Source organism: Ornithodoros turicata, chromosome 2 (assembly GCF_037126465.1).
Source record: "Ornithodoros turicata isolate Travis chromosome 2, ASM3712646v1, whole genome shotgun sequence".
In the NCBI taxonomy this organism is placed as follows: Eukaryota; Metazoa; Arthropoda; class Arachnida; order Ixodida; family Argasidae; genus Ornithodoros; species Ornithodoros turicata.
The window spans coordinates 22,962,176-23,106,354 of NC_088202.1; the positions used below are offsets into that span (position 1 = coordinate 22,962,176).

Consider the following 144,179-nt stretch of genomic DNA (forward strand, 5'->3'; position numbering starts at 1 on the left):
CGAACCACACTCTCCGAGTCTCTTCATCAGCTGGACTCTCGCCCTTTCTCCCTACCGAAATTGCTTGGTCCCTGGCCCAATCCAGCCCAGCAACGCTCTGCGCTCAAAGCTCTTCAGACATTTCTGGACACCATCGGACTTCGATCGTTCTTGTAAAGGGGCTCGTTATTTTATTCCCCCCATTCCACCAAGCACTGGGGTAGAGTATCGCCTGTTGCGATGAAACTCCCCACTCTCCAAGGCCGAAATAAAGTTGTTGTTGTTGTTGTTCACCGCTGATCACACCATTGCCGCAAATTACGTATGATGGCCGAAGGTACAACTTGTTGCAACCATTGAACGAACGGAATATTGCCACAGAAATACTAATAAAATACATCATGATGGTGGATTTGTGTTTTCCCCCAGTATTTTTCTAAAAATGCGAACGGATACGTCGTAAAGGGGAAAAAAAAAAAGAAACACTGTCAAGGAGCCCGCGATGAGGGAATCACACACGTAACATGAAAAACGCTTAGGAGCAACTAAGATTTATTTGAACAAGAACCTTCGTGCAAGAGACTGCACTTATTCAGGTTACACAACTAAGTGCGACACAAGTATATATAACCCAAGAGAACAGATACAATAAAACAGGTTTCCAGAACCAAGTAAACAGAAAACAACCAGACAGTAATACAATGCATCACGTGAGCAACCGTCACATAAGAATCAAAAAAGAGAAAGTGTATGGGTAAATGAGACATTCGGAGAATTGGGGTTCAAAAGATTTGGTGGTGAAAAAACGGGGGCACAGGTGGATGTCTAGCCGGGTACGTGGAGAACACAGCTGTTGTTGAACTGCGTGGGAAGGTCCGAGTGACCTTATGGGCTGAAGGGAAAATGGAGCAAAGAATGCTAAGAACAGAAGGTGAATGAAGCAGCTTAGCTGGATGATAGGTTGAACAACTGCAGAGGACCGCCATGAACGTTTAGTCCCCGTGGTTTTAAAGAAGAAAACTTAGAAATGAAGAAGGACTCGCGATTTTTGCGTTTGCAATCGGTGGTGCAGCCAGATTCCAGAATTGCAATAGACAGGTGTGTATCCATGTTGCGCCCGGGAAGATTAAAATGTATAGCAACGGGAGTGGGGCGATTATTGACAATGTCGGATTTGTGACCGTAAAACCTCTGACGCATGGTGTTGGAGGTTTCACCAATGTACTGAACATTGCATTTCATACATGTTATTAGATAACAAATGTTAAAGGAGTTACAGTGCAATGATTGTTTAATTGGAAATGTGTATTTGTTTATTGTACTGGAGACCGAGGTGCAGGTAGAAATAAGATTACAAATTTGGCAGCGTATGCCATTGTAGGGACCCGAACCAGGTATTGTAGTACGGCGCAAACGCGAAGAAGTAAGGATATTCCGGATATTGCTTGACCTGCGGAATGTGACAATGGGGGGCAGAAGGAAATAGTTCGTTCAATTTTTCGTCACTGTGTAGAATGTTAAGATGGCGCTGAAAAATAGTTTTCGTGTCACGAAGGGCTTTGTTGTAGGTGGTCACGAAAGTAATGTTTCTGTGTTCCCCGTTAGGTTGGCTGGAAAGAAGTGCCTCTCTGTCCAGCGAGCATGATTTGGTGAAAGCATTTTCAATTAGATTGCTGGGATAGTTACGCTTCCTGAAATCAACAGACATTTCGTGAGCGCGTTAATGACAATTTAATTCCACGCCACATAGCAGAATTCATCAAGCCTAAAAACGTTAATGCTGGTTCATTTTATCTCCTTATAAAAGTCCACAAGGAAAATAACCCTGGCAGACCTATAATATCAGGCATTCACACACCAACAGAAAATATTTCCCTTCTGATAGACCATTGTACAAAACTTGTACCCCCGCTACTTCCTTCATACGTCAAAGACACAAATGATTTTCTCCTTAAAATTAATTTTATCAACAACCAGTTCTCAGATCTGACCAATATGACACTGGTAACCATGGACGTAAAATCATTGTATACTAACATCCCCCACGATGAGGGCCTGAACGCAGTGGAATCCTTTCTCCTTTCTTTTCCCTCCGACATCCTTCACACTCCTGCGGTCATCGCACTACTTGAATTGGTCTTTATAAGAAACCAACCGACAGATGTCAGTATCTTCATTTTAATAGTTATCACCCCAATGTCCAGAAAAGAAATATTCCTTTTGGGCAATTCACACGACTCAAGCGCATATGTTCCAATACCGACGATTTCTTTTCCACAGACGCGCTCACGAAATGTCTGTTGATTTCAGGAAGCGTAACTATCCCAGCAATCTAATTGAAAATGCTTTCACCAAATCATGCTCGGTGGACAGAGAGGCACTTCTTTCCAGCCAACCTAACGAGGAACACAGAAACATTACTTTCGTGACCACCTACAACAAAGCCCTTCGTAACACGAAAACTATTTTTCAGCGCCATCTTAACATTCTAAACAGTGACGAAAACTTGAAAGAACTATTTCCTTCTGCCCCCATTGTGACATTCCGCAGGTCAAGGAATATCCGGAATATCCTTACTTCTTCGCGTTTGCGCCGTACTACAACACCTGGTTCGGGTCCCTGCAATGGCATACGCTGCCAAATTTGTAATCTTATTTCTACCTGCACCTCGGTCTCCAGTATAATAAACAACTACACCTTTCCAATTAAACAATCATTGCACTGTAACTCCTTTAACATTTGTTATCTAATAACATGTATGAAATGCAATGTTCAGTACATTGGTGAAACCTCCAATACCATGCGTCAGAGGTTTTATGGTCATAAATCAGACATTGTCAATAATCGCCCCACTCCCTTTACTATACATTTTAATCTTCCCCGGCACGACATGGATACACAACTGTCTATTGCAATTCTGGAATCTGGCCGCACCACCGATTGCAAACGCAAAAATCGCGAGTCCTTCTTCATTTCTAAGTTTTCTTCTTTAAAACCACGGGGACTAAACGTTCATGGCGGTCCTCTGCAGTTGTTCAACCCATCATCCAGCTAAGCTACTTCATTCACCTTCTGTTCTTAGCATTCTTTGCTCCATTTTCCCTTCAGCCCATAAGGTCACTCGGACCTTCCCACGCAGTTCAACAAAAGCTGTGTTCTCCACGTACCCGGCTCGACATCCACCTGTGCCCCCGTTTTTTCATCACCAAATCTTTTGAACCCCAATTCTCCGAATGACTCATTTACCCATACACTTTCTCTTTTCTGATTCGTATGTGACGGTTGCTCACGTTTTTCATGTTACGTGTAAAAATGCGAACGGAAAAGTCAAAAGTTCGTTCCCCGACAGCGGCGCGCCGATTGAAGCGACCCTGCAGCGGCCGCCAGCACAAATTGACCGGCGACCGCGGCGCGGCGCACACCTCTGGCTTGAAGTAATCGCCATTTCCGTCGTATAGAGAGATCTCTTGCCGTAACACGTATGAAAACATTGATCCGATCATTATCGTGTCGATTTCAACGGGAGAGAAACGAATGCGCTTTAGAAAACACAGGCAAGAAAAAAGAAGCAGTGCGCCGGAAAAAGGCGCCCGCAGACGTGGAACCCAGTGTTGTCTTCAAATGCACAAAGCTTCACAGAGGCAGAGCGCCCACTTCGCAGTAAATTCGTTTGCATAAACTTTATGTACCGTAATTTCACGCGTATAAGCCGCACCGCAGATAAGCCGCAGGACGCGTTTTTAGGAACGTTTTGAAAATTTTCTGGCAGATAAGCCGCACTCGCAGATAAGCCGCGGGCAATACGAGACGACTGATTTGAACGACAAAGGAGACCATAGAGAAGGCCATAAACCCTGTGGTCCATAGTGTACAACAAAGGAGGTCATCTCTAGAGTTCTACCAAGATCGGATTGTGCCCTTGTTGGGCGTTTTTCATGGATTGATGGGTCAGTGGTCTTCCACAAAACGTGATTCACTGTCACCACTTTCGTTAAAGCTGCTTGGGGCAATGCACCAGGAAGATTAATCTACTGGAATGTGGACCCGTCCCTGTTACGCACTGTTCGTGCATCGGCAGGGCAGTGCTGTTCCAGAGACACTGTAGGCCCGGCCCTTTCGTTAAAACTGGCGTATGGGAAAGATGCCAGGAAAAAATAGTCATCAGATAAGCCGCAGAGCACCAGTGAGAAAAAAAAATCGCGCATAAGCCGCGGCTAATACGCGTGAAATTACGGTAGTTTTCCATGGGGATGTTTCGTGCACATGTTCCTGACAACCGAAAGATTACAGGTAAAGTACAACATCCGTAGTGACTTCGTAGCGGCGTCGCACTTTAACACATTGACAATACCGTCTGAGTGCGCGGGTATGAGCAGTTTCGGGATGAATGTTCGTCTGTAAGACCGCGTTTATAGTTTGCAACTACGAATACGTAAGATCACAATGCATAAGCGTATTAGTTGTGGATATATTATAGCCTTTAACGGAACTAAATGGTCAAAGTGGCCTAACCTAGCCACTGCTTGAGAGATATATGTGCGTGCTGTACGGTTAACCTATTCAATCCGATGTTATTGAGCCATGCCAAGCGCATAACGTTCTCATTAGTTTTATCGAGATGAATAGGTGGTAACCCTGCACTCTAAAAAATCCCTCTGTTGTTTTACAGAAAAAGTACAGGCAAACAGTAATCCAGATGCCGTTAGTAAAATAACAGAAAACCGGTTAATCCTCCTACCATTTAGTCTGTAAAAGTAACAGTCAGTGCGTCATATTGCACACATTTGCAAATTGGTTTATACTCATAAGAATTTAAAAACCAGGCAACCTTTCTTATATTATATTAACTATAAAAAATGCTTTACACGCATTTTTGCAATTGATTACCTATATTGATACCACCATTGCTGTGTTTTTTTTAATAGCTATTATTTTTCCCAGAAAGGTTATTGTGCAACTAGGGTCATGTACATCAGCTCCCAACCACCAAATGAACTGCACTTAATTTTCTGGATGGATATGTTATTTGCCTTTCGCCTGAGGAGGAACCCATGGAGAGAACAATGGAGAGACGAATGAGGTAAGGCAACACTCAAGAGATGACCATATAGGAGGTTTTATTATGATTCAGTGCATACAGTGAAAACACACACAGAAAGAAAATGCCGTCTTTTCACCACATGAATGACTTAAAGAAGAAGCTGTCTGATGCCTTTCTTGTTCTTGTAGCAGTTCAACCTTGTAGCCCACTTTGAGGTTTTGTTCTCCTTCAGGCTGCTTATAAATGACATCACTTTCTTTCGGTCATTTTCGTTTCTTTGGATTTGTGTTAGGGCTCGATCGGAAACGTACATCTGGAAACGATAGAAGACCTTGCGTATGTTTGTGCTTTCACACAAGACAGCGCAGTTGACGACATGATTTCCTTGGGGATGAGGAGATACACAAAACACCGCACACAAGAACAAACTAACCTGTCCTTGTGTGTTGTACACTTCCTTATCCTCAAGGAAACGCCTCCGTCAACTTCAAATAACGTACATAATCTTGCTTTCCTTTTACTCATCTATTCAACACAGCAATATATTTAACTGCAGTACTGCTGATACATGATTGCTACACAATGTGGCAGGACAGTGCATTATAGGTGTGTCGCACACTGCAGTATCTTCCTGTAGGTGATACCGACAACAGTGGCGAGCAAACGCAGAGTATGAACTACATGTGGATGAGCATGTCGAAGAGTAACATGGGTATTGTAGTAGCATAAATGAGGCTGTTCTTGGGCACCAATAAAACACTCTCTTGTTATCTGTGGTTGTTTGCATTCAGGTGATATCTTTGGTGGATGTCATATGAGGTAAGACTGAAGAGTAACTGGCTGTGTGCATTGGTACGTAAATGGACATATTTTGCCGTAGAAAAGGACAAGAAAAAAAGAGCATGCCCTAGGTGCACACTGACAGAGTGTGTGCCACACACTGACACCATGCTGTTCTTTTGTTCACCTTTCATGTAGCGCCACGCTCTCCTCCGCGACAGGAACGTATGCTTCCTTGTGTCTTTTACAATTTTGAGCTCTGTGTTTACGGTCAGTCAAAAGCAGAACCTATGAACGAAAATGAAGTACCGTCAACTTTGCAGGATGATTCATGGTCACAGCAGTCCAAGGTAGATGTACAAAGCTGTACATAGATGTACAATACCCCACCAAAGGCTGTAACCCTGTACGCTAAAAAAACATACTAAGCGTGACCTCACACGCGAATCACGGTTTGCAATGAGCCACTCCTTACCCTTCCTATTTATTCCTGCGGGGTAAAATTCAGTAAAATATCCTGCAAAGCAAGTGTGAGATACCTGACCGCCACTTACCGTTCACATCACAGCGTTCTCAACACGGACAAATCAACATAATATATGACAAATCTACGTTGGCGTCAGCCATAAACGTGCACACTTTGCCTCGTGGGTATTATTTCGAAAAGGGCCTAAAAATCGAGAACTCAACCGCACTAGCATTTCTGACGGCACGCCACATGGTCCGTGCCCAAAGCGAGATGCATATTTCCGTACTGTACTCACTCACTTATCGTTCACTTCCAACGCAATTAAGTTCCAGGAGCGGTGCCACCGTGCCAAACTTCACCTTGTAAGTTGCAGGCGTTGTAGGTCGTCGTGTCGTCTGCGAAACACCGCCAACCGAAAAGCGGCCGTCACCTGCTGCAACCACCTGCTCTGCGCGGCGCGAATACAACGCCCCTACAATATTATTTTTGGTTTCGGTTTCATTTTGTGGGTGATTCCATCCACGGAGGAGAAGTAAGGAGAACGAACTCTGCCTCGCCGCCGTTGAGAAAGCGTGGTCTCGATTCCTCGAGTCAAATTGTGGCCGCGGCGCGGCGCTCGCGCTGTGTCAGGTACAGAGCCGTATATTAAAAGGGAGTCTGGCCATCGGGAGGAGTCACAAAAAGAGGCTCGACCTGCAATCACAGTTTCGCTCCTCTGATTGGTTTGCTTTTTACCAAGGGGGTCGCCATGACACCATACTGCCACCCAAAATGGCAACGAAAACAAACACAGTGAAGCGGGGATTTCGTGACAAAAAATTTTCACACACTAACCTGATTTTACGCTGCAAATGTACATCCTAATATAAATTTCTCAGAAATCAGTTTCAACTTATGCTCATCCATCAATATCTAACTGAAAATAATACGTTTTTTCGCCGGTGTTAGGCCTAGTGAACACGGCGATCGCGGCGATCACAACGAAATCATAACAAAAACGGCGCTGTGCTGTACAATCTTATTTTTAAGAGCAGGATTTCATGGATATAAACATTCTTGCCTCTTATATTCCAACTATTCATGTAGATTTGTTTAAAAATCATACCGACAACAGAATGTGTCCCAGCAGCGGTACAACGACGGAAGCGGACGACAATTCCCGTCGTGCCTTACGCTCCCTAGGTGGCGCTTATCAAATTTGCACCAACAATCCACTAGTTTTGCAGATTGCGAGAGGTATCCATTTCAATCCCATCCAATCCACTTGCCACCCAAAATGGCGCTGCCCATGTTGGATAGGGGGGCAAATAGTGAGGATAGGCTGATTGATAGCGCCCCATATTTCAAGACTTCATTGGTCGGAAAGCTGAAAAAGTGGGTGGAGTTTCAGGTATAGGCATGACCCATTAATGGCCAGACTCCCTTTTAATATACGGCTCTGGTCAGGTACTTGCTCCTCTGAAATAAGGTTGCTGTAATGCACTCCTTCAGATGTACTTGTGTGTACAGTGCAAGCAGAAATAAATATTTTGATAAGTAAACACGCTTGTCGTGTATCAAGGAACGATCTGTCTATTATTTTTTCGCCTACAGTTTTTGTTAGTGCAAAGCGAGCTTTTATTTTGAATGCGGGGAAGCCACCGTCAAGGGGGCTCCGCGTTGGCTTGAAGGCTTGACTGTCTCCGTAAGCGTGGTGCTCTCGCAGTCAACAAGCTGTTCTCTTTTTTTTTTTTTTTTGAGATAAAACACGACACCCGAAGAGGTTGTTGTCCGACATCGTACAGGGTGGTACGGGTATTCACATCACCGCCGACGCATGACCACGAGATGTACATTGATTAATGGTTTGCGTTGATCACTATTAGTTCCCGCGAACACCTCGCAGCATAGGGAAATGGTGTAATTGGGCTGGTTAATCCACATTTGCATTCCAGCTGTTGCACGAGAGCTTTGTCGCACGCATTTCTACCATCCGCTTCGTATGCACAACGCTTCGGGAAACAGGAGCCTTTTGTCCTAATTGTGAGGCATGCGCTGGGATAGAGAGGACAGACTTACATTTCGCATGCCACCATACACGAATTTAATACCAGGTACCAGAACGCACTTCTGTCGCAGGTTTGCACACGCGTGGCAGTGGTGCGTACATTCAGTGCATGCACTTCCTGTGTAAGGAAGGGATCTCGAAGACGATTTTCATTTTGGTGTCCCGGGGTGGTGGGGGCGGTGAATCGCATATGTACTGGAATTAGGGCATTTTAGCTTTTCTGGCAGGTATATATTGGTGGCGTTGCAATATTGTTCCTCTTTTTTGGGTGGTGCTGATAATATCCCTGGTGCAACGCTTTGAGCAGCATTCTTGTGCTGAAGTAACTTGAAACTGAACACCAAAGCGATAGTGTATAACGTAGAAGTCAGTGTTGGTCAAGATGTCAGTGTTCGTCAACATACATTAGAGACTAGATCCCGACTTTCTTTTGCAGTTCCCAAAACCGAGCGATTGGCATGCATGACAAGAAATAAGAAACTAAGTGCCAGAACCTTCGGAACCCCACCGTGTCCCATCAGCAGAGCGTCCCGCCCCTCCTTGCACTCACACACACAAAAGTTTCTTAACTGCTTGACACGTACGGAGATAAAACTTTCTCAGTCCCAGCCTATGCGACGACCCACATAACGCGAGATTCCGGAAACATCGCATCCGGCGACTTTCGATTACAGAGCTGCTAGCACACTCTTTTCTCCATACCATTCAAATGTGGCTTTTCAGAACAACGTTTGCTTCCTTTGGGGTATGTTAGCGTGTTAGCGCAGCGGTCAAATTACGCGCGCACGAGAGAGAGAAGGGCACGATACCCGTGACGGGCGAGACGGCCGGGGAAAAGCGACAGAGGACTCCGTCGGAGACATTCGAAACTACATCTTTGGCAATGTCAGACGTTTGTCTTACGTATTAAAGTTTGCTTTTTTTCTTCCGATTTCTGATTGCGATTCCATTGTTATCCGACAGGTAGCTTCCATCTATGAGACAAAAACGAGGTGGCAGAAACTAAAAACAAGAATTGTACCTGACCAGAAAATATTAACTCGTTACTGGAGACACCGTTGTTTATGCTTATCAAACCAACAATGGTTTTGACCGCTTTTTAGTAGAGTATTCGAGCACAAACGGCGCATTGCCGTGCAGGCGATTTCGCGGAGCTAGTACCGGAGGGAACGCGAGCGCCGCGCCGCGGCCAACAATTGACTCGAGGAATTGGGGCGTCGTTTTCCAGCCGAGTTCGGTCTCCTTGCTTCTCCTCTGTGATTCTACCTAAGGTGGTCCGGACACCATCAGTGATTTTTATTGAAAAAATATATGTTGTAGCCTGACTCACATTGACAATGGAACAGCCAGTATTTTTTATCTATTTTCTGTAGTTCACGGGAAATATGGCAGATCGGACGCGTTTTCAGCCATAGCAATTTGGGCGCTCAATATCTTTGCAACGAAGGCGTTCACGGTATTGATTTTTTTTCCTCGCACTGTCAGCTATGTTGGCTTCAAGCGCTTGGGTTTAGTTCCGGAGGGGATTTTGTTATTTTTCAGCAAAAAATACGCAAATTTGGTTGCGACGACGAAAATCGCTCATATTATTGCGTCTATTGCCGCACTTGTGTACATGCCAGTGAAACGACAAGGGTATTGTTGTGTAGCGGAGACTAAGCTCTATAATTCGATATCAAATTTAGGAGTCTAGGCCAGGTTGCTGCCACGCATGGAGGCGTCTACAACACGTGACATTTGAAAAAATGCGGTTGTTGAGCGCTAATATCTATAAAACCCCACCTCAAAATTCTTCAAACTTCGTAGGCACATGCGTCTGTATATGTTATTTGAGTGCACAGAAAATCGAAGGTTTTTACCTTAAACAATAAAAGTTAGAGCGTCCCAAAGGTTCAGTGTCCGACTGCGGTGCTTGTATTGACCATGCAAGTGCTGCGAGAACTTAACTGGTCAATATGCACGTTTTTCTTGTGACAGCCGCCCGTGCTGTTTGTGCTGCTATTTGAGAACCCAAAGAGTCGAACATTTTCCCCAGGACGTCGAAAGCGACACGACGGCGTCAGAAGGACACTATATAGAGAAATGCGGATTGAGTGTATGTGTCACTGTTTGCGCGGTACGTGCATGACAATTCGGTGGTTTACATCCATCTCTCTAGACCAAGCCAGTGAAGATGAGTCACTATTTATTTACATTTGATTGCTTACATTAGCAGTTGTGGCAAAGATGGTCCGACTCGCGCACGTTACAATACTGATCAGGCGTCAGAACGTTTCTCAACGCATCGTCCAGCGAAGATACACGTGCGAAGTTCCTTTGAAAATGTATCTTCTGTCCGTGCCTGTTCATATGGTTCGCGCAGTAGACACGGTCTTTACACTTTCATATTCATAGCGAAGAGACAGACGGCAAAGCAACGGCGAGTTCAAACAGTATCAAAACACAGCAAATCACTTCTGCAACAGGTAGAGGAACCACTCACTCTCGCAATGACTCCAAACTAACTTGGGTTTTGTACCTGAAGCCGGATACGGCTCCATTGCGGATGGCGCTGATCTTGTTGCTCTCCTCGTTGTTCATTAGCAGCGGCGGCGGCTCATCACACGGCAAAGTACTCGCCGACGAACACAGAAACCGTTGTCTATGCTTACATGCGAACTGAGGGACGTCTCCTTTGGTAGACAACAAGTACCACGGTCCGCTGTGTCACGAGAAACGCGAATATCGACGAGTGAACTTCTCGCAGCGCTTGCATGGTCATTACACGCACTACAGTCGGACACTGAAACTTTGGCACGTCTAACTTTTATTGTGCAAGGAAAAAAACATTCGATTTTCTGTGCACTCAAATAACATATAGAGAAGCATGTGCTTACGAAGTTTGAATAATTTTCGAGGTGGGTTTTTTTAGATATGAGAGCTCAAAAACTGCATTTTTTCAAATGTCACGTGTTGTAGACGCCTCCATGCGTGAGAGCAACCTGGCGTAGATTCCTCAATTTGATATCGAATTATAGAGCTCAGTCTCTGCTACACAGCGATACCTTTCTCGTTTGACTGGCGTTTACACAAGTGCCCCAATAGCCGCAAGAATACGATTTCCGTCGTCGCCACCAACTTTGCGTATTTATAGCTGCAAAATAACAAAATCCCCGCCGGCTCTAAACCAAAGCGCTTGAAGCCAACATAGCTGACAGTGCGAGGAAAAAAATTCAAAGCCGTGAACGCGTTCGTTGCAAAGGTATTGAACGCCAAAATTGCTATGCCTGAAAGCGCGTCGGATCTGCCATATTCTTTTGGATTTTTTTTTCTCGTGAACTACGGAAAATAGAGAAAAAATACTGGCTGTTCGATTCTCACTGTGAGTCAGGCTACAACACATATTTTTTTTCAATAAAATTCACTGATGGTGTCCGGACAACCTTGCCTGAGTTGAGATGGAATCACCCTTATGCCGTTTTGACACTGAACAATAAGCGAGTCTTACCTGGAAATCTCTGCAACGGTGCAATAAACACCGCGCACCGGGCGCACCGTCAGCGCACCGGTTGTTTCACACGATCATCTTGGACCAAGAAAACATATTTTATGCAGGAAAAGGCAATTACAGACATGAGTCGCACAATTTTACAGACTTTTTTTTACAGACCACTTTTTACAGTGTGGTTGCGCTCCCAGTATCGGCTGACCTGCTTCTTTCTTTGCACAGTGGCATATCTCTTATCGCCACTCAGCAACTGTTATCTTGAGGGCAGGTAAGGCATTTTAAGCACAGACCTACACTCTATATGCCTTTGCCCACGTCTCGATAACGGCGGCTGGGCGTCGCCTTTGCGGCACAGAAATATGTCTCACAGATTGGAACAAATTGAAAAGTAAGTTATTTGATTTCAATTATTTATTGCATACTTCTAACCTCGTATTAGCGGTCACGACAGGAATGGATGAGGATGCCAATTCATATAAGCATTACTTCTAGCCAACCATTCGTCTCTGCGTAAGCTTTCTTTACGAGTCATCCCTCGCATCTGTATAATACGCGTGATCATAACATCAGGGGCAATCAGTAACAACAGCAGAAGTACAAAATGCAGCAACACAACACAACACATGGTTTGTAGATATGCGTCAAATATAGGAACTGAACTGCAGTGAATTATGACGTAATGTTAGAGAGGAAAACGCGCGGTGGGGTTTTGGTGTGAAGAAGTAAGATTCACTGACCTGAACTAGAGGGTAACTTGTTTGTTCGTTTGTTTCTTTTTCGTTATGTACGCGGGTTTAGCATATGCAGAGTAACGGCTCCTAAGTGCTGAAATACGTATTTCGAGAGGCATTGATTCTATCAGTCTGAAGCATGCACATGAAACCTCTGGGGATGGCGACAGGCAGAGAGTCGACCCGAACCCGAATCTGATCGGCCGAATCTGAACCAAAAACCGTTATTTTTAGCCGGACCGGAACTGAACCGAACCCTAACTATTCGCGCCATCTTGGAGCTGAAACGGAACTCAACCCCTAAAAAAAATTACCTACCCAGATTACCGAGTGTGGGAGAAATTTAAATTTAGTTATGTAGAGTGTGACTGGTGTATGCAATCGAAATTGTTGTGCTACGCTTTAAGAAAAGAAAAAAAGTGTTGTGGAATCACAAAGGTGCGTTGCAAAGGGCAATGTACAAAACACAACAAAAATATTATGTGTCAGCATATTTAGCCTTTGGGGAGACCAAATTATTTGCCACAACCTTGCCACTATCTGAATATATTGTCTGCATTTCTCACTTTGTCCTCAGACGCTTTCAGACATATGTCAGCACAGTTCCCTTAGAAGTCGGCCCAGGACGCACATTCCCCCAGGGCGTGAGTCGTGACGTTGCCCACATACGTGAGGCCGACAACGGCAAGCCCTATCACCACCACCACCATCTCACTTTGTCCTCACAGTCTTTGTCTACATAATCCACGTGCGTGTATGAAAATACTTCGAAATAAACCGTGGACGGTGATATATCGTGTAACATAAAATCATGTGTCATGCATCGGATATAATTTGCCAAGGAATAACCACTATTTCTTACTCTGTAATCAAAAAGTTGCATACTTATATAGCCTTTTTCCATCAAAGGAAATACTTTACAGCTGTCAATTTCAGTGCCAAGGGGCCAAAATGGGGAGTGATTGCAATCTAGGGAACTAGAAGCTGCAATTACTCCCTGTTTACTCCTGTTTCTTAGTTTTCTCTTTCGCACTTTCTTGATTCATATGTGATGGTGATGCTGATTTTGAGCAGATGGTAATATTGGTCAGTTGGTGAGCAGAGCATGGTGAAACAATCCTGGGCTTGGGCAACACAAGTCAGAGGAAAATATACAACGAGCAGAGCATCACCGTATAGTACGCTCAGGACCAATCACTACGTAGGTGAAAGTTACATGGTGTAGGGGCGCAAGTGTAAATTGAAAGAATAAAAGTTTTGTTTGGGATTTGGTACTAAAGGAAGGCCTGCAGTTTTCATTTAGAATTAAAATGTATGCAAAGTGTAAAAATATATATACTGCCCCTGTTCGCAACTCCTGAGATGGAATTCTAGTTGGCAGTTGACTCTCATCCTGGTAGAAGGAGAACCGCTGATTGGAGTAGTGGCACTCTGCTCGTCCTTCGTATAGAACCATCCCCCCAAAAATCCGCCATGAGCATCCTCCTGTCCCGGTACGACATAGACAATTAAATATAAGAAAAAAAATATTGCAGCGCAATACCAGTTCTGCGGGTAATTTCAGCTACAGCGAGATTCTCGTGGAGGTGAGTTATATTCTTGAACCTGTTCGTTTTTTTTTCAATTTTCAATTTAAATTTCAATCATTTATTTCACTCATTCACATAATACATACAATTAACATAGAACTGAAGGAACTAGATAAATCGAATTCAAGAGATGACAACTAATCAAACCACACAAATTAAACTGCATTACGTGTTAATATATGCCTCACTCGATTTCTAAACAAAGAAAAATAAAGGATGCTTATTATATCATGAGACAATTGGTTCCACTCACAGACTCTTTGAAACAAAAATGACAACCTTCCATAGTCCGTTTTCAACACTGGTAAGTTCATCCTACCATTCACTCGTGCGGTTCGAATTGAGGTGACTAAAATTAATTTTTGGCAAGATAAGATTAAGGTTTAAGATGCGGTGTGTCAAGTTGAGTACACTGTAAGAAATTATATCGTAAACTCTGAGGATATTAATGCCATGATATGGGACATGAGAGAAAAATGGTAAACCAAATCCTAACAGCACGGTTTTGTATACCTGAAGATGCTTTTTGTAAGTTTTCGTTTTTTGATTGCGAGTTAGCGCCGTGAAGCAACTGTGGCTATGAGCGGCGTACAGATGTGGACAGATGGAGAGAGGACAGCAGGAAGGAGTGGGGGACAGGGGGATTAGTATGCGTCCTGGGCCGACTTCAGGGGGAACTGTGCCGACGTTCGTCTGGAAAGTCTTCAGAAAAACCAAGGAAAACCTCAGACAGCACAGCCGGTGGTAGGATTCGAACCCACCACCTCCCAGTCTTCAGCACGACCTTGGTTACCACGAACGAGCGGACGCCTTAGCCCACTCGGCCATGCCGCTGGTTTTTTGTAAGTGAAGTCCCAAACAGGAGCACAGTAAGACAAGTGGGAATGTATAAGGGCATAATATCAATTGAGTAAGATAGACGACGGGAAACATTTTCGGGTTCTAACAAGAACACTTATACGATAAGAAATCCTGTGGATAATATGATTAACGTGCAACGTAAAACAAAGATGTCGGTCAAACACGAGTCCTAAAAATTTGGTTTCATGACGAAATTGTAATGAACTTCCCAGAAGGGGTAGTGAAGTGGGCGTGACAACATTATGCTTATGAGAATGAAAAATCATGGACACTGTTTTATTTGCGTTTAACTCTAGTTTATTAGTATGACAGCAATAAACGAGATTACCAATGTATTTATCTAATTTTAACGATAGATCATCCATATCCTTACCAGTTAATAGTAACGTAGTGTCATCTGCATACAAAAATGCTTGAGAAAATTCCATATGCTCAGGGAGGTCGTTAATATACAGTGACAAGTGAAGCGGACCTAGTATACGTAGATGTCTGTGGTACGCCAATATTAGAAACTAGAGGTTGAGAGAAAGCCTCCTGACACCTAACAATATAAAACCAGTTTTCAAGGCAACTAGCAATTAGGCCAAACGCGGGTCCTGCGATCCCATACCTGGCTAATTTAGAAAGAAGAATATCGTGGTTGACACAATCAAAAGCTCTAGAGAAGTCAACGAAGAGAGAAATGGCTAAGCCACTCTGGTCGATAGATCGTTTTATGCGTTCCGTAAAAGTTAAAAGAGCTGTTGCTGTAGAATGACCCCTGCGGAAACCGAACTGACTTGCACATAACATATGAAATTTGTTAAGATAGGTCGCTAGGCGCGTTTGTAGCAGTCTTTCAACGAAGGAAGGATCCACTACAGGAAGGATCGAAATCGGTCTGTAATTCCTGATATCAGAAGGATCACCCTTCTTAAGTACAAACACAATGATCGCACATTTAAGTGAATCAGGAAACACGCCTTGCCTAAAAGAGAGATCCATAATGTGAAGTAGCACAGGGGATATTGCCACGGATGAAAAACAGACGGGCGAGACGGCGAATAATCGGCGAACACTTTATTCAGCTGCTTAGCTGGTTAACATCAGAGCGATAGCTCTTAGACAGAACTAAGGCAAAAGAATAATGCTCCGACTGGGAGCTCACAAGCTTTTATGCACAGCGGCGAACATTGTAGAAAGCGCGTGTCGGTGGAGAGAAGGAAATACTGAAGCCTCTCCAAGGTCGTCGGCCCGTCCTTGAGATTCATGTGAGCGAAGGAGCAGATGCTTCCAGAAGGATCGCTTGCCATGTTGCGCGACGTGTCGCGGGCCCCAGTCCGTCGTTCGACGCCTCGTTGCCTGTTGTTGTTGCGTGTGGTCGCCCTAAAGACGATACGTGGCAATATAATGTCCTTAACCAGCTTCAATTTAGATGCGGATGTGTTGCCATACCCAGGTGATGAATTACGCAACAATGAAATAACTTCGGTCACTTCCGTAGGAGATGTAGGTTTAAGAAAAAAGATTGCAGAAGACTACACGGCATAGGAGCAGGTGGTATGTTGCCCTTATCACTATCAAGCAAGGTACTAGAAAGAAAGGCGCTGAAAGCAGCAGCAATCTCCGATGGTCTTTGCAGAATAGTATGATTATGTATGACGTTATCTATCCGGGCCCTGGTGGCGCCCCTATTAAGAAATTTATTGACTACCTTCCATTTATCTTTAGTGGTTGAGCAGGACATGATTTGTGAATAATAATAACGCCTCTTAGCGTGATCAACCACCCGAGACAAGATACGTGAGCAAAGCACATACCTTTTTCTAGGCGTTGTATTGAAAGGGTGTTTTTTTTAACCTGTTTCCAAGATTGTGTTTCTTTTTCAAGCACTTCAAGATACTATGGGTGATCCATGGGGACCCGGGGCTGATATGCTTGTTTCGAGATACAGTTATTACAGTGTTAAGCTTGATAGCTGCACTGATAACACTAGAAAACAAATCATAAGCTTCATTGACACACGAGGAAGCGAAAACTTGAGTCCAGTTCACTCTCTCCAGGGTTTTAACAAAGTTACCGGTATTAAAGCAAGTGCCACAGTAAACTTTTTTACAATGTTTTGGTGTAAATGGTTTGTCCCATGGTGCACACCTTTTTGGTGTTGCCTTTACACTCAAATGATGGGTGTTCTTTAAAACACCCTTTAGTGAAGTATATTCCTAATAAAACACTAATGGGCGTTTAAAAACAAAAACACACTTAAAACGGGAGTATTCTATTGAAAACACCCTTTATGATGGAATTGTTTTTTGACAAATATGCCCTCTCAAATAGCTAGTGTAATGCAAGCTTCCGCGGGAGCATGCCGAGACCAGTGGCCGAGACATACAGTTCGACGTTCTTGCTTCTATGGCAAGCACCACCCTGAACACAGCAGACTTTCAGCCGTGGTTCCATCGTTGAATCTAAACCGCAGCGCAATGCGCCGCAGGCACGCCCCGTTAGCTTGGTAACGCAGTGGGACCAATGTGAGTGCCGACGTTTGAAGAGACCTCGGGCACCCACAGTAGCCTATATTGACGTGTCAGATGGATCATATACTGAAATACAAATTGTTGGGGCATGTTCGTTACATGTGGTGCGGCGGGAAACGTTTGTAACGGTGACCGGAATGCGTTTTTGCAATTAACACCCACGCTTGCAAGGAGTCAAAGATATTGTCACGAAGCGAAATGGGTCGGCGAGTCGTCGAATAAACATCAAACGGTTTATTAAACTACTTGGTAGCAAAACACAAGAGTGATAGCTCCCTGAACACAACTGAGTCCAAAGAATGAATGAATGCTCCAGCCTGGAGCGCACAAGCATTTAAGCGTCGCGCCGAAAAGTCTAGAAACAGCACGTGTAGCAGGCGATGTGTCTGGAAGCTTCTTTCTTCTTCTTCAGCATGCACCGGGATCAGATGTACCGTTTCGTGCCTGCCCTGGAAGTTTCTCGAAGATGATTCGTGGCAATATCAGCTAAATTCCTAATATACTTCCCCGTCAAATAATACGTTTTTAACTCAAGTTATCCTCTATAACGTCATTACTTCCTGAGCGGAACTGTCAAACCAGCATAATTTTTCTCTCACGAAATAAAACACCTTTTTAACAGCATATTCCCAATTCAAACTGGGTGTAAAAAAGGTGTATTTCGACGTAAACACCTGTTTCAACACCCCACTTTACACCCTTAATGATCGACATTAGATGAAACGTGGTGTATGTCGATATTACACCTTTAGTAATGCTCTTCTTGCACCCTGTGCGGGATAGAAAATGGTGTTTTTTATAAGAATACACATTTTTTTGTGCCAATAAAGGTGTAAAATAATTTACTGTGTGTGTTGAATACTTTTTTCCTTCGATTGTTGTTGAAACTTCAGTACAATAGATACGGGGAAGTGGTCCGATATATCTAGTTCAATAACATCAGGTCGAGATAAACTGCAGTTATTTAGCCATATATGATCAAGTAATGTAGATCACGTCAATGTAACCCAAGTAGGAGAATCATACCCATAACTACCAAGACAAGTCGTAAATGACAGACTTGTGAGATTTAGCTCATCGAGTATGTTAATATTAAAGTATTCAGCTAGCATTATTGATTTATTTTCGCAGCATAAGAAGTTCAACGACTGTTCAAAAGCTGATATAAATTCATAAGCAGAGCAGGACGGAGGTGGATAGATGTCTCCGATAACAATGTTCCTAGGCGCATTTGGAAAAGGAAAAGAACCCAAATCTATCTCGACCCATAAACATTCATATGCCAAGAGCAGCATTGCGGGACACCCCCTCTGAAATCCGACTTGACCTGATAGCAGAGGACTACGCAAGGAAGCTAAGCTTACAGGATGGTGCGTGAGTGTGTGAGGAGGAACCGATTTGGGCAGGGAGAGGAGGGCATATCTGAGGCGAACAATTCCCTTTTCGCGCCCTGACCTGATAACAACACCGATAACACGCCCAGGAGCTTTCGCGTAAGATAAACAATATGACGTGATGTATAACTGTGAGAACGAGCATGAGGCTTTCCAGATATGGGAGATTGCCGGATGAAATTGGCAGGTTGGCGCCTGTGATAGCCTTCTGGACGACAAATTGACTAAATGCGATTTCTAAGATTACAGCAAGGACCACAGCTACGGTCCGCACACGATACACAGACTACGTAATTTTATGATGATACCGCCAGTATCAAGTTGGTATCAAGAGTTATTACGAGCTCAAATAGAGGAAACTGAGAATTTGGCACCAGTGAGTGCCACTTGGGCGACGATTTGGCGAAATGCCTGAAGTATATAGGTTGGGCTGGTTGGTGTAAATCCACAAGTGACCAAAGAACAAACACGAAACAACAACAAAGCGACTTGTGTGTGACCTTGTCTCCTGTTTGTTCTTTGGCCACTTGAAACTGGACGATTTGACCAAACGCTATTTCGCAGACTGTAGCAAGGGAATCAGGTATGGGCCGCGGACTCATAGCTATTAGGCATGGATATACAGACTACGTAATTAAATGATGACATCTTCGATATCACGTTTAGATCCAGAGTTATTACTAAGTGAAATGGAAGATATGGAAAATTTGGCGCCTGCGAGTGCTGTGGCCATGCGAGTGGTGGCGTCTGCGAGTTGCAATGGTTTGTTCAAACGCGACTACGTTGGACCAGAGATTTTGGTGCAGAACTAAATACATTCAGAATGGATGGCGTGTATATTCCCAAATCCCAGCAGTGGGTAGGAATACAGAAGGTCGCCGACACACGAGGCGGTGAAGAAGTGGAGAACACTGTGTGAATTTTATTGTAGTGTATTTACAATAGTGTTTACCCATACTTGTAGGTATAGTCGCAGGTGGATAGGTCATACGGCAATTTACAACAACACAAGAACAGACAGTTACAACAGATGTTGCAGTTTCTAACTTAAGTCCCATGTCAGAGTTTGCCTTCCGCAGGTAGAAAAATTTGATTGCCTGAAGTGTGGGAAAGGAAAATCAGCAACGAAACCAAAATAACACGAAAACGAGCGTTTTTCTGGGGGTTCATTTTGAAAAGCGTTCAGCGGTGTGTTATCGCATCTCTGAGTGACAATGCACGACTGCCGCGCCTCGCATGGAAAGGAACCATTTCCGTGACGTGATCCAGCGGGTGGAAGTATTTCTACCGGGGCGACATTCGTCCCTTACAACTACAAATGTAGGGTGCATCGGATGCACCGTACGGATCTTGTTGTATTCAGCTTTTTTTTTTATTGCGTGTTAATGCCGCGAAGTAACTGCGGCTATGAGCGGCGTACAGACGTCGACAGATGTCTGCTGTATTCAGTAGTGTAGTTTTGCGTAGAAAATGTAAGGTGCTCCAAAAATAAATTGCATAGCAATCAGCGAGTTTAGATCAGATTTGAAACGAAACAACAATAACGCGGTTTAATGGTGCGACCCGTTCCTTCAATCCCAGCCTATAGCTTTCAACTTGATCTCCAATGTTTGTTGAAGATTTCCAATAACCAGTTGTATGGATCCATGGCATGAAGACTGGCATGGGATTGAGTATAGCCTGTATATGGGAGTAGAAACTGGAACAGTGTAGAATATCGCCGGTGGCGATTAGGCACCCCAACGTGAACAATAAAGTTGTTCATTAGCACATTTGGAGATAACACTAAACAAGTGCTACGCGCCCTCGAGTAGATTATTTATTTATCGCTGAAGATGAAGCAATGGTTAGATCAGGATCATCAGAGCTTTCACACACGCGGGCCGCATGTGCATGGCTTGCAGTCAGCTATTCTGTGCCCCGAGGGTTCTTGTCCACTGAATAGAATACAGCTGCCCCCCCCCCCCCCCCAATAATGAAGAATTCGGAATGAAAACAGGTTTTCAGGCATTGTTGTTACCCTTGCTCTATGTAGTGCTGCTCCTGTCGACGTTAGGAAGTACATTCATATTCGAGCAGTTCTTGTGACTCATGAACCTCAACAAGTAGTTATAGCGATCTGGTCTGAACGTGCATTTTGATAAACTACACTGTAAGTCATATGATAATTAAGAAGTAATAGTGGAGACAAGTGCAGAGAATGGCATCATCTTAATTATTACACTAAGTTTACGGGCTTGCAGCATAGCAGCAGCCTCTCCGGATATCACCGGAGAGTCACTGGTGTATTCTGCATAGCGAAGCCATTATTAACGACATATACTAGGCCCTTGTACTGGGATTTTAATAGTGGTGACCACAAAATTTGGAAAAGGCGCCGGCAGAGCCATTTAAAACGGGCAAAACCTCTTTAATCATGGTTCCAAAAGATATTTCCAACGCTTATGACGCTCTTCTACTGGGATTGCAGCAGAAGCGACCACAAAATTCGGAAAAGGCAGCAACAGAGTCCTTTAAAACGTACGAAACCCCAAATGGTACCAAAGGCATATTCATGACGGCTTATGCTATGCATTTCTACCGGGATTGCGCAAGAGGGGACCGCAAAATTCGGATACGGCGGCATCAAGCCTTTTAAAACGGGCGACACTCCCTGTATCATGGAGCGAAAGAAAGAAAGTTATCAGTGGCTTGTGCAATGCTATTCTGCTGGAGTTATAACACAGGCGATCGCCAAATTCGGCAAACGTGGCAGCAGAGCCCTTTTAAACGAGCAAAACCCCTTGTGTCATGCAGCCAAAGACTTATTATCAACAACTTATACTATGCCATTCTATACTGAGATCATAACACAGGCGACCGCAAATATAGGAAAAGGATGCAGCATAGCCCTTCAAAACGGGCGAGACCCTGCTGCCGATGACATGTCATCAATGGCTTGTGCTATGCCCTTCTACTGGGACTGTAATAGAGGCTACCGCAAAATACGGAAAATGCGGCAGCAGAGCCCTTTAAAACAGTCGATACCCCTTGCATCGTAGTTCCAAAGTCATATACGTATTCGCAACGGCTTATGCTATTGCCATTCTACTGGAATTATAACGGATGCGGCCGCAAACTCCATAAAAGCACTTTAAAACGGACCTGTTTAACTGCGGTGGCAGACATTTTACGCACATATAAAGACGCGACGGCTTATGTTATGCCCCTCTCCTGTGATTGCAAACCACCGCAAAATTTGGAAAAGGCGGCAGCAGGGCTCTTTACAATGACTCAAATGATTTGTATCACGGTGCCAAAAAGATACTATGAATGGCTTGTACTGGGATTGTAACAGAGGCTACCGTAACGTTCGGCAGCAGATCGAGCCCTTTAAAACGTGCGAAGCCCCTCCCAGTCAACACACATTGTTGGTAGAATGCAGAATTAACGTTGAATATTGCTGAACAATGTAGAACGCAAAATGCGAACATTGATTCCGCGCTGACATTACGTAGTCAATTCAGCATGTCAAATCTTTTACGTGAATATAACGTGGATTTGTTGCACACAAATTAACAGTAGATTGTCATACGTGAAAACAGCGTCGATAACTGTAATGGAAAGAAGGACAGACGTCGAATATACAACGTTGCTTTTGCGAAAATTTTGCCTTATGCCTTTAGCAAAAAGCATGCTCAAACAATGAATCTGCCGCGCAGGCCGTTCAACAACGCTTTACCATGGTTGCTTTTGCGTGACTCTGCTACTGTTAACATTGCAAAAGATCGTACAAAGAAAATATTAATATGGTAGTAATTCGATACGTCGGAAACCTACAGCTGATGGACAGCCAGTAAGGGCTCACCCAGTAATCCAGACACGGGTACTTTATCAAATTCAGAGCATCTTCAAAACCCTACCTATAATCAAATTATACTCATTTCAAAGAACAATAAAAGTTTGGGCGTTTGAGCCCCCTTTTCTCCGCCATCCGCCTTCACCCCATCTTCTTAACTCTGCCCCCCTGCCAGCTGAGGCCCCCACACCACCGTACCACCGCCAAGGCGTCCGGCCAGCCGGTCACAGGAGAAATCTGCGCAGAAGGCGTATTTTTTCGTCAGGCGCAGAAGAGAGAATCACGTGATGCCCTCGCCCGTTGCGCCGTTGCAGCGGTTAATTTCGAACTGTTCGAGACGCCGCTGGAGCATGGAGCTGAGGAACATGTCGGCGTCTCGATAGGAGTGCGGTAATTTCCAGCGCGAACAGCTCAAGCACAGGTTGAGTGAGTATCCCTCGTGGGTAACGGATGCACCACATGCGGCCACAGTCTATACAGGTAAACGGGCGTGGTGTCTTTGTTTATTAGCGTTCGCTTGAGACTCTATTGTTCTTCCAGTCGATTCAGCCCACCGAGTTCATGAAAATGAAAACGATCCTGGCTATGCGTCTAGGCACATTAGCGTGGTGTGCTACTTTTAGTTTGTGGTCGATTCACTGCAGTTTTCATCTTACATATTCTTTTAGGACTCGGAAAGTGTCTCTTTGAGCAAGCTTGGAATCATTTACCGTCTTTATGCGCTACAGGTAAGAATGCTGCGTAAATCGGAGAATTCTCTAACGTCGAAATGTCTGTATCATGTCGGTGTCGTTTTTCTCAGTGTTCTTTGACGGCGGAACTTCTACTTGGCCGGTGAGTTCCAGCGATTGGAAAACACGAAGGAACAATGAAATCGGTAGCCGTTCATAAGGCAACAAGGGACCAGAGGCTACAGTTGCGTCGCTATAGCAGGCAGGACCCGAACTAATTATACTGGTGAGTAACATCGACGATCCTTCTTATTTACATAAGGTGGTGATATTGTGATCGTGATCTATATAAACGGACGCTCTGTGATTTGCAAACATAAATAACCACAAAGTGGTCTTGACACAGGCATGAACAGCTCATCAGTTGACACTTCACGATTTTTTACAGATGCAACATCCAAGTGCCTACGTGTACAGATAAGCAGAGGTCCCAGCTCAACCACAAGCCAATAGTGCAGAAGATAAACACGAGGGCTATAGCAAATTCAAGTCAACGGTTATGCCATATGTACTTTGGGTAATAAAGTGATTCTATTCCCCACTTTCCTGCGAAATTATTTTTATACCAGACTTGGGATGTCTAAATGAACATTCAAAGTCTTAAGGGGATATACTAAAATAAATGTAAAATTACACTGAACATGTAATTTTTATCGTCATGGCAGCGTTGGAGAAACGTTGTAAAGCGCTGTTTATTTTATGCTCTCATGTCGTACAGTCTGGTACGTTGTATTCACATATAAACTGCATTTCATATACGTTAAATTTACGTTGATCGGCACTTGTTAAATTAACATGTTTTCGAGCGGACATTTGACATCATGATTTCACGTTCGCTTTCATCGTCGATTCAACATTCATTTCGTTGATATACAACGTTTTTTCTACGTCGAATTTACAATAGTGTGTTGATGGTGCCAGGGCGTACCTGTTTCCCCTGTACATGGAGAGGTAGCGTTTGAAGAAAGTGCTTCCAAAATGACACTCGCGAAGGGTAGAAAAAGAAAACGCTATCAAATTTGGGGCCTAATACGAGCTCATATAAAAATAATATAAATAACGCCTTAAGCTGGTTTTACAGAATGTATACATGAAATCCAGATTTCGAAGTTTGAGCCCCGTACCATTTTCCCCTTTTGCACCCTGAGAGATCTAGTTTGACAAAATCGCTTCCAAAACGGCACTCGAAATGGCCAAATGGCCAATTTCATCAACCTCAGGACTTAATATCATTTGATATAACAATAATATTAAATATGTCCTAAGCTAATTTTGTAATATGTATGCGTATATGTGAAAGAGCCGGCACCATTTTGAGCGCCGGATGTGAGGTCGCGTTTGACAAACTCGCTTCCAAAACGGCACTCGAAATGCCAAGTAGCCAATTTCATCAGCCTCGGGGCTTAATATGATTTGATATAACAATAATATTAAAGATGTCCTAAGCTAATTTTGTACCATGTATATGTGAAAGTAAGATCACGGGGTTTGAACCCCGTGCCTTGTTCCCCTGTTGCACCCTGAGAGGTCGCGTTTTACAAAATCGCTTCAAAAACGGCACTCGAAATGGCCAAGTAGCCAATTTCGTCAACTTCGGGGCTTAATATCATTGGATATAAAAATAATATTAAAGATATCCTAAGCTGATTTTGTAGTATGTATATGTGAAAGTAAGATCACGGGGTTTGAACCCCATATCTTGTTCCCCTGCAGTACCCTGAGAGGTCGCGTTTGACAAAATCGCTTCCATACCAGCTCTCGAAATGGCGAAATGGCCAATTTCTTCAAATTCGGGACTTAATATCATTTGATATAACAATAAAATTAAAGATGACCTAAGCTAATTTTGTAATATGTATATGTGAAAATAAGATCACGGGGTTTCAACCCCGTACCTTGTTCCCCTGCTGCACCCTGAGAGGTCGCGTTTGACAAAATCGTTTCCAAACCCGCACTCGAAATGGCCAAACGGCCAATTTCGTCAACTGCGGGGCTTAATATCATTTGATATAAAAATAATATTAGAGATGTCCTAAGCTAATTTTGTAATATGTATATGTGAAAGTAAGATCACGTGGTTTGGACCCCGTACCTTGTTCCCCTGTTGCACCCTGAGCGGTCGCGTTTGACAAAATCGCTTCCAAAACGGCACTCGAAATGGCCAAGTAGCCAATTTCGTCAACTTCGGGGCTTAATATCATTTGATGCAAAAATAATATTAAAGATGTCCTAAGCTAATTTTGTAATATGTATATATGAAAGTAAGATCACGGTGTTTGAACCCCGTACAATTCCCCAGTTGCACCCTGAGATGTCGCGTTTGACAAAATCGCTTCCAAAACGGCCCTCGAAATGGCAAAATGGCGAATTTCATCAAGTTCGGGGCTTAACATCATTTGATATAATGATAATAAAGATATCTTAAGCTGGTTATGTAATATGTATATGTGAAAGTAAGATCACGAGGTTTGAACCCCGTATCTTGTTCTCCTGTTGCACCCTGAAAGGTCGCGTTTGACAAAATCACTTGCAAAACGGCACTTGAAATGGACAGTTTGATCAAGTTGTAGTTGTTAGTGTGTATATAAAAGCGATATAAAATACAAAACGGTATCATTTGTGTATTACTCACTCAACATAAAGTTGTCTATTCTGTCAGCCTTTTCGAATTCTGGAATAAATGACCGTTCGCCTTTCGAACTGCTTCAGACGGGCCGTACAGTCTCAGCGCATGCGTATTACGATAATACTGCGCCTAGGAGGGGAACCCTGTCTGAGTCGCAACTTTGTAGGCCCTGGGTGCATCAGGATTAACACTAACACATCGTGCCGTGGTTGGTATGTGGCCTGGAGGACGTACTGAACAAAAATAGGCGATGACATTTCCAGAATTTGACTGTCTTTGTCGAAAAATCGTAGTCTAAACATGGGCGCTGTGCAAAAATCGATGGAATCCCCATAAGCGCAATGCATTAAAATTAATTTGGCCAAGGTGCACTAGGTTTATATTCTGCTATCGCCTTTCATGTCCCCAGAGGTTCTTTACATGGTGTTCTTCTCTATTAGACGATGACATCTTAAAAATTGTATTCTGTTTTGCTGTTAATTGGCATAAACTCTGTCTCCCATTGAATTCTGGCGGAGTGCGCCGCCGCCAGCTGGGGGGGGGGGGGGGGGTGACCGCATATTTTGGGATTGAGTACTCTTCAAGACAGCGTCACTACGAACAATGTAACTTATTTGTGGAGAAGTTAACAATCCAACACCACCACCGCTGCTTGTACTTCCCCTGGTATCAGGGCAGACAAATTCTGAGCTATAATCTTGGTACCCGTAAAAAAAAAAAAAAAATCTCATCACTCTCCAACCATGTCTCACTCAGTGCAATCAAAGAATATTTAATACTGTTAGCACACAGAAATAAAGTTATGTCCTCAAAATGTTTTCGCAAGCTTCTAGCATTGAAGTGGAAAGCAGAAAAATTCATGACAGCACGTATCAACAATTACAAAAACACAATCTTCCATTATACAGTAACAATCTTAGCAAGATCAGTTTCACTCTTAATTCGCATAACAGGGCTATCAGTAGCATACCTAACCTTGATCTGGCACTGATCCGTCCACACGAACCTCGATCAATTTGTATTCGCAGCCTTTCTTGCTTTAGCGAACAACTTTTTATTTTGAAGGGTGAGGTGGTCGTTAAAGTAAATAGGAGACCACGCACTAGTCGTTAGCCCCAGGTCGCTCGCTATTAGTCGTGCCTTTTTCGCACTTTGTTGAAATGAATTCTTTTTCATCCTTGATACAAAACGAACTATTATGTTTCTTTCATTCATTTTGTTGTAGACTGAGACTCGATGGACGGCGTCAATATCAGATTCTTGAACCTTGAAATTAATTTTATCGCAATCGTCTGTATGATTTTTAGGCAACCCTCACCCTGTGTAACAGGAACTTCCTTGACTTGAATGTTATTTGATCTGGAATATTGCTGAAGATCACCAACTCGCAGAGATAACTCAACATTTACCTTCTTCACGATCATATTTTCGTTGAGAGCAGCTTCTAACTTTTTTTGCGTTCCGTTAAACTTTTCATTCATGAACTCGATGCTTTTTGTCACTTCTGCGATCTGAGCTAACATACTTCAGTTAGATGTCTTGAGAGTTTCCACAGAATCGTGGATAGCTGCGTGAGCGAGCCGTCATATTCTTTATCTCCTTTTCAAGTTCCAGATTAGAAGGCACAGTAACAGGGCAAAGTCACAATTTAAGGAAGAACCAGAAATCGCTATGTCAATCGTGAGCGCTGTAGAAATCGCGAGAGCCAGGACCTAACAGCAAGCAAGTACATGAAAGTAACCAACCTGGTCGTAATGAGAAAGACAATCAGCAGTTGAAATAGTAGGAGCAGGCTTGGCTCTACCGCGAAGTGCTCAAAAATGTGCTGTGTAGGGGGGGGGGGGGGGGCTGTCGTAGACTGAGGAAAACAGAGTGAAATGTGCTGTGTAGGTTGTGACTGTGGCTTATAAGGCAGCACAAGTTGAGCGCAGTCTGTCGGAAAACTCGAGACAGCACAACCGGTGCGGTTATTCAAACCCGCGTCACCTTCCAGTCTCAGCCTGGAAAGCTGTTATCCTAATCTCTATGCCACGAGAGCAGGTAAACGGTTCGTGAGCCGAACCTTTTAGAATTAACCGGTTTGAACCGCTATACGTGCCTTCCGGAGTTGCACCGTAACTGAACCGATCAAACCTGAACACGAACCGTCAACATTTTCTGTTCGACTCTCTAACGACGGACCTAACCGGATTTAGTGCAACGCATAGACGACAGCGTCCAACACGGGAAGTCCGAGAATGACCGTTTGGTCACGTCGGCAGGCCCACGCCACGACGAAGCATGACGCCTCTCTCCCGCCTTGACAGTTCAGCTTGCAAGACGTAACATAACGTATCACTCTAATGTCCGCAGCTGCCTCGTGATAATAACAAACACGTTCGGTGCTATGCTTTACTAGGTACTCCTAGCCGCGAGCAGGTTCTGGTGCGACACTCCACAAGCGAGCTGAACGCGGGGAAAAGAGAATTAGTCACGCTGAATACCATGTCATATACGTGTCTGCGCGCACGGGTTCCGTGCCGTCGAGCTGATCGTCCGAGCTGAGCGCTCGCAGTAATTCCTCAGGAGGCCAATCATGCTATACCGTTAAAACGGGCATATATAGTGCCAGTGTAGCGCTAAGCCTCATTTGTGGATTGTTCGTGTAAGGGCAGACCGTCATCATTTTTTAACGCATGACATCACTACCTAATTCGTATGGGGCATTGCAATGGAGATGACGTTGGTAATCGAACTCAACTGCTTGTCATTCTTTTTCTTTTTTTTCATTTTTGCTGTTTTTCTGTGTCCGACTATGAACCATATATCCTTGCTTAACTTTACAGTTACGCCACTTTTTATAGTCTCACTTGAATTCATCCGGGAGTACCCTATGTTCTGTGTGTGTATTATAACCAATGCGTTCGTGAAGCACAGTGTACCTGTTCAGCGTATTATTTTTGTGGTTCGTCACTGTGCGTAAATGCTATTTCCCGTTTGGAAAAGTGTGACCTGTGAGGCTGGTAGGATTGCGTTGCTACAGTGCGGCAGAACACTTCAAGGGCGAGCATGCATGCCCGTGTCTATGTGTGTAGTATAAATTATGTTGTTAGATAACTGTGGGTACAAGTATTGGTAAATTTCTGAGTAAGCAGTAGCAACACCAATACACTTTGAGATTACACGTAGGCTGTGATACTCAAATTGTAGTTCTTCTCCTGGCTCATTGGTTTTATTGCTCATTCTTCTCATTATCATCCACGTGACCTCCTAATCGAGGTAGCCAAAACATGAACAAAACAAGACCTTACCTCGCCTTTGCATTCTTGTGCATAAGTCCACCGCAAAGTTATGAAAAGAAAGTGTAGTCTGTATATATGCTTACGTCCATTTTGGGTTTACCATTTCCTTGCTGCTGATGCTAGAATGCTAGCACGTTGCTCTGAAATTATCGTTTAACAGCTTCTCTGTCACATATGGCTACAAAAGTCACGTGCTTACCTCTCCATACATTTAATGGCAATTTTAGCATTGAACGAACTCAGGCAATTTACGAATGTGTTATTCGTCCCTTGAAATGGGCCTTGCACAAAGACCCCTCTAGCGTACTTCCCATCCACAGTGCTCTTCGGTCTCATTGGTTTCCTTCACTCTGTACATATCTCACTTTCACCCCTTCATTATTTTTCGCCTTAGTCGCGACAATGCCCGCCCGCATATGTGCAGTCGGGCTCACGCATGCATTCCGTATCAAGAAACCCAGAGCAATGCACACAGAAAAATAACGAGAGTGTTGTTTTACTACCGCTGAGGCTTCTCTTAATGTATACGCGTCGCCTCGGAAGCTGTGGACGGGCCGGCTACAGAAAGCACCGTTGCATGCCGCTTACACACGTGGTACAAGTGAACGCTAGCAAGAAGCGACTTCCTGGAACGTAGCTGGTTTATGGAGCCGTATGCTCTAAGCGGCAGACCATAATGTCTAATCTAAGTGGTACAAGGTATCCGTCTGTACTGGCTGCACGTGATGCCATTGATATTAGCAGCACAGCATTGCAAAAAAAGAACCTCTTATTAAGCGTTTGTGTCTGAGACTAGACTCTGTAAGTCGGACTTACTAGTACGCCTTGGAGAGTATAATTTTCATTATCTAATGCATACTTTCGTTTTGTATACAGATAAAAACACATTCAGAGAATGATAATTACAATCCAGAAACAAATACTTAAAAGTGTTACAGGAATAGTATTACAATATCACAGTGTTGCTATTATCACCGGTTCACTTTATCTGTAATTTTCCTGTGTCCCACAGAGCTTTCATACAAAGTAGACCTTTCCCGTTGCTTTATCCCATACTCTCCCAAACAGAGTGACTTCAGTGTCTGAGACAACTTGAAGCTATCGTGCATTTCCTCTTTTTGACTTCGTGTTAGCGCCGCGAAGCAACTGTCGCTATGAGCGGCGTACAGGTGTGGAGAGATGGAGAGAGGACAGCAGGAAGGAGTGGGGGACAGGCCTGTTAGTAAGCGTCCTGGGCTGACTTGAGAGGGAACTGTGCCGATAGCACAGCCGGAGGTGGGATTCGAACCCACCACCTCCCAGTAGTCAGCACGACCTTGGCTATCACCAACGAGCGGGACGCCTTAACCCGCTCAGCCATGCCACAGGTGCATTCCCTCTAGTTCAGTGTTCCTAAGGGAGAGCCATACCATTTACAAGGTATTTATCGACTGAAACAGTGCGTCCAGTCACTCTTGCACCCGTTGCACCATGGATAGTTGCTCAAACTGAACGAAACCAAGACTCTGACTGCCCCAGCTGAGTCACACTCTCTTCGAAATTGATCGGCGCTCTCTAATCAGATTGGACAGATACTCTTCCTCTTTTCTGTGAGAACATGCCAAAAGACAACCACCTGATATAGCAGGTGACCGGAGAATGACTAGACAACGTTGGTTGACTGTTGATAACATAGGCTCCGGATATAGCGTACCTACCTCACCCAATCAACGGATAAGATTCTGAGTCATTCAAGGAGTGTTGCCACTTTTTAGCTGCGTTTTATTTGGTGTCAGAAGTCGCTAAATGTCGCCAAATCTAGCCAGATCAAGCAAAAAGTCGGTAAATGACGCCAAGTTTAAAATAGGAGCGTAATTGAACCTCTGTATGCAATAACAGGATAAGTTAAAAAATCCTAAACCGACAAAACTTCAAGTGTATATTTGGTAAAGTAATTTCAGCTGGGTTTCCTCTAATAACGCAAATGCGAAATGTGTAACATATATGTATGTGTGTATTCTACATGCATGTCCTGTTAGCATCGTTTTCGGGTGTGTGACTTAGCAGAAACTGAACGATGTTCAGGAGCATGACATATCCCACTTTTCAATGTAACACTGCATGCACAGGGTTATCATGCATAAAAAGGTTTTCACGAGTGGGACCTTGATGGCTGAACAATAGAGATGCCAGGCAGGGTGAAGTCACCTGTGTGGGGGTGCAGCAGCCTGAGTCGTACTTGTCGTACTGCTGAACGAGCACAATCTTGAACATAATGTCCCTGATGACACGCATAATATGACTTATTTGACAATGAAAAAATGGCTAGGAAGCAAGCGAGTTGGTGAAGATGATGCATAATGTAAACCCCCAAGACTAGGGGCAAGACTTCGTGTTGTGTCTGTCCCTTCGTGTTCCCTAGTCTCGGGGTTTTGCATTATGCATAACTTATTTGCTTAGTAAATACGTTCTTTTTTCTTTTTTTTTCGAATACCAGGCTCAGTAGCACTGCTGAGCACGGTCACGTTAGGTAAGAATAACGTATTTTTTTAGTAAAGTCGAAATTCATTTCCGCATCGTAGCAAAATTTAAGCTACACCATTTGTATGCCTGTGTAGAAAAGCGTAAGTAATCACTTGATGATTTACGCTATTTGGGTCACGCATGCAGTAACAGCTTCGTATTTGAACCTATCACTGCAGAAACGATACACGATGCACGAAACAATCAGTACTGTACGTGAAATGAAGTGTAATACGGCACCAGGAGTAGACAGAATGACTATTTCTCTACTCAAGAGTACCATGGACATCCTTTGTCACCCACTGTGCTATATTTTCAACCAAGCCGTAAATAGTGGGGTATATCCTGATGCATTGAAAGTAGCTAGGGTAGTTCCTACATTTAAAGCAGACAACCCAGATGTGCTTAGTAATTATCGTTCGATTTCGGTACTCACGTCAATAAATCTAGTTTTTGAAAAGCTGATGGTCAAGAGGGTCACGCAATATTTAGAATAATTGTTATTAATGAAAATCAGCATGGGTTTAGATCAGGAAAGTCCACTTCACCTGCGACACTCGCAGTCAGTCAACGCATTAATTCAGCCCTTAATGACAGGCTACCGGTCTTAGGTATGTTTTTAGACTTGAAGAAAGCATTTGGCACAGTTAATCATAATATTCTTCTGGACAAATTAGAGCACTATGGATTTAGAGGTCACATTAACCTATTTCTTTGGAGCTACCTGACAGGTCGCAAACAGATGGTCACAATTGGTGGCGTATCATCGGAGTACGAACAAGTAAACACTGGTGTAGCCCAAGGGTCTCTATTAGGGCCTATCTTATTCTCTCTATTCGTTAACAATCTCCCCTATGCATTAAATGTTCCATCTCCGTTCCTCTACGCGGACGACACAAGTTTGTTCTGCTCGGGTAAAAATTTTGACCAGATTAGTACAACTATAGAAAATGATCTTCGGGAATTAGAACAGTGGTTATTTTATAATTAAAACACATCCAAAACACATCCAAAACCACGTACATTATATTTCACACTCCTAATGGCCAGGTAGATGGGAACACTTTTTCGGTGACTTTATGCAATACAGTGATACCACAATCATATCAAGGCAAGTACCTTGGTATTATCGATGGATAATACACTATCATGGATGCCACAAGTAACATCAGTACAAAAGAAACTTGCGTACGGCTGTCATGTATTGATTAAATGTAGGAACATATTTCCCACTCAGGTAATGAGACTATTGTATTTCAGTTACATTCAAACTCACATCATATACTGTCTGGAAGCATGGGGTGGTACATATAAGTCCTATCTGACTGACCTTGTACGTCTACAAAAGCGGTCTGTAAGAATCATCATGTTCGCCAAATATTCTTCTTCATCCAGGATACTATTTACGCAGTTAAACATCTTAACAATTGAACAACTGATAGCACAAAAATGGGCACGTCTCATGTACAGCATTTTCAGAAATAACGAACCTATACATGTATCATTGCTAAATCATCCCAATAGATGAACCTGTACACAAGCCGAACGCAATTTCCACCTCCCAATAGTAAGGAATGTTTCCCATAGTAAAGAATGTTTCCCAATAGTAAGGAATATTAGTAAGGAAAGTATGAATGGCACTCGCGTTATTCAGTACTTCGGTGTTCGAATATGGAATCAATTGCCTTTCCAGGTAAAAAAATAGTCAACATATTTTTTGCGGCATGCCACCAGTGGATTATTAGTGATCATTTCAGTGTATGGTAGGAATATTGTATATGTTGTCATGGGGGGGGGGTTCGTTGTTATAGGTTTGTAATCTCCTAGCGTACGCTCCTGTAGGAGCTTTTGAAGTATGTAAAATTATGTATCTTGTGAATTCTCGTCCTTCAGTACATGGTGATAATCTTGTGTTTATAGTCTCGTGCTTGTAAACAAACATTTTTCCTATTGTTCTTGTGAGGCGTTACCGTATTACTCTGTTTTTATTATACGGTTGCAACTAATTCCTGAGAATATCTGTCCGACTGCCTTTACCACACTATGTATGAATTTAGTGGACCCGTCACTAGGATCAGCTAAGGGACCACACAGTTTTTGGCAATTGTCAATTGTAATATGGTGAAATAAAAAGAAAGAAAGAAAAAAGGAAGACACCGTCTTCCACGGAACGCCTCAAGCCACCTCATCAGGATGTCTCCAGCCATCCTCATTCCTTCTTCTAAACCGCCTGTAACTCCTAATTCGTATCCGCAGCTTTCACGCATGACGCCCCCGACCTTATGTCACCTGGTCCACCTCCCTGGCGACGTCTTTCTCATCTTCGGAACACTCGTCGTTTCGCACGACCTCACTAGGGAAGGGGGGAGCACGTGGCAGCACCATAGGTGGTGGTGGTGGTGATGTTGAAAGGGCTTGCCGTTGTCGGCCTCACGTATGTGGGCAACGTCACGACTAACGCGCTGGGGAAATGTGCGTCCTGGGCCGACTTCAAGGGGAACTGTGCCGACATATGTCTGAAAGCGTCTGAGGAAAACCCAGAAAAAACCCCAGACAGCACAGCCGGCACCGGGATTCGAACCCGGGTACCTCCCAGTCTCGACGTGACATGGCTAGCACGCTAACCACTGAGCCACGGGAGCTGGTGGCAGCACCATAGCCACCGTATTCGCGCGCTTTGCTGTGCTGACTATGGCAGCACCATAGCCACCGTAGTCAGCACAGCAAAGCGCGCGAATACTAAAACATCTGCGAGTTCAGTTCGGATGGTTTTCCCAGCATTTACTTCAGTCCTGCAACAGAAACAATAAAATACCTTAAATTCATTTGCGTGTATTGCTGTGGGGGTATATTAACCGCATAGCACAATAAACCATATGCATCCTTCTGGCTGAAAAAAGTACATTACCAGAGAAGCGTTATAGGGACAGACCAGCGAAGTTGAAATTCGTTCAGGTATTTAATGTACAGGGTAAGTCAAGGAAAACTGGCTACTTGTTTTCTTTTTCTTGCAACTTACGACTATCTAGGCTGCGTTGTTTTCGTTGACTTGTCGAAACATTTGTCGCCTTCTACGTCTGTAATGGCCATACTGAAACCCGGCTGATATTCACCTTTGTCAACGGCAGGAGTAATCAACCTATGTGTAATCACCCTGAGACGTCGTGGTATATCCTCACTCAACTTGCGGGTTACCCTGGCAGAATAAGAGAACGAGCCATCGATTTTCCCACGGCGGGCATTGGAAATTAAAGTGCCACTCCGGACTCGGAAAACACCGTTAATGTTATTTAGTCCATAAAAAGAAGGTGCCTCAAGGGTTCTATACACGATATTTCAATCCTGTTTATGAACGCTGTGCATTTCTGTCAATTTTTGAAGATCTGTTGAGCCTCCACAAGTTTCGATGACGCAAGGAGCGGGTGATGTAGGTAATCGTAAGCACACAAATTGCAATGATGTCATGTTCTGGAGAGGGTACTCGTCTCCTAGCACCGACGCTGGCGTTTGGGAGGACCACGTGAGGATCGTGAGTAGGGGAGGGCGTCTCCCCTGGAGAAGCCATCTCTCACATTTCCCCCTCTTTCCATCAGCGTCACGTGACTGCTTCCGCGACGCGTCTTCCGGAGGGAAGACTTTTGCACTTTTGCGCTTTTTCCACTCCGTCAGCGGAGCCCCATGTGACATACCCAAGCGGCTGCTCCGACCTTGGAGAAAACACAAGCAGCCCTGCTTGTCGGAGGTCGGAGCGTGGGGCTCCGCTAACGGAGTGAAAAAGTGCAAAAGTCTTCCCCCCGGAAGACGCGAAGGGCAACAACGTTGCCAGATGAGAGCCTGACGCTCCCTCGGATCATAAGATGACGTCACAGTTCACAAAAATAAAAAGTAATTTACTCTAGCTTTCGCGTTACGTAGAGCCAAAATATTTGGCAGGAACGTAAAGTGAGACAAGAAAATTTCAGTAACATAACTTTGGTAGGATTCTGAAGACACGAGATTTAGTCCGTAGTGGTACTTTAATCGTGTTATAAGCTCTTTGTCTTTGTTTCAGGTACGCCATTAATGACAAGACCAGAGGGAAGTATGTCGTCATAAACATCACGGTATGTTCACCTGATAGCTTCAGTCTTTTATTTTTCATTGATACATGACACACATGAACCTTTCAACCACCTCGGGACAATCCTGGAGGCGATCCCACAGGATTTTCAATGTGGGTACCAGTGTAGACATTCTAGAGGGACCAGTACGCCAGGATACAGTACCAGGCATGTCGAATAAATATGCATCTACAGGTTTAGCAAGCGTAGCACTTTTACTAATCAAAAAAAGTAAAAACACATTTTGAGAAGCGAGTGACGCAAGGAACGAAATAAAATAAAACAGTTAAATAAAAAATAAATAGTTAAATAGTAGATAGTTAAATAGAAAATAAAATAGTTTCGTTCGCGCTTCAAACTGTGCCAGCATGATGATTAGGCAACCTCGGAAGTTGATGAGTCCCTAGTGTAGGTTAAAAACTAGAGATGGGGCGGATCCATAATTTTACGAAGCTCGAATCTTTTGCACCGTTTCTTAACAAAGAGTTTAAGAGGTAGCCAAGGGGAACACACTTCTATTGAAAAGCGTTTTGGAGCAGAATTTGACATCTTTGTTTAATGAAAAACACATTTAATAATAGTTTACCTTCAGGAGAAAACATACCCACATACTTCTTAGATTTAATTTATTTAACATGTTGTTCACCGACTACAGGAAGTACATAAACTCTCCAGAAAAAAGTCTTTCCATAAGAGTAAGAAACAATCAAAAGCAAAACCATGTTACTTTTAAACTCGTAATGTAAGAGTTCCTGCCTGAACTCTTTCAGCAAAGAGCAATGTAAATAAACAAGCAAGGAAACACTCACCGGCCAACCTGGGTTTCGGCGGGCTCCGGAGGCACGAATTTTAAAAAGAAACAAAGAAACGTGGTTGGTGGATTCGAAAGATTCGATTCGCCGTTTTGGGCAATAGGATTCGGATTCCCGAATTCCTGTCTGGGATTCGAGGATTAGCGATTTCAATCGCTATTGAAAGCTGCTCAAACGAGCACACAAACGACAACAGAAACTAACACATCGCCACTGTCCTACGTAGTGACGGTAGTTGCCACAAAATGGAAAAGTAGAACGTTGTTGCGGAGGGAGCGAGACACCGTCGGAAGGGTTGTCTCATTTATATTTTATTTCTTATCTCAGTTGTTCACTCTGTTTGGGACGTCAAGCGAATTGGTACAGTAAGGGTACAGCAAATATGATATACAAGTTATACAAGGAAATAGTGGATCAACACGTTAAGAAAGCGGGCTCACCTTTGTCGTGTATCATCTAATCATTAGACCCCGGACATTTAGGCACGACAAAAGTTCATTTAAGGCGCCTGTAGTAGGCAGCAAAAATATCGACGTAGGCACTACTGGTGGTCTTATCCCCACGAACACACACGGTCCTCAGGATGTCCCCACAGTGTCATCGTGTCCGCGTCCTTCGAGGTGTATCCTCAGAACGCCCTGAGGATAACACTCGCGGACTGTCTGTGAAGAGTCATTCAGGTACGTCCTGTGCCCGTCCCTGTGGGTAGCTAGCGGGACGAGAAATATTACACAAGTGTGGATTACACAGATGTGGATGGACAAGTGTAATATGAAAAATATTACTTTGTTTAGTTTACTTGCTCGGACTCCATAAACACATTTGTTTTGTTTTTTGGCCGATCCTGGGGCCTTATTGACATTTTGCTTAAATAAAGGGCGGTCGAGTGTAAAATCCTCTGACTCCAAAAAGGATGACTATCTATGATACATGGAGCATTTCTCGTGGAAAGGACAGAAACGCGCGATTCTGTCGAACTGCTTTTGACTTTCAAAGGTTCTACCTGAATGCCTCAAACCTAAAGGAGTAAGAAACATAGACTTTGAAATGATGCAGAGCTAATACTTCAATCAATTCCTCGCTTTGAGTATTTTTTCTTTGCCTAATCGAAACAAACATTGAGAGCTCACCCTTCGTTTTGTGTCGCAGGTGAGCAGGACTCTCGAATTTACGGAGGGTCGCGTTATAAGCAATAAATATTGTCTGTTTTGGCTTCGGAAGATAATTCTAGGAGTGGGTTTCCTTGGAGTGGGAGACCTTTAGGAGTGGGTTTCGGATTGGGCAAGCTTGCGCTTGCCCCATCCTGCACATGGCAATACGAGGGCTTCTCGGACTTAGTGCCCGTGACAAGACTGTTTATCACTGGAACAATAAAAATGCTGCAATAATTTTGGTGTCATTGCAATTTGATGCTACTTCTGTAAGCACTTGGCGGGTGTGCCTCTAGAAAGAGCAAAGTAAAACAAATCAAAGCAGGGAAAAGTGAAGGAAAGCTTTCTCCTCTATGTGTACTTAAACTGTCCTAAATTGGTCCCTGAAGATGAGCGAGGGACAGCCTCGGGGACGTCATCTCATATGCCAAAGTGGCAGTATATAATACTCTGAGGATCAGATTTTGTCACCCCAGCGATGCCATCCCCGTCCTCATCTGACAAACTTAGGATAGCCCTGGGATGATAGTGTGTTATTGGGGATGGACACCATAAACTTGTGGCAGACCGTGGATAACGACGAAGTTACCAAGATACGGACACGAGCCACCAGAAGAAGCTTCAGTTCTATCGGCAACGTCCTGGAGTGAAGACACGGGTAGAGAAGTTCCCAAGCACATCAGGCGTTCCAGGACATTCGGTCATCGCTGATGGGAACTCACGTAGAGGAATAACATCTCGTGTACATTTTGCACCCGAAGGCATCGACTTCGACAGCGCCTTCCGCTACTTCGCAGCAGATCTCTGGGATATCTCGCTACGCACCAGCAGTCTCCTTGCGCTACTTTCCTGCTATTATATACTGGTCTGTTGAGCTCCGTGTCAGCCACACTGGCAAAGCGGGATGCACGTGACAGAGTTCGATGGTTCGCTTGTACAAGACGCATGGTGCGGAATAAATACCGTTCCTGCTAACAGTCTCCTTACTGCCTCGACATTGGTGCTGGCGACGAGCGTCAGGAACCTTCGTGCGGTTCAACCCGAAGTCATCTGGTTTCATCATGTCTGTTGGACGCGTCCCGCGGTTTGTACCCCGAGGCAACTGGTCACCATGAGTGGAGCGCCTCGAATTTTACTTCGAGGCCAACGAAATCACGGATTCCGGTAAACGCCGAGTATCCCTGCTGAGCTTATGCGGTGAAGCGGTCTACGACACGTTGATGTCGCTCCTTGTTCCACGACGTCCTTCCGAGGTGGCCTACGCTGACACAGTCAAAATTTTCACTGAGCACTACAACCCGAGACCTTCAGAGCTGCTTGCAAGATGCATTTTCTACAATCGTGACCAGTGGCCCACGGAATCGATTTTGATTACGTGCGCTGCGCGTGCTGGCCAAAGACTGCAATTTTGCTACTTCTCCAGCACCGACGCCCGAGTCTGCTGCTTTGGAAACCGGAGAGCAGACACATACGACACGTGCAACATCAATCTCCGGTACAACGACTTCCATTGTTTTACCACTGGACATTATGCTACGCGATAGATTCGTTTGCGGTGTGGCTGATTATTCCCATCTACAACAACGGCTCTTTGCAGAGAGAGGAGGCCTTACCTTTGAACAGGCACCGCAAATCGCATTAATGGCAGAAACGGCACTGTGTGAGCAGACGCAGCTTCGACGAAAATGTCTAGATACTAAGGTGCACAAGATGTCAGCGACAACGTCATCGAAGACAGGGATCGCTTCTTACAGATGCGGAGATGAGCGTTACGACTCACAGCTTGATAAAGAAGGGCTGGCAATTGTATTCGGAATAACACACTTTCATCGTTACATCGCAGGCCGTCAAGTGATAATTTTTACAGACCACAAATGTCTTTTGGGCAGTTTCGGTCGGTCAAAACCGATGCCACCTATTCTGTCACGCAGAATGATCCGTTGATGCGTGGCTGTTGGACTGTATGACTATGACCTTCAGTACCGACCAGGTGCAAAACATGCCAGTGCGGATGAATTGAACCGTCTACCTCTTCCAAGTTCATGTGATGAATTAGAACCTCCCGGTGACGCTTTAATGATTGAGGCCCATACGGCGCTACCTCTGACCGCTGCGCAGGTAAGTCAGTTTATGAAGACAGACCCGGTACTGAAACCAGTGCTCACAGTTTTCCAGTCAGGGGAAGATATTTACTGGTCGGGGCCGGAATTTTCTCCATATCAGAGTAGTAAAGATGAGCTTTCGATACACAAAGGCTATGTATTATGTGGAACTAGGGTCGCTATCCCTGAGGAAGCTCGTCCTTCCGCGCTACAGTTACTGCATGCGCTAATCTTGTCGGTTTGACTGCAATGAAGAGAGGTGCACGTAGCCACATGTGGTGGCCCACCATGGATCACGAAATCGAAATGACAGTACAGAGCTGTACGCAGTGTTAGATGAACTCCAGAATGCCACGAGCTGCCCCTTCACTTTTTTTTGCAACGGAGTCAAGTTGCATGGGACACTGTGCTTTTTCTAAATGGTTGGAGGTACGGACAATGACCTCCACAACGACAACAGCACTTATCGAGACCTTGCGGCCTATTTTCACTACCTTTGGAATACCACGACTACTGCTGCGGACAACGGTACAGCGTACACTTCGCAGGAAATGGCTGTCTTCTGTCAAAAGAATGGGATGCGTCACATCACCTCAGCGCCCTTCCATTCTGCCACAAATGGACAAGCTGAACGGATGGTGACGGAGACGAAGTTGGTGCTCAGGAAGCTCACCAAGGGCAGAATCGTGTGCCGTCTCGCTCGATTCCTGTTTCGACAGCACACCACGACGGGAAGATCGACAGCAGAATTAGTGTTCGGCCGCGAGCTCAAAACAGCGCTCCACGCTATTCACCCAACGAGCAACAACTCGGGAGACCACGAACAACCCCTAAAGGATGCAAAGATGTCCACCGTCAACCAGCGAGTGATAATGCGAAATGTTGAGGAAAAAACCCCATTGGGTGCAAGCAGTTGTGCTGCGACGTGTAGGACCTCGCTCATACCTTCTCCGTACAAAGGATGGCAAGCTACGCCGAAGACATATTGATCATCTACGAGACTTTGAGGCTGTACCAACGCAATGCAGCGCTGAGGAGATGACAGATGCACACACTATCCCTCTGCCGGCTGCATCAGTCTCTCCAATCACCACCGAACCGACAGTGGAAGACCGCAGACAGACTGCCGACGGCACTGCCGAGCCCACTGGCAGGGTTCGCACAACTCGACAATCGAAACTTCCAACCCGTTTCAGAGACTTTGTTTTGTACTAAAAGGTGGAAGACTGTCATGTTTATACTAAAAGGGGGGACTGTTGTATACTGGTTTGTTGACCTCCGTGCCAGCCACACTGGCAACGCGCGACGCGCGTGACAGAGTTCCATGGTTCACTAGCACAACACGCATGGTGCGGAATAAACTCCGTTCCTGCTAACAGTCTCCTTATTGCCTCGACTTTGATAGCGGCACTACGACGCTATGGCGTGTCGCAAACGACTGCCGTGCTGTGTACGCCTTCGGTGGCGCGTCTCGTTCTGGGTCATCCTCACTCGCCTCCTGCGGCTAACTTGCCACTTGGCCGGCGATTGTGGCCACTGTTGTCGCCGCTCCACGTCTGAGGAGGAGAGTGACGTGGTGGCCCGTGGATAGCAACGAAGACACACAGTCCACACCCAGCTACGGACACGCGCCACCAGAAAAAGCTTCAGCTTCAGTCTATCGGTAACGTCCTGGAGTGAAGCCACGAGTGGAGAAGCTCCCTGGCACCTCAGGCCCTCCAGGACATCCCGTCACCGTCTATCAAGACCCATGTAGACGAACACCACCTCCTCTAAAAACTAATACGTTTCCGCCATGGAGGAAGGAAACACAGGAGCGGCCGTTTCGAACAGATTTCCGTGGGACCCCTCTGGTCGCTCGTGTCAAAACCGCCATTACTTCCTGTCCACCACGTAATCCTCTCTAAAGTTTCGGTTTAGCAACGCTTTGTTGCTTGCTCTGCTTTCCGTGTTTTTTATGCTTTTCGAAAGTCATTTACTCTTAAAATGTAAGCAACATTGCAGAAACAACGTCATGTGAACGTCCTCTTACGGCTGCGGCTCTCGTTCAACGGTAAGCAGCTCTTTAGCACTTTCACGGGAACAACGTTTCGTTCTTAAGTATGCGTACTTGATCGGATATTTTGTACCCCTGTGTGTGCGTGGGTCATCTTGAATCGTTCGATTGCGAGCTGGTGCTGTGCTGCAGGTTCATTTGATTTACTCCATTGCTGTACAAGTTTGATTAATGGTATTCTTTACCACTTGAGCAACAAACACACAAACGTCGCTGCCACGCATGATGTTTCTCCGTGCTTGTCTTGTAGACCGCGAATGGTCTTGTAATAGAAGAGTAAAGCTCCAAACGCACAGAAATAAAACTGCACGTGCGCGTTCATCACAACGCATATAATCTAAACTGTAAGACAACCCGACTTGCGTCGTCTGCTTTGGGAGCTGGCAGGCACCTAGGGACACGTGAGCGGTCACATGGTAGACGGGAGCATCCCCGAATGCAGTGCGAAGGCTGGCACGCCCGTCCCAATGTAAAAAAAAAATAGTTAAAAGGGCCCCTCCTGTGTTTCGTTCGTTCATGGTTTGAACTGTGTCTGTTTGGCCCTGCGGATAGGACAGAAGCGGGAATGCGTTGACCCGAAAGAAAGCTCGGTTAGTTTTCTCGGAATGGTACATAAGCTGCAACAGTTATATCTTCGCAGAAACGGATCTTGTTACTAGCCCTACCAAAAACAGCGTAAATCACTCGCTACCTGATATTTATCAAAATGACTTGTACAGCAGAACCCTTCTCTCAGAACCTTTTTTTTATTCAGTGTAGTGTCAGCGCCGCGAAGCAACTGTGGCTGTGAGCGGCGTACAGAGTGGAGAGAGAACAGCAGGAAGGAGTGTGGGTTAATATGCGTCCTGGGCCGACTTCAGGGGGAACTGTGCCAACTTTCGTTTGGAAAGTCTTCAGAAAAAACGGGGAAAGCCTCAGACTGCGCAGCCGGAGGTAGGATTCGAACCCACCACCTTGGCTTCACCAAGGAGCGGGACGCCTTTACCCGCTTTGCCATGCCGCTAGTATCTCTCGGTACCTACTTGGCCCCAACGGGGCTAAAACACTTGAAACAACAAAACTTGCATTCCAATTGACTGGACGGAAGAACACCTCAATTAGATCAAATTTACTGTCTTAGAGGAGACTAGGAAACGAGGTAAACAGGAGACTAGGGGCACTGCTACAAACTCCACAGCGCCACCATTGTTCGGCAAAGTAATCAATTGCGCCTCACACTAGCACCATTTGTAAATTGCTTGGCGGGAAGCGTCGTTGTTTGTCGCTGAGTACGAGCTCGTGCGCGGAAAAACTAGGCTTAGCATCGGCAGAAGGAAGTGGCGCACATTTTGCAATTTGAGATGGAATACTGCCGTCTGGCGTCGTGAACCTGGTGGCAGCTAGCACAGGAGCCGTTCCTTCCAAAGACATGAAGCCCGGGTTTTTCTCTACGTCGTGATGGAGCTTCGTCGCTTCTTCATTAGCTATTGGGCCCTCCGGCACATTCTGTGTTCGCCCTGGGACGTCCGAAACAATGCCAATAGCGTGTAGAAGGCCCGACTAGAAGATTCCAGACGTGTCAGCCCGTCAGAGAGAAAGACGTAGGCCGCTGAGGCGCACGCTAGTCCCCCAGGAAGCAAAGTCGACAGGAAGACTTTTTGAGCACGTCCCACACTTTGGGCTTTTACATTTCAGAATTGTGGAGTACATCACATGGTCTCCCAAAGTGGACGTAGCATCACCTGGAATGACCCTGTTGCCCCCCCCCGGCCACCCCAGTACTGCTTCAACAAGTCTTTAAGCACTCGGTTTTCGAATTGTGTGCACAGAATATTCGCTGCTGCGACTGCTGTGCACGAATCAGCGTCTCAGTTAGCATTTTCCGTTACGTTGAGCGCTGTCTTCAATAAAGCTCTCACAAGACATCGCCGGAAGATCTCCAGCAGAATTGAGCTTGTGGACCACCGTCGCCGCGTTCTGTTTTAAGTTGATTCTTTGTTTGTTTGTTTTTGTTTTGTTTTTCGTGCGGTTCCCGTATTCATAATTTTTTGGAAGTTACTCATAAAACGAATACAACTGTGCACCTACGGCACCTGTAGACCTGATTTGTTCGACCTCGAGGACGGGACGTTCGGTGTACTCACTTTTTTTCCCCACACGGCTGACAGAATACCTTATAGCTTACCTTATAGTTTCCTGAGCGATAGGAAGCAATTCGTTTATCATGCTCAGACTTATTCTGATCTGATCTCAGAGTTATTCTGATGGAGTCTGTAGAAACTGGTGTGCCTCAGGGCTCGATTCTGGGTCCGTTCTTATTTCTTGTTTATATTAATAACTTGCCTGAATTCATATCTAGTATTTGTTTTCTTTATGCGGATGACACGAACATATTTATAGAATCTGACAATCTTTCAACACTGTTTTCCGGGGCAGACGCCATTGTTGATAAATACCGGCACTGGCTACTATGCAATAAGCTTATTATTAATTGACAGAAGACGTCATACATCGTTTTTCACCCTTCTCAGAAGAGTCTTGATTTTGCTGAAAACAAGCTCCTTTTTGGAGACAAAGTCCTCACACGAGCTACTTCTGTGCGCTTCTTGGGTGTAATTTTACAAGAAAATCTCAACTGGCAACTACATATTGACTTGATACGTAGCAAAATATCTGGTGGGCCTTATGTGAGCACTTGCAAAATGTAGGGTCTTAGTTCCGACTACCACACTTTTAATGTTTATTATGCTTTAGTACACTCTCATATAATCTATGGTCTTGCGGTGTATGGTCTGACGTACAGCTCTCATCTCAACCCACTATTCTTAGCCCAGAAACGAGTCCTGAGAATTATGCTTTCAATGAATCCCCGGGATTCTGTCTCATTTGCGTTTCCTCTATTCGCCGTTGTTAGCATCTTTGATCTTCGAGGATATAAAATCTCGCTACTATGCATACTTTCTGTTATGGGTCCACACACAGCTCTGAGGTACAGCTACAAAATGCACAGTCACCTTACTGCCTTCGAAATGTGCCACTTTAATTTCAGTGCCCTACTTTTCGCACTAATTTTGGCTTCTCCTCAATCACGTCTTTTGGTACTCGTCTCTGGAGTTAGCTTCCTATTGCCATACGAGCCAGTGATAAGTTCTTAGTATTCAAACGTCTGTGCCGAACTTATTATCAGGGGAACAATGTCGAAACTGGGTCTGAAAATGTACATTCATTGCACATTTCTTTTTCTTTTTTTCTTCTCATTTTGTTCTTATTGTGATATGACCGGGATACCAACGTTGAAACCCGGGTCTAACAGTGTACATTTACTGCACTTTCTTTTTTCTTTCTCTCTTTCTTCTTTTCTTTTTTTCTCTTCTCTCTTTTTATGTGTATATGATTGTGTTCTTGGTGTGACAGGACCGTATCAAAGGCCTCGCCCTCACGGTCCAATTGAACTTCGTATCCTGACATAAATAAAACAAATATTGAATATTGAATCTTCCACATCAGTGATGTGACATCCGAAGTTCTCAATCCACGAACTAATCAGGCGTCATCTGCTTGACAGTTTTCGACATGTTGTTGTCTAACATGGCGCTTTCTGTAATCATGCTAAACCGCTAAAATGCAATATTAGGCAATTTTCGAAGCAAAAAACGGCGCTTAGGGATGTGCGCCAAATGGGTACTTATAGGCGCAATAACATATATGCTGCTATGTTCCCGAACACACAACTCACGCTCCATTACTACAAAAGCGCAATTAAAACCACTGAGCAAAAAAAAAAAAAAGAGGAATTTGAGTAGATATCCGGGGTCTAGTAATCAACCAATCGTACCAGAAAGGCCTACATGAGTTAAGGCAAACTAATGCAAAATCCTTATAGTATCTCAGAGCCTATCCAATTGTATTTTCTGGCTTGCGCCGGCATACCTTTCAGGGTTTGCAAAATACGCAGCAATGTGTGCTACTAAGTTATACGGACAGTGGGTTTAGTTGTTTTTTTTTTTTTTTTTTGTACAAGCAAAACAGACATGGATCAAACGTTTAGCTCAAACAGGTTGTCGAATGCGATTCAATAATTTTTTCATACTAAATATGCAAGGCTGCGGGTAGTGAGCCTTGCCTTCGTTAACAACTGCCTTATTTAGCTGTTCTACGGCACCGCAACCCACATGACGTTCGCCCCGTTGTGTATGTGAGCCTTGACATTTGTGACATTCCACCTGACAGCGGTTGGTGATATCTTACGTACCCGCAGAAGGCAAATCCCTCGTAAACGAAGGTATCCTCCTGTCTTCGAATCAATGCATAAACATTCTGGAGATATAAGATATATTTAATATATGCATTGGGGTCGTGTTGTGTCAGTCATTAATCGTCGTCCCAGATGATGACTGATTGACGCAGGCACAGTACCGCGAAAAATATTTGCGTACTTTTATTTGGTAGCGGTATCGCGTTATTTTTCATTTGTCATCGCTCTTATGATTATGTCAACTGCAAGATCCGCGTTGGGCACATGCTGTTAACAGTCGTCAGTATCTATCTACGTTCTGCGGTACAGGTTCCGTGGACTGACCTCGAACGCTTATTCAATTCACTGGAATCCCCAGCTCTGGTGCTGGGTGACTTCAATGCTCATCATACGGCCCGGCGAAGCCGTAGGACGGCCGGCCGGGGAAGGAGGTTGTTGGAAGCAATGGAGAATGCTCACATGTGCCTACTTAACAAACGACAGTCAACTTATATGCGATCACCAACGTCACTCTATGTACGGGATCTTTCGTGGTGCTCAGCGGACATAATTCGCCACTTGTCGTGCGCTGCCGATATCGACACCCGAGGTAGTGACCACTTTTCCCAATATATTTCGCACGACAGACTGTCGTGAGTGTAGCCTCTCTCAATCACTATTGGACTAATCACTTTCACGAACTGGAGACACACGACATGGCTGGCTTTCGTCGCCACTGAAGCTTCATGGATCCAGTTCTCACCCTAGTTTCTACAGTCCAACATGCTCGTGCACATCGGCGGACCGTTGTATCAGTCTTCTTCAACATCAAGCGCGCCAACGATAACGTCTCGCACATTTGTGTGCTGCCCACCTTGCGCTTTTTTTGAGTGTCTGGTCGGCTCTTCAGCTGGCTCCACGATTTCCTTACGAACCGGAATATCGCTGTCCGCACATCCCACGGCCAAAGCCCTACGCATCCTGTTCATCAAGGCGTACCCCAAGGAAGCATTCTGAGTCCTACACTCTTCAATGTGGTAATGGCAGGCCTGAAGTCGATAATACGTCGCAAAGTAGCATTCTCTGTGTATGCCGATGACGTTGCCCTTTGGACAGTGGGCAAATCACGACCAGCCATTCAGCGCCCTTAGCAGCTGGCCTTAAATAATGTCCATCTGTACCTCACGCGACTTGGAATGGACATTTCGCCCGAAAAGTGCGTCGAGCTCCCTTTCACCAGCAAGGCTATGAGAAATTTCCCTCTTCGGGTTGGTACAACGAAGTTCGAACCTCTACGTTCCCATCGCTTGCTTGGTGTGATCATGGACCAGGACCTGCGCTGGGCTCGCCACATTAAGTACCTTGAAACCAAAGTGCAGCGATGGCTTCCTGCAATTTAACATCTTTCTGGCTTAGGATGGGGCTGTGATCAGCGTTCCCTTATCGCTGTTCACGTGACTTAGGTGAGGGCGACTGTGCTTTACAGCCTTCTTGCACAGGATTTCCACAACGTCATTAAATACCCTTCGGACACTGTTTGCCCGAAGCCTTCGTCGCTGCCTTGGCATTCCAAGAATGGCTGAAACACGGCAAGTCCTGGCTGAAGCTGGTGAACTCCCGGTGGGGGTTCCCCGTGAGTGTGAAGCGGCTCGACACTTTCTGCGTTTGCGTGCGCACATTGCCCCCACCCACTCCTCAGGAAAATTCGATACCGTCCTGAAAGTGAAGTGATTTCCATCGCGTAGCGCAGGGGACACGCCGTGCTGTCACTGGTTTCATAGCTAAGGGTGTCACACCGCCGGACGCCCCCTGGTCTTTGTGTTAGAAGAACGGAAGCACGAAGTGTACCAGTTGTTCGAAGAACCAAACCAGACAACGACCGTCTTCTTTGTCAGGCATGAGACAGGTAAACGATATTATTTTGTGACAAAAAAAAAAAAAAAACACTCGTGCCACGAAATGGGCAGTGATGCTGATGATGATGAGTGATTAACCAGACACGGGATATTCGTACACCAACAAAAACCCCCGACGCGTCGGTTAATCATGTAAGAGGAGAGAGTCCAAAACCAGTTGTGCACATAACGTTCTGTGCGTGAGAAACTGGCTTTGTTAGTGTATCTGCGATCATCTTGTCCGTGGGGATATACTGAGCCAAGAATTACTTGTTCTCTACTTCGTTGCGTGCGTAGAGATACTTCAAGGCAATATGTTTTGACCGCTGATGATGAACTGGGTTTTCCATGAGTTTGATAGCTGACTGACTATCACAGTTGAGCTTTAGTCCTCCAGAGCTGTATTTTCCGAGACCGAGTTCATGTAAAAACATCTTGAGCCATTTTCCTTCTCGCATGGTTTCCACAAGAGCCACATACTCTGCTTCACATATTGACAAGGCCACGAGTTTCTGTCTACACGACCTCCAGCTAATGGCTCCCCCCGAGAAAACAAACACGTAACCGCTTCTGGATTTGCCTTCATTTTGCTCGTTCCAGCTAGCGTCGGAGCACCCGATCACGTTGTCTGCACGAACTGTGTACGTAAGGCCAGCGTCTCGTGTTCCTTTCAGGTATCGCAGTATCCGCTTTGCCAAGTTCCAATGCACTTCCGGAAAACAGTTATTGAATTGGCTCATGAATTGGCAAAAGCAATGTCAGGCCGAGTTCCCTGAACCAGGCACATGAGATGGCTGGTACGGTACGTTTAGTTTCTCTTTGTTCTCCTGTGCTTCGTTTTTGTCTTCCTGTGGTTCGTTCTGTAGTAGAGCTTTCCAGTTTGAGGCGTCCATTGGTATTTTCACCGGTTTACACTCTTCCACGTGGAACTCCTTGAGTATGTCATCTATCTGTTTTGTTTGACTGAGTGTCAGCGTCTTTGCTTTTTTGTCTTGGTGAACTTCTATGCCTGGTATGTACTTGCGTCCATCCAGGTCTTTTAAGACAACGCTTTTTGCAAGTTCATCAATGGCGTGTTGCAACGCTTGCTGCGTGGATGCGAACATAGTCATGTCATCAACGTAAACACGTAGAATGACTTTCACGTTGCCTCTTCGGATGAGGTACACACACCTGTCTGACTCCAACCGTTTATAGGCTTGTTGAAGCAGACTTGCATCCAATGTCTTTTACCAAGTTTTTCCTGACTGTTTCAGTCCATAGATTGATTTGTTCAACTTGCAAACCATCTCATTTTCGTGGTTTCCAGCGGGTTGTTCCATGTACACCACTTCGTCCAATTTTCCGTGAAGATAGGCAGTCTTTACATCGAGTTGTCGCATAAACATCCCCTCTTCAATTGCGAGTGCAAGAAGTAGACGCAAGCTGGTTAATTTCACCACTGGAGAAAATGTCTCAAAGTAGTCGATCCCGTGAACTTGTGAGCTGCCCACTGCCACGACGCGTGCTTTATATTTTTCAACCGTGCCAGTGGGACCTCTTTTTATGCGAAATACCCATTTGGACTTCACTACTTTCATACCCGGTTCTCTATTCACAAGAGTCCAAGTACCCATTTTGTGCAATGAAGAAAGTTCCTCTTCGATTGCCTGCTTCCATTCTCGTCGCTGCAGTGAGGCAATAGCTTCGTCAGAAGTACAAGGTTCTTGAAGATCTGCCTCGATCAATTTACAGTAGCTCTTTTTCGATGGGTCGATTTGTATTCTTTGGGGGCTCTTCCTTTCCCGTGTAGATCTCCCTGGTTCAACTACTGGTGCTTGTGGGCTTTCAGTTTCGTCCGCGGAATGTTCCTTTTCATCTCGGGAAACAGAGTCGACGTCTCTACGCAATCCTCCTGACTTAAGTAAGTAATGCTGGAGAAGCGAGTCATCTTGCGGAGATTTCAGCAGTTCGCAACCCTGTCTGTCCTCTTGAAACGTTGCGTCTCAACTAAAGAAAAATTTGTTCTGTTCAGGGTCGTAAAATCTATGGGCCTTTCGATCGTCGCAGTAGTCAATGAAAATTGCGGGTTGACCTCTAGGAGTCAACATGGTTCTGTTTCTTGGAGTCACCCAAGTATAAGCCACGCATCCAAATACCTTGAAGTGAGCCACGCTTTGCTTTCGTTTCGTAAAAAGTTATTCTGGGATGCCGCCGTTAACAGCTTTGCTACTGGAGCGATTCCTGACGTAGGCCGCTGTATTTATAGCCTCTGCCCAAAATTCGGCTGGAAGAGCAGCTTCGACGAGTAGTGTCCTTGCAATTTCTACCAGAGTTCTGTTCATCCACTCTGCTACACCGTTTTGAGCTGGAGAGAATGGGGCTGTCTTCTCGTGTATGATATACCATGTCTGGTCAGGTAGTCACCCAGACAGTCATTGACAAACTCCCTTCCGTTGTCGGTTCGAATTCGCTTAACGCGTAATCCTGTTTGAGTTTCCGCTCTCCTTATGAAATCCATCATTGCGTCCACGGCTTCGTCCTTATACTGAAGAAAATACAGTATGACTTTCCGGCTACAGTCGTCAACTACGACCATGAGGTACCTACTACCTCCAAAAGATGTCGCTGGGAAAGGTCCACACAAATCGACGTGAAGGAGCTCTAGCAATACGTTCTATGGTGCCTCATATATCCTCTTAAATGACAATCGTGGTTGCTTGCCCTGTAGGCATTTGTCACATGCTTCAGAGTACCCAATGCCAAGTCGTGGAATCCCCTGATGACTTTCTGATTTGACATGCTTTGGAGCGTTTCGAAATTGACGTGTGCCATGCGTCGATGCCATAAGAGTATCTGCTCGGGTTGGACAATGTTAGCTTTTTCGCGAGGAGTCGAAACTTCTGCACACAAGTTGTAAATGCCACCTTCTTTCAGTCCCGACATGACGAGGTGCTTTCCGGAGAAAACCTTGCAGTCATCCCCAGCAAATAGTACCCCCATACCGGCGTCCGTGAGCTTGGAAACAGATATAAGGTTGTCTACCATGCCCGGCACATGTAGAACATCCTTTGCTGCCAACTTCCGATCCGGTGTTTCATCTGTCGTGCGGAATAAAACTGTTCCTGTACCTTTTGATGTGATACTGGTTCCATCAGCGAGCGTAACATGCCTATCTGTCTGCTCCGTGTAATCCATCATGATATTTCTCTGGCCTGTCATATGACTACTTGCACCAAGAGTCTATTGACCACCGGTTGCTTTACTCGCCACGAGTGGTGCAAATAGCTCCGAAAGCAAAATCCTCACGCACAGTATTGCGTTCTCCGTCAACAACATCACTGTGTCTAACAAAACTTGTCTGGTGGCGCTGCTTGCTATGTTTCGGAAAAACTTTGCCCTCACGTCTCTCGTTGTCCGTAGATAACGTGTTCCGGTACACTTCCAAGTCCAACAATGTCTTGCAATATGACCTGGCTTACCACATCGATAGCATTTGAAGCGTCCCTTGTCGTCAGCAGCTTTCGTGTTGATCGTTCCGACATTCGCCTTGCATGCAGCTTCTTCGATATAACCTTGCTGTTTGATTCTTTCTCCTTCCCTTATGAGCGCGTACCTCACCTTGTCTGGAGTAACGTCACCCATAGCGCAAATATCGAAGCTGCGGGCCACTCCGTAATAAGCTTTTGGAAGTCCTTGAATCGCAATAGCTGGTAATTCTACGTCACCCAACGCATCCCCGAGAGGTCGCAGCTGTTCACCGAGGTACTCCACTCTCTGCATGTACTCCGTCGCAATTTAGCCTTTTTTCCATTTGACGGCATTGAGATGGTGCTTCAGGTTTATCCTCTTTTCTAGGACTCTGCCCCTGTTCACTTGTTCCAACTTGATCCTGAGATCGCGGGTTCGAACCCGTCCGAGGACACCAGCAACTTGCTTAGACACGTCGTCTTCCGCGAGGGACGTTAAATACGGGGTGCCGTGTGATGAGCTTCCATCGCACGTTAAAGAACCCTCGGGTGGGCAAAAGCAACCGCTGACCGACCGACCGCTGTGGCGTCGCTCATTATCTCAGTTGTCTCGCGACGTAAGCCCCCAATTATTATTATTGTTCCAACTTGTCCCAGGCACCCTTTGCAGTCGCTTGGTTAATGACGTAGCTCGTCTGAGAACTCGAAAGTGTCTGTACAATGGCGTTGAGCGCGTCTCTGTCGTTCTTGTCTCATGTTGCTCTTTCGGCGTCGGCTGCTGGAGGATAACTTTCTATGGCTGTCCAGATGCCTTTCGTCTTGAGGTAAGTCATCATCCTGTACCTCGAGGTTGGGTAGTTGCTCGAATCCAATCGTTCGAGGGCGGTGAGCGGAGTTCCATGATGCCCATCACTCATCTTGCTGCGGGAAGATATCAACCCGAAGACCCTTTTAGATTAGTCGTTGAGGTTGGTTGTACCTGTACTCCGTCCGGGGCCCATAACCTTTGTTAGCAGAACGGAAGTACGCGGTGGACCAGTCGTTCGAAGAACCAAACCAGACAACGACGGTCTTCTTTGTCAAGCATGAGGCATGTAAACCATTTTATTTTGTGACAAAGAAAAAAACCACTCGTGCCACGAAATGGGCAGTGATGCTGATGATGATGAGTGATTAACCAGACTCGGGATATTCGTACACCAACACTTTGCCTGTGCCACCCACCTTCGTAAGTCTTCCTGACCTCTAGGAACGAAGAGATCAGGTTCCCCCTGAAGTTCTTCGAGCCCATTTTTATACACTGTTGGACGCGAAGTTTTCTACGTCTGCCGCAGCATACACCGATGGCGCATCTCGAAATGGCAAGTCCGCCTCGGGATTCGTCATCCCGAACGAGGGTGTAGTGCAATGACGTCGCCTTTGGCATCAAACCTCATCAACAGCTGCGGAACTCTATGCCGTAGTTTTCTTTCTCCAGCACATCGTTGATTTCATCCGGCGGGAATGGGTCGTGTTCACTGACTCTACTACATCTGCGCTGCGAGCAATTCAAAATCCTTGCATCCGAGGCTCATCCGCACCGTTGGTGATGGATGTATTATTGTCTTACAACCTTGTCTCCAAAGCAGGGCACAAGCTGGTTCTCCAGTGGGTTCCAGCCCATCACGGTGTCGAAGGGAATGGATCTCGTCAGCTATCAGAAGAAGCTCGCCCCAGTGACTCCCCCCAGTGCCGGGGGGCTGTAGATGATCTAGAGCACATTCTTCTCCATTGCCCAAACTACCAACCTTCCTGAACCGTACTCTCCGGATGCCTTAACGTGCTGGACTCTTACAAAATTGCTTGATCCCTGGCCACATCTAGCCCATTAACGCTCTTTCCTGAAAGCTGTCTTGACCTTTCTGGATACCACATGACTTTCATCCTTATTGGGAAGGGGCTCATTATTTCATTCCCCGCATCATATAAATAAATGCAAGGCATAATAATAACAATAATAATAAATAAAGGCATTTGCAGTATCGCCCCTGGCAATGAAACTCCCCATTCATCATCTTACAACAAAGTTCTTCTTGTTGCCGGCGTATGTACTTATCACTTAGTATTGCGACAGGACGCGTACGCAAAGCAGACGAGCCGGGAGATCGCCTGCGCTGCGCGTCCACTGGTGTGGCTGACCTACATCATCATGATGTTACTATCGCTGTGGCTTCCTTAGCTGCAGAGGTAGTGTGGATCTTCAAAAGCTATTTATCTATTATCTAACCTGTTTCCAGAAGAAAACTTCGGCCGCGTAACTGAAGCGGTGCCAAACATTACTGTGTCGGTCTCGTGCACACGTTTCCGGATACTAATTCACATTAATGCAACTTGCGATAGTTCCTACCCCTCCTACCTGTTTGCCCAATCCTAGTAATCAGACGACGGATGTGCGCGATGGTTGCACGTGCATGGCGCCTCATCGTCTTAAGGCTGAACCGCATGGCACGAAAAACGAGCCGAATTCGTTCCGAGCCGAAATCGGGACCGAACTTTTTTCCTGCATCGCTGCGCGCAGGTAAACTGATCACCGAAGTTCGGCCGAAAACTACCACGGTTGCTCGCTTCAGTTGCAGCTTCTGTTGAGTAAGTCTGCAGTATGTAAGTTAGGTTTATACATACGTTGATGACAGTGGTGCCTTGCATGATTTCGCAAATATTTTCTATGACTCAACAGATCTTGATGGGGTTGTGTTGATCTAACAAAAACAGAAGGAATGGCTAGACGAGAGGGCGGCGGATACGAAACCGCGCGCTTGCTCGCTCCGGTGTTTGTTACTCCTGCCTGTTCTTGTGTTTGTTCCTGTGTGCGAATATTTTGCCAGTTTTTCTTTCTCTTTTCTTACTGTGTCATTTTCCTTGCTGTGTGCCTTGCTGCGCCGTCTCAAGAGCATGGAAAGACGACGTCGCTCAGACCTGTGCGTCTTCCTTCCTCGCGCTTGGTTACTGCGTCACGGGTTGCCATGGTTGCTGCAACGCTTCTTCCGTCTAACCTGTCATTGGCTGTCTCGTAGTTTTTCGAACGCCAGCACTTCCGATTTCGGAGCAGAAATCTGGCTACGCTAGATCGGCCCGAATTCGGTCCGAAGCTCTGGCCGCCGAAAAAGTTCGGTCCCGATTACGGTTCGGAAGGAATTCGGGCGGTTTTCGGGCCATGCGGTTCACCCATTAGTCCGATCCTTTGTTGTGGCGCCGTGAAGGCTGTTAAATCGATAAAATCCGTGATAAATCCGTGAAGGCTGATAAAATAATTTTTGGGACTCGCATTGCGACACCCAGGTGGCGGAGCGTCCAATGCAGAGGCGAGTACCGCAATTTTAGTGGTGGCATGTGATCCCGTATAGTTAGGTAAAATTCTACGGCTATGTTTGGTCGTGGCTTACCAAACCTAATAAAATATGTTTTGCACCACTGATTGTTGCATCAACAAAACCTACAAAGATCGGGAACTAAAGAGTGCACATTACGAGGCAGGTTATTTGAACGCAATTTGTTACTTTCTCAAAGTAAATTGAACACATGAAAAGTACTTTCGTAACTTGTAACTCCTTGAAATTTCTAGCGACGCTAGACTGGCGCCACTCTTTCGCGGAGTAGGTATTTTCCGTACGTTAAGAAAGATGCAGATATGCTCCCCTATCCATCAGCCGTGATCGTGATGATGATGGCGATGGCGATGAGTCGACTGCGCGTGGGCTGGAGGAGATGTGGAATACGCGTCGCGTGAAGCCTCATATCGTATTACGTAGATTGGAAGGTACCGTTCACACAAGCTGCGGCGTTGACGTTGGTTTTGGCAAAATTCGCTTCATTAGACTGCTAGCTGAAATCCGTGTCGAGTAGTGGCTCATCATTTCGTTGCTAGGTTGTGGCGACGTGGTGTTTGCCACGTGACTGTGGTAGCTACGGATGGGCCCCTTATCTGATTAGGAAAAACCCTTCCATGGAGCAGTATACTGCGAGCAATACTGCCTTGTGGCCGTTTATCTGTTTCTATTGCCATCTGTAGGATGGGACAAGCACAATACTTGTGTTCGAGGTGATCTGTTGCTTCCAGCGTTAGGCAAAGCTTAGTCTTCAGCTCTTCAGCCTGTCTGAAGGTGTTCTCACCACGACGGCTTATTTTGCAGGAGTTTGAGGATAAGCAACGTAATCGTGGCACGAAAAATGAAAGCAGAGAAGCCGTGTACCTCTTCAAGACACTTCTTCGGCTTGATACAACACCGACCGAAAAAGGATGGTGGAATTATGCTTTTTTTTTTTTTTTGATTGCGTGTTAGCGCCACGAAGCAACTGTGGCTATGAGCGGCGTACAGATGTGAACAGACGGAGAGAGGACAGCAGGAAGGAGTGGGGGACAGGGGGATTAGTATGCGTCCTGGGCCGACTTCAGGGGGAACTGTGCCGACATTCGTCTGGAAAGTCTTCGGAAAACCCAGGGAAAACCTCAGACAGCACAGCCGGCGGTAGGATTCGAACCCACCACCTCCCAGTCTACAGCACGACCTTGGTTACTACCAACGAGCGGACGCCTTAGCCCACTCGGCCATGCCGCTGGTCTAGGAATTATGCTGAAGTCAAACAAGCCCTGGAAGGTAAGATCACTACACCGATGCCGTGAGAATAAATAGCGACGCTGCTGGAACCTTCAATGCTGGCGACGGCTTTGACACAGCTTATCCGCCCTTGAAAACCAACAATATTTACAGTGCTATAGGGAGGGCAGTTCTGGGTCATCTCACATTTCTAACGGTCTGTAGTTCTTCCCGAAGTTGCATTGTATGCAAGTATCGATATCAGGAAATTCACACTGCCATTTGTCATGTGTATCCTATCTGTACCGCCGTAGAGGAATGAGTGGTCCGCTAACACCACTGCGCAGATCAACGTCCGTAATGGACCAAATGGCTATCGCTACGGCTGTTGCTACTAAAATAAATACTAATATATCTCAGAATAGAATCTGAGAGTTGTATTCACCGATCAAATGAGCAACGGTCTCTGAAGGTCACTTTGTAGCACCCCGGCCTACTGAACCCAGGGTTGCTGGTTCGAAACTGAACGAGAACGCAAGGAACTTGAACATAGGATATAAGTTGCTTAGAGAAGCCGTGTTCCGCGTGTTCCGCCGTGTTATGCCATGTGCTGCGATTTAGGCGCACCCTCTCTAAACAAAACTTCACCACATAGCAATCTTCTAGACAACAACCATCCCGAATTATATCATTCTGCCTCCGCATTTGTTGAAAATGGGAGGTAAACAACAAGTGCGCCTACTTTGGGCACATTATGCACTTCCAATTTAGGCACTTTGTCCCGTTTTCGACATGCAATGATATCATTCGCAATGGTGGTTAAGTGTGCTAAGGTTAAGGTTCAAGCGTGCCGCGTGGTTAAGTTCTGTGTTAAAGGGAGACTTCGCAAGGGTTCGAAAAAAATAGGTAACCATTATACCGAACATGGACCACCTCCTTGATACCGAATACAACGTCCGCTTGCGCATCACTTTGCGCGAGCAATTAATCCGCAAATGATGACAACACGAAACCGAAACCGAAATGCAAAGCGCACAGCGGTGCGCCCGGAAGAACATACTGTGACGTCACCCAGCATTGTCGTCTGCTACGAAGCTTGCATTGGTCTATGCTGAATGACGTCACCAGTGTTGCTTTCAGCGCCCTCTTGCTTCACAGAGGCGAAGGGCTCACTTCGTAATAATTTGTTCGAATCAAATCTGCGCACTTTTGGAATGCGATATTTTGTATGTATGTTCCTGACACCCCGAGGGTTACTGCTATGCCACAATAATTGTGGTGATTTTGTTGCGGAGCCCCACTTTAACAGTGCACGTCGAAGAAAGGTGGGCAAAATTAATCCACAGACCGCCCACTGTGTCAGCACTCATGGTCAAATCTGTCTCGCGACGTAAAGTCATGGATAATCAATTATTATGAGTAAGCCACAATAACCACTGAAGGAAGGGATTCCGTTCGGTGATTCGGTGCCAATATGTGACCAACAAACAACAACAACTTTATTACGGGATAAGGACCTTTGTCAACGCGGAAAGTCCTATTAACACAATACGAGTCACGGAATTCCCCCAAAGCGAAACTCTCGCAAAACAAGCTGAAGTTAACCAGTAATTCACTCTGAGAGTGAAGTGAGAGTGAGTGAGAGTGTTGTGTTTGTCCCTTGATGGAGCTCACCTCGATTCGTTTACCTATCTGGCACCGAAGAGAAGTAATGAGACTGAATTCGGCTGGAAAATGATGTCCATATTCCTCAAGTCATTCGTGGACGCGGCGCGGCGCTCGCGTTCCCTCCCGTATATGTCTTTAGTATATGTTGACCAACACTGACTTCTACAATTGCTTTGACTTTGAGTTCCATGCTTAACAGTATCAAGTTACTTCAGCACAAGCATGCTTATCGAAGCGTTAAACCAGGGATTTTACCCGGACACCCGTCTCCCACTAAAAAATAATATTGCTACACCCCCGAGGTACCTGCCACACCCCCTCGTTTCACACCCCCTCGGGACAGCATCATGAAAATCGTCCTCGACACCCCTTCCTTAAACTGAAGTATATGTACTGAATGCTTTACTGAATCCTGCGGATGCATCGCAATTACAACAAAAAGTTGTTTCCCTACGCGTTCTGCACACGAAGCGTCTGTTAAAATTGGTCCTCACTGATGCGTTTTGACGCACAGGCATCCGTTCCGTTTGCCTGTATCCGTCAGTTACCATGACAACGAGCTAACGGCGAGCTCCCACGCACGGACGTAGAAGAGTTCGCAACGGCTCAACTTTTCTGCACAGGAGTGCGTTCGACGCAGCAAGGAGACCAATCAGAGCGGCGAACCTGACGCATGCGCAGTTTGTACTTGTTAGGTAAACAGCAATGGCGGCCAGCGGAGCAACGTTGCGTGGTTTTGTGTATGTGGTGCTGCCATACTGGCATTGCAGTGCAATAACTGCAGCGAAATGGAGGTAACAAGACGAGGCTAGATTATAAAAAGGCAGTGCAGCGTGAGAACGTGTGTTCTTGTCTCATTCAATTGAATTAATTAATAATTAATACTGAGGGTTTACGTCGCGAGACAACTGAGATCTCATTCAATTTCTAGAGTAGCGCCACCGAGGAATACTGGGCCACAAGAAATCCAGCGAAAGCATCGCTGAGCGTCACCGTTTCCGTATCTTCCATATCGAGGCACCACAGCACGCAAACAAAACGCTTTTAAAATACGATGTTCAATCGTAGTGCCTTCGTCTGTGCTGTATGGGCATGCACTGAACCCACGTTTATGCGCTTCCTCGAGCACATGGGTCAACCACCGTCGACAAACGGACGTAGGCCCGTGGCAGTGAGAACGCATTGCGCTGCGTTGAGCACTAAGGATGCGTGCCAGCGGAACGGATGCCTGTGCGTCAAAACGCACCAGTGTGGACCAACCTTTAGAAACGCGCGCGACGAAGCTCTCGATCAGCAGTTGGAATGCAAATATGGGTTAACCAGCTCAATAACCTCGTTTCCCTACGCTGCGAGTTGTTCGTGGGAAGTGATAATAATTAATGCAACATCATTCATCAACGTACATCCCGCAGTCGTGCGTTGCCAGTGATGCAACTTATACCCTTACCATCCACTCACTTAGGCCTTGGCCTCCGGTTACGACGAGGAGACTGTGAGAATGCTCTCACTTCTTAAATATCGCCTTTCACAGCAGTTAGAACGGACAGGCGGAGACAGCCAGTCTGAGGCCACGCCTCCGACATCGCCTCCTTCGACGCAGTCAGATTCAACGCAGTTGCATGTTCGAGGCGGGGAGCACCGCAAGGAGTGGGGTCAAACTGAAATGAAACATGAAACTCCCTATTCATCATCTTAAAATAAAGTTGTTGTTGAGATGGAACATTTGAACATGCTGTGACATCCGCAACCGATTAAGTCTCCCAGTGACACCAGAGGGTTGCGTCGTTTTTATGACCATCTCCAAGCCCACATGCGTAGTTTGGGGCCCCTAGGGGCTAAGCCTGTGTCCTACTGAGCAATGTTGGGCGATATTTTCGTTAGATGTTTTCCTGCAGAGATTGCTCTAGACCATCACCTTATGACAGCTGCAGCGCCGAACGAGGGAACTTATAAGACTTCAGAGGAGGAGCTCAAACGCGCCATTGAGAATGTACGAATTGAGGTGGAAAGCCGTGAAAGGAGTGGTGTTGGCCTAATGCCAGAGGGGGAAAGGCAGCGCCATGAGCGTAACAACAGCCATGCACCTGTCCAGCGTCAACCGTCAGCTTCAGTGCTTCATTCAATGACAAGGGTACGCAGGGGCTGTTACTTGTGTGGTTCCCCCTCCCACACTACTCAGCGGTGCTTCATGTGCACTATGCCCGGTCACCGCTATTGTGAGTGCAGAAGGAATGTCAGATGCTCTCGCTGCCAAGGAAGACACGCCTTGTCCACGTGCGATCCCGACTGGAACCGCATCAATGGCGCGGCAAAAAGACGTCGCTGGAGTTTTGAACTTGTCGGTCACTACAGAACTGGAGTTCGGCGTCAACACCTTTGCTTCCGCGGCCTCCTCAAAGGCGGCGGAGCGTCGCCTAATACAGAGGAGGTTACGCAGCCACTTCTGCTCGGAAGACATATTGCTGCAAGCAATAAAGGTACCAATCATCTGCAAAGACGTCTCATCAATCTCCACAACTGACCAACATCTCATGGACTTGACACAGAATGGTGAGAACATCGCTGACGCTTTCATGTTTCCTGGAGTACCGCAAGTCGACGAGATCAGTGTGGTTTGGACCAAATGTGGAGGCTTTGTACCGGTTGAGTCAAGCGTTACCCTCCAATGATTCGCTCGTCGCACTTAAAGGGGCATGGCAAGACTCGATAACAAATATGTCGGGGGAACTAGAAGTTAGGACTCCAAGCCCTGGGACACACTTTCGCACAAAAAGTACGAGTACAGCGCGCAATCCTGAAGCGCAAGAGAGCTTTCAATCTCGCAGGTCAGAAAAACTGTTTTCCTCGAAAGAAACGCTGAAGACATTTTTCTTTGTTATAGTGACCCTATTGAAAAAACGTCTGGGGTAACCCCAGAAAATCCTGAGGTTACCCAAAAAAATCCTGGGGTCTTTGAGGTTACCCCAGAACTGCTTGGGGTAATGCTGAGGTAACCCCGGACATTCTGGGGTTACCCCAGGACCTTCTGAGGTTACCTCAAGAGCTTCTGGGGTCACCCCAGGACATTGAGGTTACCTCAAGAGGTCCTGGGGTTACCCCAAAAGCGTCTGGGGTTGCATTTAGAGCTTCTGGAGTTTCCTCAGAAAAAGCCGAAGGTTTGCTGTGTTATCCTTTGATAATCTCAGGGACCCGTCTGTAAGGGCTGGCTGGGCGCATCTTAAGAATTTCGTGGATTGACTTAAATTTGCTTAGGGATTGTTTGTGCGGATATCCTAAAGGGCCTGCCAGGAATGCACTCTGTTTTGGACCAGCTCCCGTGGCATAGTGGTTAGGGTTACCGCTTTCCACGCCGAGACTGGGAGGTGACACGGGTTCGAATCCTGTCGCCGGCTGTGCTGTCTGACGTTTTCCCTGGGTTTTCCGAAGACTTTCCAGACGAATGTCGGCAGTTACCCTTGAAGTCGGCACAGGACGCATACTAACCCCTCTGTCCCCCACTCCTTCCTGCTGTCCTCTCTCCATCTGTCCACGTCTGTACGCCGCTCATAGCCACAGTTGCTTCGCGGGGCTAACACGGAATTAAAAAAGAAAAATCTCTGTTTTGTTACACGGATCTGTGCCGCTTGAAATGGGAGTACTAACACAAGCCGTTGAAACGGATCCGAGAGTAAACTGTGCATGGTATTTTTTTTTTTCTCAGAGATGTGTACACCCTGTTTCTCTTGTGAACCAACAGGAAGCACCTCACCCTCTCTTCATGAATGTGCATGTCCAAATCCAACGCGTCTGACGCGTCAACTAGTTCGCGTGACATACTGAACGATGAGCGAAAACCCGAAAACAGCACGGGCGGTGCGCCGTTGTTGTGTCCATGACATTTCTTGCAAATTAAGGCCTTACAAAGGAGCAGGCACCATCAGTAATGGTTCTAGCACTTTCTTCTTTGTGATCGGGGTAGACGATCGCAGATATTTGACGGTATTTTATGCACGAAAGACAAGTTGGACAAGAAAGACTTCTAAAGGGTACGGAACGCAGAGCAACAACTTTATTTTGGCTTTGGAGAGTGGGGAGGTTCATCGCCACAGACGATACTCTACCCCATTGCTGGTGGGAATGTGGGGAATAAAATAACGAGCCCCTTCACAATAACGATCGAAGTCCGATGGTGTCCAGAAATGTCAGAAGAGCTTTGAGGGCAGAGCGTTGCTGGGCTGGATTAGGCCAGGGACCAAGCAATTTCGATAGGGAGGAGGGGCGAGAGTCCAGCTGACGAAGAGACTCGGAGAGTGTGGTTCGGGAAGGTTGGTAGTGGGAGCAATGAAGAAGAATATGCTCCAGATCCTCAAGAACACCACAGTGGCAGCAGGTGGGAGAGTCAACTTGTCTCAAGCGGGAACGCCACTGAGCTGTAAAGCCCACATCGAGGCGCATTCGGTGGATTAATGCAGCATCTTGACGAGAGGCGGTTTCGTGGCATGCGGAAAGCGAGCGGAACAGAAGGAATGCGGAACGCAGAAGAACAGATCACCGTGTGCTTAAAGCAGTCTTTTTACCATCGCTGTTCATCGTTTGGACGTTGCGAATACGAGCACCGTTACACCTTGCGCGTTGCGGCAGTGTGTGCTTATGAATGGATACGCTTTTAAAGGTACGTAAGTGTTGAATAAATGAATTTGTTGCTGCTATTTATAATGTTTGTGCGCTTTCTTGCGACTGTATCTTTGGGTTACCCCAGACCCCAGGGTAACCTCAGACCCTGGGTTAGCCCCAGATCCTAGGGTAACCTCAGACTCTGGGATAACCTCAGACCCTAGGGTAACCCTAGACCTTAGGGTTACCCTAAGGCTCTGGGGTCCTGCGGTGTTATGGGACATTTGGGGTAACCCTAATGTCTAGGGTTACCCTAGGGTCTGATGTTACTCTAGGGTCTCAGGTTACCCTAGGATCTGGGGTTAACCCAGGGTCTGAGGTTACCCTAGGGTCTGGGGTTACCCTAGTGCCTGGGGTAACCCCAAGGTTCCCAAATTTTTCAGTAGGGGAGGTATTATGATTTATCTGAGTTGCAGTTTATATCTTATTCGGTTGCCCAATCATTTAATGTTTATATTGTTTTATTGGCAATGAGCTCTCATCGCCGCATTCTCTCTCAGCCCTTAGGGATCCCTGCGCTTTCAGTGACTCGTTCATTAGCTTTGGCAGCGCTTCTTGCAAGCGCAGAGAGCGCGTGCCCACTGCATTGCCGAAGCTACTGGGAGGGTCCCTCGAACCACAGGGATCCCTCAGGACTGAATGAGAATACGGCGGCAAGTCTCTCCTTGATTTTCCTTTACAAACAATGGTAATGTGGCGTACGAAAGGACTGACAACCGCACCCCGTGACTGGTGGAGAACAACTGGTTTAATCGCGCTCAGCGCGCTCACGTTCAAACTGAGCTGCCATTATCCGACTAGTGCACTAGTGCTGCTACAGGCCTCCCCCCCCCAGACCCTGCTGGTAACCAGGGGAGAATGCCAGGAAACATTGGGCCGAGGGAAGGAGCGTCGCGGTCGAGGATTCCATGGGGGGAGGGAAGGTCGGGGAGACGCACACGGCTGACGAGTTTCTCAATATGAGCGGGCTTGACCCTGCCGAGGGAGATGGTTTCGCGGCGGCCATTAAGGTCGAAGGTTACGGTCTTTTCGCTGCGGGCCAGTATCTTGTAAGGGCCAGCATACGCAGGGGTCAGGGGTGGCTTGGCATGATCCACCCGAACGAAGGCGTGAGAGGCATTGGCCAAATCTGGATGCACGAAAATCTTCCTATGGGAAGGCTGACGGGGTAGGGTGGGTTTGACGGCCTGGAAATGCTGACGGAGGCGACTTGCGAAGTCGTCACCGGTGAGGGTAGGCTTCGGGCGGGGATCGAGGAAGTCACCAGGCAAGCGCAAAGGGGAGCCGAAGACTAACTCCGCCGAGCTACACTTGAGATCCTGTTTCAGCGAAGAGCGTAGGCCGAGGAGCACCCATGGCAAATGGTCAACCCAGTTAGTTGGCTCAGGTTGGGAAGAGAGGGCGGCTTTTAGCTGGCGATGCAGCCGCTCCACCATCCCGTTCGTAGCGGGGTGGTAGGTCTCCGTCATCAGATGCCTAGCTCCGATAGCTTTCAGAAGAGACGTGAAGGAGCGGGATGTGAACTGGCGTCCCCTGTCGGTGGTCACAATGTCAGGGCAGCCGAAACGAGCGACCCAACCGAGAAGAAACGCGCGGCCGACCGTATCGGCCGTCGCGTCTGGGATGGGTACAACCTTTGCCTAGCGCGTAAAGCGGTCCACGCAGGTGAAGAGATAACGGTAGCCGAGCGAAGAGGGAAGTGGGCCAACTAGTCCAAATGAACGTGGCAGAACCGGCCTTCGGGCGTGGGGATCGCTTTGAATGGCGTCTGGATGTGGCGTTCAACTTTGGTCCGCTGGCAGGCAAGACAGGAGCGGGTCCAGCTTCGGATGTCTTTGTTGATATTTGGCCACACATAGCGGTTTGCAATGGCCTTCTGTGTAGAGCGCACGCCGGTGTGGGCGAGGCTGTGGTAATCGCTGAAGATCGCCAGCGAGACAATCCTTGAGCTCAGCGTCATGAGCCTGGGCGTTGAGGAGGTCACTGACGCTCACCGGGGATGTTCGGCGTAATTCGGCCACTCACCATCCTAAATTTTTCGGCAAATCAGCAGCAAACCATCTTCTGGCAGGCAAGTCGCACCGGGACCACTGTTCCACCGGGTAACCGCAGGGAGGTCACAGCAAGCTCATTTTACGGCCTCCGCCTGCTTCATGATGGTCCTCCCCGGCACTTCTCTGGCGACAAACAGCATCCAGGCTTACGTACCGGTCCCGGTACTGTCGCCCCACTCAGCAACGCACTCACCCAGCAACAATCAGCTCTCAGCAACGATCACTCAACGCACTTACTCAGCAACACTCAGCAACAAGCAACGCAGCAACGATCACGTTCGGGTCATCAAATGTGGCGTAGGAAAGGACTGGCAACCGTACCCCATGACTGGTGGAGAACAACTGGTTTAATCGCGCTCAGCGCGCTCACGTTCAAACTAAGCTGCCATTATCCGATGGCACTAGTGCTGCTACAATAACATCTTTGTTAAGGAACATCTCACCGCTGCACTACCTCGACCGTCATCCATGGTAGTTAGTCCGTCAATAGCGCGAGCCGCAGATCCCGTGACAAGAGAACGTAAGTACTTCATTTTTAGTTCATGACCACACCAAGGAAGCGATGGGAACGTACAGGCTCGAGCTTCTTTGCACCAACTCAAAGCAGAAAATTTTTCATAGCCCCATGGGTGAAAGGGAGCTTGACGCACTTTTCGTGCGAAAGGTCCATCCGAAGTCGCATGAGGTACAGCTGGACATTATTGAAGACTAGCTGCGAAGGACGCTGAATGGCTGGTGGTGACTTGCACTGTCCAAACGGCAACGTCATCGGCATGCACAGATCATGCTACTTTGCGATGAATTATCTACTTTAGGCCTGCCATTACTACAGTAAACAGTGTAGGCCTCAGAATGCTTTCTCGGGGTAAGCCTTGATAAACAGGATGCTCAGGCTTTCGCTGTGGGATGTACATAAGTGCGACAGTTCGGTCCGTAAGGAAATCTTGGGGCCACATGAAGAGTCGACCACACACATCAAAAAAGCCCAAGGGGTGCCGCACACAAATGTGCGAGACGGTATCATAGGCGCGTTTAATGTCTAGAAAAACTGATACAACGATCCGTCGATGTTGGACTGTAGAAACGAGGTCGAGAACTGGATCCATAGAGCTTCGGTGGCGACGAAAGCGTGCCATTTTGCGAGGGAAAGCACCTTCCTTTTCGAGCCACAAGTAGAGACGATGCAAAACCATTCTCTCCATCAGTTTTCCCACACAGCTTGTCAGGCTCACAGGGCGAAAAGAGGACAGGGCACTTGGGGGTAATCGTGGTTTCAGAACGGGAACAACTAATCCCTCCTTTCATGTAGATGGCAGGGATCCCTCTTGCCAAGACGTGTTATAAACTTGGAGAGCTTGGAGCTTCACCGCCCGTGAAGGTTTCGCAGTGCAGCATAGATGATTTTATCTGGTCCCGGGGGTGAGCCAACATGCACAAGTTTCAACGCTGTCTTTAGCTAAATTAGAGTAAAGAGGCAGTCCATAACCTCCGGCGGGCGGGGCCAGTCTCGGTGAATTTCGGCCGTCAAGCTCTGGAAAAAGCTGTTGTGTACCGCAGCCGTCGAGGCACCTGCTGGTGTCGTTAGTACGACGGAGAAATCTGTCGCTAGCGTGTTTTAGTGTGCAGCCTTAAATAGCCAATGCAGCGAGAGGATCATTTTGTGGGGACGCATCCTTCAGAGCTCGAATTGTCCTCCAGATCTCTGTGGCCGGATCAAACAGAGACATGTGTTGACAAAACTTACGCCACCGCTTCCGGTCTTTTTTCTTAAGTTCTCGTGTTACTGTAGCTTTCATCCGGTGGTATGCTACAACGTCAGGAGGTTGCCCTGTTCGACGAACCGTTCGTTCTGCTCGGCGACGTAATGCACTATGGTGGTTAATTGCTGCAGATTGACCGACGTGAGCTGTTGCCCTTTTAGAGAGAACCATAGCGTCCTGAATGGTGCGATGAATTGGCTTGCGAGACAGCCGCTGGTGGCATACTGGTGTGCACAGATGTTTGGAGGCCGGCACGAGAGAACCTCCAGTTCGTGCAAGAAATCGGTCCGGTAGTGGTTGTGAGAGGCAGTCTATTATTATTATTATTTTATTATTTATTATTTTATTATTAGAAAGTGCACATACCAGCTAAAAGCCTTAAAATATTGCACGCAAAATAAAACACCAATCATCATGGAAGACAATATTCTAAGTAGTCAACAACAGAATTCTTATACAAGGTAACACTACCAAAAAGGTCAACATCGTACGGTAAAGAGTTAAATCTTAATTGTAGCCTGGACGACAGGGACATAATGGACGGCATCAACGGATAAAAGCAGTAACAGTCGAGAACGCCTAAGCGGAGCCTTGATCGACAAAGAAGATAAAAATTCCTAACAAGACAACATACCATTGATGACTTTAAATAGGAAAATAGCGTCACGCACACACCTCCTACCATACAGCGTGCCCACACAAATTCTAGACAATATTGACAAATAGTCAAAATAACAACTTCTCCTAAAATATCTATCGTATCCCGCACAAGACGCCGCTGCACACAATCAAGTTGACCAGAAGAACTGTTCGATAATCCATTCCATACTACGCAGGCGAACTCAAGTTTCGTGCGTACAATAGTACAGTATAAATACACAAGACAATATAAGTCACGGAAGTGACTCGTTACACGGCAAAGAATTCCAAAAAGTCTTGTTGAATCTCTAATCAACAAACGCACATGTTCTAGGAAAGATAAAGAACAGTCTACGTAGACACCCAAGTCTCGAACGACAGACACACGTTCGATGACTGTACCATCAATGGCGTAATTCAGTTTCACACTGTCTTTTACGTTTGAAATATCACTCTGAAGAAGAGAGCAACCCACAGTATCCCGTATACTTAAAAACAACTTAATATCATCTGCGTACAAGAGAAGCTTAGAGTGTTGGACGACATTACCAATATCATTAACAAAAATTACGAAAAGCAGAGGACCGAGGTTCGACCCCTGTGGCACTCCAGATAGCGACGAGTACACATCCGAACTACAGTCTTGTATCCGAACAACATTTGTCCTAGATGTCAAATAGGATTGAAACCATTTCCATAACTTTCCACAAGTTCCATACCTTTCAAGTTTGTCCAATAGCAGACAATGATATACTGTGTCGAATGCTTTGGTTAAATCAAAATATACAGTGTCCACTTGCTCCCGATCCGTCACACGAGAGGCACAATAGTGATCATACTCTACTAGGTTTATTTCAACGGACTTTCGAGGAATAAAGCCATGTTGAGCCTCACATATCTTGTGCTTAAAGTAACGCATCAGTCTTGAATGTATAACAAGCTCAAGGCCTTACAGACACTGCACAGAAGAGAAACCGGATGGTAATTGGCAACCGAAGTATCCGGTCCCGATTTACTGGGACTAGAACGGCACTTTTCCACAACGAGGGAAAAACACCAGACTTCAAGGACAAATTGAAAAGATGAAGCAATATGGGCATAAATATTTCACCGCATCCCTTGACAATGAACCCCGGGATACCATCCGAACCAAAGGAACGTTTCGCCTTCAGCTTTTTCAAAGCCAAACTAATTTCATAAGATTCTATACGATCAAACGATAAAGAGTCGTACCATTCATTATTTACATCGAAGTGTTTGACATTTAAAGAGTAGTTAGTGTAACATGCCTTAAAAAACGACGCGAACTTATTCGCCACGTCTTCAGGTTCAGAACAATATCCCGTGTCATCAACCAACTGTATGGCCGAAATATGGTCTTTGGTATGTTGTCTCACATATCTCCAGAAACTCTTAGGCGCACTGTATAAACTGTACGCGATACTTCTTTGATCGGCTTTAAAGTCCACTTTATACAAATGCTGAACTAACGTACGGCAGATCCTAAACTTCTCGTGCCAAACATTCAATTGAGTAGCCTTGAACTTCGTATGGTAATGTTTCTTCTTTCGAAGATAATAAACTAGTCTATTCGAAAACCACGAAGGATAATAGGAAGACGATACACTTCTCCTTGGTATAAAACGTTCTAAGCCACTTTTAACCACCGAAGTAAAGTTCTCTGTCGCAGAGTCTACATTATTATCATTCAACACTGACGACCAGTCATACGTATCAAAATATTTGTACAGCCCTAGATAGTCACCTTTAGCAAAATGATAAGATGGATAGCTCTGGGAACGATATTTACGCCCCTTACCCATGTAAGAGACAATAAACGGCGGATGAAAAGAATCCGGTTTGACAAGCGGGGCACAGGTAGGCACAATACCATCAACACCACAATTCGATAAGAAAAGATGGAGAACATTTCCCGAGCAATTCCTTAGACTATTGTGCTGATAATAGCCACCTATATCCATAAACTCAAACAGGCAATTTGCTTTCCTTGCTTCCTGAGCATCTTTGTTTGAAATAACATCCGTGGTCCAGTCAATCCCAGCAATGTTAAAGTCTCCATATATATGCACTCTAAATTTCGTGACATCTATAGCTCTACTCAAATTCGCAATATATGTTCGCAAAACGAGTCCGCACAAAAACGTGGAGGAAAGTAGTAGTTACCCACGAGATGGCTGTAGCGATCTCCAGAAGGGACTTCAATCGAGACACATTCAGGGTACGTCTCAAGGCCGTGCCTCCTATAACTTCGCATGTTCGCTCTAATTGCGATCAGAACTCCACCGCCGAAACGCTGTCCGGTTTTCTCATAGTCCCTATCACGTCGCTGCACCACGTAATCCGTTGGAAAATAATTTCCACTGAGGAAACCCTTATGGGGCCATGTTTCAGTTATGCAAATAAGGTCAAATCCTTTTGCGACGACGTTCGCCTTGAACTAATCCATTTTAGTGCGAATGCCACGAGCATTCTGATAGTAGGCAAATATTTTCTTATTCATCATCTTCTGGTTGTAGGACTTCCGTTGCTACTCTAGACATATCAAGCCTGCCAAAGAACTGGTGGAAGATGCACCCCATAGGCCAAACTTCAGGCTTGTTTATAACCTCAAAAAGATCATCGTCGACGACTATATGGAAGGACGAATAACCTTCGTACCTCGGAGTCAGCTTCGTGCAACGTACGGGCTTCTTTTGTACAATAGGCTCCAAGAGCGACTTTATGTCGCTGACAGACGTAGAAGGCGCCAGCCTTGACACGAAGAGTGCTCGGGGGGCTGTACGCGTGGAACAGCGACGACCCTAGAAGATTCAGCGCTACCGACACAAGTTTTCTGTCGGCGCCGTGGCCTTACGAGCCTAAATCCATCTGCATCTACGTCGTCGGCTTCTGTTGGGCTACCAGAAGCAGCACCATGCAATCCTCGAGATATCATGTTTCGCGAATCACGCTCGACGTTCACCACAGAATCCTTGTGTAACTGATGACCAACTGATTTACTCACAGCATTCACACCAGTCGCTGGCATCGAAACTGTAGCTCCAGCGTAAGTAATAGGTACTACACTTTTAGGCCGGTATGTCTGCCTGCCCTCAAACACGTTTCGTAGATCACGTACTTCAGAACGCAACTCCCGGTTCTCAGCTCCCAGAAAGTTTAATTTCAGCAATCAGTACCTGAAGCATGCCTTCAATCTTATCAGGAATCTTCTCCGACGTAGTAGCTGCTGATGAACCCGCTGCTGTAAAAGCGGGAAGTTCTGAATCCTCCCCCTCGGTAGTAGGCTTAGTCAAAGTTTGACGATGCTTCGAACATCCCGTGCATTTGAAGGTGCTTTTCCCACTTTCCGTAAAGAAATTATACTCGGTTAGGTCCACGTTGATGCACTTGCAGTGAAATGCACGATTACATCCACAACATTCCAAGAATTGCTGCTTCCCGACAAACCTGTTAGCGCAGCTCCCACACTCGTCGTGCGGTAGCTTCGGCATCTTGGCTTGGCTATCGAACGAAATTGTACAAATTGCAATAACATAATCGAACACGACTGTGACCTCAAAACCCACCCAAGGGTGGAATAGTGCGAAATACGAATACTATAGTGCGTAATTAGAGGAAAGTGGTCACTACCTCGGGTGTCGACGTCGGTAGCGCACGACAAGTAGCGAATTATGTCCGCTGAGCACTACGAAAGATCCAGTAAGTAGATTCCTTGTTGTGCTTGACCCTCCGAAGTCCCCGACGATGTTGACGCTCGTCCTGGAAGGGCGGATGTCGACTTCTGCCGTCTCATGCCATATCTGAATGGATAAAACGTTTGTCAGGCCGTCTGTTAATTCATACTGTCAAACTGGAGAAGTGATATGTGTGACCGCACGAGATACGGGATGTGTTTGACGGTCGGGTCTCGCTGTGTCCCACGTCAGTGTTTCCTGGACGCAGTCAATCCTCTCTTTCATGATGTTACATTTATGATACATACCGTTTCCACCCCTATATATCTATACGTAAGTGTTAGGGCTCAATTTCACTAACTGTACCATATTCCTCATAACCTCATACGACACTGTGCAATGATACGGCCATCTGTTGCGCCACTTGTGAAGCCAGGAATTCCAAGAAGACAAATAAGTATTACGTGGGAAGTATGGGTGCTAGAAGGGCTGGTGTGCCGAGCGCCTAATCCAACGCATGGGGAGCGCGTGGTCACGGCCGTGGACAAGATGGCGGCGAATTGCACGCGCTTTTCCGCAGTGGCTCGCAGCGCGCCAAGCGGGAAGGCACATTTCTGTGTGGCTCACAAACGCTCCTCTGTTTCGAACCGACCACGTGCGTTTCCGGCAACACAGATTCGCACCCCGCCGGCTAGAAAGCTTAATATTGTAGTTGTACAGCTCATCTACGCCAAAATTCGCGAGCGCTCCTACGAGATCTTCTCTGTGGTTGTTTATTTAGTTTTCAGGTGAGTGTATAGCTCGTCTGAAGCGGTAACCGCATACGACAATTGCTCAACGGAAAAACGGCCAACTTTCCCACCGGCACGACAACTCAACGGAAAAACGGCGGGACGAACTGCATGCACAGATTTCCACTGCGGCGGACGGTGGCGTCCTAGCGGGCTTTTCGTTAGTCCGTGTTAAATTTTGACTTCAAATTAACTGATAAATATTTTGCTACACATAGAAAAGTTAGCGTGGCACACAGAACAAGTTCTTGCGGTCAAAGCGTATTCGCGAAGCAAGCGCAACAAAAGCGCCCTCAACCAGCGCAGCGGGCGGGCGACAGCATGCGTCCCAGTTCCCAGGTTGGTCATACGGGCATCCGAAATGCCCGCCACGGCCACTCGTGGAACGATAGCGCGTGTAGCGGTCCTGTTTGCTGCCGTCGAGCGGCCGCTTCCGCTCTTCGCTGGATTTTTCTGTCCACCGCAGTCGTCGAGAAATCGGTGAAGTTCCCATTGCTCGCGTCGGCTCACCGGAAAAACGGTGGCGGTGGCCGGTTTTCCGTTGAGAATTCGTCGTATGCGGTTATCGCTTGAAACGTTCAACGATTGTTGTGAAAGGCCATTCTGTGACCTAAAACGCATTAATTCGCGAAAAAAAAAAACGCAGATTGGGAAATTTCTGAAAATCCCAATACAGGTCGGCAACTAATGCATATACCCATAGTCATGTATCTATACCCCAAGTAGTTCGGTACCCCCCCCTCCCCCAGTGGTCGGTTTCTGGGGAAACTACTACGGGGCGCGTAATGCACAGTGTGTGAAATGCAAATGCAAAAAAAAAACGCAAACAATGCTGAGTGGTGCTGTTCTTGCACTGCTATGAAGGTCCTATGGGAGTACATAAAGACAGCTTGGAGGCGCGAGCTTGGGGCTTCCACAATCAAAGCCATGCCGAGCGTCACGCATGTCCATATACATCCGAGCCCCTTTGATAAAATGCGGGTGCACCTTGTCTTTCAAATCTTCAGCGACCTTAAGGGCCTCGCATCCCCAACGCAAGAGTTCATCAAGCTCATGTTTATTGCCACTATGGCAGCTTGATATCTCCTCGAGGCGCTCAGGTAACAGTTGTGTGTAGCAGGATACCTTAGATTGATTTTGCGTATTTTTTTCGAGGTTACCGTAACCGAAGAATTGATATTGGACTTTAAAAAACATTTTGTTTCTTCTGTGTTTGCATGTCTAAATGTTATATAATTTTCTGTATTGCTCTACATGCCTTTTAGAGTGTACCAAACTTCAATTTAATTTTTGGCATTCTTCCTTCTGTTATTACCTGTCACTTTTCGGTATGTATCACATTGGATACTCTATGCCGTTATGGGAGTGATTCTTTGACGGAATAGACCTCTACCGTGGAAACGTCATCATGACGTTGGTAGGCAGACTGAAACCGAAATAAATTGGAAGGGGAGGGCTCGGTTCCACGAATGGGCACTTGTTCGCTGCCTCCTGTTGAAAGAAAAGTAGGACCGAAGGTCGCATCCCTTTCAGGGACCATCGTGATCCCCTCAAGGCCGTGGATTTCGGGCGCGACCTTGTTCGCACCTGGCTTCAAGCCTAGTTCAACTCTACCAAATTGGTGGCGCCGTCGAACACTATGACGTCATTTGCTTACAAACAGGGAGAAGTCTATTTCCTAGTGTTTTGGCCTGTTTCTACGTATTGTGAAGTATTTTTTATGCAGATTAGCAGAGAATGCGAACTGGTATGTTTGCCGGATTATCCCCACTATGGCTGCACCTTTTTATTCCTTTTTCTTTTCTCGTTTATTTTCACTTTTTTCCTTTCTTCTTTTTTTAATGTGAGTATTGCTGTTGTTGTTTTACTCTAGCATAGCAGTTGGGGGCATATCAAAGGGAACAACAACTTCATTACTAGATGATGAGCGGGCAGTTTCATCGCCAGGTACTCTACCCCATTTAGTACCCCTGCGGTACTCTACCCCATCGCTGGCGGTGATGCGGGGAATGAAATAATGACCCCCTTCACAATAAGGATCGAAGTACTATGGTATCCAGCAATGAAAAGAGATCTTTGAGGGTAGATCATTGGTGGGCTGGATGGGGCCAGGGAAAAAGGATTTTGTGAGAGAGAGGGTGTGAGAGTATAGGTCGTTAAGGGATCCGGAGAGTACGGTTTGGCAAGGTTGATATTGTGGGCAATGAAAAAGAATGTGCTCTAAGTCTTCTACAGCACCTCAGTGACTGCATTGCGGAGAGTCAAGTTGTCTCAAGCAATAACGCCACTGCGCTGTAAACGCCACATCGAAGCGCATTCGATCAACTAATGCGGCATCTTGACGAGAGGTATGCCGAGGCCTCAGTTTTGGTCTGAAGAAATTTCATCAGTACCTCTGGGGAAGCAAGTTTACCTTATGTACTGAGCATAAACCATTAACAAGCATTTTTGGTCAAAGAAAGGAATACCTGTGACCGCAGCAAATCGATTACAAAGCTGGGCGTTTATCATGACGGGTTACAGCTATGATATTCAGTACAAACCAACGCAGCAAGTGGGAAACGCTGACGGGTTGTCGACACTTGCAGAAGGGCATGACGACGACTTCGATCGGGAAATAGCCAGTCACAACTTCGCTAACGCTGATGATGTGAACATAATTTCTATGGAACTATTGTCTGTTTTACGTGTAACGGCGACTTCTATTGCAGAAGAGACAGCTAAGGATCAAGTGCTACCAGAAGTGTACCGTTTTTTGTTGGAAGGCCGGACTACTGCTGAGAACAAACCGGAGCTCCGTCTTTATCCGCAGCGGGAAAGTGAGCTGTAAATTTCTCACGGTTGTATTTTACTGGGCATGCGCACAGTAATTGCAGCGAACTATCGCACTTTGATTTTGGATGTCCTGCACGAGGGTCGTCTTGGACAAACCAAACTGAACATGCTCGCCAGGTCTTTCATTTGGTGGTTTGGGGTTGATAACCACATAGAAGCCAGGGTTAAGCGTTGTGGCTCCTGTGCTTTGTGGCAGATGACACTCAACAAGTACACCTACACCGCTGGGAGTGTCCAGAACGTCCTTGGAGCAGACTTCATGCTGATTTCGCTGAGTACCAGAAGGATCATTTCTTTATAGCGATCGATGCTTACAGCCAATGGCCTGAGGTCATACAAGTGAAAAGACTAACCGTGAGTGACACTGTTAAAGCGTGTGAAGAAGTGTTCCTGCGTCAAGGACTTCCAGATCAGTTGGTCACAGATAATGGACCACAGTTCACTAGTGCTGAATTTACGAGCTTCTTAGAACTCAATGGCGCACGACACACTTTAACGCCACCTTACCATCCTAAATCGAACGGTCAAGCTGAAAACTTTGTTGGATCGCTAAAACAAGCCACGCGCTGCGCTCACAATGGGAAAGACGGAGAGCCTATCAGGACGTTTTTGATAAAGTACAGGTCTGCTCCTCACGCTTCAACTGGGAAGTCACCCTGAGCTGCTGAACAAACGTTCATTCAGAATGACGCTAGATTTGGTTTCTCAAAGAGTGTTGGTAAAAGATCCAACACGGAAACACCACTAGATTAAAGGCATTGTTGTTGGTAATGTAGGTCACGTGATCTACGAGGTAGAGTTGGAAGGACGGAAACGCCGTAGAGTCCACGCCGATCACATCAAGAGCAGGATGTCAACTTACGACTCACAAAACGGTAGTGAGCTCTCATGTAAACTTGGTTCTCTACAGGAATCAGAGATACCTTTGAACTTAGCCATGGGGATTGAACTGGGTCCTCTGGTGTCGCCTCCGGTTCAAGATGCGGATTCTCCTGAAACACCTACAGCCACCTCTCTCGAAAAGCCTACAGCCGCTCCAGCTCGAAGTTACCCGGCCAGGTTTCGTAGACCACCTGTCCGGTACCAGTCCACAGCCTTAGGAGGAAGAAATGTAGTGGATGTCGACGACTGAGGCATCAGCTGGAGGCTCTCGCTCTCGCACATCTGACCATCAGCTGTTCGACAGGAGCTGATCCAGCAGATCGTACCAGAGTAAAACGCTCCTCCCGCACGAACCCTCACGTATTGTGTCTATTTCCTAGCTGCAGCGTCACGGCTGTTACAGTGGCGACGAGATGGTAAATGCAGATTTTACCGCGTATTTGGTTTTTAGCCTGGACGGCAACCTTACGCTTTTGCTTCACCAAAGAGCGAAATTGCTGTCAAAATGTTGACTTAGAATGGTTTTAATTGTAAACTGTATTTTCTGCATACTTAGATATATAAAATACGCATCGTTTTCGCAACTTGCCCTAGTCATTATGGGCACCCATTTTTAGTCTCCACTGCGTAACGTGTCATATATGACACATATCCAAATTTGGTTGACGCTCGACGCCCCGCGGAAACCCCGCAGATTTTGTAAAAATTCGAGTATTCTTATTTCACAGCATTATTGCATTAAGAAGAAAAAAAAAAACCTTACAGAAAGCAAATCTGCAACTATAGGGTTAAAGGAGCATGGAAAGTGGGGAGAAAAATTTCTCTCTTTGACCGCCTTCAGCCGTGATCGAGCATCGACACGGCGAAGGTCGGAGCGTCGTCTGCTGCCTAGTTTCTCGCAGTTTCTTCTGGCAAACGCTTCTCCCGACAAGATCACATGGAGTCCGAACCGGTCGATCAGTCTTGTGCAGCAGTTCGGGTTATAGTGCAGGTGCTCTTTCTTTGCCAATTGCATTGCTTGCTCGCATAAGGTAAATTTAGCGACGGAGCAACACATCGCTTCAGATAGACACCGACGGATTTCAGGATGTTCGGTGGTGACTCATAATCACTCTCAAATTGCGTTGTAATGAGACCTTTTTGAGCCGAAATATATTCCTTGTATGCTCTTCCTAACATATATTCCTTGTATGCTGGACCATTTCATGAAATACGTGCGGTTTTTAGACGGCCCTTTCCATGCTCCTTTAAGGTCACGGACTAAAATTGACTTCAAGAATATGTATATATGTTCTGTATGTAATACAGAAAGCGAATGGATAGTGCATCTCAGAAATATCCGCATTCTTTAGCTGTCCAAGAGCCCATACGCCACGTCGGCAGTGGCACAAAGCACCAGAGTTGTACGTAACGCGTTACTAGTAATTGCGTTACTAGTAATCAATTACTTTTTCAGTAATTTTTTTATCGTAATCAATTAATTTTGTGCGCAAGTAATTTTCCATGTAATCTGATTACAATTTTCAGTAATCGATTACTGAGCAATCGAATGCTTTTTTAACCTTATGTCAACCATGGCAACCCTTTCCGCAAGCCAATCTGTTCTTCTGTTCCACCACGGGTTCGACTGAAGCAATGACGCAGAGGTCACTGTGACGGCTGTCTCAAGTCTACACGTGTTCCATGCATACCAGAGTAATATGATAATCCCTTACAACCGCGACCTACTGGAGCAACAGTAAAATAGGTGACTGTACTGATAAATTGTGCGGGCTGAACATAACAACAGTAACAAAACGAAGCGGATGTTTCGATGTTGTTTTAAATGTGTATATAAATGTGTAATAAACACGTGTATGTATTTTGTATGTTGCTTTAAAATGTAGTTGTGAATTTCATTTATCATGCATGTTGGTGTCTCATATTAGAATTCGCAACAAGAGCTGCATGTTTGCATTCACTGCAGCCTTGTTGGCTTTGCTATGGCTCACAATTTAAAAGTAACGGGAAAAGTAACGCGTTACATTTTTAATCGGTAACGTATTAGATTTTTGATGAAGTAATTTGTAACGGTAAAGAATTACTTTTCGCGCAGTAGTAACAGTAATTGCAATCAATTACTTTTTCCGAGTAACGTGTACAACTCTGCAAAGCACCAACATATTTGTTTGGTTACGCGAGCTGCCACCGCATGCTGCGCTCAAGCTGAACACTTGCAGATTCAAACACACGGCGAGTATCCCGCAAGAATTGGCGATTTTAATATACATCTTTGTTTAATATACCTGTTTATATACAGGGTGTCCAAGCAAAATGTGAACATATTTTTAAATATATATATATCACTTTTTCCGAGATCAAATCAATGGCATTATAGCATATGCTGAAGGGCACTCCTTAGGAGGGCATTAGCAAACTCCTAAGATAATGTCTTAATTAACTTTCAATAATTAACTTTCTAATTATAAAAGTTGTCCCAATGAGAACATCTGTTTCTTTAGGTCACCTGATATCGTAGCCGTTTTGAGAACAAAAATCCGTTCGGTAGATCGTCCACAAAAAATTCGTGAAGGAACATCGTTTCTTTCTTTATTTTGTTCATTGCGCATCTTCGGAGACGCGTATTTCCTTCATTCCCAATGTGAGAGGGTGAAGGAGCGCAGTGCCGCCTCATGCGTCGAAGATGAGCTTTAACTTGCGGAAACAAAACAAAAACAAATTTATCGGGTGACTCTATCGGAGCTGCCCCTATCTTGTGTGCCCTCTAGAGGTGATAGTGTGCTCTTTCCCCCTCTCACATTGGGGATGAAGGAAATACGCGTCTCCGAAGATGCGCAATGAACAAAATAAAGAGAAAAAAAAACGGTGTTCCTTCACAATTTTTTTGCGGACGACCTACCGAAGGGATTTTGGTTCTGAAAACGGCTACGATATCAGGTGACCGAAAGGAACATATGTCCTCATTGGGACAACTTCGTAGCTTTTATAATTAAAAAGTTAACCATTGAAAGTTAATTAAGACATTGTCTTAGGAGTTTGCTAATGCTCTCCTAAGGAGTGCCCTTCAGCATATGCTGTAATGCAATTGATTTCATCTCGGAAAAAGTGATCTATATACGTATATTTAAAAAATATGTTCACACTTTGCTTGGACACCCTGTATATATCATAGATTAAGATTACCCGTCAAAAAGAACCCGTTACGAGTTAGGTTACCGTGTGAAAAATGTAACTAAGTCAGTAACGAAGTTCTTCAGCCTGAAATGTAACTCGCACTTACTGGATTACTTAAAAAAAGAACGAGTTACTTCGAAGTTACTTCGGACACAAAATAGCATTAGGTATAGCCAGAGTTAGAGGTAACTCGTTACTGTAGCTAAGTTCCTTTTTTTGATAACTTGTAACTTAACTCAGTACTTTTGCGCCGTGGTAACTTTCAGAGGAACTCGTTCCTTTTTCAGGTAACTTTGCCAAAGTCACTCAAGTTAAGTTCCTTTCACTCGCTTTTCGCTCACGTCCACGTATTTTCTTGCTTTCTCTCCGCTTCCTTCATTTGGCATTTTTTTCATTTGGCATTTGGCATTTTATTTGGCATATGGCATTTTTTGCCATAAAACGTGATTAATGGCAGTATTTTATTCAGGAAGTAAGAACCGCTGCCATTGAAATGAAGCTGAACCATTGTGCGCCCACAGGGAGTAAAATGCAAAGTGTTCGAATAGACCTCTACCAGAGAAACGTCATCATGACATTGGTAGACAGACTGAAGCCAAAACAAATCGGAAGGAGAGGGCTGGGTTCCATGAACGGGCACTACACCGTAGTGCCCGTTGAGTTTCTTGCCCGTGAGTGCCCGTTGAGTAATCAGCTTAGGACACTTCGCTGTGTTCCCAGCGCGACATGGATGGAATTGCTGAAAACCTGCACACCACCCCTTTAAACTGCACCATGCCTATATGTACACTTTTCAGATGGCTGCACCGCAAACACAACGAAGCTGTCCCTCCCAACCTTTCCTTCTCGCTTTCTTGTTTAGCAATAAATGATACCCTGTCCACCCCACACACATAAAAAAAGAGTAAAACCTTGTAGCAAACGACGACGAAGTGGTCTCGGACCACGGTTGGATACTCGCGCCAAACCCTTCGGCCTGCGAGCCGTTGTTCTTTTCTACATAGTTAGTGTGGTGCCAGACAGCCCACTATTGCCTCTGTCTCTTCCCCAACACTGGTGACGCGGACGTTGCCGAGTGATGGCCAGCCCTCTGCAGAGCGCTGCCACAGGAGCATTAAACGAAGCCACCACAGCTGAAACCGCCGACTGCCACATCACCGTCCGCCTGCCTCCCTTCTGGCCGCAGAACCCCACTGTCTGCTTCCTGCAAGTTGAGTGCCAGTTTTCACTGGCAGGCGTAACCACCCAGCTGACGAAGTTCCGTCACGTTGTGTGCGTGCTTCCGCCAGACATCAGCGCTCAGGTTGCTGACGTTCTTGCCACTCCGCCAGCTGTTGCTCCGTACGACACTTTGAAGGCGGCCATACTCGACCGAAGGATTGCGTCCGAGCTCAAAAGCATACATCAACTCATAGCCGTAGAACATCTGGGCGACCGCGGACCAAGTCAGCTTCTGCGCGACATGCAATCACTACTCGGTGAGCGCTAGCCGACGTTCAACCAGGTTCTCTTAAAGGAGCTTCTCCTCCAGCGCCTTCCCGCGTACGTCCAGATGATTGTGGCCACTGCCTCCGACTTGCAGCTTCCCCAATTGGCGGAGCACGCTAACAATACAATGGAGGTGTCCGCACCGCACATCGCCGCCGTTTCCAACGCAGCACCCAGCACCGCCGAAGCTTCCTCGCGCACCACCCCAGGTTCCACCTCACACCCGGGTGCTGGACCGCCACAGTTCGCCAGCGCGCTCGATCCGGTTGCGCAGCTTCGGGAGGACTTCAACCGCCTATGTGGCATAGTGGCCTCGGCGATTCCCCCGCCCCCATTCGGCCGCGTCGTCGATTCCGGTCTGCCAGGCGTCGGGGCTCTCCACGACTCGATTCCCCCGACCAAGAAGCTCGCCCTTGCCACTACCATCGCCGTTTCGGCTTCAACGCCCGAAGATGTAGGAGCTTCTGCCCCTGGCAGGGAAACTTTTCCGGAACCGCTGATGGCTGCGGCCGTATCTGACGCCTCCAGCAGCCGTCTCTATTTCGTCACCGACCACACGTCGGGGGCAAGGATTCGCGTCGATACCGGCGCCGAAATCACTGTGCTGCCCGCAAACGCTCTTGACCGGCGACGCACGCCCATGTTCCACCTCACTGCCGTGAACGACACTGCCATCTCGGTCTACCGCCAGGTGTCCCTTACGCTGAACCTTGGGCTGCGCCGAAATTTCCCATGGCTCTTCCTCGTAGCGGCTGTCGAGATGACGATCATGGGGGGCGGACTTCATTCAGCACATTCAGCACGGTCGACGTAGCGCGCAAGCGCCTCGTAGACTCGTCCACGAGCCTCTCCATCCGAGCCTTCTCTGCTAGTGATGTTCGATCTCCGACGCTCATGACCACTTCTGCCTTGCTGTCACCGTACGCTGCCATCCTGCGTGAATTTCCCACCCTTATGCAAGCTCCTGATTGGTCGAAGCCTGCCAGTCACGGCGTGGTCCAGTACATCAAGACCTCCCCCCCCCCCTCGTTTTCGTGCGGCCTCGTCGCCTCGCCCAGGAGAAGTTGAAGATTGCGCGCGCGGAGTTTGACCATATGCTCGCTATCAGTGTGGCCTGGCCTTCCTCAAGTGACTGGTCATCGCCGTTGCACATGGTCCCAAAGAAGACCAGTGACCGGCGCCTTCCCACTTATCACCGTTTCCACTACCTCGCCTTCAGGAATTCACGGTTAACTTGCACGCCACTACCCTCTACAGCAAGATTGACCAAATGAAGGCCTACCATCAGATCCCGGTCGCAGCCGAGGACGTCAAGAAAGCCGAATCTCTACCCCCTTTGGTCTGTTTAAGTTCCCGCGCATGCCTTTCGGCTTTCGCAATGCGGCTCAAACATTCCAATGGTTCATTGACTGCGTGGTTCGCGGACTACCCTTCGTCTTTCCCTACGTCGACGATCTCTTGGTGGCAAGCTCGACGCCAGAAAAACTACGAACTGCAACTTCGGCTGCTCTTCCAACGACTGGTTGCCCATGAAATTGTGGTCAACGTACAGAAATGCGAGTTCAGCGCCTCAACTACCGAATTTCTCGGCCACAAGGTGACACCCGAAGGCATTGCTCCCCTCAAGAGCAAGGTTGAGACGATCACCAACTTTCCTCGCCCTCATTCACTTGCCCCAGTTACGCCGTTCCCTCATCCTCGTCAGTTTTTACGGGCGTTTCGTACCCCACTGCGCCGAGACTGTGCGCTCTCTGGACACCCTCCTCGCCAGGCAAATATCACCTTCGTCCGTACTTCAGTGGAGTCGAGACGCGGATGCTGCGTTCACTAAGATCAAGACCGACCTCTCCCGCTGCGCCATGCTTTTCCATCCGAAGCTTGACGCCCCCACCTCCCTGATGATCGACGCGTCAGGAATTGCTGCCGGTGCAGTACTTCAGCAGAAGATCAATGAGTTTTGGAAGCCAGTCGCTTTCTTCTTCAAAGCCTTCAACCCCGCGGAGCAGCAGTTCAGTACCTTCGGCCGCGAAGGTACTGTAGCTACCTACCTTGCTGCTAGTTGCCTACCTTGCAGAGCGCCATTTCTCGCGGGTCGGCAATTCACCATCCTAACGGACCACAAGCCGCTTACGCACGCGTTCCGTCGGCGAGCACCCGATACTCGCCACGGGAAATTCGGCACTTGGCCTATCTCGCAGACTTTCGCACGAACATTCAGCACGTCCCCGACGCCTCAAACTCTCCTGCAGACTCCCTCAGCCGGATTGCGAGCGTCTCTCCCGTCGTGCAGCCGCTTACTCCCGAGGCAATCGCTGGTGCCCACGCCACTGACGACGAACTTCCGCAGCTTCGTCGGCGTGGCACATCCTCGCTCAGGTTCACCGACCTCCCCACACCCGGCTCTCGCTTGACCATTTGTTCCGACATCACTCGAGCTCAGCCAAAGCCTTTCTTCCCCGCGCCCTACCGCTGCGCGTTCTTTGCTGCGGTCCACGACATGGCCCACCCCGCTCTTTGTGCCACCCAGAGCATGGTGACAGCTCGCTTCGTTTGGCCCACCGTTAACGCCGATTTCACAGCCTGGTCCCGTTCGTGCATCCCGTGCCAGCGATCCAAGGTGCACAGGCATACAATATCACCGCATCAGCAATTTAGCCTCCCGGACAGCCGTTTCAATGTTGTGCACATCGACATCGTCGGCCCCCTTCCACCGTCGTCTGGTTTCCGCTACCTGTCCACAGCAGTGGACTGATACACCTGATGGCCGGAAGCTTGTCCGATGCCCGACATGTCTGCCGAAACCGTCGCAGCCACGTTCCTAGCCACATGGGTTGCCCGTTTTGGAGTACCCTCCCATGTAACCACCGTTAGAGGTCGTCAATATGAGAGCGCTTTATTCTCCGCTTTCGCAAGGCTCCTTGGCACCTCCCGCATACACGCGACATCCTACAACCTGGCATCTAATGGTGTCGTGGAGCGTTTTCACCGTCACCTGAAGTTAGTTTGGGGTCAGACAGCCCACAGTAAACCACTACTGTTGATCCCTCCGACTGCCTCTGTCTCTTACCCAACAAATTAATTATAATGCGTTTCACTGCGGTCAGTCATATAAAACACTTCATATATGGTTTAACAGTCATGCTCGTCTGATCCATCAGGGCCATCAGATGCAGGCCTATGATCGGCGACACAACATCATGGTGAGGAAAGCTGTCATGACACATGCATGAGAAGCATGAGGTTGGTGAGTGCCATCAGAACATCATACGTCATACCCTTTTAAGCCTCATCGGTGAGTGCACTCACCGTAGGCCTCATGCCTTGAGCGCCGTCAGTAGGCTTCGCGTTCCTGAAGGCCTCACGGGTGAGTGCCTTCATAACTTGCGCACGTCTCACATACCTCATTTGAGCTCATTTCTGAATGCACTCATACCGACCTCACACCCCTGAGACCTCACCGTTGACTTCACTCACACACACACTCCTGGCGCCCCTCAAACCTTATGAGTGCACTCACAGCAGGTTTCATGAGGGGCAAAACCTCATGAGTGCACTCACAGGAGACCTTATGGGGTAAAATCTCGTGAGTGCACTCCCGGATGGCCTCGTCGCGGGCTTGTTCTCACTCACCCTAACCTCAAATGAGTGAGGTGAGGCTGAAGGGCACTCATGAGGGCCCTCATGAGTGAGTTCGCCCAGCTATGTCCTGGACAGGTCGTGGTTGCATATGACAGCAAACGTCAAGGCACGCGTGATCTTAATCCTGCGGCGCCCGTGATCGGCGGCCAAACCGTTTGTCAACAATGGGGTTATTGTTTCTGTGCGACGTTTTGGATGTCTTCCGACCACGATAATTATTTTTATCGATAATCTCGCAGTAAATCGCGCAGTTTTGCACATAAGGCCTCGCGCTGTTGACGACTTCCAAATATGTGATGACGACCGCGCGTTAAGACTCACTGAGCCGATCCAATGTACTTAAACTAAGGATACGTGGGCTAGCATGTTGCGAAAGAAGCACGGTATAGTTTATTCTGGTGAAATACCTTCACCTCTTGGCTTTATGGCGACGGAAATATGTCGGTAAGCGGCAAAACGACATGTAAACAAAGTCACACGACCTCAACATGACGTTTTCTATTACGTCCGACCCAAAATAACAACTTTATTTTGAGGAGGAAGAGTGGGGAGGTTCATCGCCAGAGGCGATACTCTACCCCATTGCTGGTGGGGATGTGGGGAATAAAATAATGAGCCCCTTCACAATAACGATCGAAGTCCGATGGTGTCCAGAAATGTCAAAAGAGCTTTGAGCGCAGATCGTTGCTGGGCTGGATTGGGCCAGTGACCAAGCAATCTCGATAGGGAGAAGGGGCGAGAGTCCAGCTAACTAAGAGACTCGGAGAGTGCGATTCGGGAAGGTTGGTAGTGGGGGACCCAGGCGACCCAGGACAAGATGGCGGTTAGGCAAAGAGCACCCGCTTGAGGGTAGTTAAGACGATGACGGATATATGTCACCCCTGTGCTTAAGGAGAAACTCCGCACAAAAACCGTGTTGAGGTAACAGTGCGACAGCAATCCGTGCCGTATAATATATCACTGAATACAATTTCCCATACCCAAGTGGCCCAGCTAGTGGAAAATGAATATTTCCTTGAAATGAGTAGGCGTTCCTCAACGGAAAAGCAGTCCAGCAACATTGGGCTTCACCTCACCGGTATTCCTCGGGATTGGTATTCCTTGTGTACGGCTTTCTGTAGGTTTGTTTTTGCCCCTGGCGACTATTTCAGGACTTAATCGAGGAAGCAAATGACTGGCCATCCACGTGGCACGAATAAACTACAAAGCGCGTGCCCGAAAAAGAGCCGGTGGCCCCCTCGAGACTACTGGTGATGTCACGCACGGTACAGGAGGTAGGAAAAGGAACCTTCAGAAGTTTCGGTTTCGTGTTGAGCTTCCCAGCTCCTCTGGCAACTAAAGAGTCACCGACTGCCAAACCAACCTTATTTCTCATTTCGGAAGAATGTATCGAACTTATTTACAAGGTCATTATAATAGCTCCAGACTGTCCTGGAGTCTCAATTTAAAGTGTCTGCCGGCTTATGAACAATTCTAATCCAGTCGATTGCTGGCATTCTCCGTGTGAGCGCGAGATACATTTATGCCATCGACTATAGATCTCAACAACGCAGTGTCAAAACGCTCTTGGTATACATCATTGTGCAGGCGCAGTAAGTTATCGTTCAGTTTCTAACGCGACACAAGCCAGGACGAACGAACGCTTTCAATAGCCGCGTAGGTCAGTGGATGTCAATTCCAGTCAAGTTAATTTGTAATAGTCGTGCAGTGAAATCATAGTATATAGTGAATCATCACTGTTTTAGCACTTCTACGTATGTGTGCGGCGTGGGATGCTTGATAAAAGCAGTCCCAGACATGGACTGCAGCAAGACCTGGCCCTTTAAACTTGAAGGGAGGGGAGTGTAAGGACGTGTTCATTTACAAATTCCAGAGACAGCGACGCCATGTACAATGTGACGTACACCAAACATGCGAAAGTGAATACGTCCGACTGGACCTGTTGGTAAAACATGACTACTATAGAAGCGTTTAAGGTAAACAAGCACAGACACAACGCACAGAAAGTGGACTAGCAGCAAACGGTTTATTGGAACGGACGAGAATGTTACTTCTGCAACTGGAATCGTTCAAAAAGATGCGGAAGCTTGCAACATCTTTTTTTTCTTCCTTCACCTAGGCGTGCCAAGTTGAAAGCAGTGACAGTAAAGATCAACGTAACTCGGAACAGACACAAGAAGAACTAGAAGAAGAAATGTCTCACTACTGGGACTACAGTATTGACCTGCCCGCACACTTCTTGGTTAGCTTCGCCGTTCCCCCTGGTGAGTTAGCTACGACACAGCTCCAACGTTGTTTGTTCAAATTTCTGTTCTGTGCCTTTCTGGTAGCCGTTGCTCTAGAAAGGGCCAAAAATCAGGATCTAACGGGCTACCCGATTCGTTAACCTCGGGAGCTACCCTCGGAAAGTGTGATGGCGGGTGCAAGTACTTGAAGGGCTCATCGAAGCTGATGAGCGCGTGTGTCCGCACGTGACGTAGATAAAGCCTACATTTTAATGTGATGGTACTAAGACTTTTCAGAAATGAAAATTCACTATGACCTCTATCGTGCTTACAACCAAGACGCTATTTACAACGTGGCTGCAATGCGTCAGTGAAATCATTATTAACTATATTGTTACCGGCACGTACTCCTTTCGCGAAGGTGTCGTGTAGGCTACTGTAAAGGAGCCCTAATGGAAAGGAGCTCAAACGTGTCCGTGTGTCAGGGGCATAAGTGAAAACGATTCACTAAGACTAGCTTATGTTATATTTGGATCCCTTATCGTGAATACGCTCGGACAATGATAAACCTGGATAAGCCAATCGCCTTACCCCTGGAAGTTGATGAGATTACTTTGTTTATCTTTGATTTGTCAGCTTCATTTATCGTTTTCCTAGAGTCCCTATGGCCTGGGCCATTCCAGGCGAAACCACCCAGGTGTAGCTCGACGATAACTCAGTCGGTAACGTGCTGGCTTGCTGAACTCATGATCGCGGGTTCAATCCCGGCCGAGGGCGGTAGCAGTGTGGTGGAGGTGAACATTGCTTCCATCACCGTGTGTCGGAGATTTCCGGTGCACGTCAAAAGAACCCCCAGGTGGTCCAAATTATCCGCAGTCCTACCCTGCGGCACGTGCAACATGTCGCCACACTGCGCAGACAAACCTTACGTGTAACGGCACAGTACCATTATTTAGATTTCGCCGAAAAAAAAATGTGTGCATTCCTTTAGGGGTGTATATGTAGGATATAAACTTATTTCTCAAGCTTTTGTTTTCTTCGACATTCGGGGCGCCACAAACTTGGCACAAGCATGAAAAAGTGCTGTCCACTCCACGCGTTTTTTTTAACACATACAGACGACATTTCTGAGCTTTCTTTGCCTGATGATAAGGCCGGCCCGAACGGTGTGTATTTCTTGGGTGAAGGTTGCGTTTTTACGCACAGCGAAAAATTTCGTACGTCGCAGCAGCTTGTAGCGCGTAATTCGGTGCGTCAATGCAGATTTTATAATTCACGCCGCGGAGTGGTGGAGAGGTGGTGGTGCTTGTGAACGGGCTCTCCGTTGTCGGCCTCACAGAGGAGGGCAATGTCATGACTGACGCCCTGGGGAAGTGCGCGTCCTGGGCCGACTTCTACGGGAACTCTGTCGACATATGTCTGAAAGCGTCTGAGGAAAACCCAGGAAAAACCCTAGACAGCACAGCCGGCACGCCGCAGTCAGTTCACGGCCGTCCATGCAACCAATCAGAGTGCAGAAAGACATTTTTTCCACCGGTGTACCGTGCTAGAAGAAGAAGCGACCTACAGCCTTTTTAGCAATGTCTGCACAACCAAAAAGCTGTAGAAGACGCGGGAGAACACGGAAGTAATTTCTGACGTGGTGATCTTGTGGGATATGCAGCGTTCTGACAACAAGAATGTAAAGTTCAAAGTCATGCTGTGGGAAGAGGTAGCGGCAGGGGTGGATTGTTTCGGTTACCGAGTATTCACAAGAGCGACATTCGTACTCCAGCGGAAAATGGGGAAAATGCCACGTGAGCGCGAGCACGCAACGTAGTGTCTTGACGTACACTAATAACCGTGGGGAACTTCCTGCGACACAGCCGCAGGATATTCCGCAGCAGACGACAGGAAACGACGCTGACGGTATCGTCTGCTAAGCGTGTCTGCTGCGTGCGATATTTTGCACCGTGTGGATGCTCAACATAACACGGGACGGAACTTCGGCTCCGTGGGCAGTGTTTTCGTCTTTTCTTCCACTAGAATCTTCCGCGAGAATGTCTCTCGTGTGAATACACGGCAAGTGGAGGAAGCACATACGTCAAATCCGTTGTGTGCGCAGCTGCGGGATCTGCGCTTCATGCGGTTTGACACGGGTATTTCGGCACGCTGCGTGGCCTGACAGCATTTTGAGCAGCGCGTTCTTCGCTGAAATACGCACCATGCGAGCTGGCCTTTAGAGGGGAAGGGTGGATCTTGCCTCCCGAGGGGATGTAAAACTAGAACAAATCTGGCGACGCGGCGAGAGCTCAGACATAGCGCGTTCTGACCCAAGTTTCGGATTAATTTTCAGCCAGTTATCATTCTCGGTGGAGCCCGAGAATATTTATGCTCATTAAGTACTGTATAGATATTAGCTTCGAGTAAAAATATCGAGCTGATCTGGATTCATTGTTTAACTAAATGTTTAACTAAAAGTTCTACCGCGACTGCTCACAGCCGCTGCTTCGTAACAGCCTCATCGTCGTTTCTGATTCCTTCACTGATTAGTCATGACCAGAGAGCGGATAAATATGCATTAAAAACTCCCGAACTGTGACCTGAAAATATGTATGACCTGAAGTAAAAATCATCAGTGTAACACTGTTTTTCACTGTTCTTGGTACGAAAGCAATGCCCCAGATGCGTATTTAAAAAAATAAGTATTTTATTAGGAATAACACGGTAAAATAAGGCCGTCTTCTTTCTGCAGCACATAACAAAGAATACTTGTGCCACAGATATAAATCATGCAGCTCAAGACTTTGCGTTCTAGATTGATAACATAGCGTACATACAGGCTAGCTGGTGGACGCCAAACAAGCCTGAGCATGGGCAATACGAAAAACACGAACGTACGCGTATGCTCGTGTTTTTCTTGTTCCTCATGGTCATGCTTGTTTCGTCATGGCTTTGCGTTCGGCACTGCATCATGTCGATTAAAATGCGAACGCCGCCAGTCTTCGTAACGGTGATGTGACGAAGGTGAAGTATGGCCCATCGGCCATGGACGCTGAGGATGGAACATCCAGGGTACAGGCTGAACACGTCACCTCACCTCACCTCACCTAAACATGGAAAATATTCGATTCCGGCAAGAAGTTCAAACCATTCATGAAACCATTCATGAAACCATTCATGAAAGAACAAGAGGTAAGCTCTCGCACCTCCAAATACGGGGAAATATGCACTTTTCGTGCACTCTCATGTGAAATGTGCCACAATGTTGAAGACATGCATTTGCATGCACCACAGAACCCTTCTGAAAACCAAAACAAAAACCCAGACCAGGAGCAAAAGTGTTTCCTCGTCGTCCACATACGAAATCATACCAAACACACACACACACACACACACACACAAAATCATGCATTTGTATGAAAATCCGAGCTCTAGTCATGACACTGTTACGATGCACACCACTCACTAGTCCTTTGTTTACTGAGCGATGCCCGAGAAATGTTCTACTTCTGTGATGACGCTGCGTCGCAATTAAAAAAAAAAGAAATAAACAGAAAATATAACTGCTAGAATTTGCCGTCACAAGTATGACTTCGGCACAAATCCTACTAGCACTTTTTTGCCACACCTGGGGGTAGAGGGCAGTCCGACGGCGTTGGCAGCTATAGGTCTAGCTTCCACCGCCCCTATTGAGTGCAGATATTCTGACAGATGCAGAGCTGTTCCTCTGGGTGAAAGAAACCTTCAAGACAATGCATGCGTTGTGACTCACCGCGGAGGTTGGCAAAGAAATTACTGAACGTGAAGCGTAATCAGGCATGCTCCATCCAGGGCACAAGGAGGTGCTACTGCTTTAAGCCTATATCTTCTGTTCAGTATATGCAGCGAAAACACGTCTATTTCCAGTGAAAGAGAAACGGTGCGCGTACAGCGTTTTTTTTTTTTTTTTACTTTCTGTTGTGGGAGAAGGCGCTCAATATCATAATAAACGGTTTCCGAAGGCTGCGGGCGGTGGTGCTGGTGGTGCTAATGAAAGGGGCTGTTACGTTGCGTTACAGTGGAATAAAAATAATGATAATCGTACATCACAGGGCGGGATGGAAATGCGCTGACGACATTTTTTCCCGTTGCAGAAAAAATACGCAAGCAGAGTTTTAATATGTTATAGGAGAGGGACTGCTCTTGAAATGGTGTGATTTTTTTTTTTTTTTTCGTTTTCCAGACGACTTTAGGTATGGCAAAACGATCATAAGTGACGACAAAGCTCTTACAAAGCAGGGACTGCAACTACTCGGTGGAAATAAACGGAAGAGTAGAAGGTGATTTTTTGTTTTCAAATGATGATAATGGTACCATGCAGACGGGATCTGGTTGCGCTGACTAATCTTTTTTGTCGCGTAAGAACAAATACACCTGTCCCTTTTCACCCGAGAGGGCCACAAAGGTATCCCTTTTTTAACTTCCTAGACAATCTTAACTAACGAACGGGCGGCAGCGGAGTATGGTGACGAACTTTTCTTTTCGCGATTACGCAAAAAATAACAAAAAGAAACGCCTATCGATTTTAAATATGTTATAGGAGAGGATATGTTTACAAACGGCACGACTTCTTTCACTTCAGAGACGACCTCAGGTATGTGAAAATACAATACGAAAATTGTCATCTTTTACGAGTGGTCCATCTTTTCGAACGCTTTGTTAAACAATTAATAGAGATCGGTTTGATATTTTTCGTGAAGCCAATCGCCATATAGCTTATGAGCATAAGTACTCTGGGTCCCCTGCGCGAATGCTTACTTTCCGAAAAGCAATCGTGAACTTGACCCAAAACGTGCTCCGTGCTTGTGCTCTCACCACGTCACCAGATTTGTTTTCGTTTTATATGCCCTTCGGGAAGCTAGATCCGCCCATCCCTTCTGACACCAAGCAAAGAAGACGCAGAAATGACGTATGTATGTGTCAGAAGGACACGTGGAACAGACAACATTTTCCCCCCTCCATGTTCAAGCAAACAAAATCCTGAGAAAAAAGTATATTTCCTACATACACACACACACCCGGGAATGCACGCAATTTTCCTTTTTTGTTCAGAGAAATCTAAGAGGGTAGAGCTCCACCTCTGGCTGGTTTCGGCTGGTAGGTCCCATTTACTAAAACTCCCTAGTGGGTTTTTGTCGTATTGATGACGTATGCTACGCGATCTTTGTGTACCATATAGGTAGAGAAAGCAAGATCGAAGCGTCTCTTGTGACTGTTCGTTATGTTCCGTCACCCTCGTGCGTGAACCAGGCAGACAATCACGCAATAACAGACGGTTTCAGTGCATCGTACGCTGTCGCCTTTGCGTACGCAAGGGATATCGTGGAGGTTCTGCGCAATGCACGAAGCTCTCTTTATGTTTTGCGCATACGCAGAACCTCCAACGCTCTCTCTCATGTACGCAAAGGCGATAGCGTACGATGTACTAAAACTCTGTAATCACAGCATAACGCAAGTGAGAGCCGGATGGCAGACCGAACGAGCGCATTTGCTGTGGCACTCTGCGCAATAAATGCGTGCATATAAACCGAAACCATTTAATTCCTTGAGAAAATCACTAACTGACGCCGTGATTTCTTTTTTCTGGGATATCTTTCGGCTGAAGATCTATCGCTACAGCGCAGGTGGTGAAGGCGTCAAAAGCAAAATTTAAAAGTTAGGGTTTTGATTGAATCAATGGATTAATTGGGTTGAATTAATGGCAAATGCGCCACTCACTAGTCAGCTCTCGGCCGATGTTTCAAAATTTTATACCATAAATAAAGTTCTTCCGCAGCGTCAGCCGCTTCCGAAATTTTCAGCTGGGAGATATTCGTGAAACACAGTTACATAACTGCATGAAATACTCCAAACGCAGCATGGAACCGACCAATTGTGGCGTCTATCTTTTTCTTTCTTTTTTTTTTTTTTGCCCATTTAACGGGACAAACGAATACTTTTCAGGGTTCCTGGCTTGGCGTCGTCAGTTGAGCGATGGCGAAAGCTCATTTTACATTAACGCATTGGTAAAAGTTTTTGACGATAACAAAGATAAAGACGTCGACATCAAGAAGTTGCTTACCAAGGTTGCATCAGAGGTAGCCGCGAAAGCAATGACGCCAAGTGGGCAAGACAGTGCCGTGAAGCAGATGCCCTGCTTCGTGTCCGCTCTCACTAAGAGCCTGCATCTCTGTGACAAGAAATGACTCCTGACCAGAAATACGACGGCCAATTTTAATTCCGCTTGTTCCGCGATCCATTGTTCGCTCAGCAACAATGTTACTGCAATAAACCAGTGTATTCCATTGTCCGTTGTCATAAATAGCAGTATATATTCGGAGCACCTTTCTTCTGTATTTCCGGGAGTTCCAAGCCTTAATCCCGCTGGAATTCAGAGCCCCACAAGTCCAATACCCAGCCACAGCCCATGTTAACACAAACGCAATAGTCCAGCAACTCGAGTGCAACGAGTCTTTATTCCGGAGGTGAGTGCTGTTTCAGCAGGCCCAGCTATTTCGGAATTCTGCGAGTGTGTACCTCGCGCTTCGCTGCACTACAAAGCAAGATGACGGAACTGCGACTCTGCGGAACAGCTGACAGCAATGTATCACGCACATCGCTTGTGGAAGCTTCATTAAAACCGTCTTCCCCGTCTACAGTTCCGTACAGAGGAACATAACCTAATACAGGAAGGGATTTGCCTCAGGACGAGAGCGGCCGATATTTCGAACACAGACTGTAAAGTGTAAAATTTAAAGGGTTATTGGTATGACGTACTAAATGTTTAAAGAACCTTTAACAGATCATACCTACCCCTTTAGATACCATGCCAATGAAGAGGACGTGGTGTCCAGAAGAAGAACAGTCTGTGTTCGATATATGGGCGGCTCTCGTCCTGAGGCAATTCCCTTCATACTTCCCTACCGGTTCGCTGGATTTTCTGCCCGCCTACTATAACCTACTACAGAACGCATGCTACTGAAAGCGTAGTGCTAACTACGGGTATATTAGTGGACTTAACTAAAGCATTCGATTGAATCAATACTGACCTAATTCTTCAGAAACTATATAAACATGGGATACGGATTCACCAGAGGCTACTTATCAGATATAAGTATGTCCCCATCTCACAGACCCACTCAAAAATTAGCAACATTCAACAGAGAGTGTCTCAGAGTTCCGTACTGGGTCCTTTCCACTTTCTAGTTTTCATAAATGATCTTCCACGACACCTCACATTAAAAATAGTTCTGTATGCAAACGAAACCACGTTATTCGTCGAATCTGTCAATATGGTATACAATAAAACAAATAGTTCTATGCTCGTGTTATCATATCGGCTAGTCATGAATTAACTAATCGCTAACTGCAGTAGGACAACGTTTATTTTATATCATCCAAAGAATAAATGCCCACCTACCCAAGTAGCACAGCCGACTGGGGTTGTGGCGAACCGTTGACAACGACAAGGATGGACACGCTCGTGGAGCACCCGCTCCTCAGTTCTGCCGGCGCCGCCCTAGCGTGACGGCACGACCATCGGCCCGCTGGGACATTCCATCATTGCCGGTCGGGACTCGTGTCGAGGAAGACCATCGTCCTCTACATTTGGTGACCCGAACAAAGAACACCACGTTCGATGTAATTCAGCCCTTTTACCGTTCCAAATTTGGCAACCTTCGTCAAGTCCAGCATCGATGGTACTCTGCTGCGCAGCCTGGAAGCCCCTCTGCCTTTACCTGTCCGACCGCTACAACGGATCTGATACGGCAGCCGATCGGGCCTGATGCTCACCGGCCCACGGGTCTCACCGGCCCAGATGCACTGCGACTTGACTCCTTCGAACCGGCCTGGCCTCGACCTGATGACGTTTCCAACGGCTTCCTCTACTCGGCGAGACCACCGCAGTGCTAATGACGCTACATTGCGAAGCCCATCGTTCCGACACACATGCGCTTCACAGCTACATCCACCTTCACTCCTGCCCGATGTTCACCGCACCCCCGCGCTCTTTCACTGTCGGCCGCGACACTCAAGGCTCGCGCTCACCTGCCGGTCGTGCAGTCGCGGCACCTACGCCACGGCACGTTTCAGCCGGCGTCTCGGCGTCTCACCACAGCTCGCACAGCCTCACTCCTGCACTCACCTCTCCTGGGACACTCAGAGATACGGCTCCCGTGCCGGTCGCGGCACCCCAGGACCGCGATTTCGTCAGCGCCTCACACTCTCTTCTCCGCTCTTATCGGGCTAACGGATCGTCGTTCCTGTTGCTTGCCAGCTGTGATGCTTCGCCAACGTGTGCCGTGCCATGAACTTCCTCCGCCGTGCATGTTCATCCACGGCCAGTTTCGCTCAGTTTCTCATTTGCATGCGCTCATTAATAAAATATACATCCTGACTTTTTCACTTTACTTGGCCGGGCTTTGATACCTGTGACGTAGCAATGGTCACTCTGAGATAGTGTCAAACCAGTAAAAAATAGCTTCGACTTTTAGTGATTTTTTTTTGAGTAAGTAACTGCTTTCGGTTTACAAATTTCTTGCGCGGAACAGTGCAGGAATGCGCTGTTTCGCTCAACTATCCTGCGCTCAAATTCGTGTTCATGCGCTTGCATTGGTGGCGGAGGAGCCGCAAGGTAAGGAAGAGCTGCGAGCGAGGGTTTGATATGGCTTCTGGTTTCTACTAAACTCGTAAACAGGATTGCGGTCGTGTCGTTGGATGAGGCAAACGGTACGCCTTTATCGCCATAATGAGGAGCACTTGCCAATGGCGATAAAGCAATTTGTGGTTTTATAAAAAAAAATCCCTACCTATCCATCCTTCTGGAGATATTACACTGTAATGTAAAGATCACGGATTGCGCATTTCGCTATAAAAGATATCATCCAATGGCAATGCTACCCACTAGAGCACTAGAAAAACAAGTTTCAGAGTACCGGCAGCCTTTTCACTCGCCGCCGCGATGGTTTGACCGCATCTACCCATGTGACCGTAATCCACCATATCCCTTCCATTCATTTATTCATTTGGTTATCCCTTGTACATGTAATGAGGCCATAGATCACTGGCCCTGTTGATATTGCAGTCTGACGTCTGCGTTTGTAAATCAAATTATTGTATAACTGATATTATATTGTCCCTACCTAGGAAAATGTTTTTGGTTTCGTAGTTGTCTATGTCCGTATACCTGCACGCAGAGTACTTTACGTACCGTCCAGGATCATTCGCACAGGTAATCTCACTCGAGTTTCCATAAAATTTCATTTGTCGCAGAGCGTCAGCACCAGGGGCCCAATTGGCGTGGAAGGGAAATGGCGGCGTTGCCAGGTTACGTGAGGCGAAGCCAAGTCAAGAAGTGGTTGGCGGTACTCGGAAACTTGTTTTTCTAGTGCTCTGCTACCCACGTTACTTCCCCCGTGCTAGTTTCGCTAGGAGTCGACTCTCGAGAACCTCTATGTTCCTCGTCTTTTAGACTCGGAGACCACTGTCTAACGAGAACAGCGCTAAAATCTCAGGGCAGTGTTCCACAAGTATGAGACCGCAATGCATAGTGTAGAGATACAACATACTACGGAGAAAGCGAGAAGAAGGAGGTTGAGTTACAGGCAATGACACCACAAGAAGTTTATAGAGCCGCGGAAGAGGAGCTTCCGAACGGGATCAAGCCTCCTGAGTAAACACATGCAAGGTAACACAGAAGAACCTCAAGGAACCAGTGACAATTCTGTAGAAGAAATTATCTACTGCAACAGTCAAGTCCTCCCAGGGTACCACGGTTAAAAAAAAAGAACAAGTCGGACGGGAGCTACGTACGAGTACGTAGTACGGCTTTGTATTTGTGGAAAACACAAGCGCTTCAGATCTTGCGACAACAGAATAAATAATAGAAATTCGAATCAATCGAGATTGTTAAAGGAAGACTTCCCAGCCAAATGGATTTCAAGCTTGCTGTATTCCCACAATCATTTACACGAACAGAACACAGTTGTGAAATATGAAACTTGAAAACGAAGGGGGAATCATGAAAGTGACTTGAAATATGGAAAAGCTTGGCTTCGACCACCGAGCGCCGATGGAAGTACTGCTTGCGACATACTTGTTTGATATCTCCAGCCCCCGTAAAAGCGGGTTACCGAACCAAGTTGCTGTGCTACCATCGCCTTCGCTTCACTTCCGTTCTTCTGGTGGCGGCGGGCACGGTGTAAGATAAAGATAAGAGGTGATGACACCCACGCCAGCGGAGCGTCCAGATAATGTTCGCTTTCCAGGCCCCCTGGCCTGATCGCCATCTCTCGGCGCGCAGTAGAACTGACAGGACCGCCAAAGGTTACCTATGCCTTTCCCGGCGTTGCAAGCGAATGTCTTGTGCTCTTGGCTTCGGCAGCTATGCGCACCGTGCAGCTATGCAGCTGCGCGCATGTGCGGCAGCTTGTGCGCCGTCAGATGGCGATCAGGCGAGGGGGCCTGGAAAGCGAACATTATCTGGACGCCGCCTTCGCATGGCGAGACAAGAGAGTGTCATCACCTCTTATCTTTATCTTACACCGTGGCGGCGGGGCTGCGCAGCGCCACCAGACGGGAGAGATGGCGATCCGATTACCGCGCGTCGTCTGCTAGCTCCAAATGCGTCGACGGGGCAGCGCTTTCCTCGGAATGCGGAGTGGGATGGGGATTTCTGTTTTCTGTTGTTCCTTTTTACTGTTTTTGAAACTTAAGTACACCGAGATTAGGCCACGTTTGAGCAGTTCCTGCGGTCGTCAGGACTCTTTGTGAAAGGTGTCACAGTAATGCAAGGGACCACGGCTGCTCCGTGAAACTGGCACAAGAGAGTGATTACCTCATTTTATTTACTGGTGTTATGTGAAGCAAGCAAGCCTCGCTTGCTGGCTAGGATACAAAAAATATACAAAATGAAGGAAAGAAACGCTCTGGAACACAGGACCTCAGTAACGCGTTGGTGCCCCTCCGCTCTCAATGACTGTGTTCATTCGCCTGGGCAGGGAAGCGTAGAGGTTGTCCATCAGCGTTGAGTCACGCTGCAGGGACTCCCACTCTCTTTCCACGGCTTCCCACAACTCCTGCGAGCTTCGCATGACTTTCCGTCTTGCAGCCATACGGTACTTCATGATGCCCCAGATGTTCTCAATTATATTGAGATCGGGACTGTGAGGGGGCCAGTTAAGCTGAATCCCACACTCCTCCTGTTGTCGCTGGGCCATGTAAGTCTACTTTCACTGTTGCTGTAAACAGTTGTAAATAAACGTTGTTGTCGAGTGTCGTTGAAGTACGTCTCCGGCCAAGTTTTCGGACAAAACCATCGCCATGTATCGGCAACCGTCCAGCAGTGGGAAGCAGAGGAGAAGAACCGAGGTGTAGAAACCTCCTTTACTGGCGCAGTCGATAGAGTCCCCTGCGTGGACAAGAGCAGCAGCAACCGCATTCATGCAACAAGGCAAGGCACGGGTAACAGCAACCAAGATACCAAGGCGGCCAGGGAACGACGGACCGTGAAAACCAAGTCGGAAGAAACCGCGACGGACAGCGGAGCAAAGGCGTAGCTGCAACGGACCGCAGTAAGTCCTACCGACGACGTTAACGCGGCACCATTTCGATATACCGCGACGGACAGCGGAATCGGAAGATCTGCGACGGACAGCAGCGAGACGTTACCGGCCCAACCTTCAGCAACTCCCAAGCTCCGGGTGCACCACGACGGACTCTGGAAGAAGAGCTGCGACGGACAGCAGCGAGACAGCATAGCCTACGGCATCTTCAAAGTGACGGGTACACTGCGACGGACAGCGGCGAAACGGCATAGCCTACGGCATCTTCAAAGGGCCGGGTACACTGCGACGGACCGCGGAAGAAGAGCTGCGGGGGACAGCAGCGAAACAACGTAGCCTGCGGCATCTTCAAAGGATCGGGGACACCGCGACGGACTGCGGCCTGCCCAGGGAAGGCGACGGACAGCAGTACAGCGACGACGTCTAGCGTCGGGCAGTCAGGCGAGGCACCTTCGTAGCATCAGCGCTTGCAGCATCCTGTGAGGAACCCGAAGTGAATTGTGCGGTGAACCGTGAACGATCATCTGTGTAAAGTCAGCGTTGGATAATATTCACCAGGTAGGAGATTATCCGCAATTCCTCGGGGTCCATTTTGGCTAGGAGCATCGATAGCTGTAGGACGCGTATGACCACGCGTAGTGGCGCGAATTATAAAGTTGACTGTAGTTCGTTTTGGTCTGTTAACATGGCGTCAAGCCAGAATAACGAACAGTCTGACAGACAGGAAGACACGTCAGGGCGGAGCGATCTTACGGAACTCGCACTTGAGCGCTTGAGGCTGGAAATAGAGTTGGAAAAGGAAAAGTCACGCCGGATTGAACTAGAAATATCGCGAGCGAACAGTGAAAAGTCGTCCAGAAGCTCGTCGCCCCCACCAGCATCTCGAGAAGACACCCTCGAGTGCTATGCAAAGAAGCTAAGGAGCGTACTCCTGCCATTGCCTGCCGATTTAGAAGTGCCGGTATGGTTCGAAGGGATAGAGGGCATCTTTCGATCGTATAAAGTCCCGACTGAAATTCAAAGCCACCTCGTGCTACCTCTAGTCACCAAACGGGTAAAACATCTATATTCTAAACTGACGACAGATGAGCTTGACAAATACGACGCGGTGAAGGATGCAGTGTTGAAGGAACTTAGGCTAGCGCCGGCAGAGTACAGGAAGCAGTTCCTGAGCGCGGTCAAATCAAAAGACGAGGGGTGGTCCCATTTTGCCTCACGGATGAAAAGCTACCTTATGTATTACGCGAAGGCGCGTGATGTGGACAACTTTGACGACCTGGTTGAATTATTGGCGGCCGACCAACTCAAAACCGTCATTAGTCCCGCGGCCTGCGAATACATAAAAATCCAGGAGGGTAGCGGCTGGACAAAAACGTCGGAAATTGCGGAAATGATGGACGCATTTGAGGAGGCTAGAGGCATCGGCGCAGCAGGTAGGGAGCGTTTGTCGCAAACCGTGAATTCCTACCGCCCTCCTCAACGGGTTGAGAGAACGGGAAACGCATCCACGAAAGACACGCGAGGAAAAATACTGAAAGGACAGGACGGTCGGGGTCAGAGTCGCATTAAGTGCTTCGTATGTAGCGGCCCACACTTCGCGCGAGATTGCACGCTGAGGCAGAAACAGACAGGTGGAAGGCACGTGCAGGCATCAATAAACGCCACCACAATGATACCAGCGGATCAAGGCCGCACTCCTACAACGGCCGACACGGCGAACAGCACACTCGAGTGCAGAGCTAATTGCGCGACAACAAAGGGAATAGCGCAGGTATCCGCGTTACAAGTCGTGGAGTTACGTAGCGGTCCCACAACAATACAAGCTATTGTAGATACCGGGGCAGAAGTGACAGTTATGCGACCCAGTTTGTTTCCCGAAGAATCCGCAGAGGCGACCGGCACGGTAACACTAGTGTCTGCCTTCGGGCAAAAAGTGAAGGCGAAATTGGGAACACTCTCCCTTAGTCTGGCTGGGGACGGAGAGGAAAGAGGGGCAGATAAGTCGGCATACCCCAGAGGGAACAATGCTTTCCTACGGATGTCCCATGGAAAACCTGAGGTGGAGATCCGGACGTCCACAGGATATGACCATTTTGGGGAGTTGACGTGTACAGGATGTCCTGCGGAGCTCCGCGTGGCCGCAGTTTTGGTATCCTGTGGAAGTCCTACTATGATCCTCAGAGGTCATAGCAGGGACATGTATGGGACTGTTACAGCACATGCACCCACAGCTGTTTTAGCAAGATTATCAGCCTTAACAGAGACATATTCAAATTTTTTTATTGCAATTTAATGTAACAGCATGTAACATGGAAAAACACCGTAGGGACTAAGGACAATATCTTTTTAAACGCTACAAATGCAGATATTCATGCAGTAGAATGCAGTGTTCATTTTCAATGTTTACCAGGCTCACAAATTCTTCAAAGCACAAAAGTCGCTACTTACTTTATAGAACATTATATATCTGCACAACATACTTGTGCAATTAAAAGGCGAAACCCCACAAAAAAGTACAGGCACTCGTCATATATGACAGTCGAGATCAGTGCACGTTTGTGCATTAAAAAAATAAATAAAAGCTCACTGTATCACAGTCAAGCTAGCGAACGGCACACTTTGCAGCTTCTGGACTTATGAGTAAAATTCTTAACAATACAAAAGCGGCCACTCATAATATCACAGTCAAGATATGTGCACAGCATCTGTGCACTGAAAAAATGAAAAAGTACGACTTATGAGTTTAGGACTTTCAAAAATTTTTCGCAGTACAAAACCATGTGCACATTATATCACAGTCAAGATATATGCACGTCATTCTTGTGCAATTAAAAAAGTAAAAATTGATGGTACAGCCTAACCACTTGGCAGTTCTAAAATTCTTTACACTACAAGAGTCACAGAAAGTTAACGAAGAGGTAGTAATATGCACAGAAATGAGTATCACAAAAATAGCAATATTTCTAGAAAACTGAAAACTTTTACATGTGTTACATGCTGTAAAAGTCAGATCTAATGACCACGTAGCCCGTTGCTACTGCAAACAATTTATATTTGGCTAACGTGTTCATTTAGCAGAGTTAAACTGCTCTTACAAGCAGACTGTTAATGTAGGCAGGAAAAACGCATAGTCACCCTTTTTAGAGAAAGACACACAAACAGTTTGTCTTTTAATTAAACATAAGCAGGCAAACTACACAGGCACTATGGATGCCGGTTTTGCACATGATATACAGGACAGTCCTCAACCATGATAACTATTCACAATAAGAAATATAGGCAATGGAAAGATATGCGGTCAAAAGCATTTTTCTCCCAAGAACTTTTCCCATGTGTTGAAAGATGGTGAAAGATGCACATGAAATAGGCACTTGAAGCTATGTATGAATTTGTCCCTTATATGTGTTCCAGCCTCAGAACATCAATTGTCTCATCCTCCCATGTGTTTGTAAGTTTGATTTAATTTTAATTAATGCAAATTGAATTTTTTAAATTGAACTTCAAAATTTACCAAGACAACGTAACCTTCCTTTTTTATGGAAATAGGTTACTCGTGGTGACTCTCTGAATTCTGTCCCGTAATGCAACAGCAATAGCTGAAATAAATTCGCCTCAAACTGGTAGAAATAAGCCCTCGGCACCACCCACTATTTTTCAGCACTAGTCTGAGCGTCAAAGCGTGACGGAAGAAGAATCGACACGCCAAATGGGAGGGAGAGGGTAAGAAGCCCAGCCCTGATAAGACAGCTATGACTCCTGAAATAAAGTGGGTGGTGGCGAAGGCTTATTTCCTCAAATTTTCAGCAAATTTATTTCTGCAAATGATGTTGCATTAGGGGACAGACTTCGTGCCATGCTGAGTAAAATGACCACGAGAAACCTATTTCCATAAAAAAAAAAGCTACTGACTTGACAAGTTTTGAAGTACAATTCAAGAAATTTAATTTCTGTGAATTGAAATTAAACAAACCTATTACAAACACGTGGAAAAAGTTCTTGGGAGAAAAATACTTTAGACTGGATGTTTTTCTGCTGCCTACATTTTTTTATTGTAAATACTTATCACGGTTGGTGGGCCGCCCTGTATATGGCCAGCAGACATCACGTAACGCAATTCTGACTCTGAGATACAAGGAGACCACTGCACATTTCTACTGCAGCTATCAATATCATCATGTGTGTGATGAAGACAGATATAAGCAGACATCTACTTCACTTCTAAATAAATTTGCAGAAATTTGATACGGTTTATAAAGGCGATAAAAATACACACGACGTACACAACAAATTAAAATTTTAACAACAGACATTGACGTTTCGGAGCCTATGCAGACCCCCTCATCGGAATGAAGCAGGAGGCGGTTACCCGGTACTATTTATGTAGCAAGGGGGCGTAGCAGTCTGGTAGTGGTCCTGGGTGCTTGTTCAAAGCATTATTTGTTCTTTTGATGAACCAGGATTCAAGTTGTTTGCGCATTCCCCAACGATTTTCACGTGCCAAAATAACAGGGTTATCTAAATCCACGTGGTGGCCTGTCTTGTGGGCATGTTCACACAGTTCTGTGTGCTTATCTGTGCTCTTGTAGATATCTGTGCTCTCGTAGTGTTCCTTCATCATCGTGCCCGTCTTCCTCCCCGTCTCGCCTCTACATACACGTTCTGGCAATCGCTGCATAAGGACGTGTATGTAGGCGAGACGGGGAGGAAGACGGGCACGAGGATGAAGGAATACTACGCTGATATCTACAAGAGCACAGATAAGCACGCAGAACTGTGTGAACATGCCCACAAGACAGGCCACCAAGTGGATTTAGATAACCCTGTTATTTTGGCATGTGAAAGTCGTTGAGGAGTGCGCAAACAACTTGAATCCTGGTTCATCAAAAGAACAAATAATGCTTTGAACAAACACCCAGGACCACTACCCAACTGCTACGCCCCCTTGCTACATAAATAGTACCGGGTAACCGCCTCCTGCTTCATTCCGAGGGGGGGGGGGTCTGCATAGGCTCCGAAACGTCAATGTCCGTTGTTAAAATTTTAATTCGTTGTGTACGTCGTGTGTATTTTTATCGCTTTTACAAATTTGATACTGTGCGCTTGCTTTCCTGATAGGGCTTGACGACCATATTTGCAGTTCTCCTATCAATGCTATCCATACACATTTGTTCGCAAAAGGCGGTACATAAAAAGCTAGCTTGTAAGCCAATGTAGTAGATGTCTGCTGAGCCTTCTATTCATCTTGCAGGACTTGTCTTAGCTTAATGGGTGGAAAGGTTACTTGTTAGTTGTTTTGTTGACAAGACTATGAAGGCTCCTCCCTTGTTCTCTTGTGGTCCCGTTCTTTAGCATGACGAAGCCAAGACTTGACAACCTTTTCGATGTCAAAGTCTGTTGTTTCCTTCAGCCGCTTGTTAGACCTGACAGCATCTGTGAAAAGAAAATGAGTGAATTGCACATGATCTAGTATGGAAAATGTTTGGAGACAATTATAACGCCTTTGTTCTTTGCACTTCACGCAATGTACCATTTGCTGTGTTCTACTGCGGGCTGCACTCGAAGTTCAGTTCACAACAGTGTAAGAGGAAGCAGTACTGGACATCATCCAACATTCTTGCACCAGTTAACATGATCACCTTATATATTTCTTGCCATGTGACTGAACATATTAATTTACTACATTTTCCTTTCCGATAATAATACAGTGATATGCATAAACGAACGTGTTCCTCTCCTGAAATAGTCACGCGTACACACCAAGTGTGGTATCATGCTCCTCTGCCGGTGGGTTTATAAGCTAGGGATGGCTGTTCAAGCAGTACCCTGTACTTGGTGTTGAAATAGGAGGCACCACGTATTAATGGCACAACACAGATAGAGACCTATACATAGCCTATCTATAGGTCTATCTACTGAGAGCAATGAAATTGAAAAGCAGGCAACAGCAGGTGCCTATCAAGGGAAATGCCACGTATAAAGCATTTTCGAAATACTTCACAACATGAAACCTGATGCATACCTTGCAGCACTGCCCAAGACTCTAGTTCGCAGAACTTGAGCTTCCCTTTCGCACCCTGCCAGCTAAAGTTAGCGGCCACATTATCTGTGCAGAGCAGCCTCAGGATCCTTGTGGCTGTGTCGTGGACTGTTGCTCCTCCAAAACTTGACCAGAAACGCTTCTGAAGTACAAGCAGAGAAGTAAAAATTATCACACAACTGGACTTTTCTTATAAGACATATCTTAATGTGACAAATACGTACTATTTTTCCTCTTGTTGTGCTGGAGGTCAGGGATGAATCGAACTTCAGGAAGTCATCTAAACTACTGTAGGGGCATTCAGTCACATCATCTGTCTCGGGCACGGCCACTCCCGAGTTTGTAGCTAATGGCACCAGAGTGTCAAGTTGGGTCGTATGTTGTTCTTGTTTCATCTTGATGGCATGCAGAAGCCTCAGTATCTCTAGATGAAACTCTAGACAAAAAGACAAAGAAAGCCAGAGACATTCACCCACAAAATTGTTAATGGAATCAGGTGAATGATGATATAAGGTCACAAGGCACGATAGAAGCATATGTATCGCGTTAAGAACACGTACATGCTAAATACAAAGTAGTGTATGCAGGAGGGAAATTGCCCCTCTTCACTGCCAAAAAAAGGAAGAGAGTCTCTTCCATGCATTTAACACACAGGCAAGCATGATGTTGTATATGGCACACTGGTACAGGAAAGAATTACTACAGAATTACTGCAAGTTGATATTATACAAAATTTGCTGAAACTACAAACATTTCATGAATCAGAAGCGAATGTGGCCATGTTTCATGCTTTCGTGTGGGCATGCACACCAGCATGCCTTCAGTACGTGATATCCCACTGATCACTTGTCTTGCTCGTCCATACTTGTGGGGTGCTGTCGCTCAAATGTAGCGCCTTGTAAAATATTTTTCCTTTGCTTCCTACAAGAGTTGGCATACTGTGCTACTGACATGCTGTTCATGATCGCACTACAATTATAACATTTTTCTGCACATATATAGTAAGAGGGATAAAATAATGAAATACAGAACATGTCCAATACCTCCCACTGCTCTCCTACTTAAAGCATGTATATGTGACAATCTATCACAAGGGAGTTAAAGACAAACTGTACTCACTGTCATTTACAACTGAGCAAACTGTTGATCTGGAGATGTCCTCGACTTCATCACTCCAGGATGTACTGGCTGAAATACGAGGTTTAATAATGTCACTTCACAAAGCAGAGACATACTGAGAGTTCCACCCTTAATGCTGTTACGTACCGAGAGACGTGTTGATAGAAGGGCTTCTTCTAGCTGTCGGCTCATGAGGTCTTCGTTCCTGTGGGATATAAGGGATAAAGTTGCTAAGGTGTGAGGCCACAAAAGGGCATGGTAGCTATAGCATCAGAGATGCACCAATGACTATGAAATTAAGTCGACAGTACTAACAGCAAAAAAAAAAAAAAGAGGAGTGCCAGGGACTTGTGGTCGATCCGCCATGTGACTCTTGTGTTGCTTTTTCTCGCTGGCATGCGATTTTTTGTTTTGCTTTCTTTGGTGAGCACTGCTCACACCGTAGCTTCTCCCCACCCTGTTCTTTGTTACTTTGGACGCCGTCTGCTCTTTGCTCGCATCAGCTACGTGCTGTGTCCAGACTTCTGTAAATAGCAGATGTGTAGTTGTATACCGTATGTAGCCCTTGAACCTCGCAGGCACTTTCTGTGGTAGACTTTGGCATGAAGCATTCTATTCCTCCGCCCATAGGACACTAATACAGGAATACACTATCTACAGTTAGCCTAGATAACCATGAGCTAGCAGCATTCTAGTTAATAGCAGCAGTTGGGCCCATTATATACCTCAAGAACATAATCTCACCTCAACACGAAACTTTCTTGGGACGTCCGAAAAAAGTCCCAACGTCCGACGTCCCGCGATTGTAGTCCCCGGAACGTCCCTGGAACGCGCTTGGCAGGCAATTACTTTGCTTTTTGTTATATGCTGTACAATATCCCCTAGGCGTCCCATGTGAGCATCTTATAGGAGCCTTCAGAGCGCGGGACGAATAACGGTGTGCGTTCGCGGCAGATGGCACTTTCAAGAAAAGCGCCCTGCATCTTTTGAAGCAGTACTGAAAGCACCAAAAACCATTAAAAAAGTATTCATAAACGCAACCATGTCATCTTGTACCTTGGCGGGAGCGAAATGGAAATATCTAGAGAACCTCGTAACGCGAAGCCGTGAAGTTAAACTAGTACGCAGATGCGGCTGGCTGAAACTGCATCCAAATATGTGGCGCGAAAGCGTACGTTTCTTTGTCACCGTAGCCGCCATATTGGATTGGCATGTATCAAGCGAATGAGCGTCGGCGGTGAGCGGCGAGCTTCAGTGATGGACAAGGAAGAAGGTATGTTTATATTGTTTCTGTAAAAGCGCAAGCCCCTTGCAACGTGTTCCCAGCTCTGATTGGAAAAAAGAAATTGACGTGCAATCCTCGCACATGAATTTGAGAGGCTCGCTGTGTGAGACGCTGTGCCTTTGCAGAAATGCTGCCGTCTAAAACGACATTTCACCGTCGCGTAAGGCGCGGAATTGAACAGAGTTTGTGCGCAATTGGTAGTACAATAAGCAGAGAAGCCAGTAGTGGAATTCCCGCTTCAACAACCGCAGAATCACAGGAAACAGCAGGGACTCCTAACACGGTGCCACAAATCTTACCACTGGATCTCAACCTAACTACTGTGCAGAGAGAGCAACGACACCAACAGTGTGAAGTCGAACAGAATTCAAGTCCCGACCCCTCAGACCACCCACTAATTGTTCCCGAAGTCTCATTCGAGCACCGGCTGAGACAATGGGCAGTTGAGTCTGCAGTGCCGCACACTCATCTAACAACACTTCTTGTTCTTCTGCGGTCCCAGCCATCGTTCATAACTCTCCCGTCGTGTGCTAGAACCTTGCTGCACACACCACGAGAAGCGAGTTGCATTATCGAGATGGCAGAAGGCAGATACTGTCACTTTGGACTGGCTGTTGGCCTGCAGCATGCACTGAAAGTTTTCAAGCGAGGAAATTCTTATCAACGTGAACATTGATGGCTTACCGTTGACAAAGAGCACAAAAGATCAATTCTGGCCAATATTGTGCAAAATCAAAAACAGTAACTGCTCCCCATTTCCAATTGGTGTTTATTATGGCTAGTCGAAAAGCATCTCTGCCAACACCTTTCTTGAGCCATTTGTAACTGAGCTGTGTGATGTTCTGACCAACGGAGTGCTCATAGAAGAGAATGTTGTCAGAGTGGTTCTAGTCGGCATTATTTGCGATGCACCAGCAAAAGCTTATGTCTTGGGAGTTAAGGGTCACAACGCATATTTCAGTTGTACGAAATGTACTACGGAGGGGAGCTACCAGAACGGTCGAGTTTGTTTCCCTGAACTGGATGCACAACTAATGACCGATGATGCATTTCGTCGTCGTGTGAATGAGGACCACCACATAACTGACACCATATTAAAGAACTTGCCGATTGATTTGGTTAAAGCAGTCCCACTGGACTACATGCATCTGGTGTGTCTTGGGGTAATGCACAAACTTCTGATGCTGTGGTTCAAAGGGGACGAGGCGTACCGCCTTGGAAGCAGCGTAAGAGACCAAATATCTGTTCAGTGCCTTAAAGTTGAGCCCCATATGTGTTCAGATTTTAGCAGGCGACCTCGTACGCTCACGGAGCTCGAGAGATGGAAGGCTACAGAGTTTAGGACGCTGCTGCTCTACACTGGACCCATAGTTTGGCTTTCGCTAGTTCCTGGACCTTTTTTTTTCAAATTACATGGTATTGCACACAGCCATAACTATCCTATGCATCCCTGTCTTATCTAAAGACTATGTTGATTATGCTGAAAAGCTGCTAAGGCACTTTGTCGAGGTCTACACTTCTCTTTATGGAGCGTACAATGTGTCACACAATGTACACAACTTGATACACTTAGCAGACGATGTTCGAGAACATGGTGCTTTGGACACGTGGAGTGCCTTCCCATTCGAAAATTTTATGCAGACCATCAAATCAACCCTGAGGAAGCCAGAACGTCCCCTGGAGCAGCTCTACAACCGAATCATGGAAAAACGTAACCTCCCATGCACCAATATCAATGCTACGCAAGACACACCTCATTTTGCAATCAGCCATAATTCAGGACCACTCCCAGTGAGCTGCGTAGGCCCGGAGTACAAGAAAGTAACTATTCCTGGGAAATTCACTCTGCGTACAACGAGGCGTGACAATACTTGCATCGTCGCTGATGGTTCAGTTGTGCGCATAGATAACATTGCGTTCAGGTCCTCCACGAAGGAACCTGTTGTGATTGGCAGAAAATTCCTAAGCACCGGAGACTTATATACTCATCCCTGCAAGTCATCGATTTTTGGGATAAAAGTAGTGCACAGCCTTTCACCTTTGAATGTGTGGTCCCTATCCGAGATCCAACAGAAAGCTCTGAGGCTCCCCTTCAGAGATAGATTTGCTGTTTTCCCTCTGGTGCATATGCAGTAATGTCTCATCTGTTATCAAGACTGTCATCTTGCACTCTTTATTGTGTGTGAAACCAAGTACAGCTCACATCACTTCTAACCGTTAGGGGTGAAGACCTATGTCGTGGTTAAGTTCCCAGATGAAGAAGATTCTGTCGCCATGATACATGGCAGCTGGATGGTCGACGGAGGGAGGTGTATGTGGCCAAATGAAAAGGACACTGGCAAGCTCAAGCATTCTATTATGAGGGGAACTGTACCGCAGCATCACTGGTCCAAGCATAGATGTGTCGTGCTATCATCATTTGGTATGTAATAGCAACTTTTGCACGTAATTGATGGCACAATGCAAAATAGTAATGGGATGTGTCATATGCGACTATCTGTGTTGTGCTCTTTATGTTCATACCAGACACGTACGAGGAGGCACATACAAAACTCAAAAAGGCTGAAATGACCTCCGATCTTGCAAGTGACACAGAACTAGGCAGGGGAAAACGGAAAAAGAGAAGGACAAATCGGGGCAGTCCACATGACCACGACGAAGTGCAATTCCACGACAGTTGGACAACTGATTCTGAAGAGTGTGGTTACGCACCGCCAAGGCCACCAACTCCACCAACGTATTTTGACTTGTCGCACCAAGTGAACAGGAGTGAGTCTCAAAACATCTGGTGCAGACTGTCGCCAGAAAATGTTTGTGATATCTGTGTTTGTGCTTATGTTTGAAGCTATGGATCCAGGTTCTTTCTTTTTTTATATAGGGCAGTCCACGGAAGTGCAGTCAGTGCCAGAGACACAAGGAAATCATGAGCATGGTAAGAGCAAGACCTTCAGCTTCCGCTGTGATAGCTGCGATGCATAATACCTCCATTAGGTGTACTTACTAAATCAGTAACAAAGTAGACGTACAGTGAAAGCGAGAGCGTGGGACAATGACAAGTACTAACAACAAGCTGAAGTATTTACTCCTTGTCGGTGTTACTAAAGTTATCACAGTAAAGTAACTGCGCATAGCAAGCACTGAGGATTAACCCTATATCGCATTGAACAGCAGTCTGTGTGAATTTGTGCACGTGCCACTGCTTTGATGGTGGTGTGGTTATGACAGTGGAGCTATTATTTGTTATGTTAATAGGATTCAATTGCTTCTTTTATTTCTGTCACGTTTTATGCTATTTCTTTCAGTCGCTCTCGGGCGTACTTACCCATTTCCGCGATGGACAGAAGCTCAAGGAAGAGAACCTCCTCCTATTGAAGTGCCATCAGCATCAACTACGCCACACACATGTATTTCAATCTTTACAGTAATATCCCTGTGGCATGTAATTTCTATACATGGTGGAATCACCTCAAATACAGGGTGTCACCGGATTCTTAATTAAAAAAAGCTACAAGAGCAGTATACATGTTCTTGCAGTTCTGTTCTATGGCCAGGCGGGCATCCTGTGGAAGAAAGTATATAACTGCCAGGTGACTAATAACTTAAAGAACATTAGTTGACTTTGTAATTAGGAAATGTTGGACAAAAGCGAGATAATAGATTGAGATGCTATCTTCGAACGGCATTCCACATTTTGAAAAATCATGCAACCTGTACGTCCGTCAAAATATCCATACGCAAATTTTGATATGCAGGTGAGACTAAACCCAAACCGCATGGCTGTGGAGGGCATCACCCTCGCCAACGGAGGCTTATCTGGGCGTGAAAGTGGTTTATAGTGGCACACTCCAATTATCTCCATTCCTCCAGAGCACGTGGCCCTCTGATGTCAAATGAACGTAATCCCTGCGTCCTCAGTCGCCTTGGTTCTGGCTCGTTTGCATACCAAATTCAGGGATTAAAAGATAAAAAATAATTGATCAAAATAATAGTTGAAATTAATAATTAAGAGGTAATTAATGAACTTAAGGTAATTAGTTTTCTGGTAGTTAGATAATCTACTCCAAAGGATGTTCGCCTTTCCGAAGAACTCAACTGCAAAAACATTTATGCCGCTTTCAGCATTTTAATAAACATTCTTTAAAAGCTGAAAATAAACATCTTGTATGCACTCACTAAGCAGTACAGTTCTCACGTTTTATGGTTTTAATTCTAGTGGAGTATGCCAATAATTAAATGTTGGACCAATTAAGCATGTTTTCTGACACTAAGTGCTACACTTAATTTCAGGGGTGCAGCCAGTGCAGTACTTACCGCAGTCTGCCGACCCCTCGCCACCAGGGCTCGTACAAGACTCTCGTTGCCAAAGTGAGATGGAATTCTTTCCCACATCTAGAACTAAGGGCTAAGAAAAACTAGATTTGCAAAGTAGCTGAGGATATCCATTGCTTCCATGTGTTCATTACCAGGCGACCAAGAAGACATAGTATACCGTCAACGATAACAGGGCATAAGTTTGCCGCGCACACAAAACTTTCTTTTTTACTTCAGGTACCTGCCATGTGCGGTCCTCATTAGCTAATATGTGTGCTGAGGAAAGTACACTTTTCTATTGTAGGTTCCCAGCTCATGTCTACGGACTGCAGGCCACAGCAGTTATCCCGTTTTCCAGGGGTGACTCACCCACAGCTGCAGTGTACTTCGCCTCTTCAAAGTAATCTGAATTGGGAGACTAAACACATTATAGCTTTCTTGTGGTTGCAGGCATTGGTGCCGACTTTGTGCGAAGCATTTCTGCCCCGACCACATCTCTACGGCATGATCTGAATGTCGATTACCGGAGAGAAACAGCACAGAATCAGTCGTGTCACGGTACGTAATGGGCATTGATTAGACTTATGAGCAATTGAGCAGGCCTGAGATATACAAATGTCCGGTGAATGAATTCTAGCTCCGCGCAGAGGATCTGACCACGAAGGAAATAATCGTTGTGATTATCCATCCAACAGTCCTGGCCATGGTATGAAATGCATGTTTTTTTTTTCGTTGGCTGTCGTTAATTTGTTTTTGTAATTTGTAGCATTTGAAAAGGAGGTTTTGAAGATCTTACACATTCTTAAAGTGACCCAGCAGTCACAAAGTGAGCAGCTGTCTACGATACTACAGCGTTTTAGCACAATGGACGATGCATCAGAGCAACAGATCTGCCTAGATAGACCATTCCAGACACTTGCAGACTTTTTGGAATTTGAAGACGACCTTGCTGAAAATCCTGCTAAACGAGCTCAACTGGTAAGTTTGCTACGAAGACTTATGATCTTATATTGCATATCGTGGAGTATAATCAGTCCCTATAAAGGACAATGGGCATTCAATGCTTCTGGTATTGTTCAGTCCTGTTGATTTAAATGCAGATAGGTTGGAATAGGGAAGGTAAAACATGTGTTAATGTAAGCTATGGCATTTTTGTTTGGTATGATATGGCAAAGTGAGAAGGCGTGATCTAAGCGAATGTTTTGCCAGCATGAATTTAACCATGACTGGACTGGCCATGTGTATCTAACCAGATTTTTGCATATGTGATGAGCACTGCATTGTAACTGCTTGTTATTCCTCACATTCAGGTAAGATTGTGGCAATGGAAATGCATAATTTTGTTCTCAGCAGATCAAGAACACAAAACCAATGATTTTGCTTCCTTTGCATTTTCCAATTGTTTTCTGAACAAATTGCAATTTCTTCTCAGATATTATTTTGTTCCCCTATATTATTGTGTATGTCATTGACACAGCTGACACAAACTTGTGAATGCTTGAATAACCTATTTTAATATATGTCTTGTGCAAACATTTCTTCTGTTTACTTCTGACTTAGAAAAGGTACTTCAAGTCCATTGGGGGCAGCACGACCCGAGAATCTGTCTTCAGGATCCTGTCACGTCTCTTGCATTACAAGGTCGGGCGAGAGTACAGTTTATACGGAAGCAAGGGGAAACGGAGGTTCAGTGACCTCACGACTTGGAAAATCATGCAGAGTATGTATCACACTGTTGAGCATCTGCATCACTTGATCTGCGTCGTTTCCAACACTACAAATTGTACAAGAGCATGCAATGATGAGGCACTGAAGGGTGTTATGGCCATAGGGAAACAAGGCTCTTGCAGCTTTCTTGCAGCTTGTTTTTTTTAATTTTGTTCATTCTCTGTGTGAGTATACTAGGTTGCTAGCAACTTGCCTGTTTTCATTATTCGCAGACCACTTGACAGAGTCTCATGGTACCCCCGGCCCTGCCACACTGAAGGAGGTGGAACAAGCTACCATGTCATGGCTGCGCCATGCACCACAAGCCCATGATCGTCAGAAGCAAAAGGAAGGTCAGGAGTGCAGCAGACAAGAACCATAAGTAACGACTGCCTCCAAATGTCGTTTAGTACAAAATGATTGGAACTGTTTTTTTTTTTTTGCATTTTAGGCGTTTAACTAGCGGGCATTCGTTTTCCTATGTTAGTTGGTAGTCCTTTTCACCTGTGTGTGCATTTTCGGTCGCTGGCCACGCCATTTACCTTTAGTTGTACTAAGTGTTTTCATTAGCATAGTATTCTGTAGCAGACACCATTTTTATCTGCACTTGTCAGAAGCAGAACTTAAAGCTCAGTTATGCATCATCATTCTCATGATTCAGGAACCACTGCTGATTGTACGTTATGTGCAGCCCTGATCCTTCAGTTCTCACCATAGCTCGGCATTTTGGCCATGGAACTCGCGGTCAAAACCATCCGGTAAGGCATGAGCTCAGCAGCGGGCTAGAAACTCACGCTGAGGTTGACATGACATGTTGTTGAGCTCGATCATGCCGCATATTTGTGCGCTCACCTGAAAGGCTCACACTTCTGGCCAGAGCATGGGTTATTCTGCCAATCTCTGGACAGATGTGAGATGCCATTCAGTGAGTGCACTTATACGCGGCATGATCGAACTCACAGATATGCCATGTCGACTTCCACATCAGTTCGTACCCTATGACTGAGATCACACCCTATCAGACGATTGTGACCCTGAGTTTTGTGGCCCAAAATGTTGAGCTATGGTTGCGACGTACAATGTGTTTGTTTGAGCTTTAGCTGTAGTCATTAATACTGTCACATCAGTAACTTGTTCTATTTGGCATTGTTGTAAAGTGGATTTTGTTTCCTTTTTAAGTTACATAAGTGTTTATCTGTTCACACTGAACAGCAACGGCGAGCTTGGTTGTATCCCGTCATATTGGTGTACCATTCCTTTCACTGTTGCCAGGAGCTTTTCAAAGCCTGCACCTTAGTTCTGGTCACTTGCACTACCACATCAGTTATACGTTCTATTTGTCATTGTTGTAAAGTGAATTTTGTTTGTTTCCTTTTTGAATTACATAAGTGTTTACCTGGTCACACTGAACAGCAACGGCGAGCCTGGTGGTATCCCGCCATGATGCGCCATTCCTTTTCACTGTTCCGAGGAGCTTTTCAAGGCCTGCGCCTTCGTTCTGATCACTTGCACTACCACATCAGTCATATGTTCTATTTGGCATTGTTGTAAAGTGGATTTTGTTCGTTTCCTTTTTGAGTTACATAAGTGTATTAGTAAGTGTAAGTTACATGGGTATGCATTGAACAGCAACGGCGAGCTTGGTTCTGTCGCTCTACACTGGTGCATCATACGTTTTTACCTTTGCCAAGGACTTTCCAAAGCCTATGTGTCAGGTGAACATGTCCTTCGCTGTCAAGGCAAAAGCATTTGCCTGTTTTGTTGAACTATTTAAGACTCCAGTTAAGAGTAGGAATAGGCCTGGTGTTAGACTATAAAGCTTGTCCTGAAGTTAGTGCAGATATTTGCACTATTTATTATTGTATAACCTTTTTCACGTTATAGCGCTTCAATTGACATGCATCTTCCACATGTCTAGTATGTTCCTGGCGATTTGCAATATATTTTCCTGTGGTACAGTGCACATGTACCCGTGGTTGACACGGCCTGTGATATTTTATTGTGATACTTTACACAGTAGGAGTTCTACATGATATACCTTTGTACTTCTATTTTCGAGAGAAACAAGGGCAATTTAATAAAATTTTGTGAGTTCTGACTCAAATGTGCTCTTCTATACGTGTAACAGCAGTGTACCAGCAAGGTACAAGCAGTGGATTCGTGTAGGAACGTCACGAAATCTGCAGCCAGGAGGCTAGCTTCTCAGGATAGCACTTGTGCCATACAGGGCAGCCTGCTTCCAGTGCACACAGTGTGTACTAACAAGGTCCCTATGAAGTCCCTTGAGGTTCCCAGCGGACATCCACGGGACACGAACGGTGACATACTTCGGCGTTCCACTTGGACCTTGTGGGGAGCTGCATGGGAGGAGTTGCGTGCATCCCAGGGACATGCACCACATCCCGCAAAAAGCATCCCATGAGCATCCCTCGGATCCGCTCGTGTTGTCTGGGCTGTATGTCTGCAAATGCAGGTGGTGTGGGTGGAGCTGGTAACTGTACAGTCTCGTCCCATTCCTCATAGTCACTGACGTCAGAGTCACGTGGTGCCTTCTTCTTTCTTTTTCGTGGACCCTCCACTTCACTTTGAAGATCTGATGTTTCTTCCGCTTGAGCTAGCCTTGTACTGGCCTCTTCGTAGGTGCCTGCAGCAGCACACAGATAATTTTAAAAGCACAGACGAATGCAGGCATATGCAAAGCATTCTACTACTCTGAAAGTAGCTTAACTACACTCTAAAAAATATAACTCCTTTTTGGGTGTAATTTGACGATACCCTAACTGACTCCCTTTTTGGTGTATATATACACCCTCTGGCCAGACTACACCCCTCAGAAAGGGTGTTCTCTGAACACCTCTTTTGGTGTAATCTAGCGGTACCCTAACTGACTCCCTTTTTGGTGTATGTCTACACCCTCAGGCAAGACAACACCCTTCAGCAAGGGTGTTATGCCGAGGGCAACAGAAACACAACGGTTAAATTAACAGGCATATTCTTTATTCGGATTACCTATAATACACTGCGTGCACTGCAATAACAACACCAACAGTCACCGCACAATACAAAACATAAAAGTGTCCACCAACATGCCGACCAAGATGAAGGTATTACAGTGAGGCCAAGAGAAGTCCTGCCTCTGTAGTGAAAGAAAAAATGAACAGTGAAATGTCTTAGTCATATTAAGGGCGAAATACAAATTACATGACAGTTACGCAGATGGCTGAGGCTAGAGAAGAATTAAGAGCATACACAAACACAGCCCTCGTCAACATGCAAGCAGCTCAAGATAGAAAGTAAGACAATCGATAAATGATGATGATGATTGAATTTTATTGGCGCAAAAGCAACTTAAGCTATAATACGCCAAAACCATGGTAATATTGTGACTAGTTAAAAATCAGATGACTATACTAAAATGACGTAGAAATTAAGAAGCACACAATCATAGTGTAGTTAAAAGACCAATGTCCCTACAAAGCTGCAATCGGTAAAGGGTCAGCGAAGTGTCGGTAGCGAGACCCGAACCCATACCTCTCTGATTTGTGTTGACCTCTGACCGTCATCGTCCGGGACCCTAACAGCTTCCGCAAGCTGCTGGACCAATTACTTTGTATGTAAATTCGTTGTATGTTCCTTTATTTTGCCACTCCCCTCTGTAATTCTCTGACCTGAGGGTAAATAAAGAAAGAAAGAAAGAAAGATTTCTGGTGAAGTGTATTACCAATTACACCATTCTGACATCGCCAACACGCAAACTTGCAAGGGCCTTGTTCAGAAGACGCGCACAGCCATTGACTCAGCACATCTGACCGGAAATCAGAGGGTTGTGGGCTCGTGGTTCATTGCCCGCTACCTCTCGCCTCTTGAGTTGTGACTCTTGCCAGCTGCCTTACTTGCTACCACAAATTGCACCAACTTCGTTTGTTACGTATACCCCTTGACTTTGCCTAACGACCACGTGTGACGCGCGACGACACAACACGAGGCGCACTGTTCTCTGATCTAATCCGTGCATTTCACTTAAGGTTCAAACATAATCTCAAAATACCCTCTTCAAAGGCACCTCAATCAACAGACAAGACAAAATACACCGACAACACTTACCAAACAGCACTCTGCAGCAAGACGCTCGGACAAGTTACTCGATCCGATGGGCACGGCGCATCTGTTGCTTGCATCCGTTCGAGACCCGGAACCATAATCCTTGCAATGTCATACTAAACTCAGACGGTCAAATGACCTGTAGTTCACCAAACGACCTCCCCAAAGAACACGAAAACTTCCACAACTAACTCCAACCGCCATAGCTGGAGAACACAGAGTAAACAGCACACTGTTGCCAGACCTGTCGTAGCGAAACGTTAGAAATTTGATGGCCATTACACCTTTTTCACACCAATTCTCGAAATTACACCCTGCAGAGCCGGATACACCCATTTCAGACCAAAAACAGAGCGTATTCTTTTTCCTGGGGGTGTAATAAGGGAGTAAAACAATTGATACACCCCAAATACACCCCAATTACACCTAAAAAGGAGTTTTATTTTTTAGAGTGTACAACTACTAGTTACTTGTGCAGATTGCTGTTATAGCCACAAAGCAACTACATTTTCCATAACGCAATTAAACTGCATTTGCTACTACTGCAAGTAGTTTCAGCGACACCTGCAATTACATTTTCATGCAATGTGAAACACAATGCAGATACAAAGCACTTATATTTCACCAACTGTGTTGCTGAATGTCTGCACACTGTCTAGATGTGTTGCAGGATAAACATGACGAGCAAGCATTCTACTTAACAGTACCAGAAAAGGTCACCTTTTTATTTTCACCTGTGAAATGCACAACCTTTGCTGACACCGTGACAAATAAACCGCAAGTTGGCACGTAGCTGAACTACTGTAGTTAACTACTGAAAACAGTAATTTTACTATCCCGTTCCAATTACTTTTTGTTTAGTAGTTGTAATTACTGCACAATTATGGATTAAATAATGTTATTAGTATTTATTAGTATTAGTAGTTGAACAACACATAATTAAAGTATTGCCCACCACTGAAAGGCAGTAACTGTATTTGATATTTATGCAAAAGAACTGTTAGGACTTCAGCTTTGACTTTGTTTCGTCTATCGAAGTATGAACTATTAAACAGCACCTGTGTGTCGTAGTGTTGAACAAGCTCACAGAAGTGACAAAGCTCTGAACTTACAATATCCCCTGAGTCTCTTGCACTGGCAGAGTTTCCAACCGTTCACTGGCGTCTGACATGTCTTGACCATGTGCTGTATCTTCACACTATCATTCTCAGGCGGCCACGCACAAAGTCCGTTTACGACCCAGGCGGCAGGAACTACAGCAACGGCATCATTTTCTTCGAGAAACTTCACAATGAGGTAGCGGTCCTGTGCTGCAGGAAAAATGTCCAATGGGGATATTTACAATGTGGATGTTGACCATATGAGCCCTTCGTTAACGCGTATGGACAAGCGGAAAAACTGCAAATTTCTCCTGCAGTGGGAATCTTACACATTTGTGTGCAAGCGTATCGAGTGGCCATGCCATAAGTGCAGACGGCTGCGAAGCAACATAGATTTTTAGAAGTGAAGAACTGCATGGATACTTGTACAAGTCCTCTAGTTCCAGAAACTTGCGTCCGATGAGGACTGGTGTCCGAGAGCTCCTCGAGTATGCAATGTTCTCCACCATGACTATGCTTCCATCTTTCAAAGTGCAGGTTCCATCCCTGTAGTCAGCCACAAGAGAACATATGTATGGTATAATCACTTTCCTGTACTGCGGCCCTACACAGTCATTCGGAAGTGGACCATTATGATGGCTTATGACGAATTTCACAGAGTCTTCCGAAGATGAGGCAGCAGCCTTCCAAAGCACAGAACGATTCTCTCCAAACCCTTTACACATTTGTTCAAGGATCCTTTCAGGTTTTCGCTGGAGTTTTTTAAAGTACTGCATGTAGCCCTCAAAAGGGAACGCACTCCGCTTCTGAACATGACCATGACGTCGAACATCATCTGCTAAGTGCAAAATACCGTGAACGTTGTGGGACACCAAATGTTCTCCGAACAGCGACTTGAATACGCTTACAAAGTGCCGTAATAGCGAGCCCGCGTAGTCAACAGACTGAACTGACTGTGTTGGGGAGTCCAAGATTGTTATGGCACAATGAAGGGTGACAAAGTTGGCGTATAAATCAGGACGGACCTCTGATTGAAATATGACTGGGCCGGAGTACAGCAGTAGGAAGCGAAATTCGGTGGCCTTCCAGCGTTCCATCTCCCAGAAACTCCGTGGTCGACGATTAAAATCCGAAGGAACGAAGGGGGCCAGTGCTTCGTTTTGGGCTGATAAGTTGTTCTTGACACGTGAGGACATTCGACACTTTTTGGGTCCCTGAAACCATAACTTGATTACTTTATGGACAACACCAATGCACACGAGATGCATATATTCCAGTGGAACATCTTTGACCATATCTATGGGAAGTTCAGTCAGGATGGTAGGACCAGTATGGTGCTCGTCGTCGGAGTAGCTGCGGAAACTCTAATCGGTTCTTGGTGCTGCATTCATGCCTGGGTAACACATCCTTCCCTCCTTGTACTCCCCTTCCGTGCAACACTTACTGCAACCTGCCCTGGCATTATGACCTTTAATGTGAAGTATGTAGGCTCGAGCTGGAGCATCACATATAAATGCAGCTAACTTAACAGGGACTTGCACACCGTGAATTTGAACTCCTGAAGCGAGCACAGAGTTCATGTCGTCAACGAAGGGTCTTAAGTATTCATTTGAATCGTGCGGCTTCGAGTGTCCGAAGAACAAACCAACAGGAAATGGTGCACTTTTGCAGTTGATTATGTGACACAAAATTGGCCACAGCTGTGCTTTCGTACTTTTTGTTAAAGGTAACCCATCGATATTAATGGCTACACTGATGATGTGAGGTGTTTCACTGTTCTTCAACACATGCTGAAGGCCAGAAGCAACCCCAAAATGGCAGTATTTCCCGCCGCCGATTTCTGCAATACCAGTGCAGCGTCGTGGGGTCTTGAGAATTGTTTTTGCACAGCGTGGGAGATACGACAAGCTAGGTTGGTTACGCAGTTTATGTAGCAGGCCAGTCAAGCATTTATGGGTAACAAAGAATTCCTGAGCCCACTCAGCGAGGTCACTTGTTAAGTTTTGTTCGCCATCGTGCGCACTTTGTTGTTCAAGAGAATAGTACTGTTCCGGTATACCACTGTCACCAACACTCGATGTACCAGGACAAACAGCGACCGTTTCCTCGCCTTCAAAAGAGTTATCTGTGTCACTCCAGCACGAACTGTCATTGTCTTCTCCCGCGTTGGCCGTGTCACTACAACACGAACTCTCACCGACTTCTCCCGCGCTCACCCTGTCACTCCAGCACGAACTGTTATTGCCTGTCCCCGTGCCCTCCGTGGCCGACGGTACAAAACTGGTACTACTGTCCTCGCTCACTACATCATGTGAATTTCTATCCCCCGGGTCATCACTACATCCCACAAGCTCATTGTTCTGACTTCCACTTTCGATCACAACGTGCTGCGATACTCCTTGAATTTGCTCCCAGCTAGCTAACATATGTTGCCTCACGTGTCGTCGAAAGCTTCTGTCAGATATCTGCGGCATCGTTATAGTTCTCAAATTAAAACTCACCGACATTTACGTCTCCCATTTCAAAAAACTGTAGTGGCGACGGAGCCACGCCGACGCACACGCCAAACACAGCCGCTTGCACCCGCTCACAAACAAAGAGGAATGGCGTTGGATTCGGCCGCTGGAGCTCAACCGCCGATGCGAACCGAAGCGCAATCTCTAAGCATTTTTAATAAAACATTGGCACAACTTAGTTTGATAGACGATATTATGTACACTGCTAATATTAATACTTCGCACAGATACAGAAGGCATTTTCGATCAACCATCACGACGATTGGAAGTTTCGTAGTTACTGCGGTCGCAGCGCCACAGCACTGTTTTTTCTGGAAACATCGCCTATGTTCCAGAAGCTCCGTGCGCGAAGATCCCGTGGACATCATGTGTGAGGACGTCCGTCGGAATGTCTTTGTCTGGACATGGACGTTCGGACATTTTTTGGACTTCCGTGGGAGATAGTGTTCTCTCTGGGACGTATTGTGCGCGTTCACCGTAGAATTGGCGGAGGGCACAGACTGTCTCCTCGCAGGAGAAGCATTTGAGATTCTAACATCGGGGACACCGCCCAGCGAGGTAAAAGAATCCACGATAGACGCGCATCCCGCGGGCACTGCGGAGAGTGGCGCGTGTTTTGAGGTAGAAATTGATGACGCGGAAACTGACGAAACAAGTCAGGTAGCTATGGAAGCGACAAGTTTGCAAGCACGCACCATAGAGAACACGGAGTTCAGGTTAGCACAGCGTACTGATCCTAGCCTCACAGAATTTTGGCGCCGCGCAAAGAGTAGGACGCACGGTCTGTTAGTTGTAGACGGTACCTTGTACCATGAAGACAAAATACAGGGGCGGACAGTTCGACAACTAGTCCTGCCGGAGGGCAGACGCGAGGAGGTTCTTAGACTGGCTCATGACTCTCCTTGGGGAGGTCATTTGGGGTTAAGGAAGACACTAGCACGGATCAAGGCCAACTTTTATTGGCCCGGCATTGAGAGTGACGTGAAGGGGTACTGCCGGCCTTGTCACGGCTGTCAGCAGATTTCTGACAAGAGAGCCACAGATAGGATCCCGATCAAACCTCTCACGCGTCCCGCATATCCATTCCAGGCCGTGAATGTAGACATAATCGGGCCCCTCGATCCAAACTCTGCACGCGGACACCGGTATGCACTTTGCATGACGGATCTCCACACCAGGTGGCCAGAAGTGGTGTGTTTGCGCACCTTTACGGCACGAAAGACTTGTGACGCGTTGCTACAGATCTTCGCGCGGACGGGGGTGCCGGAGGTGATATGCAGTGACAACGGGAGCAACTTTAGCGCGTCCCTCACAAAGGAATTTCTTCAACGGATAGGTTGCGCACCCCGTTTTTCTACGGTGGAACACCCGGAAAGCAACGGTGCCGTGGAGCGTTGGAATCGCGTGTTGAAGAGAATGCTGTTTCACGTGGTACAGCGCGATCCTCGTAATTGGGATCAACACGTCCCATTCCTCCTCTGGGCGTACCGTGAAGTACCGCACGACACCACGGGGGTGTCACCTTTTGAGCTCATGTATGGTCGTAAACCCGTTGGGCCTTTGTCAATTTTAAAAAACACGTGGTCGGGCGAGGTAGATATCCCCAACACACTGACAGAAACAGCGGCCAAGTACATGCAACACCTCAGGGACCAACTACAGCTGGTAGCGGACGTTGCAGGGCTCACTGCAGTAGAGAATCAAAAGACGTACGCTAACCAGTACAAAACTGCGGGCAAAGCCGAAAAGTTTCCATCCTGGGGATCAGGTGTTATTGTTTGATTCAGACCGGCCCGGAAAACTGTTCCCGAAGTGGAACGGACCCTACACGGTCGTAGCCAAGTATAGGCAAAATTCCTACGTCGTACTCGGAAGCGACGGGAAACGGAGAACTGTACACGGAAACCAGCTCCGAGAATACCACACACGGATAGGACATGTAAGTGTGGTATTTCAGGGGGATGAAGAGTTCGGGGCGATAGAGCACGCGCCCATAGCGCGGGACAACGCGACAGAGGGTCTCCCAAAAGCCGCGACGCAACATCTCAGTGCGGAACAAGAGCGACAAATTCGCGATGTATTCGTGTCGTTCCCAGGGGTGTTCCAGGTGACCCGAGGTGTAGCTAGGGTCGGGGAGCACACGATAACCCTAAAAGAAGGGCACGCGCCGAAAAAGCCGTACCCGTATCGCGTGCCAGAGATGCTGCGCCCGGAAGTAGAAAAACAGGTGAAGGGACTCCTGGAGCAAGGTCTGATCTATCCCACAAACAGCCCTTACGCCCACCCCGTAGTTTGCGTAGCCAAAAAGACGGCTCGATAAGGCTATGCGTCGACTACCGCCACCTGAACAACGGAACGGTTGATGACGCGTTCCCTATGGCTCAGCAACAAGAACTTATATTCAGGGTCGGTAGAGCCAAATATATAACGCTTATAGATCTCAATCGGGGATATTGGCAGATACCTATGGCGCCGGGTAGTGAGGAAATGACAGCCTTCGTGACTCATTTGGGTCAGTTTGCGTGGAGAGTGATGCCCTTTGGGCTAAAGAATGCCGCGGTAACATTTCAAAGGGTGATGAACTCACTGTTAACGCCGCACCAGAATTACGCATGCGCGTACTTAGACGACATAGCTGTGTTTTCAGCGTCGTGGACAGAACACCTGGAGCACCTTCAAGTAACGCTCCGTGTGCTAGAGGCAGCGGGTTTAACAGCCAACCTGGAGAAGTGTCAAGTAGCTCGCGCGAACATCAGGTACTTAGGACATGTGGTCGGTTCAGGTATGCACGCGCCGGACCCAGACAAAATCCAGGCAATCAAGCAACTGAAACGACCGGAGTCGAAACGTGAGCTTCGCAGTGCACTAGGATTATGTGGATACTACCGGAGTTACGTGCCCGCTTATGCCGAGATAGCCGAACCGTTAACTAGGCTCACTGGGAAGAAGATTCCTAACCGCATCCCGTGGTCGGAGGAAGCCGAGCGGGCTTTCCAGATTCTGAAAGAGCGGCTCTGTGACGCTGCCGCGCTGACGACACCTTCGCCCAGTAAACCATACTGGCTATTCACTGACGCATCGGCTAAGGCCGCGGGTGCATGTCTTGCTCAGATGGGGGACGACGGCAATGAACGACCGATCGCTTTCGCCAGTCACCGTTTCACGGAGACTCAGACAAAGTGGGCAACCATTGAACGCGAAGCTTTCGCTGTCATTTGGGCGCTAAGAAAATTTGATCATTGGCTTTTCGGAGCGCAAGTGCAGGTCGTGTCAGATCACAACCCCCTGGCGTATCTAACAACGACGACGCTCCACGGAGCTAAGCTCACCCGTTGGGCATTGGCGCTTCAACGGTACAACGTAACCGTAATACATAGGAAGGGGAGCAAACACGCGAATGCAGACGCGTTATCAAGGTTAGTGTGAGGCGATCTTTTGGGTGGATCGCAAGCGTATGGACTCCGAATACTTGCAAGTGATCTCCTCGATGTTGTTGTAGTTTTGTTGTTTTCGTTGTGTGTGTTGTGTTGGCCGTATTCCTACACTTGGTATATGCTCCGTTACTGCCGGGACCAGTTGCAATGCAAGCTGATTTGACTGTGACGGGTCCAAAGGCCTAGTCACATTCTTAAGGGGGGGGGGTGTAAAGGCAAGCTTGCATCCCAACAGGATACTCTAAAAGGAAAAAGTGTTCTGGTGACTTCCCCATTGTATACCCTCCGCACTGGGAGGCTCTATTGTGGCCCTCGGCAGCCGTAACCTCAATCGCGACTTCGAGTTGTACCCTTTTAACGGATTAACTGCCACGACGGGGTTGCTCTTATTCAACTACGGAGTTCTAGACGTTTTGTGGCGACCAATATCTTCTATACGATTGTGTATATGTAGAAATCCGTGAATCGCCGATGCTTCGGAAAGTTCGGCTTTTGTGGAGGGAAAACTATAGCATCATTTAGAGCATATACAAAGAAACGGCTGTCACGTACCACGCACGTGGAAAGAAACTGGTTGCGCTCATGGGCTATATAAGCCATGGACACACAATAGCGGCATCTTGAGCTGCGGACTTGAGAGCAGTCGCGCTGCCCTGGGTAGTGATGACCCAACGTTGCCATGTAAGTCTACTTTCACTGTTGCTGTAAATAGTTGTAAATAAACGTTGTTGTCGAGTGTGGTTGAAGTACGTCTCGGGCCAAGTTTTCGGACACAACCATCGCCATGTATCGGCAACCGTCCAGCAGTGGGAAGCAGAGGAGAAGAACCGAGGTGTAGAAACCTCTTTTACTGACGGGTCTGATTCCATCTGGTACAGAAAGTAGCCTCGTCGGAAAATATTACGTTGGCCCATTGCTCCTGTCCCCAGTGTAAGTGTTCTTCGGCGAACCTTACGCGGAGGGAACTGTGCTGGTTCGAGAACAGGGGTTTCTTTACAGCAACTCCGCTGCTCAAGCCTTCGTTTCTGAGACGCCTTTGGATGGCCTTGTTGAAGCTGCAAGTCCAGTGGCGCGTTTGATATCGGCCGCGGTGCTGAAGGGGTCATCACTGCTTCTTTCCTTAATGTGTCTGTCTTCGTCGTCGGTCGTTGCTCGAGGCGGTCGACCCCAGGGCGCATCTTTCACCCGACCCTCCCTCCGGTAAGCGTTGACGATCCTATTTACCGTCATTACGGCGCACCCAACCTTCGCGGCAATATCTTTCTGGCTCATGCCTGCTGTACTCATCCCAATGATCGTCCATCGAGTGCCCTCCGGAATCCTCCGCACCATGTTGGCAGTGGAAGTGCTCTGGGACACCAATTTCGTGAAAACCTTGCTTTTATATTGTTAGCGCGAATGCATGGGCCAATGAATGGTCAGAACACCTCATGAATAACACATGGGGAACAATCGAGAAAGTGTTGATAAGCTTATCTATTCGCGTTTTCGACGACCTGTAGGTGGCCCATCTTAACTCCAACATGGCGGACGTATCCAGGTTGTCACTTAGTTTCGATTTTGAGATTGCTGAACTGCAATGTTGATTCTCGACGCGTTGAAGGCGAACGAGTATTAAACGCTGCTCATGTACTTCTGGCAGGCGTAACGGAGTTGTCCAAAGAGAAGCATATAGTTGTTGCGTATTATTTGCGAATTTCCGGCGTGTTTGATCAACCACACTTCGTGAAGGTGAATTTCACGTTTACCGGTTGCGAGGCCGAAATAGCAAGCAGCGAGTGTCCTGTGCTGCAGGAATGTCAGTGACATGCAAGCACACGATATCTATGCTGATGCGCTCTTACAGATAAGATCTTCTAAGTGTGTAGCGCCTGTACGAATGTAGTTTAGAATTTATAGGGTAATGTTGCCACATCCGTGTGTCACTGATGCGTATGTTTTTGGGAAACCTTAACGAAACGTCGCATTCTTTCTGCATTCTTTCCCAAGTGATTTGACGCGCTGATTCAAATGCACAGTTACAAAACTGACTTGGTATACGTTTTCGCGGTATCCCTTGTACTTTATTGCACATAATGGCTACTCAAGTTTGAAAAATATTGTTCTGTTTTGCCTAGGCTAGGTTTTGCTTTCCTTCCTGACGTGAGTTGCACAGAAGTGTGCTTCAGAAAGAAAAAAAAAGAAAAGAAATAGAAAGTTCATCAGATATGTAGGCAGTACCGCTCCAAGAGCTCTGCCATGCACACATAAGCATTGCTGATGCAACAGGTTTGCTGATTTTGCGTCGCTCCATCCATCTTTTCCGAGGATGCGTCAAAGTAGGCGGTGTTCCATGTGTGGAAAGAAGAAAATGTGGAAAGCCAAATACTGCTGTCCCCTCGGCGCGCATAGTCGCGTTGTGTCACAGAACAAAAGTCGTTTGGTTTAGTTTGCTGATCGTTATCTGCACTGTTTCCTTCATACATGATTTTAACAGCAAAATACAGGTGCAGCTCAGCGACCCATGCGAAAAGCAGCAAGTTCTCCGCAAGTGAACGCGGAGTCGGCCGTGTGAACCTGGATCGGCTAGTCCCGAGTTGCACCGCTGTGCAGCGTCGATTTGGCGAAAAACGCGAATAGCTGCTATACTACTTGTCCGCTCCATGCAGAGGTCAACGCGGTGGCATGTGGGAGACAAAAATTTCTGGGACTCCTCTCACGTTCCTGTTTGATTTCTTTCTTATTTGAGGCATACTTCATCATTTGAGGAAGAAGCAAAGTTGATGGTAGGTATACAGTTGATGTTATGAGCGATCTCCGATGTCAAACAATTTTTTCTCCGATCGTTCTGAGGTTTCCTTTAAGGGAGATGTCACACGTACACTACCTGGAACGTCATCAGCATCATCGCATCGCTCGTGGTCATGCATTAGTTCTTAAGCTTGGTTCTTCTTGGTTTGCCACTAAAGTTTGTTCAGCTATTACTGACCCAGTTTTCCCTTACTGCACATTTGGTGTCGAAACCCGGTCTGTACACAAGAATTACGGACAAGGGTACTCAGGGAACTGCGTTGCAATGGACAATTTGGAAGGGCTGAGAAGGGTAATGCCGTTTGTCGTTCGACAGTTACGCGCGCCATCAATGATATGAAGGCTCTACTGACTGCTGCCCCACTGAATACTCACCAGCTGAGAGCAAAGCTTACGTTTTTGGAATTTGTGGAAACCTAAGTTCCCACAACCTCGGGGCGTCAACCCGTCCGTTCCGTGCGCGAAGGAACAAGCAGCACACAGAAATTAAATGCAACAACATGGTTTATTCACCTCCTCTGCCACAACGTCTACCGCGCCAGGGCAAGCATCTCCCGGAAAAAGGTCCCTTCCCCTGTCGCACCCTGCTTTTCTATCTTCTTTGAAGCAACGCCCCTCTTATCGGTGGCCAAGGTTGAGACACTTGCTGAAGCGCCATCCAGGGGCTTGTGTAGAAAGCTTTGTGGTGCTCGACCACACTCCTCCCCCTTAAAGGGCCATCAGATCGTCGGTGATGTCAAGAATGGCGTCGTCGGGTACCGGAGGAACCGGTTGTGTTGTGGGCTGCCTGGCAGGTGCGGACTCCACCAGCAGTTCGGGACGAAGGCGACGTAATGTAGCGATGGCGGTGGCAACGTGGGACACTGTGCGGGTTGCTTCGAGGCGGGCTTGGTGCAGGGCGCCCCTGCGGTGGGTCCCCCTGTGCACCTCGGGCACTTGACATTGCGGACAGAGAATCCGCCTCTCCTCGGCGGTCAGAGGTTGGAGGGGGTCCGAGGGGTGCCTGTCTGTTAGTGTGAGACCCCTGAACGGGGCAGGAGTCCGTGACTGGTCTTCTCCCCGCACCGGCCGGGGCTGGCTGCTCCAGCGGGACCGCGACGTCCATGCCACAGGCAGGCCATTGGCCACGACCGTCCAGGTGGCCCCGGAGCGGTGTTGAAGTGAGGAGCGGGCTGTGCTGTCCGGGGGTCCAGAATTCCGTGCTGGGTCTCCGCGTGAACGGGACCGGGAAACCGGGCAGTGTGGATGTAGAACGGAACGTGGCATTGAAACTGCGAGGGAGAAAGGGAAACGGTAAGAGGGCATCCCCAAGCCGTAAGCGCCGCAACGGCACTCCCTAGGACAAACAGCAGAAAACTGTGAAACAGAAATCACACTAATAAAGCACTATATCACAAGCACTATGCTTAGCGATGGAGATAGTGGCAGCTACGTGCGCCGCCTGCGGGGACGCAAGTCGTAGCGACTGGACGCAGGTCCGGGAACGGGATCCGGGTCCAGGTCCTGGAGTGAGGGAGGTTGCAAATCGGGCTCCTCTCCGTCCGGGTCTCGCAGATGGTAAGACTTCAAGTCCGAGATGTGAACTGGCCCAGTCTCTTCGCCGGTGTCGCAGCGACGAAGCCTGTAAGTGAGGCCGGAGGAGCACGCACTTACCTCAAAGGGGCCATTCCACCTATCTGCGAGTGAAGCTGCAAAGCCTCGTGACGCATCACTTAGCCGGTGAGTCCGTTGAAGGACGAGGCCACCGACGCTGTAGGTGAGGTTCCGACGTCCACAGTTGTACTGGCGAGCCTGGTCCAACATTGCGACGTCCAGGTTCTCCCGAGCCGTCCGGGCTGCATCGTCCAGTCGACTCCGGAGGTCCTCAGCAAACCTTGAATAAGGAGGCCGGGTAGCACCATCCTGGAGGTCCAGAGCATTCTCTACAGGAAAAGGGGCCTCTCGTCCCAAGTTCAGGAACGCCGGGGTGAATCCTGTAGACATGTTGACCGTCGTCCGTGTAGCGAACGCCAGTTCAGCCAGGCCAAGATCCCAATCACGGTGGTGCTGGCTAGTAAAAGCAACCAACATCATTTTCAGGTTCCGATTAACACGGTCGGTAATGTTAGCCTGAGGATGATAGGGGGAAGTCTTCTTATGCTGAATGCCTAAGACAGCGCAAGAATCTGAGAACACCTTACTTGTAAAGTAGGTTGCGTTGTCGGTGATCAGCTGTGCGGGAAACTGGAACCGGCAAAATGTGGCGAGTAGTTTTTCCCACACTCTCTGGGAAGTCAGTGCCCTGAGAGGAAACAGCTCAACCCATTTCGTGAAATGATCAGTAACCACGAACAAATACTGGTTACCTCTAGGACTACGGGGAAATGGTCCCATCACATCACAAGCAACTATCTGCCAGGGTCTATTGCTCTGAACAGGCTGTAAGCGCCCAGGGGGTAAACCACCACGAGGTTTCGCTCTCTGGCATACGGGACAAGTACGAACATACTTTGTTACATCCTGCCTCATTCCTGGCCATGTCGCAACACGACACAACTTTTCATAAGTTTTCTGCCGCTGCTGTGACTTGCCAAGGCAGAGTCATGAAAGTAACGTATGAAAGACTTACGCAACTTCCGTGGCACCACGACTCTGAACGGGGATGAGCCGTCGTCCTCATCCGCCTGGGGTATGTATCTGAACAGGATGCCATCCTCGCCCAGCAGATAGGAGTCATGCCGTCCGTCAGTCGTTCCGGTGTCCGCCGAGTCTTGCTCAGCTATCCACTGCGACACCCGCTGACAAAGGCCGTCCGCTCTCTGAGCGTCTTGGAGCTGCTCTCTGCTCACGACCGTACCCCAAGACGAAGATACGTCTCGTGCCACCTGTGCTGCTGCCAGAAGTTGAGAAGGCGCCTCGGTGCCCTCCTCTTCACCCTCCGGTAGAGGCGCGTCTGCTACCACGTTCGTTGAGCCCCGCCTGTACTCCACGTTGAAGGAGTAGCCTTGTAGCATCAGGTACCACCTGGCAAGTCGTCCAGATGGGTTATGGAGCCGCTGCAGCCAGGAAAGTGCCTGGTGGTCAGTCTGGACGGTGAAGGTACTGCCGTCCAGGTACAGATCGAACTTCGTGAAAGCGAAGATGATCGCCAAGCACTCCTTTTCCGTCACAGAGTAGTTCCGTTCTGCCGGATTCAGCGTGCGACTTGCAAAAGCCACTGGACAAAGAGTAGCGTCATGCTCCTGCAAGAGAACTGCGCCAACACCATAATCGCTTGCATCTGTTTGCACAACAAATGGTTTGTTAAGGTCGGGCAGAAAAAGCCTAGCCGTATCAGCGATTGCTTGTAATAGAGCTCGAAAGGATCGTTCCTGCTCTTCTCCCCAATTCCAGCGCGTGTCCTTGCGCAACAACTGGTTAAGCGGCTGCGCTAGGTCGGCACAATTAGGAATGAATTGTCTGTAAAAACCAACCATACCTTGGAAGCGCTGCAAGGCTTTGACGTTACCGGGAACTGGAAAGTCCGTGATCGCCTTTAGCTTGTCGTCGTTAGGACGGATGGTACCTCGGTCCACCACAAAGCCGAGAAGGCTGATCCTAGACGATGCCAGCTGCACCTTGCGGGGGTTGATCGTTATGCCCGCTTCCTTCATCCTTGCAAGGACGATTGACAGGTGTTCCTAGTGTTCCTGAAAATTTCTAGAAAACACTACGACATCATCCATGTATGCCATTGCGAAATTGTACTTCGCATCTCCCAACACTGTATCCATCAACCGCTGGAAACTGGCAGGTGAACTGGACAGTCCGAAAGGCAATTGTACAAATTCAAACAAACCTCTATGACACGTAAAGGCTGTTTTTGGGACATCCTCCGGGGCAACTTGGATTTGCAAAAATCCTCTACTACAATCAAGCGTTGAAAACACAGATGCATTGCCCAGGGATTACAAGATTGACTCAATGGACGGGAAGGGGTAAGAGTCCCTTACAGTTACTGCGTTAAGTCGACGGTAGTCGACGCATAACCTAGCCGTACCATCACGTTTCGGAGCCAGAACAACAGGAAATGCCCAAGGGCTTTGAGACATTTGAACCGCACCGGTTTGGAGCATTTTGTCAAGAGCAGCGTCTAATAAAGCACGCTCATGCACACTCAATGGTCTCGGATTACAACGCCAGGGCCTAGCGTCACCGGTGTCTATGCTATGCTGTAACACAGACGACTTACCCGGTTTTTCGGTAAAGATTCCGTCAAACTGCTACTTGTTCAAGCTGACGGCGTTGCTCCTCAGGATCATGTAATGACCCCAAGACAGTCGGCAGCCCAGACGTTTCAACGGACGCTGCCACAGCTTGCTGTGCTGTGCAGTGTTCCCGTGTAGCGGCGAAGCGGAAAAACCCCGACGAGCCGTGGTACACGTATCCTCCATTGGGCAGGTCCAGCACCAACTTCTGCCGAATGATGAAGTCTCTGCCCAGGATAACAGGAACTGCCAGGCCAGGAAGGTGCACGAAGCGCTGCTTTCGTCGTCTCCCATCCAAACGTACCCAGAGCACAACTGCAGCCTGTGCTGGAACGGCGTCATTGGAAGCAAGACGAAGAGTGACATCTGTGGAGTGCAATTCCACATGCCGTGATACGCAATGCTCGTAAACACTATCCCCGATAAGGGAAAGCGTAGCTCCCGTGTCGACAAGGGCGATGTAATCTTTACCCAAAATTCGAACGGCGATGTTTGGTTCCTTATCCTCGATGTAATCTCGGACAGAAAAAGCAAGAGGAGCCAAAGCATCCCTTTGCGTTATCTTACCGCTTGCAAAGCTAGTTTTTGACTGATCAAGGCCACGGATAGTAACCGTCTGCTCGCTTTCTTTGCAACTTGCCGACGTCGTTGAGCGAGCATTCATGGACGCCGGCTGCGACCGTTTCCCGATGGCACATTACGGGTGTTCGGTCTTTGTCGCGGGCATTCCCGACGAAAATGGTCAGGGCTGCCGCAATTCCAACAGCCGTTCGGCGCTCGTGGCTGCGGGGGCGCAGAATGATGCCGCTCCCGCTGCCGTGGGGTTTCGCTAGCTGAAAGGCCAGGTTGACCGCGACTTCGGGGCGGGACGGGTCTGTCAAGGCTCGTTCCTGCGGGGATCGTCCTCTGGTCATAGAGGAAGGGATCTAGGGCTCGGTGGGATGACTCCGCATTGTATGAATTACGGGGCTTGTCACCCAAACCTGTTGCATGCAGGCGTTCGACCGAGACGTCTCCTCCCGACCACGCGCAGCGCGGTTCCAATGCTAGCTCCGGGAGCGGAGGGGGCCAATATTCAAGGAGGTCGCCTTGCCAGGAGGCTGCCAGCTCCCAGGCTGCCAGGAGGTCGCCTTGTGTTGAACGAGCCTCCTGGGCCAACGCCTCAAGGGTTTTAAAGCGATGGGCTCTTAAGTAGGGCCGGAAGCACGGGTGGCACTGACGGATCGCCCGTGCGACGCGCTGCCCTTCCGTAGCAGTGGGATCCGCTCTGCTGTACAGATACTGCAATGCCCGAACGAATTCAGATAAGCTTTCCTCGGGATGTTGAGTACGCTTATGCAGTTCCTCTAGGACACGGTATTCGTAATCCGGGGGAAGAAATTCGTTTTTGAATCGCTCCTGGAAGTCCTGAAAGGACGTCAACTCCGATTGCAACCGAAGCCAGCGGGCGGCGTCTCCGACCAAAGCAACCTGCAGGATGCGTTGGATTAGAACGTCGTCCGAAATTTCCATACCCGTCTGATAGGCGGTAAGGTCGTCCAGGAAATCGGCAACAGACTTCTTATCGGTGTAACCTGAGAAGGTAGGCACCGGTAAGTTGAGTCGTAGAGGTGCTTGTGCCTGCGGCGGCGAAACCGACCCGGCGTCCAGGCGTGGAACCACCAACGAGCACAACTCCGTCATGCGTGACAGGAGTTCTGCTGTTGCAATGGCGTCAGACTGCGGCACTGCAGGTACCTCAGTCCACGTAGCTTGGAATGAAGGCACGGCATGTGCCTCCTTGCCCTCGGCTGGTCGTTTCGGCTCCGATGGCGCCGAGGCGTTGGAGTCCAGCCTTTCTTCCGAACGGGCCCGCTCCCGTCCTGGGACCACGGGTCCGCTACGGAGGTGGTACCTGTGTAGCGGCGGTAAATGCTGCATCCCCTCCGGGACACAGGTAGCGGGCGGGAGCTGTAAAAAACTCAAAAACAAACAAAAAACACACGCAAGAACACACACCCAAAAGACTAACTGCAATACACTCTAGCAACTACTAACTACGCACAAACTACAAACAGTGCCGCGTGTTCCCCGACACGGAACAGGCGAGCTCGAACCCCAAACGTTGGGCGCCGGTTGTGGAAACCTAAGTTCCCACAACCTCGGGGCGTCAACCCGTCCGTTACGTGCGCGAAGGAACAAGCAGCACACAGAAATTCAATGCAACAACATGGCCTATTCACCTTCTCTGCCACAACGTGTACCGCGCCAGGGCAAGCATCTCCCGGAAAAAGGTCCCTTCCCCTGTCGCACCCTGCCTTTTTATCTTCTTTGAAGCAACGCCCCTCTTATCGGTGGCCAAGGTTGAGACACTTGCTGAAGCGCCATCCAGGGGCTTGTGTAGAAAGCTTTGTGGTGCTCGACCACAAATTGAAGGCTGGAAGCTTGATTCAGTCAAATGAAGCCATCCAAGCTCTCGTACATGGAGACTCGTTGGAAAGTGAATGCGAGTCTTGCGACCGGTAACTTGAGTTCTACACCACCATCATGATCCAAGCAGAGCAAGAATCTTCAGTGACTCTTACAAGGCATGGATGCCCTAAGGAACGCTTCTGAGTCTCCATCCCCGTTAGCCCTTCATTCAAGCCGCTCTTTCTGACGAAATTATTCTGCCGACGCTGGAAATAAATCGACCCGTTTAGTGGAGAGCGTTCCTTACGGCAAGGGGCCTGGAATCAGTTACGTGCGAGCATTCACGACAACGCAAAGCTCTCGAACGTCACCAAAATGAAGTAACAACAGCAACAACTTTATTATGAGATGATGAACGGGGAGTTTCATCGCAAGGGGCGATACTCTACCCCATTGCTGGTGGTGCCGCGGATAATGAAATAATGAGCTCCTTCACAATAAGGATCCAAGTCCTATGGTATGCAAAAAGCTGAGAGAGCTTTGAGGGCGGAGCGTTGGTGTGCTGGATGTGGCCAGAGACCAAGCGATTTTGTGAGAGAGAGGGGGCGAAGGTCCAGATCGTTAAGGAATCAAGAGAGTACGGTTCGCGAACGTTGGTATTGTGGGCACTTGAGAAGAATGTGCTCTAGATCTTCTACAGCACCGGAGTGACAGTATTGGGCAGAGTCAGCTTGTCTCAAGCAGTATCGCCACTACGCTGTAAAAGCCACATCGAGGCGCATTCGATGAACTCATGCGGCATCTTAACGAGAGGTATGTGAAGCCATGCGGAAAGCGAGCTCTGCAAGGAACAACTCTGCTCAGCATAGCTGGGCGGAGAATGTCAGCGCTCGGTCTATTGGCGGGAAGTCAGGGGAGTCACAAGGCGTCGAATTACGGAACGACGATCTCCTCTCAGCAGCGCAATACGCGTCCGCCTCCGAGACGAGAGAGGTGCTTCTGCGGCGCAGTCGGCTTATTCATTCCCTTCGACACCGCAATGGGCTAGAACCCAGTGGAGAACCAGCCTGTGCTCTGCTTCGTAGACAAGGTTCTAAGCCATTAACACATCCATCACCAACGGTGCGGATGAGCCTCGGATGCCAGAATTTTCAACTGCTTGCAGCGCAGATGTAGAGTCCGTGAAGACGATCCATTCCCGTGCGGTAAAATCAACGCTGTGCTGCGGAAAGCAAAGCATGGCATAGAGTTCCGCAGCTGTGGATGAGATTTGATCCGGAAGGCGACGTACTTCCACTACGCCTTCGGATGGGATGACGAATTCCGAGGCGGACTTGCCATTTCGAGGTGCTCACGGCCTAAGTTGCCCTTGCGCCGTTAAAACCCGAATCGTCATCATCATCATCATCATGATTTCGAGATGCGCCATCGGTGTATGCTGCGGCAGAGGTAGAAAATTTCGCGTCTACCAGAACATAAAAATGGTCTCGAAGGACTTGAGGGGGAACCTGATCTCTTCGCTCCAGGAGGGACGGAAGACGTACGAAGGTGGGTGGCACAGGCATAGACCAGGGGGCGTCCAGCGGTGTGACGTCCTTAGCTATGAAGACACTGAGAGCCTGGCGTATCCTCTGCGCTACTCGATGGAAATCACATTCAGGACGGTATCGAATTTTCCTGAGGAGTGGGTGACGGGGAGTGTTCGCACGCAAACGTAAGAAGAGCCGAGCCCTTTCACGCTCACTGAGAACCCCCACCGGGAGTTCATCAGCTTCAGCCAGGACTTGCCGTGTTTCAGCCATTCTGGGAACTCCAAGTCAGCGACGAAGGCTTCGGGCATACGGGGTCTGAAGGGTATTTAATGACGTTGTGGAAATACTGTGCAATATTAGAAAGCTGTAAAGCACAGTCGCCCTTACCAAAGCCACGTGAACGGCTAGAAGGGAGCGCTCGCTGATCAGAGCCCCATGCTAAGCCAGAAAGATGTTCAATTGCAGGAAGCCATCGTTGCATGGTTCTTTTTACGACCCGTGAAGACCGCCGCCACAAAATGATAGTCCGATACTACGAACTTCCGTCTGACGGTCCCAGGGGTGGTAGTGCCACTGTCACGTCTTGTACAAATGAACACGACTCTCCCGCACTTCCACCTCGGTCTGCACAAGGCGAACGAAGGTTGCAGAACAGCATCGCGGCCAAGCCCATCAGAAGCAGCCACCCAACACCCATTACAGGCACTTGCGCAAGTGTGACAGAACCAGCAGGCATGAGAAGACAGTTACCACCATCAGCCACCGAAGCTGTGCCTTCTCTGACACTCTTCTCTGCGGTACTCGCGGCGATCAAGGCAATTGTCTAGGCATTTCGTGGTGCGTTCTGTCGCACTGCTTTGGCTTTCAAAAGTCCTATCTGAATATATAAAACCAAAAGGAGTAAGACTTTGCAGTGATGCAGAGCTAATACTTCAATCAATTCCTCGCTTTGAATATTTTTTTTTCTTTGCGTGATCGAAAGAAACATAGACAGCTCACGCTTCGCTTTGTGTCGCATGCGAGCAGGACTGTCGAATTCACCGAGGGTTGCGTAATAAGTAATAAACAGTATCTGTTTTCGCTTCGAAAGAGAATTCTTTCGGAGTGGGTTTCTGTGACTTTTTTCTGTGTTTTTATATTTCCACCTGCTTGCTTTTTAAACCGCGCTTTCCTTTTAAACCTTTCTTTTCAAACCGACTTTATTGCGGCAGTTCACTGAGATGTATGGAATCAGTATGCAACTGTGTTCTGTGAAAAAAAAACATGGATATGGGTTCAATGTGGAACTCTGACTAATTTGGGGCTATTTTATAAGTGTGCACAGTCAAAAAGGGAATTAAATATTTAAAAAAATGGTTAATCCTAGAAGTGCTCTAGAGCTGTTCTAAAGTTGCCCTCACGTAGCATCTGTGGATGCCCTAAGGATACCGTGGGGCGCTATATAGTGCCAAAATGACATGTTGAGGATGATTTGGGGATCAGATTCACCCTCCTGGGGATGTCACCCGCGTCTATGCTTGATTCTCTTAGTATATCCCTGGGATGACAGTGTGCTCTTGGGGTTCTTCCTTTTGCCTCAGTTAAGATTTGTGCATCCTTGTTTTCTCAACGATCACATGTCATAGAGGTGTGGAGCATAACAGCTTAGTGTCCGAAGTAAGCAGATTTGTGTCGTTTTCTGTACCTGCAGAATCTGGTAGCGTATTACTGACGAATTTATGCGAACTGTGTGACTGTGTGTGATGTGCATGTGTAATGTGTACCCAATAAACTACCAATATCCTAAGGGTGTCCCAAAATAGTCACGGACTCCATGTAATAGCTATGTGAGCTGCACAAGTTGCTTTTTTGTTAAAGCAGCAAGGAGGTGCTTTATTTGTCGAGCTGCTCCTGTGCACACCACTAACATGACTGGGAACCATGTTACGTCACAACGTCCCGTGCGATGTGCTTTTTTCTCGAATCAATAATTTTTAAATGTGTGCGGAACAGAAGGCTTACACGCTTTGTAGCTCACCTGTGCTTGTCGTTCTTTCTGAGGAGCTCATTTTACTCGTTGCAGGACACTGCAGTGAAAAAAAAAAAAGGGATCAGATGCTGATACTGGTGAGCAAAAATATATTCAAATGTGAAGGTTTTGTAGCTGTTGGATGCATGCAATCCCCCACAGTGATATCTGGACCAGACTCAGGATCTGCACTAGTACCTCCACCATCAATAAAAGTATTCTAGAAAGCAGGGACATGTCTACACGTAAGTGTACAGATCATGTTGCAGAATGCTTGACAATGTAGCCTGCACACTCTAAATCAGGTAACGTATATGTAACGGTTAGGTACAGCTTGGCCAGGAGGCACATTTTTTAAAAAATGTACCTCTTAAGATTAAGAGGTACATGCGTCCTCACATGCGGTACATGTAACGGATAGCGCGCACCGATTTAGGCATACCCGTCGGGGTGGTTACTCTCCTCCACGATATATTAAAAGCCCCTGGAAGTTACACTGCACGATAAATATAACAAACAAATACCTTTATTCGAAAATTACATCCCTTTCAGGGGTGCTGCTTGTCCATCGCGAGCGTGCATTGCCATGATGCACAAACGCCCAACACACGGGGCACAACGTATATGTATGGGGTGTAACCTATTTGAAAGAGTTAAAAATAAACGCTCAAGAACAACCGCGTAAGTATCCACCGTTAAAAATAAAACGCCCAGAATATACGCTTAAGAATGCACCATTAAAAATAAACCGCGGAACTATCCACTTTTAACAATAAATTCTCAAAAATCTACGGTTAACAGTATATCGCTAAAAATGAACTGTTCAGGATCCACCCGATTTGATTGGTCGCTGTAGTCAAGTGGTATAGCAGCAAACGGGGGTGTCGTTGTCCGCTCTGAAAAATAGTTCTCAACTTCCATTCGTCGTGGCTTGGCCAAACCCGGATGACCCTTGTGACAGCGCCACACCCGCGGCAGAAAATAGTTCCAAATGCCTTGTGAGTTTTGTGTTGACTGATCAGACGTGCCACTTTAGCTGCATTTTTTTCTTCTGGTTTTCGGTCGAAAATATGCTTCGTACCATGAAACAACTGCACGGACACGGTGTTACCTTTAATGTGCTTGTCATCATGCGAAAGCTGATACGCTGTTATTTGTGTGTGCGTGTCGATAAAACCTGTTGGCCACATTGCCAAATGTTTAGGTGTTTACTTGTTCTGTTATTGGTGAGTCTCATCATAGATCATCATTGGAGGAAGCAGCAAGGAAGGCATCGCTGTGCCCGATCGGATTCGGATATCGTGTGATATTGTGTACCTGTGCTGCTGCGCAGGGATTTCCCTACACCCCCTCTGCATTTTTGCAACCCCCCCTGAAATTTCTCAGGTGACCCCACCTAGTTCGGCCACCAACACGTTCTGGGGGAGAGTCCGCTGCAGCGAATTACACCCTGTACTGTCAAACTTGGGCTGTAGGACCATAGTCATGCAGATGATCGTATCATGCATTTGTACAATCTGTGTGCTAGGTATTCATTGAGCTTCGTGAGACAAGGTGCTAGTCTTTGTTCGTCGTGTGATTATGCATCTTAATGTTGAAATGCCGTTCATAATGAATCTGTATTCTAATGTACTGCGTTCTAACGTAGTAACATGTACAAATAAAACGGGAAAGCTCTGCAGGGATGTCACCATTGTTCCACGATTCTTTCCATGTCTAAGAAAATTCCTTAAGTGCAACCTTCACCAAGCATACCCCCCACCCCACGCCCCCCTTGGAAGCTCGGCACCCCCCCAGCAGTGAATTTATGGGGAAATCACTGCTGCTGCGTAAACCCGAAGTGTGTAACAGCGCCTCGGAAAATGCCGATGCTACGTGGAGTTTCATGTTATGCTGCCTTCGCTGGTGACGGTTGAGGAGAGAATTGGATTGCCACGCCGCGATCTTTATTTTGAGTAATTATTTTCAAGAAGCAAGAGACATATGCCGTTCACTTGGTTAGTCTCATGATCGAATTTGTGCACAATTTGATGCAGTATGGTGTCAGTTGTGAGCACCGTAGTCACAGTGAATTCGTAACGTGATAACTGAATTTTATTCGGTAGGTTACATACTAGATATAGGATGAAATTATACTCCGTGCGGCCACGCGTCCGCTTTCGTTCGTGTCTCGTGGTTCTCTCTCTCTCGGGCGTCATCTGATACCTGTATTCAGAGAAGCAGCGATGCCTGGCGATAGATTCTTACTTCGCTAACAGCTTGGTCTACTTAGTTACACAAACTGTAGACACTCTGACACGCAAACACAATGGCATGGAATTAATGATAATAAGCCATTCCCTGCTCAGAGTGCAGGTGGTCCCCAACATCCGTTTTTTTTTTTGGGCACTAAGGCATTTTACACTTTGCAGAGGGTTTCAAAACGCATGGTTGTCGAGTGCCAAGACGTGGGCGCTTGCAACAAGTTGCTATGTTAAAACATTAAACGTAGGTGGTCCATTTGTTGTTTGGAAAAAGCAGATGCAATGCAAGGGACTGAGCACTCTGGTGCAGTTTTAATTGCAAGTATTTCTGCACTATGTCTGCATTACATCAGTTGAGCGATCGATTTGTTCTATGAAACATCTCACTTGTTTTGTGCTCAACAGTATGACATGTAGTAAAATTTGCTGAAGAAGCGAGAAATTGAGAATTACGCTGCCACATGCATGTGCAACAGCAGGAGGACAGCAAAAATATAAAAAATGAACATGGAAAAATGCAAAGGTTTAACCATACACACAGGAAAAACATGTATAAAGTTTAATAGCAGTAGAAAGAGCAGCAAGGGATAGACAGGTTTACTACAAAATACTCAAGTAATTTAAAGGGCACCTATGAGGGATGCAAGGTAATAGAATCAATGTGTTGAACTGATTAATTGTTGCACGAAGCAGACACTTCTTCATGATAATACGTATATTACCGGCAAAGTGTTAAATCTCGCATTCTATAGAATGCCCCCCCCCAGGCATTTTATAAACTATTCGAAATCAGCCGGCAAAGTGTGAAATGAAATTCATTTCATACAGTGTCTAGGCATTCTATAGAATATGTACAGAACGTGTACGCTGTGGCAGGCAAAGTGCGAAAATGTTTTGTTTTCATCATGCAAAATACAAACAAAACTACCTAAGTCAGTAACGACAGATGAACAGTGTACTTGTACCGACTCTGGCGCTGTGTTGGTGCAAAAGGATACTCAAAACTAACCAAGTCACGGGATGAACAGTCTATGGGCGGACCCGCTCTGGTCGCATGTTTTTGCAAACAATACACACCAAAAATAAGAAAAATTAGGGATTTCATTCGTCAACAAGTATTTACTGTCGAGAAGAAACATTTTTCATACTTTGCCCGAAGCGGCTTTGGCAATGTACAGAATGCCTAGACAGAGTGTGAAAGACGTTTACCAGGAAGCAGACTTCATACTTTGCGAAAAATATCTTGGTATTCAACAGAATACATTGCCGGTAACATATGCTACAGTGAGACCGACAAGTGCAATCTGAAGAGCACAATCTTTGTGGCTACTCAGAAACATTCATAGTGTTACAAAAGAGCATATACATCATCAGGTTTTATACAAAGTGGTACTGGCCAATGTCATTGTAAGCGCTTACTTAGTCAGACTGACATACGTAGTCTACGCCGCCTTCTACATATTCTCTTCATTCACAGGTGATGACTTTGCTGATGTTGAGCAGGTGGTGGCAGTGGTTGCCACTCGATGTTTCATGTGCAGGGCATCATCATTTAACACGCTCAGGAGCAATTACTTCGCAAGATGAAAGTTACATGTTATAGTAATGTTAGCGCAAGTTTAAAGGATTGAAGTTATGCTTGCCATTTGCTACGAAAGCAGGGTGCACGTCTTTCACTTACTGTTAAAATATATGCAAAGTGTCAGATAATGGTACAGTGCCTGTTCTCAACTTCTCAGAGGAAGTAATGATACCATACGTGGCAGGAGGAGAACGCCTGATTTACTTGTGCACATTGCCCATTCTCCGCACTAGAGTGCCCACCATAAACCATCCCAAAAATCTGTCATGAGCATTGCAATCCCCTGCCTCAGTTCACCATACAAAATTAAATATAACGAACAAATGCAGTGCAGTAGACGTAATGTGGATTATTCCAATGGAGGTAAGTTCATGTTATTGAGCTCGTTCATGGACCGAACTGTTTAGAAATAACAGGTTTGAACCGTTATAGTTGCCTTTCAGAGCCGAACCCGTATGATCAAACTGGAACATACGTAACACTTTTTTCTTGCTCCTACAGATCCCCACGAAATTGAGCAGCTAATTAACGCACTCAAAAAAACGCGTTCGGTCCACTACGGTCGGATCTCAACTGAATTTGTCAGGCGGTTCTTTTAGCCTCCTCTCACAACCCATGGCAACCTTGTCAACGAAATGTTTGAGGCTAGGGTGTATCCCTCAGAGTTAAAAATAGCAAGGGTCATACCTATATACATAAAGGTGCTAAACAAGGAGTTCAGAACTACAGACCTATAGCTATTCTTCTGGTCCTAAGCAAGATCGTGGAAATGCTAATCTTAAAGCGCTTGCGGCATTTCTTTGATTGTCACAAGTTATTGACACCTTTTCGGTTTGGTTTGTGCAAAGCAAAATCAACAGAGTTGGCCTTTGTGAATGCAACCTAAGACATAAAACAAAGCATTGATCAGAAGCTGCTGACTATGGGCATATTTATTGACTTAAAAAAGCATTTGATCTGTTTGATCACAGCATACTACTAAGGAAGCTCCCCAGGTATGGTGTATGTGCACATACACCATACGTGGGGAGCTACCATAACAGCAGATACCAGTATGTACAGATCTGTGAAGGATAGTCACGCATGTTGCCAATAAACAGTGGCATTCCAGAGGGGTCAGTTTTCGTCCCATTTCTCTTCCTAGTATATGTAAACGACGTACTGGACTATTTACGAGTTACATGTATATTATATGCGGATGGCACAAACATCCCTATCGAGGCTAATGATACACGCTCATTGTTTTCCAAGGCTAACGCAGTTCTTCTGAGGTATTCAACATGGTTATCTCCAAACAGAAATATTGAAAATGCCTAGTAAATCTAGCTACATCATATTTCATCCGTAACAGGAAGCAATCGCAACTACTCACTATAAACTTCATTTTGGGGACGATGAGATAAACAGATTCTTGTCTGCAAAGTTTCTGGGTGTTTTACTGCTTGAGCACCTTGATGGAAGCCACATATTTCGGATGTTTAGACCATGATTGTTCCCAGTCTTCTTGCACTTGCAAAAGTCAAATCTATTTTACATACCACAGTCCTCCTTCTGATATATTAGGCATTGATCCAGAGCCACATAAATTATGCATTTACTGACTCACATACTCATCCCATTTGAACAGATGGTATATTACGCAAAAAAGGAACACTTAGGATTGTGCTATCGTTACATCCTCACGCTTCTGTTAGTCTCACCGTTCCTTTTTGTCTGTAAGTAGTGTCTGACTTACTAAAGGTAAACCTTGCCAGCCTTGTATATAAATTCATAAGCAGGACCTGCAATTCATCAATGATCTCCTTACAACTTTATTCATCACCATACTCACTGCGTACTGATAACCTTACTCTGAAGCTTCCAATTTCCAGAACCAATTTTGGGCAGTTTACTGTTGCATTTTTTGGTGTCAAGGTCTGGAACATTTTGCATTTAATTGCACATCAGACTTCTTCCATTCGTAAATATAAACGGGAAGTTTAAGTGTTCTTTTCTACTGCTAACAGCAATAAATAATTTTTGACATTGTCAAATTTTCTTTCCTGTTTGTAAGTGTGCTTGGTACTTTTTGTGTGTTGTTAATTTTTGACATCATATTAATGTTTGTAGTTTCAAAGTGTGTTTGTTGCTACTCTGCATTATCCTCACAAGACAGTGACACCATTTTATTATTATTATCATTTGTATTTTTTTTGTATCTACACTCTAAACACGGTAACGCTTCTGTACCGCCTCAACAAGAGGTACATTTTTTAAAAAAATGTACCTCGTTATTTACGCGCTACAGCGAACCTCATAGGAGAAGCCGCGATGATGGGGTACAGCGCACCCTTTTATTAATAGGGTACATAAAAGTAGCATGCGCGATTCCCGGTCGACTCGCAGCCCTGATTGGCACGACCGAGCAAGGACAAGCAAACATGTTTGCTCGCCCTTGCTCGGTCGTGCCAGTCCGAGCTCCAAGCAGACGGGGAATAATAATAATAATAATAGAACACGTAGTCTAGATAGCCGGGTCGCCACACAGACAGACTGCGCCATCCAACATTTTATTACATCCACATACCGCACATACCTTGAATGATATCCAGCAGCAAACACACAGTAGCCGCGCACAACACAACACAGTTACTGTGGAGTCCGGAGTCATACAACAGTCAAGAACAAAACGAACAAGCGTTCAGTGCAAGGCAGGCCACACGTCGCTAAGTCACTGTACATTGATGGCAAACTGTGTCCGGGTGCGGGTTGTGAAGTAATTCCGTAGCGCATTTCAAGAAGTGACAGTGCGCCTGGACCAGCAGTCTCACTGAAAGGAAAGAAAAAAAGTTAACATTCCAACTCTGTATAGCAAGCTGCTTCGCCCATCCGCTTACCGTTCTTTTTGCCAACACTCTGCAAATACACATAGAAGTTCGCATTGCTTTAACTCGCACAATCTGCTACGTCCATAACTTACCTCTGTCCGAAACTGCAGTATACATACATACATACATTTATTTACTTTAAGGACCCTCGATGAGGGTATTACATAAAGAGGGGAGTAAGCATACAACACAGTGCAAGCGCGGCATGAGCACTAAGAAAAATGTTCAAAACACAGTGCTATAAAGGAAGGCAAGTCTCTCTCCAAGGCGATGTGAGATGGTAGGTTGTTCCAGGTGGCAACCATGAATTGATGAGGGGAGAACAGAAACTTGTTAGTACGCACCGAAGGGGTAAAAATTTTATGAGAATGATCAAGCCTGGGAAAAAGTCTGTGAGCCCGTGGGCAGTTGATGGGATGGGCAGTATGCTGTGGGTATCACAGTATTTGAGGTTGATTTTCATGCGCTCAGTGAAAAAAGTTACAACGGCACCAAGTTTTGTCCTTACTTTGGTTCCTGAACTGCCGCTTACCTAACTTCTTGTACGCTTCTCGATCTTGTACGCTCAGTGAAACCTCGTCCAGTCTCGACGGTACCCAATTTTGTGCTTACCTCGGTTCCCGGACTGCCACTTACCTAACACGCCTCTGTGGGTATAATATAGAAAGTGGAGGTCAATTTTCGTACTGTCAGTGAATCGTCGACTCAGAACAGTCATATTTCGTCCTAACCTCGGTTCCCGAACTGCCACCCACTTACCGTGCCGACCTGCGGCGTACTACAACAGTAGAAGTTAATTTTCATATGCCCAATAACGCATCGAGTCACAACGGTACCCAGTTTTGTCGTTACCAGTTCCCGGACTTCTACTTAGCTGTCACACCGAGCTAAGCCTTGCTCCTTTGTCCGCCTGTGATGCTAGAAGGAAACCTCCGAAACTGGGACGTACGGGCGAGGGGAGCGCCATATTGAATCAGCTACTGTTGCCGCGGTGCATGCAAACAAAGGAATCCAGTAAGCATACAGCAAAGATAACGGCAAAAATGTTTTTGGAACAGTAACACACCGCCAGAACCCATGAAACCGTAAGATATATGAAAACACATACACACACACACAAAGAAACAGACACGACACGGACGCCAAATGGGGACGCCGTCTCCGCCGCTGCCGCAACCAGCCTTGACTACAGGCCTGGATAGAGGCGGACACTGACAAAATATGTAGCCGGCGGAAGCAGAGGAGCAACCGAGCAAGTATTGCAACAGTTTTTGGAACTGTGACTGCTTTCACGGCCTGGAAATACACGACATTTCCTTGGCTGATTCAATATGGCTGCCTCCGAGCGCATACATTGAGAGAGGGAAGAGCCCCGTTTAAGTGCTTTGCTCTCCTCCGATCCTCCTCCGCAGCTTTCCTTCTAGCCTCTTTCCGTAAGATTTCTATGCCTGTGATGATTATGATGATGATCATGATTGCCGACCGGCGCTGGAGTGTTTATTCCTGAGAGCGCTTCACAAAAGAGCAATAAAGGGAAACCAGAGGCTGTCTTTGTGGTAAACTTCAGTTGCAAACCTGTTGCGGTTGATGTAGTGCCTGTTTGTAGCTCATGTAGCAGGAAAGAGGCGCCCTGTATCAT

The 144,179-nt window shown here is 46.7% G+C and overlaps 3 protein-coding genes and 2 long non-coding RNA genes across 15 annotated transcripts; 3 read left to right on the top strand and 2 right to left on the bottom strand.

Moving 5' to 3' along the window:
- Positions 1–5,079: 5,079 nt before the first annotated feature.
- Positions 5,080–11,995, bottom strand: LOC135383217 (uncharacterized). Of its 3 annotated transcripts, none has more exons than XR_010419747.1 (4): positions 11,804–11,995; positions 6,569–6,717; positions 5,988–6,088; positions 5,080–5,333 (listed from the first exon to the last, which is right to left on the bottom strand). It is a non-coding gene; the product is annotated as an uncharacterized LOC135383217 (long non-coding RNA). The 3 variants fall into 3 exon arrangements; XR_010419749.1 differs by having other exon boundaries at positions 6,565–6,717; XR_010419748.1 differs by having other exon boundaries at positions 6,569–6,741.
- Positions 11,996–12,066: 71 nt separating this feature from the next.
- Positions 12,067–100,576, top strand: LOC135385235 (caspase-6-like). Of its 9 annotated transcripts, XM_064614437.1 has the most exons (6): positions 12,067–12,191; positions 13,609–13,735; positions 35,924–35,975; positions 55,820–56,284; positions 74,196–74,303; positions 75,230–75,683. In XM_064614437.1, the coding sequence occupies exons 4-6, from the start codon at positions 56,258–56,260 to the stop codon at positions 75,449–75,451; spliced, it is 357 nt and encodes a 118-aa protein (XP_064470507.1). In that variant the 5' UTR covers positions 12,067–12,191; positions 13,609–13,735; positions 35,924–35,975; positions 55,820–56,257; the 3' UTR covers positions 75,452–75,683. The 9 variants fall into 9 exon arrangements, with proteins under 9 accessions (XP_064470507.1, XP_064470502.1, XP_064470500.1 ...); XM_064614432.1 differs by lacking the exons at positions 55,820–56,284; positions 74,196–74,303; positions 75,230–75,683 and adding exons at positions 85,622–85,766; positions 91,692–100,576; XM_064614430.1 differs by lacking the exons at positions 13,609–13,735; positions 55,820–56,284; positions 74,196–74,303; positions 75,230–75,683 and adding exons at positions 84,654–84,776; positions 85,622–85,766; positions 91,692–100,576.
- On the top strand, positions 20,804–24,005 carry LOC135383218 (uncharacterized). The gene is made up of 3 exons (XR_010419750.1): positions 20,804–23,460; positions 23,535–23,689; positions 23,852–24,005. It is a non-coding gene; the product is annotated as an uncharacterized LOC135383218 (long non-coding RNA).
- Positions 100,577–102,345: 1,769 nt separating the features above from the next.
- On the top strand, positions 102,346–113,848 carry LOC135385236 (uncharacterized). Its single transcript, XM_064614438.1, has 12 exons — positions 102,346–105,720; positions 107,954–108,154; positions 108,259–108,501; positions 108,611–108,664; positions 109,035–109,136; positions 110,020–110,097; positions 110,348–110,443; positions 110,494–110,601; positions 110,681–110,749; positions 110,810–111,021; positions 111,604–111,763; positions 111,984–113,848. The coding sequence occupies exons 1-12, from the start codon at positions 105,576–105,578 to the stop codon at positions 112,130–112,132; spliced, it is 1,617 nt and encodes a 538-aa protein (XP_064470508.1). The 5' UTR covers positions 102,346–105,575; the 3' UTR covers positions 112,133–113,848.
- A 4,459-nt stretch (positions 113,849–118,307) lies between these two features.
- LOC135383219 (uncharacterized) lies at positions 118,308–119,453 on the bottom strand. Its single transcript, XM_064612777.1, has one exon. The coding sequence runs from the start codon at positions 119,423–119,425 to the stop codon at positions 118,316–118,318; it is 1,110 nt and encodes a 369-aa protein (XP_064468847.1). The 5' UTR covers positions 119,426–119,453; the 3' UTR covers positions 118,308–118,315.
- Positions 119,454–144,179: the final 24,726 nt, after the last annotated feature.

Bases quoted from the DNA above. Each gene is read 5' to 3' on its own strand.
- LOC135385235 (XM_064614432.1), top strand. From the start codon at position 97,917: ATGACCACGCGTAGTGGCGCGAATTATAAAGTTGACTGTAGTTCGTTT.
- LOC135385236 (XM_064614438.1), top strand. From the start codon at position 105,576: ATGCGGCTGGCTGAAACTGCATCCAAATATGTGGCGCGAAAGCGTACG. The intron at 111,022-111,603 runs GTAAGTTTGCTA...CTTCTGACTTAG, and splicing joins CTGCTAAACGAGCTCAACTG to AAAAGGTACTTCAAGTCCAT. The intron at 111,764-111,983 runs GTATGTATCACA...CATTATTCGCAG, and splicing joins GACTTGGAAAATCATGCAGA to ACCACTTGACAGAGTCTCAT.
- LOC135383219 (XM_064612777.1), bottom strand. From the start codon at position 119,425: ATGCCGCAGATATCTGACAGAAGCTTTCGACGACACGTGAGGCAACAT.